The sequence below is a fragment of the Nelumbo lutea genome, chromosome 2, assembly GCF_056320005.1.
Source record: "Nelumbo lutea isolate HS-2025 chromosome 2, American lotus-T2T, whole genome shotgun sequence".
In the NCBI taxonomy this organism is placed as follows: Eukaryota; Viridiplantae; Streptophyta; class Magnoliopsida; order Proteales; family Nelumbonaceae; genus Nelumbo; species Nelumbo lutea.
Genome location: NC_142685.1, coordinates 4,184,929 through 4,296,260, shown reverse-complemented (window position 1 = coordinate 4,296,260; position 111,332 = coordinate 4,184,929). Strand labels below are relative to the sequence as shown.

General features: G+C 38.6%; 7 protein-coding genes, 2 long non-coding RNA genes and 1 pseudogene across 10 annotated transcripts; 5 read left to right on the top strand and 5 right to left on the bottom strand.

The window, feature by feature from the left end:
- The first annotated feature begins 3,818 nt into the window (after positions 1-3,818).
- On the top strand, positions 3,819-5,541 carry LOC148868180 (aquaporin TIP1-2). The gene is made up of 3 exons (XM_088968033.1): positions 3,819-4,160; positions 4,292-4,542; positions 5,018-5,541. The coding sequence occupies exons 1-3, from the start codon at positions 4,028-4,030 to the stop codon at positions 5,387-5,389; spliced, it is 756 nt and encodes a 251-aa protein (XP_088824159.1). The 5' UTR covers positions 3,819-4,027; the 3' UTR covers positions 5,390-5,541.
- Positions 5,542-7,872: 2,331 nt separating this feature from the next.
- On the bottom strand, positions 7,873-13,547 carry LOC148868179 (molybdopterin biosynthesis MoaE family protein). The gene is made up of 2 exons (XM_088968032.1): positions 13,104-13,547; positions 7,873-8,600 (listed from the first exon to the last, which is right to left on the bottom strand). The coding sequence occupies exon 2, from the start codon at positions 8,584-8,586 to the stop codon at positions 7,969-7,971; it is 618 nt and encodes a 205-aa protein (XP_088824158.1). The 5' UTR covers positions 8,587-8,600; positions 13,104-13,547; the 3' UTR covers positions 7,873-7,968.
- A 3,115-nt stretch (positions 13,548-16,662) lies between these two features.
- On the bottom strand, positions 16,663-18,863 carry FH (frataxin-like protein). The gene is made up of 5 exons (XM_088968031.1): positions 18,510-18,863; positions 18,190-18,262; positions 17,908-17,955; positions 17,719-17,813; positions 16,663-16,943 (listed from the first exon to the last, which is right to left on the bottom strand). The coding sequence occupies exons 1-5, from the start codon at positions 18,731-18,733 to the stop codon at positions 16,814-16,816; spliced, it is 570 nt and encodes a 189-aa protein (XP_088824157.1). The 5' UTR covers positions 18,734-18,863; the 3' UTR covers positions 16,663-16,813.
- A 3,802-nt stretch (positions 18,864-22,665) lies between these two features.
- On the top strand, positions 22,666-24,415 carry LOC148868176 (uncharacterized). Its single transcript, XR_016106763.1, has 2 exons — positions 22,666-22,929; positions 23,978-24,415. It is a non-coding gene; the product is annotated as an uncharacterized LOC148868176 (long non-coding RNA).
- LOC148868177 (cyclin-dependent kinases regulatory subunit 1-like) lies at positions 22,924-23,723 on the top strand (annotated as a pseudogene). The gene is made up of 3 exons (XR_016106762.1): positions 22,924-23,170; positions 23,284-23,345; positions 23,452-23,723. The product of XR_016106762.1 is annotated as a cyclin-dependent kinases regulatory subunit 1-like (transcript).
- A 7,161-nt stretch (positions 24,416-31,576) lies between the features above and the next one.
- Positions 31,577-32,785, top strand: LOC148868175 (uncharacterized). The gene is made up of 3 exons (XM_088973652.1): positions 31,577-31,807; positions 31,916-32,021; positions 32,118-32,785. The coding sequence occupies exons 1-3, from the start codon at positions 31,775-31,777 to the stop codon at positions 32,243-32,245; spliced, it is 267 nt and encodes an 88-aa protein (XP_088829778.1). The 5' UTR covers positions 31,577-31,774; the 3' UTR covers positions 32,246-32,785.
- Positions 32,686-50,110, bottom strand: LOC148868174 (protein STRICTOSIDINE SYNTHASE-LIKE 3-like). Its single transcript, XM_088973651.1, has 5 exons — positions 49,009-50,110; positions 48,055-48,330; positions 47,556-47,723; positions 35,743-36,146; positions 32,686-32,986 (listed from the first exon to the last, which is right to left on the bottom strand). Exons 1-4 carry the CDS (start codon positions 49,335-49,337, stop codon positions 35,744-35,746), a joined length of 1,176 nt encoding a protein of 391 aa, XP_088829777.1. The 5' UTR covers positions 49,338-50,110; the 3' UTR covers positions 32,686-32,986; position 35,743.
- Positions 50,111-55,993: 5,883 nt separating this feature from the next.
- On the bottom strand, positions 55,994-60,035 carry LOC148868173 (zinc finger protein CONSTANS-LIKE 5-like). Its single transcript, XM_088967408.1, has 2 exons — positions 59,206-60,035; positions 55,994-56,451 (listed from the first exon to the last, which is right to left on the bottom strand). Exons 1-2 carry the CDS (start codon positions 59,638-59,640, stop codon positions 56,188-56,190), a joined length of 699 nt encoding a protein of 232 aa, XP_088823534.1. The 5' UTR covers positions 59,641-60,035; the 3' UTR covers positions 55,994-56,187.
- A 9,037-nt stretch (positions 60,036-69,072) lies between these two features.
- On the bottom strand, positions 69,073-73,899 carry LOC148868172 (Protein-tyrosine phosphatase-like, PTPLA). Its single transcript, XM_088969855.1, has 9 exons — positions 73,723-73,899; positions 73,560-73,645; positions 73,430-73,477; positions 73,229-73,299; positions 73,056-73,109; positions 70,950-71,017; positions 70,783-70,838; positions 70,567-70,658; positions 69,073-69,351 (listed from the first exon to the last, which is right to left on the bottom strand). The coding sequence occupies exons 1-9, from the start codon at positions 73,779-73,781 to the stop codon at positions 69,247-69,249; spliced, it is 639 nt and encodes a 212-aa protein (XP_088825981.1). The 5' UTR covers positions 73,782-73,899; the 3' UTR covers positions 69,073-69,246.
- Positions 73,900-74,248: 349 nt separating this feature from the next.
- On the top strand, positions 74,249-98,307 carry LOC148868171 (uncharacterized). Its single transcript, XR_016107252.1, has 3 exons — positions 74,249-74,387; positions 75,129-75,288; positions 97,900-98,307. It is a non-coding gene; the product is annotated as an uncharacterized LOC148868171 (long non-coding RNA).
- Positions 98,308-111,332: the final 13,025 nt, after the last annotated feature.

Sequence of the window (111,332 nt, the reverse complement as noted above, 5' to 3'; positions counted from 1 at the left end):
TTCTGTCTAACCAAATAATTGGAATCAGAATAACCTATACTGATTCTAATTCCAAACCCCTATTCCTGTGAACCAAACGGGGGCCTCAATATCTTTTACTTTATAATGCGGATGCTTGCTTTGGCTTCACGTGCCATAAAAATGAAATCAGAATATCATATAATATTAATACTTATAAATAGTTGTTATATTTCCAAATATTCTAATTTTTAAATCTAATAAATGAGTTAAAACATTTTAAAAAATACAATAAAGATATCCTTCAAAATTTAAATGTCCTTTTGTTTTTACTCAACGTGTATGGCAGGAGCCCTTGTTATAGTTATTATTATTCATTTATACTTGACGTGTATGACGTTTATCTCTTACCACTCATTAGTGGTGGTAACCCACTGCTGTTGCTAAGAGAACTTGCGTAAAGAAAGGCATTTGCATAAGATGGGCTTTACAGAAAATACACAGGCTGAGGCTGAGCTAGTAAGCTGGATGTTATTAGAGAGTTAAAAATAATGGCATCACCCCATGTAATTTAGGGTTGCAGCTTGGATGGACCCAATAATTCAATATTTTGAACGGGTTAGACCTGGATTTTCAGGTTCTGGGCTGGGTTTGGACCACCTCAACATAGTTTGGAGTTTTGGGTGGTCTGAGTTGGCCCAACCAAACTCGAAATGTCTGACCTTGAATAAGCAATATATTTATCCCATGTATTATGTATTTATGCAATGTGTATATGTCTTATTATGTTTATATTATTAATTATCCATACTCTCATGGTATATTGTAATATGTCTTTGAGAGCCATCCCGTCTATAATATTGCACAAACATGTACATATATGCATAAGAGCGAGAAAAACCTTAAAACACAACCAAGCCCAATCCCAGGATCAAGTTCCAGGTCTGGTCTTACTTTTGGGCCTGGGTTGGCCTTAAACCCAAACCCATCCACCCAAGTTACACATATGCATATGGTTCAATATTGATGCAATTACACTATATCGATGCCGCCTCTCACCCACCAATCACAATTAATTAAACAAAATTCTTCTGCACATGACTTCAACCGTGCAAGTGCTTGAACCAACAACTACGCAATACTCTACATCCTGTTAGGATTTTGTGCCTTGAACCCAAGAAGTCATCTGGGTTTCCCTGTAGGTAGTTTCTAGTTTTGATTTCCTTTATTTTCTTGTGATACAAGGAACAGTCCTTCTGCAAGGAGTTGGATCCTGAAAGAACCATTTTGAAAATATCTCTGTAGTTGTATGTTTTTTTCATGGGAAGATATTCTGTACTCTGTAGTCTTACGAGGACTAAGTCCGATTTCTTCTGTAAGAGAGTTTGGTTTGAAATAAGAATCCTCTTGTCATATTGGTGTCAAAAGAGTAAGGTGGCTTTTAAAAAATCATAGTTTTGGGAAAAGAGTTTTCTCTTATACATTTTCATGAAGGCCCTAGTTTCATATTTGAAATTGGCCTTCATTCTGTACTAGTAGGAACCCAAAGGATGGGGAACGATCTTGATATTCCAACCGTTACCAATCTGCCAGTACACTCTTTCAATAATCTCTCTCTCTCTCTCCTAACACTCGAAATGCTAGATCAGGTGGCAGAAAAACAAGTGGTAAGTCACTAAGTCTGGTACTTGCAGCCCATAATGTATCTTCCCTTTTGAGTTTTGATGTATTTCTTTCTTGGAATTGAAGCCCATAAAGAATATCTCTCCTTCTCATGACACCGGCCCAGTTTCATCACATGGGATTTATTCTTTAAAAATAAAAAACAAAAAATTTGGAAATAGAATATATAGAAGCCGTAAAATAAGCAAGTAAATGCTGGTAGAGTGGAATGAATTAAAACTGACCTTCCGGCTTCAGAGAGGCAATTAGATTTTTATCATTTGAGCTTTATTTTGAAGCATTTCAAAAATGAATTGAAAGTCTTGCTTTTTGGGCTTCAACCTTCAAGGGATTCAACGAACAGCCTAAATATAAGTCATTCAGCTTCATGAATTTCACACCAAGGGAAGAAGCTAGCTGAGTTCTTCTCCTGTGAGTACTTCGGCTCAACCAGATGAACCAGAGGTTCTAACAGTATTCACCTCTCGAGAACTTCTACCAAATGAAACCTTGGCTAGGTGGTAGTGGGCATTAAGATCAGAATACATAATAATCCTTCTACTTATTTAAAGAAGAAGAATAATTCTGAGACAAAATAAAGACGAATGGATTATGAAATTAAAAACATGATTACTATTATTATTATTATTATTATTATTATTGTAAAAAGTAATGCTGACAAATGGTCGGTGACAAGAATCATCATCACTTGAAGCTAAATTATAATTGAATTACTCACATATCCGCTTTTGTCCTTTAAGCTTGTTACTAATCATCAGTTTCAGTTTGCACTTCTTGGATTTATTACACGTTGATTAGCAAACTAATTCATATTGGTGGTACGTGTTACTTCTAAGGCTCAGTTTAGAAGGAGTATAAATATAAATATATAGGGTGCAAATACATACAAAATACAAGGTTTTATGTTCTACAAATTTGTTTTTGTATTCTTCCCAAACTGAGCCTAAATAACAGCCAGGGCACTCCCCAAACGACACCTCCTGTTTTATGGTGGTAATACAGTAAAGCTCCTGGATAAGCATGAAGAGTCAAAATTACAAAGGGCTGCCTCATTTCGATGATTATTTTCAATTCATATCTCATAGTCATGACATAGCCTGTGCCTGTTTGGGCTATTCGATGAAAGTTTTTTATGCCCCATTCTTTTAGTAAAGCTTGGATGATTGGTCAATGGGAAAACTGATCAAATATCCTATATTTTTTTTATTAGTGAAATGTGAGATTTATGTAATTAAGACTTTCCTATAGTTATGTTTTTGGCAATTTACCTAAAAAAGTTTAGAAGCTGGGTAAATTAATCATAGGGGGGATTGGCCAAATTGTGTAAAACTAAAATGTTCATGTCAAAACAATTAAGTTAGGGATTTTTGAGAAACTAATTCCTTTACCCATATAACAATTATTATTTGGATAGATGTATATATATCCAAATAAGTAACAAAAGAACAGGATCAAGGGAAATTTATGATTTGCTCTCTTCAGAAATTTTTATTGGTTTTCTGAATATATTATCCCAAATTCCACTTGTATTAACCCCCTTTGAATTGTAATAGATTCTTCCATTTATCATTAATCCCAATTATACAAACTTATACAAATTTATTAAATAAAAGAATTTATAAAAACCTAATTTTAAAAATGGCATTTTTACTGTTAAATTGGTCGTCCATGTGGATTTGAGAATCTAAGAAAAGGATTTCACCGTAAAATCTAGATCCTTCCATGGCTTCATTTTGATACATCAATGGCTTAATTTCGACACATCAATGAAATAGATGATTTAGTAGTGGGTACTGAAGTTGAAGTTGATAGAACCCTATCTATAAAATGACATGGGAGTCGGCACAACCCACCATACCTAAGTTGTATGGTCCTTATCATCACACACTATAATATTTCAATCCTATTTTTATTCAATGGTCGGTTAGTTTACAAAGCAACAAGTCCAATGACTCGGTCAGCCAATCCGGGTCCACCAACTCATTTGGTCGGCGATCCGATTTGCCCGTCGACCATTTCTGCTAATACTCTTCCACGTGGCGAAAGAAGGAAGAATCGGAGGCCCGACCATTAGCTGTACATATATTTGACATATAGCTTGGAAAAAAAATCCGAGGACACATGTGTCATCTCTTATCTAAATCCAATTAATAATAGATACTATGATTAACAAATATGCAAAAAGAAAAGAAGAAAAGTCTGCTACAGATGAACCGGTTGGTCCGATTCAATAGCCGTTATCTATTAATTGTGTGTGTATATATAGCTTACTACCAAGTAAAACTAAAGCTCACAGACCAAAGAAACGAGCAAAGCAGCAGCAGTTGCAGTTGCAAAAACTTGCAATCTGCAAATTAAGCAAAAGTTTCAGAGTCAAAGGAAGAAAATGCCGATCTCAAGAATTGCAATTGGAACGCCTGGGGAGGCAAGCCAACCCGATGCTCTCAAGGCAGCACTCGCCGAGTTTATCTCAACTCTGATCTTCGTCTTTGCTGGCGAGGGATCGGGCATGGCTTTCAGTAAGACTTAACACCTCCTCTCCACCATCTCCCAACCAAAATCAGAAAGTTTCTTATCTCTTGATTGAATTTGAAGTTTTATTTATTGGCTAATAACGGTTTGTATTTGTATCTGACCTATATTTTGGCAGATAAGCTCACCAGCAACGGGTCTTCCACACCAGCAGGTCTGGTTTCAGCATCACTGGCTCATGCCTTCGCCCTCTTCGTTGCGGTTTCTGTTGGGGCCAATATCTCTGGGGGCCACGTTAATCCTGCTGTAACATTTGGTGCCTTCATAGGTGGAAACATTACATTGTTGAGGGGCATTTTGTATTGGATCGCACAATTGCTTGGGTCCATTGTTGCCTGCTTGCTTCTTAAGTTCGCCACCGGTGGATTGGTAAGAAGCTACGACTTGCACCCAATTTATTAATTTTGGTCTTTCTTTATTTGGCAACGAAAGACGGGAAGTTGGAAAAACTTATATCCTAAAAAATGATTCCGAATTCTTTAGATGGTAGATTAGAATATTTACCAAATGGTCTAGATCTTTAAAGATAAGACCCCAAAAAGCTTATTATGTTTTTCTTAAAAAGACTAAAAAAAAAAACAGACCCAAATTGATTGTGATTGAACCCCCTAGATGTGATTCTTCACCCTGATTGAGCTTGATTTAGAGTTGAGAGTCGAAAACCAGATGATGATGTCCAAAAAAATAGCATTATGATTTATCTTTAGGACATCTCTTACATTAACCTTCCTTTCAAACCCATCTGTTATTGCTGTTAAAATTCACAACTTGCTCTTACATTTGATTCAAATGTCGCTCGCTTGGTGATTTTGGCTGATCTTTATTCTTCTATCCTCCACTGCAGACAACATCTGCATTCTCCCTATCAACTGACGTGAGCGTATGGAATGCGTTGGTGTTCGAGATTGTGATGACCTTCGGCCTGGTCTATACCGTTTATGCCACAGCTGTAGACCCAAAGAAAGGGAACATAGGGATCATTGCACCCATTGCAATTGGTTTCATTGTGGGTGCCAACATCTTAGCAGGTGGAGCCTTTGATGGTGCCTCGATGAACCCTGCAGTCTCTTTTGGTCCTGCTGTTGTCAGCTGGACGTGGACGCACCACTGGGTCTACTGGGTTGGCCCGCTAATCGGGGCTGCCATTGCTGCCATCGTCTATGACACCCTCTTCATTGGAGAAAACACACATGAGCAACTACCAACAGATTATTAGCAACTCTGGCTAGGTGGAGCTTCCTGTTTCTCTTTGTTGAATAAATTATAGTACAAATGAAAATGTCTTAGCGATAGGTTGAACTGTATCTTGCTTGTACTCCTCTTTTGGCTTTTACATGAAACGAGTGTTGAATGTTGATGTTCTTTGAACGATTGAGTGTTCCGGTCAGTCTAAAATCTGTAAATTTGATTGCTTTTGTCGAATCGAACAAAGTTTGTATTGCTTAGGCTGCGTTTGATAGCAGTGTAAATTAGATATAAATTAAGCCCGGTGAATCGAAACTAAGCTTAAAAGTTATTCTGACATGTTCCCAAGAGAAGCTCTGTTTTACACCGCACCCATAGCACACAGAGAAGTTCAAAAAGTATTGGGCATTTACCAGAAAGTTGTTCCAGATACTTTTCTAAACCTTGTTACTTGAAAGTTGACCTTAGCCTGTCCATTAACTCAAGATTGAATGCTCCTGCCAATCAAGCATAGATTGACCACTACAAGAAAAAGAACAGATATGAAACTAAAACGTGCAAGGAAAACAATGACGGAATGTCTCCTTGTAGAGAACTGAAGGCAGATGAATCTTTCAAATATATGAAATTTTGAATGCACCTAAGGATATCTATACAGCCTAAAAAAGGACTAAAACGTACTAGTTTCCTACTATAAAGTACTCTGCATTGCATCATAGAAAGCAGGCCAATCAGATAGATAGGTGCTGCAGTTACCAATATCATATGAATCGGGTTGTTATCTGCATGGTCAGCCTGTTGATAAAGTGTCATTAAAATGAAAAGTTTTTAAGCATAACAATGATCAATGGATGTAGTTAAAACATTTGTTCCAATATGTAATCTAAATAAAATAAAGTGTGAAATGCAAGCAGGGCGACCCAGTAAGGCCAACTAGCCTTTCATGTCTGCAGAGAACCACATCCATGTCACTAATGAATAGTCTGATAAGGACGCAAATAAATGTTGCAGAGGCAAACATAAAATAAAGGGAAAACTCCATATTAATACCTTGTATTTTGGGTCTAGTGTCACTTTGGTCCCCAAACTTTTAAAACATGTCAATCCAATGCCCAAACTTTCAAAACGTGTCAATCTAGTACCTTCCGTTGACAGACTGTCAGTTATGTGTATCATGTGATGATGTGCGAATTAATCAAAACTAAGTGGAAATTAAGTGGGGAAGAATCAATTCCCAGATTTCCACTTTCTTTCTGTTTTTTATTTCTCTTCCTCTTCCCCACTTATTTCTCTTTCTGTTTTTCACTATTTGATTCTTATTAAATACTTCTAGAGGCATTAAACATAATGAGTTCATGCCAACTCCATATACTTGATAAACTTGGGATAAGGCTTAGATAATGCTGAAATCTCTTTTTAGAGGTTAGCCAATATATGTGTAGATAAATGTGTGGCAAGTTACATCTCACTTCTATGCAACTTAATATTTGGGCCAAAAAAAATATGAAATTCAATGGCTTGAGGCATCCGATCACCTCTAATGCCAGCTATACAAGCATACTTATAGATCTACAGCCAAAAAAAGGCCTTATAGATCTATAAATCACAAGACAATAAAAATAATCAGGGGAACTTTTGTTTGAAGTCCAGTAAACCCCCTCTTGCATTGCTCAACTATGACACTAATCTTCTGTTTGTATACAATATTAATCACAAAATAAATCAATGCCTCTCATTAAACAAATCAACTCAAACAAGAGGCACAGGAAAAAAAACTTTTAGAAACCATATTCCATTGATTTTTCAGAATTTTATTACGTTTAGTAATTAATAAAAAAATTGCTACAAAATATTATTATTATTATTTAAAAAAGCAAGAGAAGCAGCACTGGTATCTTATGGAAGCTGGTGTTTGAGTTTCATAAAGATCAAAAGAGCAGGTGCAGAAGGAAACCCCAGAAATGGTAGTGGTGCATCTCATTGAGAATCCGATGTTTTCATAGACTTGGGAATACTGTCATTTATGAAGAAGCCCAAGTTTGTTTCATTTTGTTGTTGGGGTGGTGGTGGGGGTGAAGGAGGGCAATAAATTACTGTCTTCTCACTGAAAAAAAAAAATTATGGTCAGAAGGGGAAAACCAATTGAATATTTTCACACTCTAGTCCAACTCAACATCTACGGTGAATGGCACCTATTGTTGAGAATGCTTAATAAAAGGAAAGTTATAGAAGAAGAGAGGGTACATTGCCATTAAACTGATGACTAGAATCGGAACAAATAAATAACTTTAAGAACCCCACCTTGCATGAGCCCCAACTAAAACAAGGATTCCAAAGTCCAGGGCCGAATAACTGTGTGTGTGCGTGTGTGGCTAGAGCTTTAACAGGGCACGAATAAATGTAGAAAAGTAGACTAAATTTCACAATGCTCTCAATCAATAAACTAGCAAATAAATACAAAATTAAGAAAAAGGGGGAAATAATAGCTCACACACAGAAGGCACACCATCAACATTTTGTTTTTTCAGAGAATAACCTGCTTTTTCATGGATAATTTGAGCAAACATACTATTAACAATAAAAATGTTTAAATAAAATGCCTATTCTTCATCATTTATTCCCATCAATACATTCATCATCCATGACAAAATGCAAAGGGCCTTCCTTGTGGCCCACCTTAACTTTGCTTCTGCAACACCTCTTTATATTCTGTGCATCCACCTTAAGTTTAGCAGAACAACTTTCACCACCATCCTCTGCAGTCCCAAACTCTGATCTCCTTTCCAAAAACTCCAAATTCTCCTTCCAAACCTCTCCATTAGAATACACCTCCTTCTTCCATATTGGAACTGATGCCTTGATCTCATCAATGACATATTTACATGCATCTAAGGCATCAGCCCGATGGACAGCAGATATTGCAATGAAAACACTTGTTTCTCCAACAGCAACCGGCCCCAAGCGGTGAGAAACAGCGATGGAGTCAAGATGCCATAATGACCTGGCAGATGTGCAGATGGATTTGATTTGGCGCATCGCCATTGGTACATATGCTTCATAACGTAACTCCACTACAGTTTTCCCTTCAAAGGTATCGCGTGTTGTACCAGAGAAGGTTGCAATTGCACCAGATTGTGGGCTATGAACAAAATTCATGTATTTGGTAAGATCAATAGGGGTAGGCTCCTCCAGTATCTCAATCAGAGTTTTCTCCTCTTCACAGGCCATCTTGATTCAATTTTCTAAAAAAGGATTACTAACATATTAATAATTATTTCTTCAAACTAAATTCATATATGAAAAACAGAAAGAGAAATAAAAAATCCATATAATAATCAAATAGTGAAAAAATAAATATCAAACCTCTTTTTTTCATCAGAAACGAGATTATTATGAGAGAGAAAAATACATAGTTATTAGAGGGTTCGACTATGATACTGGAAAACATGTTACCAATGAATTGGTATCATAAAAGTGATAACCAATCAGGTTGTATTTATCAAAATTCACAGGAGGGTTTTGATTGGTTAAAGCTCTTCCACTATCATGTCTTTCCAGAAGCATAATTTTTCTTTTATCAGAGTATAACACAGAACATATCCAAAATGCAAGGAATTTCAAAAATATATATTTTAATTACAACAAGATTCCAAATGCAGTAGAAGCATTTACATTGTAAAGGGGGCAGTAGTGGTCACAAAACAATATTAGTATGAGAGAGGAAAGACATAATTATCAATATTTTCCACAGAACAAGTCGATAAGTGTGAGCGTTAGGAAATGGCTCAGTTGGGCTGATTTGGAGTCGCCACCCATCATCAGATTAGGAAGTGGAGGTGATGGGACCTCCGAGTATCGCATCAAAACTCATTTTGGTTTATTAGTGACTCCAGAGCATGAGGCACCAGTTAAACTAGTCCAGTTAAGACTTGGATGGGAGAGGGAAGGGGTTAGGCACCCCTCTCTAGGGTCCGATAGGTGGGGTCCACATGGCATCCCAAACAGGCACAAACATATAGGCATAATTAATTGACTAAGAGCATATTGATAATCTATAAAGCAATAAAAAAACACAAGAGAAATACCCTAATTAAAATTTTATTTTATTTATTTTTATATATTTTTTGTTATTTTCTTAAGGAACTCTATTCGTTTAATTGTTTTATGGAATTATATTTTTCATTTTCTATTTCTTGAATCTTTTATATTTTTATCTTTTATCTTTCTTTTTATTATTTCTTTTTACTTCATTTTTTTTATTAGTATTGTTTCCATTTTAATAGCTTATTCTCCCAACAAATATATCCTACCTCTCAAGCTAAAAACCCAGATCTGTTGGTCAGGCCCGTTATTATAGATTTTCATTTTTCATTTTTTACGTTTTTTTTTTATTTTTCCTTTATGTATATGTGATCATTTATTATTATTATTTTTTTTTCTTTTCCTTTTTTTTAAGTGTTTCACTTTGTCAAACTGATATCCTTCTCCTTATCTTTCAATCTGTAGATAGGTAAATCCACCTGTTCTGTTATCTCCCCCTAGCTATCACTCCCTTCTCTTTATCATTACTATTATTGTTCTTATATCATATTATCCATTCTTATCTTTCAATTGGGCCTGGATTGGGTATATCTAGAAGGGTTGTGGTTCAATCAATCTAGAGCTTCGAAATGGAATCTTGGTGCGATGAAGGGGCAAACAGAGGTATTTTGGGCTGAAATTTTACATGTGGGTATTTAGGGTATCTGGGATCTGGTGGTAATGTCTGATTAGTTCAGGGGGTCAAGATCATAATAATTTGGATCAACAAGAGGATTCTAGAACAGAATCTTGGTTTGATGGAGGGGTAAACGGGAGAATCTTGGGTTGAAACTTTATGGGTAGGTGTTTTGGGAGGTCTTGAGTCTGATGGTGGTGTCTAATATGAGGGTTGAGGTGTAAATGGGGGTTGATCGGTGTGATTTGATCGGTATCAAGTATGTTTAACAGTGGATCTAAGGGCTTTTAGGGTGAAATTCGAGTTTTTTGGGCTTTAAAGTGTTTCGGAGAGATTGGAAGGGTCTAATCGGGCGTTCAGGGTGAATTAGGGGGTTAAGGCGACAGACCAAGAAAAAATCGGGTGTTGACAATATGCAAGAGGGGAAGATGCTTTATTGTACTTCAAAAGAAGACTTCAGCTTGTTCTAAATGCACACGATGAAAACTAAGACTTTGAATTTATTGTGCTTTAAAAAAACAAAGAATCTTACTAGTGATGTTAGATGTACAAGAACATCTCCAAACAAAACAACAATGCATTCACTTGGAAAATATTCTAGTTATAAAGTCTTTAACCATGAGCCCACATTCCACAACCAACTAAACAAGAATAATGAAATTTAACACTTTAACCTTTAAAGATGAAATGAAATTTGTGCGCAATAAGAAATCTAGATCCTATTAATAATTGCAATTAGATTTTAATCCTTTAGGAAGATTATGAAAAAAATCCCCACCACACTAGCAAAATAAAGTCAAATAATCTAAGTTAACAAGAATCTAATTAAGGATTGAATATCCAAAGATATATATATATATATTGATGTAAACCAAAAGCTCTTCATTTTTATCGGTACCAACACCTTTTCATTTATAACAAGAATTTATGATAAAGAAATAATGACAAGGCAAAGGAAAAAAAAAATTGCAAGGAGATGGGGTGAAATGTGAAACCACGATAGGGGAAGTTGGGATCTGCTCCCAACAAAAAGCTGTTCCAACATGATTTGTGTCCACACATCTCAGACATGGTGGGTCCCACTCACAAGGTGAGTTGTGTGGACACAGGTCATGTTGGAACGGCTTTTTGTTGGGAGCATATCCGGTCTCCGAATGGGGCAGGAAGAAAAGAAAGCAAAACAAATCCAGAAATCCAGATCTTCTCCCAATAAAAAATACTGTTCCAACATGATCTGTATCCACACATCACATACTTGATGGGTCCATTTTGGTGAGATGTGTGGACACAGATCATGTTGGAAGTGTGTTGGGACAATTTCTGTTGGGAGGAGATCCCAACTCAGGCAAAACAACTAAATACTCTAAAAATCGTCCTGAAATCTAAAAATTAGGGCCTTTTCTGGAAATTGATTGACTTGAAAATAAATATTTTTTGATAGTAAATGGCATATTGGTCCCTCTACCCTCATGTGTTCTTCTTATGCAAGCTAGTAGTAAGTATTTTTATCACCTACTCATTTCGTACACCTATATTTATGAGATCTATGAGAAACTTTCATTTCTTTACTAGTTGCTACTTGCTACGTCAACCTACCATATAAAAGTTCTAGCATGTTTGACTCCTCTCCCTGCCCAAGGCAATTAATGTGACTATGTTAACTGCAGAAGTTTGAGAGAAGCTATACTTTGGTATATTCTTTTATTGACAGCTATTCTGTGCTATGTTTAAGAAGATAGAAACTAGATTCTTCTTGGTATATCTTTCCAAGTGAATGCACTGTTGTTTTGTTTGGAGATGTTTTTGTACAACTAACATCACTAGTAAGATCCTTTGTTTTTTTGGCCTATTCATTTCTATTTCATTTATTCCTAATATTAATTTTACTTTTTTATCAATATTAAATTTACATTTCTCTTTTTCACATTCTTCACTCTTTAAAAAAATTATAACTTTTCATGTTAGGCACTTATAGTTTGTCTCATCGTTGGTAATTTATAGTTTTTTTTAGTTTTGTTAATTTTTAATTACTTGATTTGGTTTTTATTATTTCATCTGCAACTAATTTACATCACAACCCATTTTTACAGATTCATTACTGTATTAGATAATTGTTAAATGGTATCCTCTTGAAGCACATCTCTCTAATGTAGGTTCTGAAAGATATAAAATTTTTTGAAGCACAATAAATTCCAAGCCTTTGTTTTCATCTTGTGCATTTAGAACAAGCTAAAGTCTTCTTTTGAAGTACAAAGAGAAAAAACAAGGTGAGAAAAAAAGAAGGAAAAATCTGAACCCTATATAAATCAGCCCAAAACACACTTTTTGACAAATATGTCAAGACATTGTTGAGTGGGGAGTCATCTTGAACAAGGTTTCAAAATGCAAATCATAGTTAAGACAGCACTGCCAATGTGAAAATGTCACAAATTTAGAGTTCCTATCATTAGATAACTACCCTATAACATTATCGGAACCCCCTTCAAAAACCAATCAAGAAAGAAAGGAATACAAGCCATATGCCTCATTGGAACCACCAATTCACCATCACCCCTTGGTTCTGGGATAGCATAAAGCACTTTTCCCTCCTCATCCCTCAAGACTACTTTTATGCCAATGAGGCTGTGTTCCCATTGATGAAAATTAATCTTCGCAGCAACTCCTCAGGGAGGAGATCAAACCACAGAAGACGAATTTGATTAAGAAGGAAATTCACTGCCATAGTTGTTAAGATCTTATGATTTACAATATTATCATGATTCAAATAATGAAACCCATGGGATTCAATCTGAATCTTATGTCATTTTCTTCTTCAGACATACCCTAAAAGTTTGTCATTTTCTTCTTCAGAATAGCCAAAAAAAAAAAAAGAAATACAAAAGAAGGGGAAAATAAACACTTCCTTTGACATATGGAGAGCATGAGTGCAGACCGAGGAGCAAATTACTGCCCTTGAGAAGAAGCCAAGCAGATAGAAAGCAACCCAATGAATCTCTTAAGTTTCTAACTTGAAAATAACAAGACTTACCTCGAATTTTCCTCTCTCACTTTTGCTTTTGGAAATTTGGTTTCCACCGACGCTGTGAGATTTACAGATGAAACTGTTATCAGCGAGCAAAGACGACAGCACAAGAATGTTCAGGTCAGTGTTTTGACGATTGTGAAGAAGATGTGGATAGATACATTAGAGGAGGGACAAATCATAGATGGATAGGATCAGGAAGGTGAACCCCATGGGAACTGAAGGAGTAGTCCTTCCATTCTTTGAGGTCAATGCGATCTGGATTTTGGACTCTCGCTCGATGTTCGCTCTCTCTCTCTCTCTCTCTCTCTCTCTCTCTCTCCTCTATCGAGCAAACAGACCAAATCCAGAAGTAGCGTTTGAGAAGATTGGAAGTTGGGACCCACTATCAAACATTTTCCATCATTGCCTACGTCAAATATCGGATCAAGGGCATTATTTAAAACTTTCCTTCAGTTTCTCCCTTCGCGGGTTTTTACTTTGCACTTTTCGGGTCAGTCATTCAAATTTGGAAAAAGTACGAAAATATACGATGCAGAATTCTGAATTCCAGCCCCCTACAAGTAACCCTCTTCCCCTATAAATCACATCCTACCCGTGAAATTGGTATCAATTCACGGTTAAATACATTCCCCCGTATTTTGGGCCTAATAAATTCCGAGCTCGATCAATATACATTGATGGGGCTTCCGACATGTATATTCACTATACATTTGGAATATCTTCGCAGATGCATGGCAGGTGTAAGACTCCGGATCTGCTGCCCACAAAATGTTTCACGTTACATTCATGAAACACTGTTGCCGTGTATTGGGAATATCTCCCTGTAAATGAAAAGAGTGAAATTCCCGATGCGCAGCTATTATGTGCATGGCAGGGATATGGGAAGAACTAGTGGGTAGCATATTCTAGCACGGTGCGAAAGCCATCCGAACGAGTTTGGATCTGCTCTTCACAGAGCATGTCTAACATCATCCTCACGGTGCATTATAGCCATGTGTTGAAAACATCGTCCCATGAATAATAATATCATGTACAGGAGGATGTTCTCAATACACGGTTGTGATGTGGTGTAAGGTTGGTGTGTGGCGCGCTCTATGAAGAGCAAATCCAAATTCCATCCGAAATCATTTTTAACTTGTCAGGAGATCAACGGTTTTTATAAATTTACCATATTACCCTTCTATTTAAGTTTGTCATAAAACGGTAAAACCAATCAGTAAATTGTGAGATGATGGAATTTATTCCAATGTTTTCAAATCTCTGTTGGCCCGTACGTATGGTTGGGCTGTCTGGTCTGAGAACTGTTTAGGCAATCGGTTTCATTTTATCTCAAACCCGGTTTCTGGCCAAAAATCATTGAATTGTCAATAATCCATTGACTTAGGCAGTCAAGCCATTGACCCATTCGATCCATTCAATGATTTTTTATCATTTTTTATTTTAATTATTTTTAATCTTTTAAATTTTTTTGTTAGAATAAATCATTCATTCAAACCAGATGATCAAATCATCAACCCAGAAACCAATGACCAGAACAATTCTGATTCTGGATAGACTTTTAAAACATTGATTTATTCTATCATCCCTCATTTGAGATATGAGTGTTTCATGAAAGTTATTCCGTATATCGCGTGAGAAGATGAAATTTAAACCAAATAGCTCGTCTTCCCTGCATTGTGGATAGAGTAAAAGGCAGAGACAGCTTATGGATCCGGTGATCAATGGGAGTGTGGGTGAAACGGGTGGCGGTGATAACTGGTAACGCTGTCGATATCCGCCATCATACCAGGTAGGTAGTTACTGGCCTACCACGGGTAAAACGGAATTTGATTCCAACTTCTAAGACACTGGCAGAAAAAGCTGCATGGGAATTTGCAAAATAGAATGGCTTGGATGTAGAGCCGACAATGGTCGGGTCTGGTTTGGAACATGATAGAACTCTTACAAACAGATTATTAAAATATTAGACCCAGAACAGAAATGGAACCAAACCCTCTTAGTGGTTCCATAATGTTAGAACCGATCGTATCTCGATTGATAAACTAAGGATAATCGGGCCTGATGGTCCTGATCCTAAAAAACACGATTACATGGTTGGAAATTGCAGTCTTTACCTACAGACGTTGGCGTTTATATTGGAGATTCAGCAATGAATTACCCAACAGATCGGAGATGTTTCAAGTCAATTAAACGAGGAATCTAATCTTTGATATGATGAAAAACCCGACCTAACAGGTCCAACGATTTTTTATTTGAACATATCAGTGAACTCAATCTTGGGCTTCTTTGTTTTAGGTGATGATGAACAAAGAAATTAAAACAAAAGAAGTAAATTGTTGAAACCTTAACCATTGCTGAAACTTTGTCTAAAGTTCGATAATTGCTATCACATCCTCTTAACTTTATGACACAGTAACATTTGATCAAAAGTAATTGTATTAGTATTTTGGACATTTTCATGCATCATCTAATAAAGGGGGTCCACGCCCAACTATATCAGAAAATTCAAGGGAACTGATTGCAATTGCCAAACATTAGGAAAAGTTTCAGCAATTTACCCAAACAAAAAAGATGGATATGAAACACAATCTCACAGGGCTAGCGGTGCAACTCGGGTTGGCCCAAGATAATATTTTACGCTGCTTCGAGCTCAGGCTTCAGGTCAGGGCCATTCAATTTTTGATAAAATCCCAATCCACCCTGCCCAAGTTACACCCCCACACAGTGAATGTTGGCAATGTTAAAAGGCTGATTCTTTCTTGCGGAATATCAAAATAGAGATGTTACCTTTGGCTTTTGGTCTATTGCGGACCTGCGCTTTTGCCATTAAGCTACGAGGCTGCTCTTGGCCTTGGTCTACTAAACAATAAATACAAAGTCTTGCAAATTTTCATTAGTTCAAGTTCTCAGTGGTGGGCAAATACAGGGGCTTCGAATGAATTAAAAGAAGGGTAATGTGCCCTGTACTTTGGGGGTAGTGACAGATAGCTACCCTGAACTTTCAATTACAACACTTGAGTACCTGGACTCTCAAAAATAGACACTTAGGTCCATCCATTAGTATTCCATCAGTTAAACATTACGTAATTCCAAAAATATCATTTTCATGTATTTCTGAGGTCGAGTAAAATCATCACCCGAGAATGTTGTCATAAAAAAAAATTGAATATGTTATTTTCTGTCCATGTGAGATCATAATGGGGAGATGTTCGGTTACCTAAGAATGATATCAGAAATACATGAGAAGGGTATTTTTGAAATTATGTAATGTTTAACTAACGGAATACTAACGGATGGACCTAAGTGTATTTTTGAGAGTTCAGGTACTCAAGTGTTGTAATTGAAAGTTTAGGGTACCTATCTGTCACTACCCATCTACCCCCAAAGTACAGGGTACCTATCTGTAATTTACCCTTAAAAGAATAGGAAATTATTGGAACAAATTATTGCATGGATTGTTAACAACAATCCATGCAAGGTTATCTTCAGTTTCAGTGGATGCATTTGGTAGAGTGAAGCACCATCTCATTTAAGTCACTTAAGCACGACCATTCTTGAGAAATATCAGAAATTGAGTGATAGTCTACTCATTCATTAAAAGAGGTAAAAATCTCAAACCTGCTAATCTCAAATACATTACCAACATATTTCCAAGAAAAACCCTCTAGAGCTCTTGCTACTGTAGTGGCTAGTAATGTAGAACATGGAAGAATCTAAGAAAGACTGATGGGTTTACCACACAGTTGTTCCAATTCACTTTGTAGAAGCTGATACAAATTTACTTTATTTCGCCTATAAACCCAAGCTTGGCTATTCCTATCCCAGTCAAACCTAGATGGGCCACTGCAAGGAAAACAGAAAATGGGTCATCTCACCTTGATGAATATAAGAAAATTATGGTATCTGATATAAATGATAATAATATTCAAAAGCATCATTTTTATTTGGGTTCAACTATGATACCGGAAAGGCATGATATACAAAAAATTTGCGACCAATCAACCAGTACCATAAATGTGTTAACCAATCATGTGGAATTTATCAAAATTCATGAGTGGATTTTGATTGGTCAAAACTCTTCCAGTACCATGTCTTTCTGGCATTATAGCTGTTCCCTTTTTTATTTTAGTGATCAAGGACAGTCATCTAAACATTGACTTTGGGGCAACTTCCTTTTTATCCTAGTCTTAACCCTGAAGCATGGAAATCTGCTCTAAGATAGGCTCTGGCCTTGGAGTTGCAACAAACAATACATGCTTAACAACTAAAATTATAATCACCCCACAAACAAACAAGTCAAAAGAGCTAGGAGCTAATATCAACATGAGAACAATGAAGCAGTCATTCGCTTGATCCATGACTTTGTACCACTAGATAAAAAAGGTTGAAGCTAATTCAGGGCATTACAATGCTTTAGAAGAGCAACATGATCATTGCAACTGCTCCTCAATTTTAATCATGTGAACAGAGGAAACACCATACCAGTGAAATAATCTTCCCAGATTAAAACAAGAAAAGACCCATAAATCTAAGCAAAATCCATAAATGGATGAAAAATAAATTTGGCACCCATTGGTTCCTCAGCACAAATATACTTCTATAAGTAAGAAATCCCTACCTCACTGGAGAAGACAACCAGATCTGTCTATTGGGCGTCTGCTTGTTCAAGACATAGGTACCCAAGCTCCCAAGCTTCAATGTTAATACTTGGTTCTGCCAAATTCCTATAAACTGTTATATTGAAACAACTAAAACATCTCTCTAAAACAATGAAAGAGAAATCTTTAAACTAATCAATTATCCTCACCCCATAATCTATGTCAAAACCATCAATTTGAATACAATCACCATATTCCTAACAAAAAAAAATTAAAATTAGGGCAATCAGAAATTTGGCTACTGCCAAGAAAGAGCTTTGACATGCACCAAAAATGAACTCACTATTATCTATAGCATCGCGAGGCCAATGTACAATAATATTTCACAGATACAAGACAACCGGTAAATTGAGTGTTGGGAAAAAAAGGGAAACCACAATTATCGAATAAAAATGAATCCTCGATTTATACAACTCTACAGTGATAGGCACCTCGAATTTCTCTTGCAGGTCATGAATTGTGGCATCGGCCAACCTGTGAAATTCATCTTCCTGAAGGAGAGAACTGTGTCCGACGTCAGTTGTTAGCGACAATTGACCACTAACACTCATTAGTTGCAATATACCAAAACAAATGGTAATAATAAATATAATCAACCAAAAATTATCCAATAACCAATACGGAACCAAAATCTCTAAACATTCCCGTAGATAAACCCTAGACATATCTCAGATCCTATATTCGACAAAATCGTGAGAATATTAATGAGAAAATAAACACAGAAAAATGAAAAGGAAGAAAAAAATCGCACCGATAATCTACAACAGCTGGTCCTTGAGCGTCATCAAGATTCAAAGGGCGAGAACAAAAAGAAAACCTAGAAGAAGCTGTAGGACACCCAATAGCATTACTCTCAATGATCTTCGTAGCATGGACAGGTGCTGCAAAGTATCGAGATCTATGGAAGCACCAGGATGTCTTCGACTCTACCAACCTCCTTCTCGCTAAGACCCTCGAACAGAAGAAAGAAGCCATTTGCGAGTCGAAAATCGAAATGTTGGGGCAGCGAAAAACAATACTTGTTTGGAAATTATCTTAGTAAAAGTAAAAGTTCAAGTGTTACCCGAACTTTCTAATCGTCACTGCAGTACCAAAGCTTTCAATTAAATTAAGTTGACTGTCTCAACATTTTAAAAAACGATTCGGAAACGGAACCGTTGTGACCACCGGTTTTCATGTGAATGGTCTGATCGTTTAGTTCGAACGGATAGGCTGTTCTGACAAAATAATTAAAAATCATTGAATGGGTCGACGGTTTGACCACCTGGGTTAACGGTTTGTTGATTTTTTCAATGGTTTTTTATCAGATTCTGGGTTTTGGGTAAAACGGAACTGGTTGCCTAGATGGTTCTCGGGCCAAATGGTCCGACCGTCCAGGTCAACGGCGGTTCGAAAATATTGCTTGCCATTAATCGGCTGTCAGTTATTTGATCACGTGATGACATGCGCAATTTAAAATTTTTTAAAATATCAAAACTATCCTTCAAAAAAAGACATTATTCATTGTCTTCTACCTTGAGACTGTTCATTAGAAATAAACTAGCCTTTGTTCTTCTCTCCGAAGGAATCTCTGGTGTTATCCTGTAGAACCTTTGGTATGTGGATTTGTCTTCCAATGAACTCTCTAGCAAAACCTCGAATAACTTCTCTACAACATCCAGGCTTCAACTCATCAACCTCTCATTCAATCGGTTCACTGGAGAGATTCTGGCTAGCTTCAGGAATCATGGAATATGCTGGTGATGCCCATCATGCACAACTCTAAGGCTATGTTTGGAAACAATGCAAATAGAGTGTAAATCCCGATTTAAGGTAAATTTACACTCTAAATCACTTTTGCCTGTATTTGACAACACTACATTTTTGCATTGACAAATGACATATCAATGCATATTTACATTGATAATAAGATGTAAAAATACATCAATAAAAAAGAAGTAAATTTCCATTCAAGTGAGCTTATGATAAAAAAGACATACTTTATTGGAATTTGTATTTGCATCCATTACAGCCAAAAATTTGGTAAGAAGTTAAATTTATCAATGCAAAACTAACCCAACTTTACAATTTATATAAATCGTTTTACACTCTACATATTTGTATTCACACTTATTTGCATGGTTTCCAAACACAACTTAAGCATTGAAGATGGGATGCTTGTTAAGTTGTAAGCCTTGTGCCAATGTCTGTCATGCCATTGCCTCCGTATCCAAGATGAGCAAACTTTGCTAATTCCAAAGCACTCAATGGTGGGAAGAAGAAAAAGAAAAATAAAAAAGATGCAAAGGGATGAACTAAGACTATTGTGGCTACAACAGAACGATGAATCAGGATCACCTGCGCCAGAACTCAGCCCACGCCTATCCATAATACACTATCCCGTGAATTAAAAATATCTCCCCCTACATAATACTATGCAGAGGATGAGTATGTATAATTCCGATAAAGATGGGCAGAATTCTCGGGCAGGAGATCCGGCCTCGAAGCCGATAGCATGTAACGCTATTATTGTCTTCTTGATTCATGGATGTTCAATAAATAGGTTGCCGGTTGAAAGCGGACACATACGGTGCAGACACATTGGACCTAATAACTGGGTTAACACAAATTTCGGACAATTCATTCCACCTTGCCAAGTGGTAGACTGCATTTTCTTTTTGACCTGTAAACCAAACTACATAGTCAAGACCTTGTCAGTAGCCATACAATGGGTATATCCAAAATCGGCCTGTAGTTCATATTCATGATTAGATAAATGATAGCTAGTGATTTACGCATTCTTTACAACTAAGTGCTAACAATTGAAATCAAATGATTGAAGAATGAGTTATTATTTATACCTTTTTAATAGGTGGTTATTTATACTTACAAAGGATCAACACCATTAAATTAATTGTTTGCGATCTCCACTGGAACCGGAAATAAACTGCACTTTCCGATCTCCACTGGAACCGGAAACAGAACCATTAAATGAATTGTTTGCGAGTTTCAGCTCCTTTAGCATGAAGAGGTTACCGATCTCCGCTGGTAATGTGCCGGCCAGTAAATGAGTTACCGGAAATATATATCCAGCATTGTTAGGGTCGACATATTCGTCAACCAGAGCGGGAAACCCCCACGTATCTGGTTGTTCTGAAGATCTAACAACTGCAAAGCACTAATGTCGCCTTTGATGGTGGAACAAGGCTCGTGAAGGCATTAAATCCAAGCATAATGATTCGCATAGATAGAGGATTAGCTGAAACATTGCAACGAACCAGAGAGGTTATTTTGTTGAAGCAAGACAACCTGAAGTCTAGGAAGAGCTCCTATAGCCGAAGGTATTAATTAATTATACCTCGAAGTGCATTGCCTTGAATGCTCAAATACATTAGCAAAGAACAGTTTGCAAGTGCGGAAGGCAGAGTTCCTCCCAGCATATTCCAGTCTAGCCACAAGTAGTACTGAAGTTGAAATCCCAATCTCTCCGGTGAACCGGTTAAACGAGAGGTTGATGAGTTGAAGCCTGGATGTTGCAGAGAAGTTATTCGGGATTTCGCCAGAGAGTTCATTGGAAGACAAATCCAGATACCAGAGATTCTGCGGGATAACATGATTCTTTCGGAGAGAAGAAAGAAGGCTAGTTTATTTCCGATGAACATGAATAATTCAAGGGTAGTTTTGACATTTAAAAAAATTAAATTACACATGTCATCACATGATCAGATAACTAATGCTTGGTTAATGGTAGGGACCAACTTGACACTTTTTGAAAGTTTAGGTATTGCATTGACACGTTTGAAAGTTCAGATACTAACTTGACACTACCCCCAAATAGGGGTGGATTTGAGTCGAATAGTACGAGGCTCGAGCTCGGCTCGAGACTATTCTACAAGGTTCAAGATCGGTTCGAGCCAGAACCTTGAGCTTGAGCTCGGTTTGAGTAAAAAAATTCATAAGCTCGAGCTCGATTTTGAGAAAAAATATTTTATAAAAATAAATAGTTTTTATTTGATATTTGAAAAATTAAGAATTATAATAATTAATAATTATAATATTTGTATTATATATATATATACGAACCGGCTCGTGAGCCTCACGAGCCGAGCTCTACTAGGCTCAAGTTTGGCCCGTTTCATAATTGAGCCATTGAATTGGGCTTGAGCTCGAGTTCGAGCAACTCGTGAAAAACTCATCTCATTGCCACCCCTACCCCCAAAGTTCAAGGTACTAAAGTGGAATTTTCCCTTTACTAAGTTATAAGGACCTCCTTGTATTTTTTTTTCACTTGAGGACCTGACCTCACTAAATCACTGTATTTATCTTAGAAGCCTATCCCTCCTTATATTTTGTTTTATAGGGGAGAAGAAATCAGCTAGCATTGGGCTAAAACTGTAAAATCATGACCTTCCATTAGTGGTGGCCACGAGCCGAGCTCTTCACGAGCTACTCGAACTCAGTTCGGCCCAATTTCAATTAAGCTTTGAACCGATCTCGAGCCTAATAAAGCTCAACTCGCAAGCCGGCTCATATAGCTAATAATAATAATAATAATAATAAACCTCCCTCTTGTACTTTGTTTTACGACAAAAACCTTGAGCTCGAGCTCGAGCAACTCATGAAAAACTCAGCTCATTGCCACTCCTACCCCCAAAGTTAAAGGTACTAAAGTGGAATTTTCTCTTTACTAAGTTATAAGGACCTCCTTGTATTTTTTTTTTCTCACTTGAGGGCCTGACCTCACTAAATCACTGTATTTAGCAATGGGCTAAAACTATTAAATCACGACCTTCCATTTGGTGTGTCCACGAGCCGAGCTCTTCACGAGCTACCAAAACCCCCCTCTCTCCCCTTCCCCTTTCTCTCCTCCCCTTCTTTCCGATTTCCCCTATTTTCCGTTCCTTGGAGATGCGAGTGAGACCCTTTTTCCGCCACCTTCCCATCGTCGATCACAGCGATGACATAGGCATTCCTTGTCGTTGATAGCCGATGTGCAACCACGATTGTTGTCCTCCCGGAACAAGCACGTTCGAGGGCCTCGTGGATGCATTTTTCTGACTTGGTATCTAGTTCCAAACGGTTCAGTAGCTTCTCGAAGAACCCTTTTTTGATCTGTTATTGATGGTCTTGCAGATAGAATCCACACTCCCTCAATTCTAGCAAATCGAGAGACGGAGACGGAGCTTCTTTAGGTGAAAATTTTGAATTTTCTTCTTCCTTGCTCTCATCATCACCCGCTTCATCTTCCTTCTTCACTGTGTTTTCTTTCTTCCCTCTTTGATTCCCAAAATCAATAAACCGATCTAGTCAGTTCTTCTCTGTTTCCTGGTCTCTTCTCCTCCACTAGCGACTAAAATTGGACTGAACCAAGAAAATAGATATGGGCCAGATCCAGTACTCCGAGAAATACTTCGACGACACTTACGAATACAGGTATCGAAATTCCTCTCTGGGATCATGAAGAAATCGAATCCATTTTACGTTTTTCGCGATGGTTAGTTACGCACCAGGATTACATAAATTTCTTCGATTGTGTCTTTTGTCAGGCATGTGGTTCTTCCTCTTTGAAGTGGCCAAACTGCTGCCGAAGAATCGTCTTCTCTCTGAAGTAAATAGAAACGAGAAACAACGAAGAATCAAATCTAATTGAAGACATGGTTCAAAGAATTCATGGAAAGCATAAAATGAGTGTTGATTTGTATTTTGTTTACCAGAATGAATGGAGGGCGATCGGGGTTCAGCAGAGTCGAGGATGGGTTCACTACGCGATCCATCGTCCCGAGCCATGCATCATGCTCTTTAGGAGGCCATTCAACTACCAACAGTAGCAGGAGAACCAGGCTCAATAGCACATGCTCGCCAAGTGAATGCTAAATTGTTAACCCAGAAAAGCTTCCCCCAGAGGAAGGAAAAGAAACCCTTTCCCTTTTCCTGATTGTACAGGATTCCCTGCGTTTAGTTTGGAATCTTTTCGTCTTGAAAAGAGAAAGAACTAGGATTTCGGATATGAGAGAATATGGTTGTTTTCATTGTAAGGTGGAGTAGGTTTCTTGTTGTCTTTCTCGACTTGGTTTGCAATGAAATTGTTATACTGCGTTCGCTTCATCTACTTCAATTGCTTGGTCTGGATTGATTGATTAGTGAGGGATTAATTGGTCTTGGTTTTTCATTTGCTTTTAATCTATGTTGCTTAGTTTATGGTGTTGGCTCTGATTTTGATCTATACAACATAATTTGCAGCAGAACGCGCCTAGGAAATCTATTTATTTGAATTGTTCATTACCTTCAAAACGGTGGCAGCAACAACAACAGGGAATGCAGCAATGAGAACGAGGGACAGTCGCCACTGCAGAATGAACCCAACTGTGCAAGCAACGAGCATGAGGGCTGAATTTTGCATGATAACTGAAATCCTGTCTCCGATTGCTGATCGGACATTGTTGGCATCAAGAGCCAGCCTTGCTGCAATCCTCGCAAGGCTGGGAAGGTGGCAGAAGAAGAGAGAGGATTTCAAGGGAAGTCCGCTGCCGCTGCAGCAGCTACCGCCCCCGCAGATATTATAAGGGTAGTATGAGGATTAAAAAATTGGGGAAGGGATCTTTGTCTCACGGTGATAGTAGAGGGGGGCCTTTGTAATTTACCTTAATAATAATAATAATATAAAAATATTATATATAATATTTTTATTTTTATATATAATAATAACTAATTATTATAATTTTTAATTTTTAAATATCAAATAAAAAATATATTTTTATAAAACATTTTTTTTCAAATCGAACTCGAGTCAAACCGAATTCGAGCCTAGTACTACCTTGGCGAGCCAAACTTGAATAACTGGCTATTCGGCTCGATTTCACCCCTACCTTTCATGGATTGTTGTGGTCTTACTTTATGTCACTATATTGAGTTTTTTTTTTTTTGATAAATTAAAATGCCAGCTGCGAATATTATCCCAACTACAAAAAAAAAAAAATGGTTTGAAGTTTTTGCCATCGAGAAAGCGGATGGGCAAGCCTTGGAGCATATAAAATATTTACAGATTCCAGATCAGAAATAAGAGTTTTAATTTTGTCTAAATAGTGCTGCAGACCACAGTCAAAAAAATCCAGAGCGCTTTCCACGGCATCAACCAGCCCTTTGGCATCAGTATATATAGTGAGGCTGGTCTAATGGTACTGCTTCACAAAAAGCAGGCTTTGAGTAACTGCAAAAATTTCCAGTTATTATCCAATAAGACAAATATTCCGTAAGTACCATAGTCATTCTTAAGAGTTCCTTCATCACAGATTAGATTAAGGGAAACTTGGGCTGAGGTATTAGACAAGGGGCACAGGCACTATATCGAGTTGAGGTGAGGGTACATAGGGCTGCAAATAAGTGGGATCAGAGCCTACTGGAATCTGAATTCCATCTAAAGTTGGATTCGAATATTTCCTTTCATCGTAATAAATTGGCCAGTTGGATTGGAGAGGATAAGTTAATCCGTTTAGTTAGTCGATTTTAATTGGATATTCGATAAAACATTCAAATCGGATTGGATCAGATAAGTTTGTTTACGCTCACGATCTTTAGACTCTTTATAAATGTTCAAAGTATTGATATGATACGTATATTGGTCATATTGTATTGGTACTTAGAAATGGCTAATATATATATATTTTCAAAAGATATAATAGAATACACCCAACCCATGATGAAATGTTTAGGCCACATCAAGGAATGACTTCACCAAGGACTGTTTGAGATGATGACATGCGTCCCACCAATAAGAGGTACGATGGTTCTCCAAATGTCTACATAAGGTATTGAGATCACATCTATGTCCTACAAAAGGTGCTCCACAAACGCCCCACATGCACATCTCAATGCCAATGTGTATTGGAAGCATCTCTTAAAGTTGTTAATGGGAGATGTTCTCAATACATAGTTAGGATATGCTATGGGGCATTTGTGGGGCACCTTCCATGGGGTGCAGATGTGAATTCAAGGGTATGTCACCAAAGGTAAGAGTCTCTATTCTTTCAACTTAAGCATTTTATCACTTTAGCACTCTTCAACTCATACAGCTAACTCAGTTCTTTAGTGTAACATGGTCTAGTTGACACCCCTTCTTTCACTTAGGCTTAATTTGGAAAGAGTATACATACAAATATGTAGAGTGCAAAATCTTATATTTTGTATGTATTTATATTGTACATATTTGTATATTGTACTCTTTCCAAACTAAACCTTACCGACTTGAGTGTCGGAGTCTTTCTCGACAGGGATTCACATTGAGGCATTTGACCTTTTTGTGTGTGAAGGTTATTAGATCCGATTTAGCTCATCTAGCTCACCAACTCGAGCCGCCTCAACTCATCTAGCTCGACTTGGGACGGTATCAAGTTTATATGCGGATTTGACTAATAATGGATCTTTTGTGTTTGTCTCAAAACTCATTGATCTCTAGCCAATTAAAGTGGACCAAGGAGATTAATAGGATTTTGTTTACAATTGCTTCCGGTAGGGTCGAAGTAATCAGTCCTAGATTCTATAGTGGATTAAGGTGGTGTTGAATGTGGTTTTTCTATCTGGTTGAGCCTGTTTTGAGTTAGAACCATCATAAAGTATTTTTATTTTCTACCAAAAACATTATCCAAGGGGTGAGGAATAGTCCAATGACTTGGCTCTAAATAGGAATTCTATGTGGCAGTGTAGAGATATATTCTACCCATTGGATGTTTCCTTCATCATCTATCCATTTGAAGAAACAATCCAATGGCCAAGCTCTTAGTTGGAATCCTATGTGGTAGTGTAGAGATACATTCTAGTGCATTGCATATTAGTAAAGATGGATACACACCATTGAAAACCCTTAAATTCTTGTTGTTAGAGTGTGTGGCTGAATCCCCATGCTTTTAGAGTGTGCACTAAGTTTTTGCCTATAGAGATCCCATCTAGAGAGTGGCATTGTGTCATGGGAGGTAAAGAATTAAGGTCCAAGTTAGGTTGGGCCTTACTAAGCCGGGCACAATTCATCTAATAAATTGGGCTCAAAATCAACTCTAAGCCGGGCACAATGCCTATAGTCATTTAATTAATTTTTTACTATTTTTAATTGCAAAAACTAGTAACATACTATCAATATAAATTCTGTGTATAAATTCAAATACAAGAAAAAGTGATGACAAATTCAAATAAATTAATTTTCATATATTTGAAATAAATAGAATACTAACTCTTTGCTTTTGGAACTCTCTTGCGAATGAGATAAAGCCTACCATTCTCTCTTGTAGGTATACTTCATGTAACTTGAATATTTGTGTTAGAGTTGAAGCCAGGATTCTGATGGCATGTTCCCATGCTTTAAAAAATGGTGTAAATTGCTTTGCTGAAATGGGCTTAGAAAGTTTGATCAAAAGGAGGATCCTACAAAAACTTAAAGACTAGTGTTGTAGCTAGGTTTACTCGTGAGTGGATGGTATATTGGTATACGTACTTTCTTCTTTTCTAAGAGCCTTCTTTGTCTATTATTTTTTGACCAAAGGTCCCGTTCCTCTTGATGGGAACCCATATTTATATTTTTTCTTGTTCTAATCTTCTCATTCCCTTGATTGATGATTTTATTGTCATTAAGTAATTTTCAAATGTGGGAAGATGTGCTTTATATATATATTCTCCTTTTTTTGAATTTTTTATTCTTTTTATTCCATGCCATTTTGAAACAAACAATGAGATGCACTTTCCCAATAACCTAAATAATGTCTTCTCCTAAAATTTCTCCTAAACTACCTCCCCCACTTTCTCCAGAATGATCTCTAATTCCTATTTATCTTCTAAATTATCTCTAATTCCTATTTATCTCCAAAATTATCTCTAATTTAGTAGACAGTTTCTCTCCTAAATTATCTCTAATTCATATTTATCCTCTCTCCTACTTTTTATCTATATCTATCTAAAGAAAGTTTGAATTAAAAAGGTTAAGAATTATTTAAATATTCTGATAAAATTATATAATAACTTTAAAATATTTATAAAAGGCACAAAAATTAATTTTATATTTTTACAAAATATATCACAAATTTATGTACTAACAATTTAAATTATGTTTTTTCGGATTATCAATTTAAATGATTTTCAAATATTTAATAATATGTAATAGCTTTAAATAAATAAAATTCAAATAACGAAAAAATAAATAATTTATAGATTATTTAAATATTTAAATAACTAAATGTTTATTATAACTATATTTTAAATAGTTAAAATAACAAACTTAGCTAATAAATAATTTTATATTTTTACAAAATATATCACAAAATTATGTACTAACAATTTAAATTATGTTTTTCCAGATCATCGATTTAAATGTTTTTCAAACATTTAATAATATGTAATATCTTAAATAAATAAAATTCAAATAAAAAAATTAAATATTTTATAGATTATTTAAAAATTTAAATTACTAGATATTTATCATAACTAGTTTTTAAGTATTTAAATAGCTGGGTATTTTAATCATTAAGTATTTAAATAACTGGGTATTTTAAATAACAAAATATTTAACATAAATAGATTTTAAATAGTTAAAATAAAGAAGTTATGTAATATATTTAATTTTTTTTGAAAAGTAGAAAAATAATTATAGCATAATATTGAAATTAATAATAATTTAATATTTTTACATAATATTGTAAATAACTAAGTTCACATATAACAAAAAATAATTTGAGAAAATAACTTTCAAAAAAGTTAATATTTATTAATAATAATTTTAAATTCTTAAATGTATTTGTTATACAATTATATATACTAAAAATTAATATTTATTGTATTTCAGTAACTATTTATTGTTTATGTGATAAATGTATTTTTAATTATTATGTATAAATTTATTTATTTTTTGTTATTTAATAGAAAACTTTCAATAATTATTGGAGATTAAACTACTATTATTGAAATTTTAAAACTTAATTTATTGTACTTATTGTATTTATTGTAATTTTGTTATTACTTATTGATTAATATTTATTAGAGGTTAAACTATTATTTGAGAATATACTATTTATTGACTAAGTCAATATATTTTTAATACTTATTGTATTTTTTTCATTATCAATATATTTTCAATAATTGTGTATGTTTGCTATAAATTTTCAATAATAATTGAAGATTAAACTATTGTTATTTATTAGAAATGAGACTATTAATTTAACTGAAATTATGAGTATTGATGAGTTGGTTTGGCTCGGTTTGGTCATAGGCTATTTGGCCAACCAAATTGACTTGGTCAGGTTGGGGAGTTGGTCAGCTGAAGCCGACTGACCTTTTGTGAAAATTGACCCACTCAAGTTGTATCGGTTTTGGTCGATTTTTTGGTTTGGTCATTCAGTTCAAAAGATTTAAACTTAAAAGTTAAATTTAATTTTAAAAATTATAGTGCAATTTTTAAAAAATAAATTTAAAAATTAGATTTATGATATAAAACATTTTAGACTAAGAAATATGGGAAATTTTCCACTTTTCTATATTAAAAATTATATTTAAAATATAAAATATTAATATATATTCATGGTTAGGTCGTACGATTTTGGTTGGTTTACAATTAGTCAAAGTGAAATTGATCCAACTTGGTCGAATTGGTAAATTTTTGAAACAAATCCAACCTAAAATACTAGAAAATCAACCAACTCGGATTGAGTTGATCGGGTTCATCAATTTGATGAATAAACCTAACTAAAATTAATTATTGTTATTTTTGTATTATAAAAAAATGTTAAAAGTAGTATATAAAATATGAATAATTATTAATTATTTAAAAAGTTGAAAAAATAAAACAATTGTATACTCTTATGTGTTTCTATTAGGGTCATTTACTAGAACACATCTTATATTTTTACATATTTATTTAAACCTACCTTATAGTTTTCATTTTATTTAAACATCCCATATATTTTATAACGTATTTACTTAACCAACCTTTCATTAAGGAGTGCTTGTTTTGTCATTAGACTCATGATTTTTTATTTCAAAAATACCCTTAACACTTTTTTTATATAGAAAACAAAGTTAACCAAATATAACCAATATAGTGGTTGCCCGTGTCTTACAAAGTGATGTTTTAGTAAATCCATTGCAAATTATAAGTGATGTTTTAGTAAAATTTTAACTATAAGGTAGATTTTAGTAAATCCATAAAACTATAAGGAGTATTTTAGTAATTGACCATTTCTATTATTTAGCTTTCGTTTAATAAAACCCGTGCATCTAATTATCTCTTATAAAGAATATTGGCAAATTACCCTTTATATAAACAGCAACATTCCATCAATCATTTTTCTCTTTAATCATTGACTGTATTTCCTTCTCCCTAGGTATATACGTATGTTGGCTAACCAATCTGGAAGCTTAAATTCCTTCTCGCTAGGTATATACATAACAGATTTGCATGGATTTCGCTTATGCAATAATTTGGCACCACAAGCACAAGGTGAAACATCACAAATTCACTAGTATTACAATGGGATTTAAGGAGTGAGGTCAAAGCAGGGGCACGTGAAGCCCACAGGCCTTAGCATGGAGTACATGAGATGAGTTTTGATCCTACACAACCATATTTGAAGGGACGCAAAGTGACCATCACAGTGGAATTGGATTTCCTCACAAAATTTGCCCTCTTGCAGCCGAATATTGAGAACATGGGAATGCACACGGGTGCAGTGGGTGGGTGTAAAGATCAATTTTGTGGGGGAATGAAAATCTGATTTCCATCACAGCTACTAGCTCATTCATCTCAATAATGTTCTTTGAATCACCCTTCGTGCCTACACCCACATTGGGCCACTCTAATATCTGTTTTCTTTTACTTATCGGCTCTACACTTTCTCATTGTATTAACTATTAATCAATGGATTTGGATTGATACTCCCATCCAACTTATCTTGAAATCTTTAAAATGAAAAAAAAAAAAAAAGAAATTTGGGGATTGACAGGACTAAAACGAGGATTAAGGCCTTAAGGGGGGTGATGTAGGGGCGGATTAATTCCGATTTTGAGAAGTGAGAATGTAACATCAAAATATTGGATGCAACGAAATCTATTTTGTTTACATGCTGGCGTCTATTATTGGGGCTTTTTTTTTTGATAACAACGTCTATTATTGGTTGTTTTTTTGTATCGTGGGGAATGCTTGACGATTAACTTTTAACCTTTTGCAGTGTTAGATTACTGGTCAATGAAAGAGAGAAGAAGACAAATCAGTCACGTGCCCTATAACAAATACAGTTAGAGGTCTCCTTGTTGACGTCCAAATAATTTTCAATTATAGTAATTTTTTTTCCTACTAGTTTCTTGTTTTATTTGCCGTATACAATATAGAACCATATTCTATATTCTCTATTTGGTTCATTGGTTGGACTTCCTTTTCGATGACCATGTTAGTACTTGACTAGCGACAAATCAAAAATGGTCAGTGGGCCCTTTAGTCTAGTCTACAACCAGCCAGAGAATTTACCATCTGGCCCACTTACCACGGAGAAGGGAGAAGGGGTAACTGGGTAAGGCAGGTTGAGAGAGCTTGGCTTCCGAGTTCCGACTCTTATAAGTTCTGATTGTAAAAGGAGCCTGCTCTGACTCTGAGTGTGTCTGACTAGACTGGACGGTTTTGCCGAGAAGGAGCCACGCTTCACGTGAAGGTGGCGCCCACTGTCCACCTATTGCAACAAAGATAAAAGATTGGCCATTTACAAATCTTTCCTAATCTCCTCTCCACCAATTATCATCTATCGCCCACGTGGGACTCCTGGCCCCAGCCCCTTTCTTATTTTATATATTTTCTTTTTTTTTTTTTCTATACTTCATTCTTTTTTTTTTATTCCAAAGTTTGTCTCCTAACCCCTTCTATGACCCTTTATAGTTACGTCCACACTTCAGAGACCAACACAATTCACAACACACACACAGTAGATCTCGTTCTCTTTCCTTCTATCTATCTCTCTTGGTTTCCTTCTTTCTTTCCTCTCCAATCTCCTCTCTCGGTTTCCTTTGTCTGCAACGATGGCGGATTCATCTGCTTCTTATATTCACATGGTGAACAAATTAAGTTCCTTTGTTCCCTTTTTGGATTTTTGAGTTTACTGTGATCCATCATGCTTCTTTGTTTGTGTCTATAATGGACTACTGATGATGATGATGTAGGTGCAACATCTGATAGAGAAGTGTCTCCTCTTCTACATGACCAAAGAAGACTGCATAGAAGCCCTCTCCAAACATGCAAATATTAAACCTGTTATTACTTCTACTGGTGCGATAATTTTTTCTTCTTCTCTCTCTTCACAGGTCCACACACACGCAGTACAGTGCTTTATTTAATCTATTACTAAAATTTATGTATATGCAGTGTGGAAAGAATTGGAAAAAGAGAACAAAGAGTTCTTCGAAGCATACGCGAGGAGCAGAGCGCATCGGGTTGCCGAGGCGGAAACAAAGCAAATGATCCAAAGGATGCTCTCCAATTCCGACGACTAAGCTATTACTATTCCACCAAGTAGTAGTATGAAAGAGAAGACGACGAGATCTTTTCTTCTTCTTGACCCTTTTACATGGTAGTGGGAAAGGAGCATAGACCAACATAGTAATTAATGCTGACCGACAGAGGAGGACGACGACTTTTGAATGGATCGCCGGCTCGTTTCATAAACTACCCTGACTGACTCCACCATCACCGTTCATCATCAAGTAATAATGCAACAAAGCGAAAAGAAAGGAGGCAAGGACCAAGGAGCAGGGCAAATATATTTTCGCCGGGGAGGGAGGGAGGGAGGGGAAGGGAAGTCGTTATCCTATTCCTATCATACTTTCTATACCTTTAAGATTTCAAGTTCGTGTCGTATGTGCCAGCAGTGTTGGTCAGGGAGGTCGGATGTCTTGACACGTTTCGCATGTAGCAGCGCCTGGGTCTCTCGGTGTGAAATAGTCTTTTTCTTTTCTCTTTATTTTTCCACTGTAAATAAGTAATATAAATGCAATAGATGAAATGAAGCAGGAGAGATTGCATGCAGCTTTCAAGCGGCGTCTTTATCTTCCCCTTTTCCTCTCAATTATTTTCAGTTGTTTTTATTATTTTTTAGTGAAATCGTTGCGGACGGCTTTGATATCAACCAACCGATCAGTTGTCAATACCTTTACGATCGACCACCAACTAATTTTCAACCCTACGATCATTCTTCTTGTTTCTTTTGCCTTTTCTGAAATCTGGAGTCTGGACACCTGTCATCACGTGTTATACAGAATGTTAAAAAAAAGTTAAACTATGATATGTAACGAATCAGCTGGAATCATAAACTTAATAGCCGATCAAGTGTTATTTATCAAAATTCATGAATGGTTTTGATTGGTCAAAACACTCGATATCATATCTTTCTATGACACGCTATCTAATCCATATCTTTTTTGTCTTTTTAACACGTCTAAAGAAAGGGAGCTGCCATGCCACGTCCCAACATATCTCCCATGATAATTACGACGAGATGTTCTTAATGCACGTTGAGATCTGCACATGGGACGCGCCTTATAAACGCTTCCCAGAGGCTCCGAAAACAATCCATGTCAAAATTGTTAGTTCGGATCTAATCCCAATAAACTGCTACAGAATATCTTTTCCTGTCTTTCATGAATCATGATGAGATGTTCCGTATACACGTGGCTGCGATGACTCGTTTGAACAATAGATCGTTTATTGGGACCATGAGGTGGGTGGGATCCGGGCTCGTTTGTACCAATCTGCCCAAATCAGAATTTACTATGCCCAAAGTACAGGGGAATGCATCCTGAACGTGAACGTGATTAGACACCACAGCTGGACATTGGTAACATAACTCTATGAATGATGACAAAAAAATACCAAAGGTATTTGCGAGAATGACCGATCTGCCCAGATCAGAATTTTATAGCCTCAATGTACAAGGGGAATGCATCCTGACCGTGAATTAATGTTAAATTCACGGACAGGTTGTGATTTATGGGGGGAGAGGGCCAGTAATAGTGGGGCTGGAATTCAGAATTCTGCATGCATGTATCCGTACTTCTCCAAAGATGTTTTCCATGTATGGTGTAAAGTCTTGCACAGCGTTTTGAGGCCAGAAGATCAAATTCATGTTAAACTCCATTCTTAAAAATGCAAAAGGATCCTATCGAATTGAAATAAGCAAAGTCTAAATTTGATACGGTTATTGAATATCATTGTGTTTGGTTGCAGTGTATAAATGCCTAAGAATGCAAATGTAAAAAATGTAAATTCTTGTTTAATTTTGTTTTGGATTTTATTTTATTCTTCTTATGTCTTAATTAATTACATTTATAGTGCAATCAAACAAAAGCTAAAATTTGAAACAAAAATATGTCAAAATTTACACTCAAATCATTTCATTTATTTGCATTGCAACCAAAGACAGCCTAATGCTCAGTTTAGAAGGAATACAAATACAAATTTGTGGAGTACAAAACCTTGTATTTTGTATTTTGTATGTGTGTGTGTTATAATTTTGTTATGTTATTTATTTTTTTATAAATAACATGTATATATATATATATATAATGAAAATAATTAAAAAATATTTGTACTTTTATTTTTACTTTAATTAAATCAATATATTTTAATTTTTAAGAATTTATTAATTTTTAAAGAAAACAAGTCAGATTGGATCCAATCCGAAAATCCGACTTACCAATAGGATTCAAATTCAAATTGAGTCCTATAAGATCCAATCAGAAATCGGATTGAATCCAACATGAACAGTGTCAGATCAGATTCAAATATACTCTTATTCGAATCCCATGGGATCCATTTGCAACCCTAATATTTGTACTCTTTTCAAATTGAGCCTAATAAACAAAAATAAAAATGACCAAAATATATATGATTGATAAAATGAGTTCAATATTTGTTGAACATCATTAGCAAAATGTATTGAAAATAAATTTTATGAAAATTGAAGTAATGATATAAATTTTACTAATAGATGTAATGTAAATTTTACACATGTATAAATATATAGATTTAAATCAAATGGAATCGGATAATATCACAATCAGATAAATGGATTATCAATGAATATTAGTAAGAGAACCCGACCAATAAGGCCTTTATAGGACCAGGACCAGAACTAGAACAATCTAAGATGGCCAAAAAAGACAGACTAAAGAAGACTACTTATTTGCCTACTCCAGAGTCATGCATGTTAAGTCTGAGACTCTGTCCACAGACCATGTTAATATCACAATCAGATAAATGGATTATCAATGAATATTAGTAAGAGAACCCGACCAATAAGGCCTTTATAGGACCAGGATCAGATCTAGAACAATCTAAGATGGCCAAAAAAGACAGACTAAAGAAGTCTACTTATTTGCCTACTCCAGAGTCATGCATGTTAAGTCTGAGACTGTCCACAGACCATGTTAATTAAAGATTTGGGGTAGAACTGTTCATGAAACGGATGAACAACTAGACCTGAGTTGGTCAGTTTCAGTTTATTCATTTGTAAATCAATCAAAACCAATTATATTATAAATTAAAATTTTTTAATTTATTTTTTAGTAATATTATTGTAATTTTTAAAATTTAAAATTTAATTTTATAAGTTTAAATCTTTTGAACCGACTGATCAAATCGATGCAATCCGAGTTGACTGATTTTCACAAATGGTTGATTGGTTCTGGGTGACTAACTCCCCAACCCGACTTGATTGGTTCTATCTCAGTTTTTATCAAGACAAAATAAAATAGCAGGCTTAGCAGCTTGTGTGTTCCCTTGCATCATCAAATGACAATAAAATAGGATGCATAACTAGTTATATTTGTACTTTCTACTACTCAGACTAGAAACCAGGAGGAACATAGGAGAATGGAAGGTAAACATGCCAGGCCTATGTAAGAGCAACAAGGCCAACTTAGTGTCTTCTACCAACACGGATGGATAATTTCAATTAATCACTCATCAGAAAAAGAAGTAAACCCATTATTACCTCATTTGAGATGGTAAACTGCAATAAAAGGCATCAATATGCTCCCTATCCATAGCTTCCCATCTTTTTCCTCCACTTCACTCACTGCTTTAACTAGCTTCCCTTGACTGTCCTCTAACACCTGCAGGACTTTCCCCTCGAAGCTGTACTTGATAACCATAGCATGAGGCCTGCCTCCAACTGTCAGCAGATACTGAAGCTTGGCTGAAATCGGTAAGTTGAGAAAAAACTCTCTCAGCTTGGGGTAAAGACCATTTACATAGCCATACATAGTCCGACGACTGTGAATTGCTACCCAGAATTCACCATTGTCGTTGCTTCTCACATTGTCTGGAAATCCAGGTAGGATGGCAAATGTATCCGTCGTCCCTGCCTTGTCGCCTTTCAACCAATATCTCATTAATCTAAAGTCAAGAGAAAGGAGAGTTAGAGAGTAATATTTTTGAGAGAAGATAGAGGTATAATTTATTAAAAACCAGAGAAAATCATACTAGTTGTATACTAAAAGAACTGGATCCAGTCCTATAAGGACACCAAGGAACAGTCCAACCAGAATACAACCGAAGCCAAGCGGCGCAAGAAACTCAGACCAAGACCAAAGCAGCTGAAGCTGCTAAACATGCAGCTTCTCACGTTGTAAAACTCAGAGATGCCTTTAGTCCTTCTACAACCAGGGAGGTAACTTAGACTTTCAACAGAGCATCAAAAACCGCACTATCCGGGTCTAAGTCCACCTACATCCTCAGAGTTGGGACTGACAATAAAAGACGGATTCCAAACTGTTTATACGCTGCTCCAACTCTTAACACACTACTGCTATAGAATTGCAATCTTCACGAACCACAGTCTCAGCTTGATCACCACTCACCAGGGACCACGGTATGTTGCTGATTTCTAGGTACATCAGCCTCACAAACCAGACCCGGTTCAGAAGGCACCCAAACCGAGGATTCCTGTAAGCTGGATCCTTCACCCCCTACAAGCAAACCCATCCCTCCTGCTTAAACCTTTTAAAGCAATGAATCTTTTCCACGCAAAACCAAGAGGGACTGGGATGGATAAAGAATTCAGTGTAGCTAGGTTCCCACATCCGGAGAGATTGGAACCAATGTGTTCGGTTCCTCTCTTGGTAGGGACTAGGGAGAGAGAAGAACGTATGTTAGGTTAACTCCAGGAAACCAAAAGCCTCCAAACCCTAAGAAGAGTCCAAATTTGAGAGAATATCCATTGTTCGCATTTAACTCCCAAAATACAACTTAATACATGAATTATAGTCTTCTTGACTACTTCTACAAGACCACATAATCCCTTAGGCTTCGTTTGGATGTGATGTAAATACAAAATTAAACCCATGTATTTGGAAAATGGCCGAACAGGTCAGCACAAAAAGATGAACCGGTCATGTTTAGTTTTACACTGTTGTTTGTTTGGAAGACCGGTGCAAATGATGAGAGTTTTTTTTTTTATCAATAAATGATGAGTAATTTCTAGGTGTGTTTGGAAGATCGGTGTAAATGCTTAAACAAGAACGTTTTCATCTCCTAGACACCAGTAAGTTTTAAATGGAGGTGAATCCCTTTTCCTTCTCTTAGAGACCCAGAGCTTGCACATTGATGGAGGATAAAGGCAAGCGTGCAGTGGTCTAAGCGAAGGCCACGGCAACAGAGAAGCTCTAAGGATTCAACTGCTTCTTTGAGTTTCCCCTCAAAGATTGATCACACGTTGGACGACACAAGGAACAATTGAGTTTTTTCTTTCGGGTTGGAATGGTTGAAAGAATGAGAACGTGATTCGAGGAAGGGACAGAGAACATCACAGAAGAAGATTGTGTGAAGTGTCATCATCTACGATCTGATTCGCAAGCTAACAAATGTCGGACAATTACGCCAGTCAACTCCATCGATTGGCTACGACTGCAATGGAGAACAGGCGATGAGAGAGAAGAAGAAGAAGAGAGAGGGAGTGGAAACTATGGTGGTGGATGGTGCTGGCAAATGAAACTTGACGGTGAGAGAGAGAAGTGGGGGAGAGAAAGAGCCGTTGCTTTTACACTGAAATTACTTTGATCAAGTTTTACATCCAAAAAACGGATGTATTTTATACATCGATTATCAAAGTAAAAAGGCTTCGAAGGTGAAGTGTTACACCGATATTTAGTGTACTTTTACACCACCCAAACAGCTGCAAAACTGGATCGGAGTCTAAAAGTACACCGAAATGGCTTTTACACCGCATCTAATTAGGGGTGTCCACCTAACCATAGACATTTTTTTTCAAACTGAACCGGTCCTACCTGTTTCAATTTCTCCGAACCGGAATTTCACTGGTTAATCGGTTGGTCGGTTTCAGTTTTTGACCAATTCAGTTCTTCGGCTTTTTTAGATATAAATATATGTATAATGTTATATTATAAATAATAAATGATATATAATATATTTATAAATAAATTATTATAAATATAATATATGTATATAATTATATATATATAATGCATATATATATTTATATATAATATAGAGAAAATATGTGATATATATTAAAAATATACATATAAATATATATACTGATCGATTCGATTAATCCAGTAAATTTGACACGCTATAAGATTTGGGCAAGACTAAAACCCAGAATCTTAATAAATTACGATTTTATTGATAAACAGGGCACTTAGTCTGATAAATTCATTAAAAAACATGTTCAGATCTCTTACTCACAGGAATCATACCCACAAAACACTGCAGGTGTTCACCAGGATGGATGAAGAAAGATTTGGCCTGACCTCGTAATCACTCAACACGTGGCAAAGGCAATAGCTCGGTACGACAGGGCGCCCAAGGTGCAAGCTCCAAAACGAAGAACCAGCGGTCCGAACTCCCTACTAGGAGCCCGAACTCCCTACAAGGAGTTCGAAGTCCCCGCAAGGAGCCCGAGCTCTCCCTTAAGCACCGAGCCTTACAAATACAAATGGCAACAACCCGAACTGGCCTGCCCCATGGCAGTTTGGGACATTCCTCTATCCGAACTCAAGACTTCACCTCACTCACCACTCTAGCACTTCGCCTCCAGGATGCCGAACTGAACAACCGTACCAGGCCTGACACCGAGGAGGTTCGTATCCAAGGGCGGCGCAACTGACTGACTTGGAGGCCACCTGCCACCTCCACCTGCCACCGCCATCTCCAGTTGCAGAGATGGCTCCGACAAAGAGAGCAGTGGTGGTTCTGTCCTAGCAGAGGTGATGACACCCGAACTGGTAGGAGCGCAGAGATAATCATACCCAACCTGACAGAAGCTTAGGAGTGAATGCGCGAGGTGGTTATAAAAGGCTCCCTACCCCCCAAGAACAAGGTATGTGAACTTTGCGCCATCTGGTTTTATCTTGCCTTTGAGAGAATACTAACTTGTGCTTCGGAGCAATCTCACTGGGTTCCACCCGGAGATTCTTCATCTTCTTTGTTTCAGGCTCCCTATAGCTCCAATTAGAGGCAAGGTCGTTGACAGCTAGGACCGACCGGATTGCACACCATCAATTGGCGCCGTCTGTGGGAAACGCTTCTAAAAGCCTCCCTCTAAAACTCTCATAACCACATTTTTTCAGAAAACCCCAACACTCATGGCTTCCTCCAGCAATGGCAGACGTGGCGCGGAGATGAACACCGTCGGGGAACAACTTCAAGTCCCCGCAGTGTGCATCGGACAGTTCACCATCCCCCTTCCGGTGGATGGGACCCCCACCCTGAACGCGCCGCGAACAGTGGCGCCCGTAAACCTTCCCGCCATGAATGTCCCCTTTCCACTCCCTATCGAAACAACCTTTACTGAACCAACTTTTGTCCCCCTGGCGACCAGCCATAACTAGTTTGACGACCTGATGCAATGCATGCGGGCAATGCAAGCCCAAATGCAACAATTCCAGTAGCATCAACTCCAGCAGCACCAAGTACTGCACCACCTCTCTCAACATCACTATCAGCAGCAGTTCCCCCAACTGCCCCTAAACCAATCATTGCTTCCACCTCGGCACCCTGCTCCGAAGCCGATTAAGGCTTCCCCTCAGGGTGGATGCCCTCACCGAGGAGAAGCCTCCCAATTTTAGAACCCCCCAACAGCCAGGCCTCATCCCCGAGCCGAAGGGAAAGAAAAATCACCCCTTCCTTGCAGCTCGCAGGTGGGTCGGGAACCTCGCCTGCAAAGTCAGCACCTCGACACTCCAAGCCTGAGTTCCCGCTCACAGAGAACCGATTCAGTGCCCTAGCAGCAGACTACCAACATTCCGGGCCCATCGAGCTTGGTAACACAGAGGCTAGCAGCGCCAGTACTAGGCCCACTCAACAACGAAGGCACCGGTGAAGTCGCCAAACCGCCACCTGTGTCCTACCCGAGCTTAGAGGTAAAGAAGAGACAAGCTCGGACGAGGTAAAAGCTGCCCCTATTCTCTCAGTTCCTTCCCCCCTCTCATCAGAACTCCTTGTAGTCCCTATGCCCAGAGACTTCAAGCTCCCCCCTTTAGACAAGTATGATGGGTCCTTCGGCCCCAACGACTACGTCGATGCCCTTCCAATCCCAAATGCACCTGACAAGGGCCAGTGAGTCGTGCATGTGCGTGGCCTTCACCACCACTTTCAAGGGGGTGGCCCACACCTGGTACAGAAACCTATCCCCCGGGTCAATAAGAAGCTGGACCCAGTTCATGCAGGTCTTCACCGCATACTTCGTTACCAGCAAGCGGTGCCCCAAAACCGAGGAAAGCATCTTCGGAGTGGTTCAGAGGGAAGGAGAGTTCATCCGGGGCTACATCAAGCGGTTCAATGACGCGTGCTTGCAGATACTGCGATTGGACCCTGCGGTATAGCTCGCGGCGGCCAAGAGAGGAGTAACGCACAAGGAGTTCAAATGGCACATGGTAGCCAACCAACCCGCGACCATAGCCGAATTCCTCAAGCTCGTGGACAAGTTCATGAGAACAGGAAGAGACCAACCAAAGGACCAAAGGCGGGGTCAAGAAAAGGAAAAGAGAAGGCGAGCCCTCCAACCCAGGTGATAGAAAAAACTCGGCCCGGGAGGCGAAGCCAAGCCAGCCATCCCGAGCTCCGTTAGCAGCTCGAACGGACTACACACTCTTAAACACAAGGCGGACTGAGATCTTTATGACGATCAAAGACGCCCCATACGTAAAATGGCCACCCCGCCTAAAGGGGAACCCAAACGAGAGAAATAAAAATTTGTACTGTAGTTTCCATAGAGATCACGATCATAGTACCGAACAATGTAATAATCTCTGGGACGAGATAGAGGCACTCATCCGTCGCAGGTACTTGAGAAATTTTGTACAACAACAACAACAACAACAACAACAACAATAACATAATAATAATAATAATAATAATAATAATAATAATAATAATAATAATAATAATAATAATAATAAGACAGGCTGGCAAGGAGAGCACAGTAAGGATGCTCCCGAATCTAGCAACTGGCCAGCCGAACCATCGCAAAGACAACCTCCGGAAGAGATGCCAGTTCGGGGAACCATCCACGTAATAGTGGGAGGATCAGTGGTAGCAGGTTGTACTTCGGGGCGGCCCGGACGTCAGTTCGCGAAGCAGCCCGAGAAGAACAGAATCCTCCAAAGAGGCTGAAGATGAAAGAACTAATCTTCTTCATAGAGGACAATGCGCGAGGTGTCCACTACCCCCACAATGACGCGCTTGTCATAAAACTAAGGATCAACGACTTCGAAGTTAGGAGCGTACTTGTGGATTCAGTTAGCTCGGCGGACACCCTCTTCAAGTCAGCATTTGACCAGCTTTAGTTGTAGAGAAGCGAGTTGAAGCCTGTGAACACTCCTCTAGTGGGCTTCAGCGGAGAGGAAGTCAGACCCCTTGGGAAAATAACAGTGCTTGTGGAAGTCGGCACATGGCCTTGTGCGGTGAGACTCAGCCACGATTTCCTCGTGGTTGCGACCCCCTCCCCATACAATGCCATAATAGGGCGGCCAGTTACGCACGTCCTACGGGTAGTGGTCTCCACCTACTATTTGGCAATGAAGTTCCCTACAGACTTCGGTATGGGGGTAGCCCGGGGCGACTAGCTCGAGTCCCGCAAGTGTTATGTTGTCGCCCTGAAGGGAAAAACCAAGGCAGCCGACGACCTCGAACTGAAGCGGCCTACGGAGCAGGGTGAGGAATGAGCTTCGCCCACAGAGGAAACGGTCGCAATCCCGACTTCGGCTATGGACTCGGCTAGAACGCTACAGATCGGTGCTTCCGTCAAGGAGCCTCTACGAACCGAACTGGTGAGTTTCTTACTTCAAAATTTAGACATTTTTGCATGGTCCGCGGCCGATATGTCCGGTATTAACCACAACCTTATAACTCACAAACTCAATACTGACTTTGTAGTCAGACCCATTAGAAAGAAGAAACGCAACTTAGCCCCGGAGCGCTGGAGGGCGGTCGACGAGGAGGTCGAAAAGCTCATCGCAACAGAATTCATAAGAGAAGTTCATTACCCGAACTGGGTAGCCAACCCAGTGCTGGTGAAAAAGGCAAACGGCAAATGGCGCATGTGCGTCGACTACACCGACCTAAACCGAGCCTACCCAAAAGATTGCTTCCCCCTCCCCAAAATTGACCGCCTAGTGGATGCGACCTCGGGACATGAGCTGCTAAGCTTCTTGAACGCTTATTCAGGTTACAACCAAATCAGGATGGACCAGTCCAATGAGGAAAGAACCAGCTTCATTACCGAGTTCGGCCTGTACTGGTACAAGGTTATGCCCTTCGGACTGAAGAATGCTGGGGCGACCTTCCAAAGACTTGTGAATAAGCTGTTTCGGCCCTTAATTGGCACGAAAGTAGAATGTTATGTAGACGACATGGTCGTCAAGACGTAGTTTTCACAGGAATTAATACAAGACTTAGATTCTGTCTTCCAAATTCTGCGTCAATTTAGCATGAAACTGAACCCAAACAAATGTGTCTTCGGTGTCACCTCGGGTAAGTTCCTAGGGAACATTGTCAACCGGCGCGGCATTGAGGCCAACCCAGACAAGATAAATGCCATCCTAGATATGAGACCACCCCGGAAAGTAAAAGAGGTTCAGAGGCTAAACGGCCACATAGCCGCTCTAAGTCGCTTCATGTCCAAATCGGCAGACCGCCGTTTGCCTTTCTTTAAGGCAATCAAAGGCAAAGGGCTTGAATGGACCCGAGACTGCCAGCTCGCATTCGACGAGCTAAAAAGCTACCTCGTTAGTGTGCCAATCTTAGCTAGACCCGAGGAGGGTGAGGTCTTAGAGTTGTACCTCTCGGCAAGCAACGAGGTGGTCAGTTCGGTACTAATAAAAGAAGTAGATCGGGTCCAGCGGCCCGTCTATTATGTTAGTAAAATTCTGCAGGGAGCAGAGACAAGATACCTGCAGATAGAAAAGCTAGCATACGCACTGGTAATTGTAGCTCGGAAACTCCGCCCATATTTCCGGGCCCACACTGTCATCGTCTTGACTGACAAACCTCTTAGGCAAGTCTTACTTAAGCCCAAGCCTCCAGTATAAGTCGCAAACTGCTATTAATGCCCAAGCCTTAGCAGATTTTATCGTCGAGTGCACGTTCAGCCTCGAGGTCCCTGTGCCGGTTGAGCCCGAGATCCCCAGTTCAGGTGAGACCGAAGCTCCCAAGCCAATAGAGTCTGAACCCCGTGAAGTAGCAGCCAGTGTGGCATCTCTTCTGGTTAGACCGAACGCGAACTGGGATGAGGAACCCTGGATCGTTCACGTAGATGGCTCCTCGAACCAACAGGGTAGTGGGGCAGAAATAGTGTTGCGTGGCTCGGGTGGCACGAAATTGGAATACGCACTATGCTTTGAGTTTGTGGCATCCAACAACGAGGCGGAGTACGAGGCACTGATAGCTGGGCTGAACCTAGCGCAAATGGTAAAAGCAAAGCACATAGTTATCTGTAGCGATTCCTAGCTCGTGGTCAACCAGGTTACGGGCGAATACGAAGCACGCGAGCTCACTATGATCGCATACTTGGCAAAAGTAAAGGAGGCTCTGCTCAACTTCCAGTCACACTTCATTAGGCAAATCCCGAGGTCAGAGAACATTGAGGCCGACGCCCTGTCCCGGTTAGCCAGCACGAGTCACAACACCATGAGAACCGTGTACATAGAGGACTTATCTTGGCCTAGCATTCTTGGTGGGGCAGAGGAGGTCGCTTCCGTCCTTGAAGCAGAGTCGAGCTGGATTGACCCACTCGCGAGCTTCTTGCTAGATGGAACCCTCCCTGCGGATCGCAATGCAGCCAGGAGGGTGTAGCGCCATGCAACCAAATATGCCATAATAGACGAATGGTTGTACCGACAGTCCTACACGCTCCCCTACCTGCGTTACTTGCGACCTGCCGAAGCCGAGCTCATACTTCGCGACACTCATGAAGGTCTGTGCGGCGGACACTTGGGGGGCAGAGCCTTCGCCCAAAAGGCACTTCGACAAGGATACTACTAGCCAACGATGAAGGCAGAGGCCGTCGAGCTCGTCAGAAAATGCGACAAGTGTCAGAAGCATGCCAATATCCACCATCAGCCTGCCGCCGACCTCAAGTACCTCACCAACCCATGGCCCTTTGCGCAATGGGGAATCGACCTCTTGAGGTCATTCCTGCCAGCAACGGGTGGGTGGAAATTCCTAGTGGTGGTGATAGATTATTTCACAAAGTGGATAGAAGCTGAACCGCTGGCAACAATTATAGTCTGAAACATACATAACTTCTTTTGGAAAAACATGGTATGTCGCTTCGGGTTACCTCGGGTACTAATCTCCGACAATGGCAATCAGTTCGAGGATATCAAATTTCAGGAATGGTGCCAAGATATGGGAATTCGGTAGAACTTCACATCGGTCGCACACCCGTAGGAAAACGAACAGACAGAAGTAATGAACAGAGCATCCTTCGCGGACTGAAAGCACGACTAGATCGAGCTAAAGGGTTGTGGGCGGACGAGCTACCAAGTGTTCTATGGGCTCACTGAACCACGGAAAAAACCACCACAGGAGAAACCCCCTTTAACCTCACCTACGGCACTGAAGTGGTAATCCTAACGGAGATCGAAATACCTACACTACGACTAGAAGCATACGACAATCAAACAAACGGCGATGAGTTGCGTACCAACCTTGACCTACTGGACGAGGTAAGAGACCTTGCATACATCCGGACCGCAGCTTACCAACAAAAGGTAGCTCGGTACTACAATGCTAGAGTAAAAAAGCGAAACTTCCGCGTCAGCGACCTGGTTCTCCATAAGATCATGGCACCCAAGCCCGACGTGGGCAAACTTAGACTGAATTGGTAAAGGCCCTACTGAGTTAAGAGAGCGTTCGGAGGGGCATATGAGCTCGAAACTTTAGAGGGCAAACAAGTACCTCGAGCTTGGAACGTCGTTAACTTGAGACGATACAACCTATAGATCACCAAGCGAAGTGGACTAAGTCACTATTAGAGCCAAAGGGTTAGGGCGCCAAACTACCCGAGGCGACTCGGCCTGCGGGTTCAAACTCTTCCTCGAGTTCTGCTTCAGGTTCACTAGGACTGTCGGGGGATGCAACTCGGTTCGTAGAACCTGCATCCGACTCCCTTGAAGAACTGTCTGAGCTATCCGAGCTAGACATTGGAAGGAGAATAAGGATATAGGAAAGCACTCACCCGGAAAAAAGCAAACAGACTACGGGAACGTGAATGCGAGCTATAAGCTGGGACGCGAACTGAAACTGAGACGCGAGCTCAAGAAGCAAAACGCATGATAGTGACAGCGACTGGGGTCCCCCACTATTTATACCCACAATAACCAAGAATCAATGGCTCAGATCAAAAGACAATTCGACGGCCTGTAGTCGCACTGACTGCACGTCTCCAGAGATCGAGATGTGACTCGCCGCACGTCTCGTGAAACCAAGACGTGATTGGCCACACGTCTTTCTGAAACTGAAAGCGCCAGCGCACGTCTCCTTGCCTTAAAGGCGGTAGCGGCGCATTTTTTCAAAATTGAAAAGACGCCTGCTGTCACGTCTCCCAGCAATGCGCTTTTTGAGTTTTGAATTTTGAAGTAAACGTGTGTCGTCACATTTGTCAGCATTCATAGACAGACTGGCGCATTTCCCATCTTTCTTGGCACTCGAGAAACCCAAAAAAATCCTGACGAGCGCACACTTCGCGCTATTAGTCAAAACATGTTCGAAGTACAGGACAAATCCACCCGCCACCCCGCTAACTCCTCGCATCAGGGCAAGTCCCTTAGGGTGAGGAGTGGGGGGCAATTGATGAAGGAAGATTTGGCCCAACCTCGTAATCACTCAACACGTGGCAAATGCAACATCTCAGTACGACAGGGCACCCAAGGCGCGAGCTCCGAAAGGAAGAACCAGTGGTCCGAACTCTCTACTAGGAGCCCAAACCCCTACAAGGAGTTCGAAGTCCCCGCAAGGAGCCCGAGCTCTCCCTTAAGCCCCGAGCCTTACAAACACAAAGGGCAACAACCCGAACTGGCCTGCCCCATGGCAGTTCGGGACATTCCTCTATCCGAATTCAAGACTTCACCTCGCTCACCACTCCAGCACTTCGCCTCTAGGACGCCGAACTGAACAACCATACCAGGCCTGACACCGAGGAGGTTCGTATCCAAGGGCGGCGCAACTGATTGACTTGGGACCTGATGCTTGACAACCGCACTTCAACGGTCACCTGCCACCGCCACCTGCCACCACCATCTCCAGTTGCAAAGACGGCTCCGACAAAGAGAGCAATGGCAGTTCTGTCCCATCAGAGGTGATGACACTCAAACTGGCAGGAGCGCAAAGATAATCATACCCAACTGACAGATGCTTAGGAGTGAATGCGCGAGATGGTTATAAAAGGCTCCCTACCCCCCAAGAACAAGGTATGTGAACTTTGCGCCATCTGGTTTTATCTTGCTTTTAAGAGAATACTAACTTGTGCTTTGAAGCAATCTCACCGGGTTCCACCCGGAGATTCCTTATCTTCTCCGTTTCAAGCTCCCAGTTGCTCCAATCAAAGGCAAAGTCGTTGACAGCTAGGACCGTCCGGATTGCGCACCATACTGCTATAGTGTCTAGTGGTAGAAGATCCAAACTGCTAAAAAACTTCATTAAACTTGGATCAGGAATACCTATCGATTCCTGGTTTTCATAGATTGACCATCCTGTTTGGTCGACAGAGTTACTATATTAAAGTTTTAAAAACCATTTTTTCTTATTGAAGGATGGACCTGTGGTCAACCATCTGAATCAAAGGATCAAGTTATCTAACTAGTTGTAGGCTTGTAGCGGAGACTTGTATCAAATCCCATCCCATCAAGTTAGTGGGGTCATGGACTTGTGGGTACCGGGGATTGGCTACTGCCTATCCTTAGTTGTATAGCAACTTCCCCATGAAGTAAAAAAATAAACAAATTCGATAACTCAGCGAAGGCCGAAGGGGTAGACCTTGCCACCGATTCAACGGGTCTCAAATCTCAATGACCATAGTAAAGATTCCTGGTTTCAATACAAACGTGCACCTCCGTCATGCACTCTCCTCCGTGGACAGTGGACACCCTCCTAGTCCTAAGCACAATAAAGTCGACAAGTCGTGTTCCTAAGCCATGGGCCTCCTAACGTGATCACCACCCATATCAACCCCGTCCAGGTAAGTTCTGCCGTTAAGGTTTAAATATGCAATGTTTTCAATTTCAGACATAGTACTTGAGAAATGCTCAATTGATAAAATGCATTTTGAATTGAGAGGGCACTTACTTGCCAGGGTGTCCGTGACAGAAAACAAGGAAGGACTTATCCTTGCTCAAGGAGACCCCATTTGGGAATTGGAGATTCCGAACAAGAACAGTCGTTTCTTTTGTAACTGGGTTGTACTTCAACAGCCTCCCATCAGGCTCACCGGAGAAAACTAGCAACAAAAAGTTCCTGAAAATTAAGACCAGGTTAATTAGAAACATTGTTAACTTGTATAAAACAAAATAATCTGAGACGAGAGACGGGATTAATCAAGAATTCCAATTTAAAACACCCAACTTCACAAATCACAATCGAACACTGTGCGGTGCATATAAAGTTTCATTAAATGCACATCACAGAGCTCTGCATCCAACCCTTATTACCAATCTTTCCTCCGGCAAACTGAATTCCTGCAAAGTGGGAGAAAGCATGTTGTAGCCAGAATTCATTCAAATCACATCAGACCACCTGTCGCAACATACATCTATGCCATGCAAGAAAGAAAGAAGCTGCCACCTACCTCCTCTGGTATTTGGTGCTGCTATCCGTAAAATAAACATTCCCTTCATCATCAATATCCAAATCGTTAGTGAAGCCAAACGGAATCCCCTCGACTTCTGTGGCCAGTGGTGTTGCCTGCCCACCTTCTGGGCCGACCTTCATCAATCCAAAATATGCATCGGCAATGTATAAATCTCCCGTTCTCTTGTCAAATCGAAGCCCCAACGGGCGGCCACAGATGTGCTCATCCTTCAAGTAATTAAAGATGGACGGCTTCGGGTTACACAAGTCTGACCTGAATCCAAATCGATTCAGAGTTGACACCGATAAAGAATTATCATAAAAGAAATGCACATTCAGTAAGCATTTTAAGTATTTACAAAATTAAATATAAAACAGAACTGTGACTCAGTTCAGGAATCCGGTTCTGCTACTCAAGACCTGGGAGGGGTGGGGCACCTTACGCGCAGAAGAGAGAATACTGGTTCTCACGGCGGCCCGCGGGCCGCGGGACCCCAACGAGAAGGGGGTTCAGAACAGGAGTTCGAATCTGCGCCCCAAAAACGTCCCAGTCCCACACGATAGGGCTTCGCCGCGTGTCCTCCCACACGCATTCCCCTCTGAACTCGTGCGGAGCTAACGGGACAACCGTTATCGTTAGTTTATCCCGTTAGCTCCAAAATACCAAAACGAAATTGTTTCCCCTCTCATCTCTCGACCTTGTCCTCTTCGTATACTGCACCTCCTCCTCCTCCTCCTCCTCCATCCCCGGCGCCGACGCCGACGATATAGGAAAAACTTGTCACCAATCAACCGTCATCATAAATGTTAATCATCAATAGATGGTATTCATCAAGATTCATGGGGTTCTGATTGGTCAAAGTTCGTCCTGTATCATATCTTTGCGGCATTTATAAATTTACCAATGGGCAAAAATCAGAGGGCAAATAAACTCAAACTTCACTTCACTCACCTGTTCGGGGAAGTAAAAGCAAAATCAGTCCACGATTCGCCGTTCCATAAAGCAATCCGACCATCGGCGGTTCCTGTGTATGGCCCTCGACCTAGAGAATCGAACACCACGCTTTCAGGCGCTTGAACTTGGTTGAAAGACCAAATATCTGATTTTTGCAGCAGGTTTTCTCTGTCTCTCTCGGCAGGAATCTCCGAGTACGGAGGCAAATCCACTTTGTGAGCTTTGAACTCTGGGAAACCGGAGATGGCACTATGCTCGAAGGGGTCTACTCCGCAGTAAAGAGCCACCAAAAGAAATATCCCGGCAAAAATTTCCCTCGATGCCATTCCCAGAATTGCTAGTTGATTCAGCAAGAGTACCAGAAGATGAAGAAAGTTGAAGACGATAAAATTGCACCCTAAACTGTTTGTTTGGGAAAGAGGGAAAAACACCGGAAAACCACTCCCGGCAGAGCAGATATCAGCCGGCTTAGGGTTTTATGATATCAACCGGCCCACACCCCAGAGGTACCTCAACTGCTAAACAACTACTTCCTACGGCCTGCAAAATATAAAACAATAAGATCGTGCCAATTCATCCCGTTGATTATATAGTTCTATCGCTCCCTTGGATGGGGGTCCCAGTTGTTTTGAATACAAAACATCAAACACTTGGTGAGCTACCACTGCGGGTACAACTACAATGTTCCTGTTCGTATTGTTTCTCCAATTTTATGGCGCTGTACCGTCCTTAATTCTGATATCTTCCGGAAGTGAACCGTCACCTTCGCTTTTCATTCGCATTTCATGGATCGAACGTCTACACCTACACCTGTAATTACTCGAGCAGATTTTGGAAAGGTACCGACAGTACCGTTGGTTGCTATAAGAGTGGTTGGGATTTGGACTGTCGTATTAAATTGTAATAGCTAAGTTACCTTCTTTGTTTTTTGTGTTTTCTTGTGGTGGAGGGGTCTGGACTCAGACTCTGGATGAGGAAACCGGATTCATGACTCATGAGTGGGAGTAGGGGATCTCAATTGGTTCATCCAGATAATCACCACGTATTCAATGAATCCCACCAAAATATATAGGGGTGTTAATTGGACTAGATTTGGTACAATCCCATTCGGTACCGTCCAATGTGAGTCCATTATAAATGGATCATGACTAATCCAATCCAATGAATATTTTGGACCTGTCAAATCTGTTCAAACTTGTTTTAATTTAGATTGATTCTAATCTAAATTTGGTTCATTGACACTTATATTTTTTATCTTATTTCAATGGATCAGATATTGGCTCATCCAACTCAACCTAATATGAATTTATTACATGAATCAGGTCCAATTCAATCCAATAAACACTTTGGACCATTAAATCTGGATTTGTCCAATTCAATATGTCTTGTTGGTCCGTTCAATCTGTCCAAATTGATTTTAATTTGGATGGAGTCCAATCTAAGACCAGTTCATTGACACCATTACCTAAATGGCTAAATACATGTATCAAAATTCTGGCTAGGACTTTTTTCCCCAAACTTTAACCGAGGTGGAGGGCAGTCATCTTAACCATTAGAAAAAATAAATAAATAAATAAAAGATTACACTCTCAGTCTCAACCTTTCCCCATACAGGTCAAGGAAAAAAGAAAGCAAAGACAAACCTAAATGCTACCATTTAATCCTTGAATTTGGCAAAACCTATTCAATCCTTAAGACTCGGTTTGCAAGGAGTACAAATGCAAATATATACAGCGTTAATGCATACAAAATTTGTATTTCTATAAATTTGTATTTGTATTCCTTCCAAACTGAGCCTAAGTCACCTTCATCAATACTTGTATTTTGCAAGAATATCAGCAGGTTTGACCAGGGTTCAAAGTATCGACATGTATTGTTCCATGACCCCTCCGATATGCCCCTATAATTGGTGTATTGGGGGTTTGACTGGTTCAGGGGGTGGACCCTTGAACTGGTTTCAGAAAAAACAAATAAAAAAAAAAGTAAAAGAAAAATAACAGTATCAATTCGCCTAATATGTCCTACCGGTGTATTGGATGCATCGATATTTTGAACCTTGCATTTGACATTCATAACTGAGAGGATGTATTTGATCTTAACATTCATATCTGGGTATGGCTTTGATACCGTAAAGGCATGATATGAATATAATGTATCATGATATGCTCTCTTTGTTGTTTTAGAATTGTAATAATTCAATTTCCATCGTCCACACATTAATTATTCATCTAAAGTGAACAGATCAAACTTGAATTTTTGGCCCATTCATATGATCTATTAGGGGAAGAAAAACATTTCACAGAGTCTTCTTGCTCTATTGCAATTTAGAAGTCTGTGAACTCGTTCATTTTGCAATGTCTCTCTAGCTAGGCTGTGCCTGGTGTAGAGTAATTTTTTTGATATTACTAATAGTACCCATGTGATGCACGCGCGGGCTTTCTAAAATAAAATTTAAGCAAAAGAACCTCTACATTCTTAATTGAGCAAAACCAATCTATCTCCAATTCAAGTATCATTTTTTTTGTTATATTTAGCTGGTCATATGACATTGGTAATTAGTTAATCAACAAAACAATCAATTAAATTTTAAATAAAATTTATTATAATTTGTTGACCAAAAAAATAAAGAAATTACGGCAAGATGGACTAAGAAATTTAAAACACTCCCCGTTCTCTTATTTGCTTTATCAAAATGCTTTGTCAACCCGACCTAAAAAAAGCATTACCTTGAAATTTTTCAAGTTGGGCTTGGTGTAATACTTCAAGCATGACCCACATAAATAAAGAAATCTAATAAAAGAGTAAATATAACTAAAATATGGGAAAAGTCAACAAACAAAGAGTTGACGGCATTTATGGGACACCCTCGTGAGCACATGAACAAGCAGTCAATCAATATTTTAACAGTTCTGTTAGAAATTTCTCTTGAATTATTTTAAGGATAGGCTGATGGGGTATTTATGAGACAAGAGTTAGAATCCAATAGGCACACACGGTGAGTATAATGAGTAAGCACTTAGAATTTTTTTTTTTTTTTTTACACTTGTCCCTTAAAATATCCTCACACTACCCTTCAAAATCTATATCTATACTACTTTAAAAAGTATAAATAACCCCTAAAATTTTCTGTATTTTAGTTGGACAAATTTTACCCCTTTATGTTAATGCTTTCATATTTGAATTTGAGGACAAATTTGATATTTTGATGATTGTTTTAAATGAATTGTAACTTAAATTTCATGGAATGCTTAGCTAGATGTATTTATCTCTCTTTTAATTAATAATGAAGTATAATTGAAATTTCATAGAGTTTTTAGTTAGATGCATTTCTCTCTTTTAATTAATACTGAACAAAATCATTGGTATTTGGTCACCTTTAAAGTATGTTCAAGTGTCACTATTTAATGATTTTAAAATGTGAATTTTGAGTGTGGCTCCACAATTTTGATTATGATTTTTGGGTTATCGTTTCAATTGGTTTATAAGTAGTTTTTGCCCAATCTCAAGATGTTTGAGAGGGTCTCATTCAAAATATCCATTTCAAAAAGTCAAATTTTCTTTCTAAAAAAAATGTCCGACAGGGTTTAAAACTGATTTATAAGATTTTTAGCATCCCGATATCAACAAACAAAGAAAACTACTTGAGTGTTCCCATTATTCAAGGCATAATTGATAAAAAGGCTTTGAATAACATCACAACTATAACTAAGAAGTAAATCTAGGGTTGGAAATTGAAAACTCTTTATAAAGATGAAAGAATGACTCTTATCAAATAGGTTTTGAATGTAGTTCTTTTATTTACAAGATGCCAACTGGCTGGTTGGTAAGGTCCCTTGATGGTTATAGCACAGAGACTTGGAATCAAATCCCACCTGCATCTAGGTTGGGGTTATGGGTTTGGGGAATGAGCTACCCCCATTGTGTAGCCCCATGAGCAAAGAAAAAAAAGAAGAAAAAAAAATGTAAATCCTCTATTTCAAATGAACATACCTTAAAAAAGATTAATGAAATTCAAATTCAATTCTTTTAAGGCCCAAGAGAAGGCAAGGGAGTAATAGTTGGACAAGAGATGGCTTTACAAATTAATGAGTTTTATTTTTAGGAAAATCACTAAAAGGCCCTAGAGCTTTACAAATTAACCTGGCATAAAAATTAAAAAATGTATATATATCTAAGCCAGCAGTCATGTAACCATCCGATTAGCCATAAACAAGACTTAAGACGACGGTCATCTGGATCTAAGCCGTTGGTTCAGACTAACGCCTAAGAGTTGGACCAAACCTAAGGCAGTGGTCAACTGGACAAAGCTGTTGGTTCGAACCGCCACCTAAAGAACCAAACATTTTTTTTTTACAAAACCTAATCTGGTGGTCGAAAACGCCGCCTTTAATAACACTGGTGGTTTTGACAGATCGCCACGTTAAAGAAGTTTGGATTGCCTTGGACCAACCACCAAAGGCAACGGTCTATTTTATCTAAGGCGGCAGTCTTGATCTAGGCCGGCAGCTACTTAGACGGCAGACCAATAACTACCACCTTAAATCTAACGCAGTGGTTATACCACCGCCATCTTAGACCATTTTTCTTGTAGTGAATGCAATGGAAAAATACCTCCTTAATAATTTATTGCAAAACTATAGAAAATTGATTGCATTCGTCGTGGCCAGTTCAATCCATGAGATTTAGGAGTGACTGCTATTTTGCTATTTTGCATTATGTCTTAGCTCAATCTATGATATATTGTGAATTGAACTCATCCACACTTTAAAGAATGCTCAAAACACCACACTGTAGCATGGATCACAACCAAACAACTCACACTATTTTAATTTGGGCCACATTATCCAACCCCATGTCACCACCCTAGCTAGGCCATCGGCAACCCTCCCTTAACGCCACACAAGTTCAAACCCACGGAAGCGCAGGCTCCCACTGCAAATTTTGCAATAAGGATTCTCCAGGTCCAAGGTGGTTCAATATATCACCAGGGAGTCCGGATCTGCTCCTCACAAATCCTCACACCAACCTCACAGCATGCATCATCCACATATATCGGGAACATCTCCTGTGTAGCTGTGAGGCCAGTGTGAGGAGCAGATCTCAATTCCAAAGCAAGACAGAGAGAGGCCTTCGTCAACCGCTTATAATTCAGTCATTACACCCAACCCAACCCTGGGGTACTTGGTTAGTCCTACCAACAATGAAGGATCCATTTTGAGTCTCTAATGATCACCCCCATTGCAGACATGGATTAGATCTCGGATTAATGTGACAAATAAGTATCAAGCAATAGTGATTCTGGGACAAAAAGTTGTAGCGATGTATCAAATCCTCTGTCATTGCCATTATCCTCTGCTTCTCATCTTTGATTGCCATGTAATGAAATTTGCATCAATTAAAACTAATCAGATTACGGGTGCTTCCGTCACCCCTGGTTTAATGTAATTAAGCAAAGCTCAATACTCAGTATATAATTTTCTGGCAAACGCTTGGCTTAAGCTATTTCGCAACTCTGTTTTTTGCTACAGGAACAGGAACGTTGTATCAGAAGCCTTGTAAGGCTCTGTAATTAGATGGTCAAATTTCACCTGATCATGTTGATTCTTGGTGTATGTACTTTGCCAGGTGGAAGCCATCAGAAGTAAAATCTCGTCTCCTAAGCATCCATAACAGGAGTGGTTGTGACTTTTTTTAGTGCACCAGCTACGAGTTATGCAGCCCCAGATACTACGCCAATTAACTTGCTAGGCCTAGGAAGTAGGAACTATAACAGAACCTCGTGCTTTCTTATTTTCTTATTACGCCAATGAGCTTGAGATATCATGGTTCGGTGAGAGTGTAAAATACGGACTGGCCATTGTGCCCATTTACACTCTGTCCTGTTTGGTTAGGTTACCCTGTTTTTTGGTTTGTTGCAGCGGGAGATTTATTAGAAAGAGAGACAGTGTCTGCCGCTGTGTTTTATAACGATAAACGGCGGCGACTAACTTGGTTTTGAAAGACCCCGCAAAAGACGGGTAGGAGGACCGTATGGGAGAGGACACCTTAATGGCAGAGTCGAGGTTATATTTAACGAGCGCGGCGTGAACGTTGCGTATCGCTGCGACAAGGAACTCGGTTGTATTGTGTGGATCCACGAAGACTTCGTTCCTGACGGCAATGGCGTGGATTTGGGTGGATGGGTAGTAAGCGGCAATGTTCTTCTGGACCCAAGTGTCGGTATAGGACTGTCACTTGGCAGCTGAGGAGAGTTGCTCGTTGGGTAGGGTAACGACGACGCTGATTCCTAAACCGGCAAGGGCCCTGAGAACGGTAGCGTCGGTGTCGTAGAGCTTGACTCGGTTGAGACCCTGAGACTTGAGAAGCTGAACCACATTCACTGCCGAAGGAAGGTCGTTAGCTACTCTGCCATTGTTTATCCTGATTGTGCCTGCATCTGTAGACGTTTTGGTAGCCTTTTTTACCAGCAAAAGAAACAATGGTAGGAAGAAGGGAACTGTGAAACGTTCCATGCCCTGGTTCTGTGAGAAACAGAGCACGAATGAAAAAGAAGAAGAAGAAGAAGAAGAAAAGCGAAAACTTTCTTGTGGCTGGTCTTATTCTATTAAACGCTCTCCCTGAGGGATGGGAGAAGAGGAGGAACAGGTGGGAATGAGTGAGGGTCTCCTCTCAACGGTGAGTGAAGACTGAAGAGTTCAGTGAGGAGGGCATCAGGGTGTAGTGGAGACCGGAGAAAGCATCGAGGCCGGTGGCAGCGGCGGAAAAGGGGAGGAGAAGAAGAAGAGGAGAGAGAGAGGAGAAGAGAGAGAGAAAGAGCGAGCGATGTAATAAATACATCGATTCGATGTAATTTTAAAGTTTACGCCGGTTCGAAATAAATACATCGATTCGATGTAATTTTAAAGTTTACGCCGGTTCGATTTTCCACCCCAAACAAACGTAACCTTATGCGATTAACTGATTATATTCTTAGAACCAAACGAGAAGAAAAAAGATAGGGAGCGACACTTCAATTTGAGGTTTCAGTTCAGACTTCAGAGAGACAAAAATATATAGATCGAAGCACAAGAAAAGTAAATGATAACAATATTGCTGGTTATGGCTTGACATAGCTAATTAAGTTGACTGATCCTGATCCCATCTAAGGAGGGAATAGTCTATCCAGTTCCAACTTGGTCAGCACTCATCAGGATTGGGCTCTAAACTCTTGGCAAAGCGGCCTCTTATCCGTGGCCTCGCTTCTGCGTGAATCTTTCTTGTTGCGTAGCGAATTTGCTTGTCGAACTTGCGTTTTTTCTTCTTTTCTCTGTATCTCATCACCTTAGCTTTTCTCTCTGCTGCTGCGTCGTCTTCTTGGCCAAGCACCGCCGAGTTACTCATGATCTCATTAAAATTATCCCTTGTATTGTCCGTTGGCATGCTTCCTGTGAATAATAATATCTGCCAAATATATAGAACAGGAGTTAGACAAATCATAACAACAGTTATAGTGTTACTCTCCACCAAGGGAGGAGTATGTTACACTTTTACTATCTTGGTGTTGGACCTGGGCTGCTGGCTCCCCATAACTTAATTGCAGTGTTTCATGTTCCAGATGGAACCATCTAATGGTGGGTGGATCCTGATTGATCCCCACATCATGGGATGTGGGGGATATTGGCAAGTATCAAGGATTTCAAGACCATGTACATGTACGTAGTAATCACAATTCACAACCAACTTCGAATGTGCTATCCCTTTCTGTAAAATTTAAGGCTGCGTTTGGTTGCAATATAAACGCAAATATGTACATTATATATTTATCCATTTTTTAGTTTATGAATGTAAACACGGTTTATATTTTAAACCGTTTTTGCATTCATCTTGTTTGGTTGAAATCGATGTAAAAGTGTGGACCCATCATTAAATGCTCCAACTATCTTATGCTCCCATGCCTTAAACGTTGGTCAAAAAGTTAATTATCAGAAGAACACAAAATTGTATTTAAAAAATAGGTACAATAATATTTTATTTTCAGAGTACAAAAGTGTCATAAAATACGTTTTTACTCTATAATCATTACTTTTTTAAGTATTAAACAAACACTCTCAAACATGAACCAGGGTACATAAATACCCCAGTTCAGCGTTTGTATCGCAAACCAAAGGAGCTTAGATGTAAAACATGGTTTCCCTCTCTCAATACTTCATGGCTTTCCCTCCAAAACCTGCCAAAACTAGATTTTGAAATAATCTTGAATTAAGAATAAGTGGTTCAAGTGTTTTTTTTTTTTTTTGTCTGTCCTATAATTCCTTCTTTTTCCCTCTTTTTATTAGTAAGCGACACTTAAGCATAGACTAAGGAGGCATTCGGCAAGTCTTTTCATGTGGCCTTTGGGCTTTTCAAAGCTTGGAAGACCAATGTTTTAAAAAGCTCATGAAAATAAAAAATGGCCAAAAATCTAGAAGCTTCAAATAACCTGTTCTACACCTAAAACCCTGGTTGCAGTGGATTTTTATTTGCACTAATACAAATGCATGGGAGTGCAAATAAAAAAATGCAAATTCTCATTTAATTTTGTTTTGGGTTTTACTTTATTCTACTTCATGTCTTAATTTACTTCATTTGAAATGCAATCAAACAAAATAAGCATAATTTGAAACAAAAATAGGTAAGGATTTACACTCAAATCATTTGCACTACCACAGTTTTGCATCAGTGTGAATTTATTTGCATTGCAACCAAACACAACCTAATATCTCTCTAAATCATGATAAATTAAATACTTAACAAAAAGGGCCTAGATCTTTAAAGACACGCAAGACCCCTGAAAGTTCATTACATTTTTTAACCATGTAGCTGTCGAAAAATCTTCCTAAAAAGACTGGCCAAACAGCATCTAAGATTTTTAGATCTTTGAATGCAATTTCCAAAAATAAACTCAAAAGGTTGCATTTAGGATTATTAATAAAACTGATTAGATAAATTGATTTACAGCTGCATGGAGCGACAAAAAAAATCCAAAGATAATTGGCCGAGTGAACGCTAAACTAGCCACTTGGAACGCTAAACTAGTCCATTCATAGTGAATTTATATTGGATGAATCAATATCTGATCCATTGATAGAAGATAAGAACACAGGTGTCAATGGGTAAGGTTTGAGTTGGAACCAGTCTAAATTAACATGAATTTGAACAGATTGATGGTCCAGACATAAAAATGGACTGGTTCAAAATAGTCCAAAATATTTAATGGATTGGATTAGACGTTTAGTTTGAAAGGATGGTCTATTCTGACAAAAAAAATAATTAAAATAAAAAATGATCAAAACCATTTAACTAATTGAATGGATCGATAATTTGACTACCTGAATCAAGGGATAATTGACCAATTCAACGATTTTTTTGTCAGGATCAAGTTTGAGATAAAACAGAACCGGTTAACCAAATGGTTTATGGGCCAAACAGTCTGACCGTCTAGGTCATCGACGGTTCAAAAACATTGGGTGGGCTGTTATTCATGGACTCGGGAAGGCAAGAACAGTACTGAACATCAACTCAGCAACCCTTGGACTCTCAGGGGATCGTGAACAGTATTAGGATTGATGACAATGGAGATTGTTGAAATGTGATTCATATGAAAGAAGAAGAAGTAATGAAACTGCTAACAATTGTACAAAATTAGGGCAGTAGGTCTTCATCATGTACATATAACTTGTCTGAGTAATGCAGTTTGTTTGCTTTTTTATTTTTTCCCCTGAAAAAGAAGATTTCTCTAAAAAAAAAGAATAAATAGCATGAAAGAGGTGCCCGAATGGCAAATTCGGTTTTATAACAACCCGATCAAGACTTCTCCATTAGGAAGAATTTGTGTCGGGGACATGGGACACGTAAATGGTTTGCGCGTCTTAACCCTCGTAACCGGCTACGTGTATCATTTTGGCCGTTTCAATGGATTGGGACCCACCGTTATAAGAGTCCAAGCCAAACATTGACCTGATAAACAAACTATTAGCATTTTCATGTGGGATCCATCAAGTGGAAGGTTCGGACTTCGGATCATTAACAAGGACGCCGGGGCGCGTGGCATGTGATGATAAGCCTAATAGGAACCTCAGACCCGGATAGGTGTCCTGCGTCGGTGCGTCCTTTGACCCAACTCAAGTAAAGCCTAGCTAGAAGGGAGACTTAAAAGTAAAACCAGAGATTACTCACGGAGGTGGGACTTGAAGCCGCTTGCCCGACGACGGAAACCTCGACAGAAGGTGATGATCCAGACGGAGAAACTGAAGAGCTGGTTGAGCTACGGCAAGCATCAAGTATTAGATGTTGAGTAGTAGACGGGTTGTGCTGATATTCAGTCGTGACTGGTTGCATCACGGGAGTCGCATATTCTCTCGACTCAAGAAAGCGGCACGGTGCTGCGACATTATGTGTCTCCAAGAACTGAAACTCGTGTAAGTGTGATGGCCTTGGGCTGTCCTCTGCCGGAGATAGCCACTTCGACGGCGTGACGGTGATGCCATTCGAGACCTGCTGTGGCAAGCTGGAGAAATGGAGACAAGTAGAATCTAGACTGCAAAAAGCAGTTCCAGAACCAATATGGTACGCATAACATGGCTCCGAAGATGAAAGTGATGTGGTCATCATGATGCCGAGGGCCGGCGTAACAGTGAGGGAAGAAGGGAGGGAGGAAGAGATGGTGTCGTGGAGTGCCTAGAGCTTCATCTTCATCCTTCAAATGGAGTGATCAACCGTACCACTGAGAGATATAAAATGGTGCAACCAAAGGCAATGATTTGAATGATGTATTTGTCTCCAACGTGGCAAATTCTTTGCCACTTTTTGGTTTTCGTCCTTTATTTTTAGTAATAAAGCATATATAGACCATTCAATTATGTCAGTTAGGGGTTATGGGTATTTGGGTTGTGACGTTTTGTTTTGTCGTATGATTTCAGATTCAGAGAGAGATGTTAGGTAGTGATTGGTGAAACTTCTTTCTTCTGTCAATGAGATGAGATGAGATGGGTCCAGACTCCAGTCTCCATTAGACATTCGTTTCTGTTGATGAAAGTGCTGGTATAACTAGGTAGGATAACAGCACGGGCGGACTAGTGATTTGGACATTGGTGCGGGTCCAAAGTTTCTGGCTGTGGAGAGCTCGTAATCCAAATCTTTTCTGCAAGTGTTGATTAGAAGAAGATGGGAGTAATGTCTCTCATAAGGTAGTTAGGCAGCTTACCCATTATGAGAAACACCTAGTTTATTTGCTTCATCCGAATTGCTCGTCTGAGCCTTTTTAGGACTTTTCCTGGGAATTTACTAAAGTTCGTATTCGTTGTATAGTCATCATTGTCATAGGGCAATTGATTTTTTTTTTCTTTTGAAATTATATTGGACCATTAATTCTGAAAGAGGCAGAACTTTGGGGTAAAATCCGTCCTTCACTGTGGTGGTGGTCTAAGTCTAATGGCGGAAAGAGACTGTAACAGCAGAGAACGTTTTCCAAATTACTATTTGAAAGAGATGAAAGAAAGTAACTTAAGCAAGTTTCATAATTCATACAACTGCTTAATTATTCGTTATTACTGCCTCCAAAAGAGTTAAACTTATTCCGTTATTCGTTAACTCTGGTGTTAAAGTAAGCATACTTTATTAGTATTAGGAAAGGATTTGTTGGAAATTGGAATTATAGAAGTGCAGAGACAATTAATTAATCTAGAACAGAAACAAACAAATCATGTAGAATATCCACAAAGAAAAAAGAAAAAAAATGACAAGAAGACGTGACTTGTCGATTTGTAGAATTGAGGCACAATAATCCACTAATGCTGCCGTGGTTCGAATCTGAACTTGTCTCTTCAGCGCACAGAGCTGTTAGTATGAGGATATCAATCAGTCTTATTGTGCTTCCAGCCGGGAGTCTTGGCATATGTACCAAACAAGCGATACCCCGCTAGCAATGGGGTGTCAATCGATCGGTTTTGGTTTAGATCTGATTAGATCTAAATCTTATTAAATTGGATTTGCACAGTCCGTTATAATTATTAGATTGGGTCAATCCAAAATAAATTGGTTCACATTTTTATTGGTTTAAAATATACCTAAATCAAAACTGAAAACAGCATAAAATCACTTTTATGAAAAATGCTTTTATAAAGGTACTTAAGAAAAGTGCTTTTATAAGTGATTTTATGGAAGTACTCTTACAAAGGTACTTAAGGAAAGTGCTTTTATAAAAATAGTTTTACAAAAACAATTCTACAAAAAGTACTTTTATAAAAATGCTTTTATAAAAGCATTTTTCTTAAGTACTTTCAATAAAGTGCTTTTACAAAATGCTTTTATAAAAATACTTTTACAAAAACACTTTTCTTAAATACTTTCAATAAAGTGTTTTTGTAAAAACACTTTTATGAAAATATTTTTATAAAAGTATTTTTTCAATGTTAAAAGTGTTTTTATATAATTTTTGATATTTTATGAATTCAATCCAGTCCATTTACATTTTAATGGATTGGATTGGATTTTATTTGTATTGGATTTGGACTAAACCCAGTCCAGTCCGTTTATAAGTGAACTTACATTGGACTGAACAGGATTGGACCAAATCCACACCTTTAGGATGGGATGTCAACAGGCTGGATTTGGTACGGGTCGGACCTTAATCCGACGCAAACTCAACATGACCATACACGAATTGATTCTCTTTCCATGCCTCGTGAACGTGAATAGAGCAAATTAGAGGTGGTATATATCAACTATCAAAGAATGAAGCGCAGTAATGCGTGGCTAAAATTCTTAAGTATTCAAATATCAATACCGGAACGGCAATTTACCGGTCTTAAGATAAGGAGGGGGTAGGTAGAACCGTTTTTTTCCTCACCACTTCAACCAGCCAGGTCGAACGGGTGAATCTGTTCATACGTCATCATCCTATATATAATATATGTTGTATAATATTTATAATTATATATATATATATATATATATATATATATATATTTAAAAATTTGAAACTAAAAACAGTAAAAATTAATATTTGAGACGAAGAAAGTCCCCCAGTCAGACAACCAAACACAAAGTCATAGCCTTTAAAAGTTTAGATACAAATTAAAAAAAAAAAGCTGGTTTTATGAAACTGGAACTGATCCACTGGGTCTCCAATTAGACCAGTCGGTTGGTCTTTAACACCGCTCAGTTTTTAGGGCTTAATTGAACCGGCCAGTGGCTTGTTCATGATTTTTCGATCAAAATGGCTGTCCAGTCCAGTTCTCTAAACACTACAAATCTATAGTTTATCCTTTTAAGAAATACATTAATATAAACAATTTAAGCGCTAATAATTTAACAATGGAATGGTGAGGAAAGGAGTGATCAAGTTTCACCAAACAGAAGAACATCATGATTGGAAGCGGATAGAAATTGCAATTTGCAAGGGTAAGGGTGTAAAGTTGTGTACATCCTTCCCCCTTCCACCCCCATACCCCGTATTAGCAGGAACCTTGTGCATTGGGCTATCATTTTTTAAGCTATGCATACTGTTGCAAATCAGGTCGTGTCACCCACGGCCCGACATGATGGCACGTAGGCCATTCCAACCTTTTAGGCACAACATGATCGTGTGGGTCATGCTGGACTAGGGGTTTTAGGTCTATGGGCTGACACAGCAAGGCACGACTATGCATGCTGTGCCACCCACAACAGGCCGAACATGGCCTGCCCAAGGTCCCTAACGGCTAGTTCCAACTTTTTGGGAGGGTTTTTTACAAAAATAGTGGGGGTATTTATGTATTTTGGCTTTGAGGGGAGAATAAAATGACAAAAATGCCCCCAATAGCCATATAAGTTAGTTTGAGGGTATTTTGGGTAAAGTAAAATGTCTTTATAATGACCAAAATATCCATCTCAATGACTAAAAAGCAACTAATTTTTAGAGTATTTTGGGCAATTAAATTATTTTTATAGGAATAAATAGCCCAACTCTCCACCATTCTCACACACCAATTCAACAATTCTTTTCTCATACTCTCAATACTCTCTCTCTCTACTCTTAAATTCTCAAGTCTCGACTTTTTTCAAGTTTCAATAAGAAAGCTTGATCAAGTATCTCAAGTTAGCAATTTGAGATGGTTGGAGGCTTCGATCATTAAAATCAAGTTGAGATTTTGAACTGAATGTTGACGATATTCAATCACAATATGATAGCATTAGCATTGATATAGATGCTACTGAAATTGTTAGAATTCCACCCCTACTATTGGTACTACTATTGGGGGTAGGAAAAAGAAAAAAACTAAATTGACTAGCCTGATTTGAGAATTATTTAAAATAGAGGAGGTTGAGGAGAAGGGAGAAAGGGTCGTTTGCAAAAACGTAAGAATGACTTTAGCTATTATAGCAAGGGTGGTACTAGCCACTTGGTCAAACATTTGCTCACCCATGAGAAACAAGAAGGGAAAGAAAAATCCCAAACACAAATTGGGAAGGGGGGTTTGGTATTTTAAATATTCACAAGAAAAAATGAAACAATAATTTGCAAAATATATTGTGCATGCTAAACAACCATTTTTATTAGCTGAGGATGGTAAACTTGAAAAAGTTTTACATAATTATGCAAATACTCAATTTGAAAAAGTTTCTAAAAATACTATTAGAGTAAATGTTTTGAAAATTTTTTATTCATATAAACAAAATTTAATTATAGAGTTGCAATTACTTCTAATATTTGGATTTCTAATTTTAGTATAAGTGATATTTGTATTATCGGTCATTTTATCGATGAAAACTTACTTTTACAAAAAAGAACTTTAAGTCTTACTAGGTTTGAATGGTCACATATTGGCTCGGCTATTGATGTAAGAATTTTAAATACTTGACATGGTTAAAGAATTGATAATAATTTTTTTTCTATTAGTTTTGATAATGCCAACAATAATGATTCAACAATAAACATTTTAAAATTTCAATTCTTATAATAATGGTAAATTATTCCATATTAGATATGCATGTCACATCTTAAATTTATGTATTCAAGATGCTTTAAATATTAATTTTCATCATATTTCTAAAATTAGAAATTGTATTATATATATATTAAAAGTTTTAGAGCAAGAAAACAATAATTTAAATATTTATGTCATAATTATGCTTTCAAATCTAAACATTTAGTTAGATGTTCAACATAGATGGAATTCTACCTATTTTATGTTAGAAATTTGTATTCCCTACAAACAAATTCTTACTAATTTTTATAATTCAAAAATGCCACATGCTATTATACTTGAGGAAGATTGGGAAATGACAATTTAGTATAAGAGATTTTTTTATACAATTTTTATGATGCAACTAAGGAATTTTCGGGTGTTTATTACCCAACTAGTTGTCTTTTGGTTAATCAATTATTCATGATTAGTGAATGTTTTGCAAAATATAGAAAAAATCCATAATTTAAAAGCATTGTTGAAATAATGGAAAATAAATTTTAAAAAATATTGTTTAACTGTAATATTAGATCCTAAGATTAGAAAGGTGGTGTAGATATTTTACTTGAATCATATTGCGAAAATATGAATATTGAAAGTGGAAATCAAAAAGAAAAATGCATAATTTATAATCGCATATGGTAGGGCATAAAAAATCTACAACTTGTACAAGTGCAACTTCCACTTCTGCAACAACTAGTTCCGGTAGTGCAAATGATAAAGTTTGGTCTTTAAAAAATAGGTGGAAGAAATCTGATGCCACCTCATCAACAAAGTTCATTTATTGAACTTAATTTTTACTTACAAGCAAATTTTTCTAATTTAAGTGATTCCTTCAACTCGGAAGAAATGAATGATTTTGACATTTTAGCCTGGTGAAATGGACATGAAAAAAATTATCTAGTCCTTGCTACCATGGCACGTGATCTACTAACCCTTCCAATGTCTACAATTCCATAAGAGTCTTATTTTAATGTAGGTACTAAGGTGCTAAATGACGAGAAGCTGCATAAATGGTGAAAGTATGAAAATGTGCATCTACCTCAAAGATGGGCTAGATGCTAAAGATAGATTATAAGACAAAGGAAGGCATGACACTACACCTAATGATTCACCTGTAGCAGATGATCAAAATTAAGATGGAGATAGAAGTGGAACTTGAAGAAAAATGATGAATCCAATATATATATTTTTTGTATACTCAATAATTTTGTGGCAATTTTTAAAATTATTGTAAATTTTGTTATTCAATTTTATTTAAATCATTTGTTATTTTTTTCCCAACAATATAAATTTTTATTTTCAATTTGTAATTGTATTATATTTTTTATATTTTATTCCATTTTGTTAAGTATTTTTTGACAAATGTATTGTTCAAGTTTCAAATTTAAATGAAATAAAATTCCTATTTTTTCCAATTCGTTGTCCATTTGGCATTTTGTATTTTGTTAAGTATTTTTTTCATTTCTTTGTTAGAATTTTTATTTTTTCAATTTGTTCATAAAGGAAAGTTAAGTATTTTATTTTTACTTAACAAAAAAATCAAAATATAAAAATAAAATAAAAAATATCTGGCCATTTTGGGCCTACAGCACGGCCTACAACTTGCTCGGGCAGCGGGCCGGGCCGACTCCCCAACTTATCCTGGGGGAAGGGAAGCACGGCCTGCATGCTGACACGACGCGGCCAACTCTTTGCATGGGCCGCATGTGCGCAAAATAGAAATTCAACCATCAAATGTTTGCAAGGTTTTAATCAATCAAACTCCCATTGATTGAATCATCACGAAATAAAAGGCAAGGATAATACTTTGATTTAATTGAAGAAATAAATAAAACATACTATGGAACAGAACTCCATCATTACAAAATTCTAATGAAAATTTTGGTGTCTTTTCTTTATGATATCCCTCAAAGAATCTCATGAAAAATAGAGAGATTTACACTTCATAAGGGATTATAATCGGCTGGGTTAAATAACTAGGCTGTCAATAGCATAATCCTCCTACACATTTCTTCAACTTTGAATTGCCATAAGGAACTCTAGTCAGTCAAGTTAAATAACAAGGTTGTTGATGGTTTATTCCCTCTACATCTTCCAAAAATTTGACATTTTGTAAAGGACCATACTTAGACAAGTTGAATGACGTGGCTGTAGATGGCATTTTCTCTCTGCTTCACAAAAGGAGAGAGGGAGGAGGGGGGGGGGAGGGAGATGAATTTACACGTAGGGGAGAATGAAAGGAGAAAGCAAGATGATGGAAGAGAACTTCCTACCTGTAATTCTGGACTGGAAAAAAAGAATTATTGTTTTCCAGAGAACCTCCCAAGCCATGTGGGTATTTTTCTTTATTCTTCCTCTTTCTTTTCTTTGTTCTCTTCTCATGGTTTTTCTCTCTTTCCTTTTCTCTAGTCTCTTCTTACTTGGATACCTCAGGAAACATTAAGAGGTGTGGGCCGGAGGAATTTTATAGAAGTGAAGGGTGGTAGCTGTATAACCAACCCACACACCTAAAAGTTAAAACCCCCTTAACTTGAAGAAATGGACAAGCGTGTAGATTACTTAAAAGGAAAGAAGTGGCACCTACATAATGGATATCCTAGCTATCTATTCAGGATCAGTTACACGGAAGAACTAAATAAAATCTGACTTACCTCTTTTATCACAGATCAATAAAAATTTCAAGTTACCAAGCAAAAAGAAAAATCTCCTAAATGTAAAATGGCATGTTTGCATTGACAAAGATAATTTAATGGAAACAAAAAACATTAAAGTACATGATGCATGAAAAAGGGTTACATGGCCATTAAGAAGGTGATGCCATGCCACAGAGACTGGAATTTGCCATGAAATTGAGCTTGCACCAAACCAGTAGTAGTATAATTTTAGTCAGATAGTTACACATGCAATGAGAAGCAAGATTATTAATAGTTAGTAATGGCTGGACTTGCAGTAGCAACACTCCACCAACTAGTAACAAAAATCAAGATCATTGTAGCAATTCAAAGAGTAGCACAACTATAAGCCAAGCAATGTAGCATCCTAGACCATTGGATTCACCATTTGGAACTGCATAAAGGAGCTGATGACAATATATTATGGTATTGCTCTGCTTAAGTTTCAATAGCTTGGGCTCAAAATGAATGGTACTATCCTGGTTGTTGTGTAATTCTTACTTATCCTATTCAAATTACACAATCAATAATGCACCTTGAATCCCAAGGTTAAAGGGAGAGTGAAATGAAGACTAATCCTATTTCTACAACAACTTCTGTAACTACATTAATCTCAATTAAACTCAGACTTAATCCTAACTATTTGGTGTCAGGTATACAAAACCCTCTTGAATGGTGATCCCCAGTAAGTTGACTCACCTTGAAGGGCTACTGAATTTATTTCATGACTCAGCTGCAGGGTGATACTCTGGAGTTCCCAGAACATATAGGTGCATAGCTGCCAACTACTACTGGAAGGGAATGAAGAAGACCGCTGGCTTATGTTAACAAGTGCTCCACTTGCCGACAACAGAAGTATAGCCCTTAGTCACAGGTGGGTTTTCTTCAACCTCTACCAATTCCAGAGAGAGTCTGGGAGGATGTGACTATAGATTTTATCACAGGTCTACCCGGGTCAGAAGGGAGGTCTCTGGTTCTTATCATAGTTGAACGTCTAAGCAAATATGCGCATTCCATCGCCTTCCCACATCTGTATACAGCAGTTTCTGTTGCTAGAGCCAACATCTAGGAAGTGGCCAGGCTGCATGGGACTTCTAGCTCAATCCTTACTGACAGGGATCCCCTGCTTATGAGCAGGTTCTGGGAAGAGTTCTTAAAGACCCATGGAGTTAAGATGCTGCATTCTACAAGCTATCACCCCCAGACAGACAGTCAATCTGAAGTTGTTAATAGGTTCTTAGAGACATATCTTTGATGCTTCATTGGTGAATGACCTAAACAGTGGACAGCTTGGTTACTCTGGGCAGAGTATTGGTATAACTATAATACAACCTATCATATCTCTACAGACCAGAAAGGTACTTCGAGTATGAGGCCCCTGCAACCCAGAGAGCTTCTATTGCATCCATGTATCCTTACTTAAGCCAAGCCCCGCCCCAGCTCTGAAGACATCACCCTTACTGCCTGAATTTACAGAAGGAGCATTACAGGTAGAAACCAAAGGAAGTGTTGGACCTCAGATGGATCAAGCAAGCTAACAAGATTATCAAGCAAGCTCTCATCTCTTGGAAGAACCTGCCTCCTGAAGATGCTACATGGAAAGATTTCTCTAAGGTGCAGCACAGTCCCCTCATTTCAACCTTGAAGACAAGGTGCCTCCAAAAGGGGGTGGGATTGATGAGGCCAAAGGCCCACAACTTCAGGCAGGTATCCAGCGTCCAGCTACATTGTTGAGGTCCCGGGAATAGGATCTCGTCACGGGTCGGTCCACGGGGAAAACCTCCTGTTTTCCCTTGTTCCTTCCTGCTCTTGATGAACCTATCTTGGCGCCTCTGGTGATTTGTTCAAGAGATCACCAACTCTCCTACTCACTTCTTAAACTGAATATTCGATATCTCATTCAATAATGGGGCCTCCTTAAATAGGAGATTACAAGAGTCCTAATCAAGGGAGTCTCCTTGCTGAATAGGGAGACTTCCAGTGCTATCTTGCTAAGGATAAGCTAATCCTAATCTGATAAGCTACTAACAAGATAAGATAAGAGATAAGAACAATAAGATAAGAACAAGCAAATGAGCTAATCTAATCTAGATAAGGCTGTTGTTGCCGAACTGGATAGGATGAGTATCACTGAATCATTGCTGCTGCTGGCGGTGGGTCAGGTGCCTGTTGCTGCCGGCGGCGATGGTACGTCTTCCTGAGGAAGGCGTCCATAACATACATCCAACCATCCAGCCCACAACAGTGATGACTCTGGTTCAGGTCAGCCCAGGAAACCACCTGTCAAATACATATATACCAGAAGCCACATTATCCTGGTTGTGGGACATCAATATTGTTTTCCATGTGCATCATGCATTGTTCATGAAGCAGGGAAATGCTTGAGCCCTTCCCAAGCCAAACCTCTGTAAAATGAAACTGTCTTTACAAGGTTCAACTCAAGATCAACTAAGAAGGAACACAAATGAGAACAATATGATCATAATAGGGCCACAAATATTCAATCTAACTATTTAACAGGTTTCATAAGTTTGGCCACCATTGAGTCATTGACAGTTAATCAACATGTACAACCGAAAGAACCTCTGTCCAAACCTTCAATTTTTCTTCTTCCTATGGAGTTTCCCCAGTTTTGATCGCCGTTGCTTAAACAAATGCAAGTACAGTTTCAACCACAGAAATGGGTAGCATGCAAGCAGAACCTGGCTCAAATAAAAAGAAAATAATGAGACCCAGAAACATAATAAAAGAAAAAACACTAAGAATACATGAGAACCACAGTGGCATCTCTAAGTAGGATAAAAACCCTATTATCATATAGAAGTATTGCACCCAAGGTGACTATGCACCATAGATCTAGAATGCTTCCCTTGATAAGCTTCCACCCAAGAGAGATCTGAAGCAAACATAAAGTGGACTACATGATTGTCACCATCTGATAGACCATATTCTGGTTTAGATAATAAATAAGAATATGGAAAATGTTCCAAAGATTGGCCTGACAGCCAGATGTTCAGAATTGTAAGATCAAGCTAAGTTCCGAACCATTCTGTAGAAACAAATACCAGGTTCTACATCCCTGTACATGTAATTTGAATCGATTTTAAAAAGATTAAGCCATGAGGCATGAGTTGTATGCCTCGAGGCAAGGCACATAATAGCAGACCAGGTTTGAGTTGAGGTGAGGGCCCCAGTCTGATGAGGCATATACCTCATGCCTCAAGGCGTGAGGCTACAAAAGGCATAAGTCTCAAAAGTTAGCAACCTTAGACATTTTTAATGGAAGAAAAAATGTCTTTTTTTTTGTATTTATTTTAAAGCTTAGCATGTATTTGGAGGAATATTTTAGTCACTAATGATGAAATAAAACTAAATGACAACAAAAAGAATTTATATCACCCACTGATGGCGGCTCGGTTGGTAAGTTCTCTCACAGGTTGTAGCAAAGACTTGAATCAAATCCCACTGTGGTGGTATGGGTATAGGGGGCAGGCTATCCCCAATTGTGTAGCCCCATGAAGTAAAAAGAATAAATAAATAAATGTAAAAATTATTAAAGAAAAGCATAAAGGATTTATGCCTAGTGCTAAATATTTGTACAATTTGTATCACTATTATATCGATTTATGTGTCTTCAACTACACATGTTTATTCAATGTGTTTCCATGTTTCCATGAATTAGTTTCTAATTTGTGTCTACATGTTTATTTAATTTGTATATGCAAGTGTTAAAATTGTCTGTTATGTTCCAGTGCATCTATGTATTCTTGTTATATATAATTTTGAGGCCATTGTGCCTCAACTATGCCCTTATCCTTTTAAAACTTTGGTTCAGGAGAGGGCTGAGGAGGATGGCTACCATCATCCAAAGTATAACACACGTTTTTTCAGAGACAAAAATTTGTTGTTTTGCATACCTTGACAAAAGAATAATAGCTAAAGTGGAAGCTGGAAAAGAAGTCCGCATAGAGGTTGTCTTTCTTTATAAATGGAAGTGCATCATACATAACACACTTCATGGAAACAAGCAGTCAACGGAACTTCCCAGACAAATTCGCTATAAATACAAACAAATAAGATAAAACAAATTCATCTGATAACTGGGAAACAGAAAAGAGCTGAATGAGAGTGAATAGTACTTTCTCCAAGAGCCACACCAACAGGATACAACACAATGAATGCAGTGTACCTTATGAAAAGAAGAAAAGGCGATTAGCTTTTGCTTGGAGATGCACTTTTTACTGTTGTAGGTGTTGTATGGATACTGTTGGTTTCTAATTTTAGTGTAACTATGTCATACCTAATGTGGATAGCCCAAGATGGACAAATTCCCACACAATTCAAAGCATAATGTGAGTACCTGATTATCTGTATCAGTCAAAAGGAGACAGACATATATCATTTCTATTTTATACTATAAAAGGTAATGTAATAAGTTGAGACAAACTCAAAGCATCTCTAGAGGAACAATAGTGACTCATCGTCAATGTCCAGAGAACCAGATCGAGCATAGAACCGGAAAAGAGGCTCATGGGCAGAGGTTCAACCAAGGTCAAACCAAAGGTCAAACCATAATGACATGACATATACATATATATTTTATAGGTCATATAAATACTACAAGTATTACTACACTTGCATGTTGTTGATAGATGGTTTTTTCTAAGTTCTTAAAAATAATTGACTAGGGTTCAAGTCTCTTAACTCACATTTTCTTTAAAATACGTGTATTAAAGTTACAAATAAATGCAAAGAAAGAAATGGGTTAATGGTAACAAGACAATACATATAAGAGGTCTTGGGTTCAAGTCTTGTCATCAACATTTTAAAGTTTCTATTCATGTTATGACCCAGGCGATGTCATAAAACCGGAACCAGTTCACTGGTTTTCCTGTTTGGCTGGTTATTCATTAATCATGCTTTGCAATATATGACCAAACCAGCTAGAGTATTGAGTCACGGTTTAACCGGCCCAACCGACCGGTCCAGTCTGGTTTTCTAAACAATGCTCACCATTAAGGCTAGGAAAATCTCAGTCATCCTTTCATGCAAACGGATTTGTGAAGCAAGAATTAAAATACCATAAACTGTCACATGAGCAATTTAAAAGGAGTAGTTTCTGAGGCAAAAAGATGTGATGAGTTGAAACTTTCATGGCTTGACAAATATGATCTAATGTAGGACTGATATGAAAGAAGTTACAATAAGTGATAAAAATTAGGGTTTGGTTAGCAAGGGGGAAGAAAGTATGATGATTATTTGAAGTTGGAAGAGTCTAACAAGAATAAGGATTGGCTTAGGGTGTAGGATTTAGAAATTAGATATCAAGTTGATGAATATTTTACAATGTCTTGCTTCATGGAAACATTGGAATTGGAAGTGAAGTTGAGGGGTCCAATTCCATGAGTCTATGACCTTTTGGATCTGTTTCCATAGTGGAGAAGAATTTAACAAAATACAGACTTTTGACCTGGGAGTTTTGTGGTTTTGCAGAATGAAATATTCCAAACCACTTGGGAACACATGCACATAGGGGCACTAATCAATTCAATCTATGGAATTGAGGTGGAACGGAATCCAATTCTAAATCCATTCCTGCAATCAAAACACAGCCTTAGGGAAAAATTCCAAGTACAGGAAAAGGAGAAAATTGATGAAACCAAGGGATAATGGGGAACTCAGCAAGAGGAAATTGAAAAGTGAAACAGTTCACTTATTTATGGAAGTTAAGTGATTGACTTGTTAATAACAACCACATTTGACAATATCACCAAAAACACAAAGAAGTGAATAATATAGGAGAAAATAGTCCTAATATCACAGTAGAGTTCCTAAGAATCTTTTCTGGAACTAGGGCTCAGTTCTAGAATAATTGCATTACAGCACCAAAGTATTGCAGAAGTAAATCTCATCATCATCATCATCTAAGCCTTATCTCAACTATATGGGATCAGCTACATGAATCATGTTTCACCATTCCATTCTGTTTAGTGTCATATCCATCATTAAATTATAAGTGCTTAAATCATTTTTTATTACTTCAACCATGTCCTTTTTGGTCTGCAGCCCCTTTAACTTGCAACAGATCACTTCTACTTACAGGTGCTGCAGAAGGTCTTCAATGCACGTGACAAAATCTTCTAAGCCTACTTTCTCTCATTTTTTCACCCATTGGAGCTACTCATAGGTTCCTTCAAATGACTTCATTTCTTACCCTATCCTTTCTAATTCTTCTACTCATCCACCTCAACATATGCATTTCTGCCATCATGAATCACATATGACATTTTATAAACAGATAATTTGATCTGAGACAGCACTTCTGAGAAACCTTGGGCAACAAACTATATGATTCATGGATGATAGGAAAGGCAGAAAAAGAATTGAGGAAACATGGTCAACATACCTCACCTAGACTCCATGCTAGAAACGTAATGAAAACTGATGGGAGATCCTGAACCTACAGAGGAAAAAAAAAATGAACCGCGATTCATTGGGAACCCATATATATACTTTAAGAAGTATCTAAGCTATAGCATTTGAGTTTAGAACAATAGATATCTCAACAATTTGACTAACAATTGCCAACAGGAAATGAGTCCTCCCTCCCCATTGCATCAGAGGAAGCAGCACCCCACTGGGAACAAGACCTCAAATTCAACAAAGAAAATCAAACCAATTCCAGTTAGATAACTTATCTTTCCTTTTCGTTTTAATCCATTTAATTTGAGAAATAAGGAAGTGAAATTTAAATAAAAAATTAAACCCTATATATCATACCAATGGCACCATGTAGAACTTCTAGGAACGAAACAGTTTGCAGCAAACCTTAAAAACAGGAAAGAAACAATGAAAACAAATTACTTTCTTTATATGAATCTAAGTGTTGACGGTATCCATCAAAACTCACAAACAAGATCTCCGGCAGAAGCGTATGCTCCTTGAAAGGACTTGGTTGAGGCGAAGCTGCTCAAAACCCTAAAGAGAGAAATTACCCTGCCAAAGCACACGAATAATGTGAGAAAGAAAAGAACGTGAAAAAAAAAGAGAAATGAGAGAGAAGGAGAGAGCACCATCCGAAAGCCTGAAGAGAATTGTAAGCAAAGAGATAGAGGTTAGACAGCTGAGACATGTTTCTAGTGTCTCAGTAACTTAGTTTCTGAGAGGTCTTTTATTCCGTTATAAACGTTCACTCTCTTCCCGCCATCTTATCTTCTTTCCAGAGATGCCCATAAGGGGCACGTGCTAGTGAGGTGACTTGTAACATGGAGCTTCGTCTAGCACAAACGTTGACTTGGTCTAATAATCAATTGGTATTTATCACATTTCACCGGGGCTTCTGAAATCTGATTATTACTCAATTAGTCAATGTCCTTCCGGTGTCATACTATTCCGGCATCATAGATTGCTACCTACTACACAAAATAACCACCTTAGTTCCCCTGACTTCTCTCAATTTCCCCTGGCGAGCAGCGCCGGACCCATTTCCCTCTCCATTTCGTCCTCTCACCTTTCGCGAGCATGTGTTAAATCATTTCAATCTTCTCTCCAACTTAAAATTTCAAATCAGGGGCCATTCTTCGAATTCGAAACCCTACATTTCGTATATCGGCACATTCGATGAAGGATGAACCTCGAAGCTCCCGAGAAAGACCCCCAACATTCTTTTTTAGATTGAAAGGAGAGTGGATTACTAGATTTCATGAAGTACCATGGCCTTGGAAACCATATCATCTCGGTATACATATGTCGATTTCCTCATCTTTATACGATCATCTCTGAGTTACTTTTCTTCTCTTCGTTGTTCTCTGGTAACCCCTATTGGTCCTATTCTTTGTATTTGGAAATACGGGTTGAGTAGGTTGACAATCGAGAGTCGTTAGAGCCTAGGGATAATCCTCAGCAAGGGGTGAAGCTCTGCGATCGAGATTTTGGTATTCTTGCAGACGGAGTAATATTCGTAATGCCGGATATTAATGGATCTGATTACTCCATGAGGATCTTTAATTCCTATGGTTGTGTGCCCGAGGTCACTCCGGATTTCCTGCACACAACCCTCTACCCACCTGAATTGCAGCCACACATCGCCATCTTGTAGTGTTAGATGTGTGGCTGCAGTGCACGGTGGATAGGGTGTGGGTAGAGAAAGTGAATATGAAATCTGGGTTTGCCAGAGGTAACTCTATTATATAAAACGCATGATTTTCCCCCTTGGGAGTTGGGGTTCCTCTTCTGATGGCGATGGCGTCAGCAGTTTCAAGAAAATGTACAACTAGTTGGACACTTCTAACTTCTTCACACGGTTGTTTTCCTGTTAAGAAAAAAGGTTCAAGTGATTTTTCAATTTTGATGAATTTGATTAAAATGTACTTTCTATACTTTCCACATGTTATTTGGTTACTTTTTTTTTGCTGATCAGTAACTTCTGGTTACTAAAACACCTTTATATGTTTATTTATTTAAGCTCCCTCTTTTCTAGGTTCTACTGGGTTATCCAATTGATTGATTGCTCTTCGTTGTGCTATTGTGTTTCGAACTTTCTTTCATTGAATTCCTCGACTTATTCTGATGTGTGGCAATGGAGTGCGATGCTATGCCTGGTTCATTGCGGAGCTTAATAATTTGCAAGGAGAGCAAAGGTATTGTTACCAGAGATTTACAAGTAATTGAGAACTCTAAACCTTGTAATTGTTAAATTTCTAATTGCATATGAATACATGGCTACTGGTTTCTTCTTTTGTCAGGCTATTTATGCAAAAAGGATTATAAATTTTGGGTCTCTAAAGCATTATTATTAATGATAGCCACTTAACCAATTATCATGATAAAAGCTTCTAATTAATTACAAAAACGGTCATATCACCATATTCATGTCAATGATATGGTATTCAAGCTTGTATTGGATGGAACCTTTTGCTATAAAAGGGAAAACTTTGTCGGTTGTGCTTTGAGTTATGACTTTATAAAGAGAATTAAAATATCCATAATAATAATCTGCCAGTGGATAGGAGAAATAGGAGATTATTTGAAAATAAATTTAACTTCATACAGTAACGAAGATTTTTGGGGAATCATATACTCTTGGGTGGCAGAACATAGGCTTTTCTAGATCTTTTTTTTTTTTTTTATGGTAGTAATCTGTTTGTATCTAGGTGAGCAAAATTGTGGTGTACAAAGAGGATGCTATTCCTTGTCCAGTACCATTTTCTGCAGGTTTTTGTATATGTTTTGTTATCAGTTTAATACAATACCTTACCTTTCTTCACAAAAGTAACAATATACCAGTAGTCCATGGTTTTGATGCATTTCCATATTTTCTACACCAAGACTTGAGATTATGGTTTCCATGGATTTTTTTTTTTTATCAGAAACTATAACTTTCATTAGAGATAAATTAAACTGAAATACAGAAGTCAACCCTTATTAGAAAAGGTTGATCCAATAAACATCAAACATTACAACACTTCCCAATAAAGACTCTCCCTTACAGTCCCTTGTTTTGCTAGGGCATCAACAAAACCATTTGCTGATCTCCTTACCCACTTGAACCAAACACCCACCTCCCTTGTTATGCTAAGAATTTCCCTTATCAGCTGTCTATATTGCCAAATTCCCAGCTGCCCTGATTGCATCCACCCAATTACCAACTTGGAGTCTCCCTCTATCTCAATCTGCTGTAGCCCCAATTGTTTGGCCAGTTTTACACTTTGATGTAGTGCCAAGATTTCTGCTCCTAAGGAATCTCCAACTCCTATTGGACCTGAAAACAGAGCCATTATCTTGCCTTCATTATCTCTAAAAACACCTCCTATACCAGATGGGCCTGGATTACCTATAGAGCTTCCATCAAAGTTCAGTTTCACCCCTTGTTGTGCCAGTGGGGACCAAACTTTCTGTATCATAGCTTTGGAAGTAGTAGTAGATGCCAGAATACCCCAACTTCTATAAATGTCTTCAACTGAGAAATCCTTAAAAAGATCATAGGATTTCAGCCAATGGATAACCGTAGTAGTTATTCCTTCCACAACCTCTTCCTTGGATCTACAACTGCCTTTGAAGATCCAATTGTTTCTTTCCTTCCACACTGACCACAATACAACAGCTCTAGTGGCTCTCCACATATTCCTTCCGCGAATTATTGGTTGCCTGTAAAAAGCTGGATCAAAGAGGTTCACCATGCTTGAGGAGGGAGTCCATCTGCAGCCAAAGAGAGAAGAGAACCAAGACCAAATAAAGAACACAAAGGGACATGAGATTAGTAAATGTGAAATTGTCTCACCAAAACCCAAATAGAGGCAACAAACATGGGGGGAGAGGCACATATTTGGCCTCTTTTTCTGCAATAAATCTAAGGTGTTGATTTTTTGGAGTACCACTTCCCAACAGAAGGCCTGAATTTTAGGGGGTACAGGGCTACCCCACACCTCCTTTGAAGGAAAGTTCCCTACAAGGTTAGAGGTCTGAAGCAAAATGTTATAGAAAGAAGAGCAATTGAAAAAACCAGAAGGGGAAGGTTTCCAAATTTTGCTATCTCTACAGGACTGATCAAGAAAGACTTCCCCTAACTGAGTGATCAAATCATCAACCATCCCCATTTCAGAATCCCTTAGACCTCTTCTCAAGCCCAAATCCTAGGAATTATCAACAAACACTGACGATATCACTTTTCTTTTGTTTTCAGACAAAGAGTAAATAGAAGGAAATCTATTTCTAAGGGAGTTTTCACCAACCCAAACATCTTCCTAAAACAAGACTTTATTTCTAGCACAGACATCGTATTTGAAATAAGGAAGCATAAGAGGAAAACTACCTTGAATAGCTTTCCAAGGAGAACACTGAGAAGCCCTAGGGTCGAGTTCTGCATCCCAGCCGTTATTTGCCAATCCATGAATTCTAACAATCACTCTAGACCAATGCTTGTCTTGTACCATCGGTAGTCTCCAAATCCATTTCCCCAGCAGAGCCGTGTTTCTTAATCTTATATTTCCTAACCCAAGGCCTCCATCATCCCTACTCCTAGAAACCACCTCCCACTTCACTAAGTGATCCTTCTTAGTATCCCTTGGTTACCACAAGAAATCCCTCATTATCTTCTCTAACTGGTTAGCTACTTTCATCGGTACTCTAAAGGTAGACAAGAAATAAACTGGCAGGTTGGCCAAGGTTGATTTGATTAAGGTTATCCTACCCCCTAAAGAGATGTAATTCCTCTTCCAATTTGCTAACCTCTTGGAGAATCTTTCAATTATAAGGTACCAAAAACTCTCAACTATTGGGTTCCCTCCCAATGGTAGCCCCAAATATTGAAAAGGCCAGCCCCCCACTTCACACGCCAAAATCCTAGCTAGGGAATCCACCTCCTCTCCCCCTAAATTGAGCCTTGCCGCACAACTTTTTCCCCAGTTCACTTTAAGATTGGACTTCCTTTCAAATTGAAGCACTAGACTCTTTAAGTTCCATAATTCCTCTTCCTCCCTGTCACAAAACAAGATGATGTCATCTGCAAATTGTAAGTGTGTGACCACCACCTCCTCCCTACCAATCCTCCAACTTCTTATCAAATTGTTAGCATCAACCCTCGAAATCATGGCACTCAACACATCAGCTACTAGGGTAAAGAGGAATGGGGACAATGGATCTCCTTGCCTAATACCCCTCTTTGCAGGAAAGAAACCCCTAGCTACACCATTCACCAATATTGAGAAATGACATGAAGAAATGCATCCCTTTACCCAACTGCACCATCTCTCCCCAAACCCTCTCCGCTTGAGAACCTCTAGTAAAAATTCCAAGTCCACCATGTCATATGCCTTTTCAAGATCCAATTTGCAAGCCAACCCCTTTTTCCTTTCTCCTCTTCACCTCAACACATTCATTGGTAATAAGTATTTGATCTACAATTTGTCTTCCTTCTACAAAGGCCCCTTGATACAATGAGATTAGAAATTGGAGGATCTTTTTTAATCTTAGCGCTAGGACCTTAGAGATGATCTTATACATGCTTCCCACTAGGCTTATAGGTTTGAAATCCTTTGGTTGGAGAGCGTCCTTCTTCTTAGGAACCAAAGCAATAAAAGTTGCATTTGCTCCCGAGTTAAATTTGCCTCTCTCATAGAACTCTTCAAAAGCCTCCAACAAATCCTCTCTAATTATCTCCCAACAATCTTGATAGAAGGCTATCGAAAAACCATCAGGCCCAGGAGCTTTAGATCAATCCATGGAGAATATTGCATTTCTCACTTCTTGGGCCTCAAATCTTTTTCCAAAGATTCCAATAAGACACTATCTTCCACTCTCCACTCCAAGTTCTCTAAGCTCTCACTAGGTCTCCCTGGGTTGTCATACACTAATGTGAAGTGATTAACCAAAGCTTGAGCTATATCATCTTCCCTTGTCAGCAATTGCCCATCCAACTCCAATTTTGAAATAGAATTCTTCCTTCTCCTCCCATTTGCCAACGAATGAAAAAACCTTGTATTGATGTCCACTTCCTTTAGCCATTTGCACCTAGATTTTTGCCTCCAACTTATCTCCTCCTTCCTAAGAAGATCTTCCAATTCCTGTTTCAAATTCCATCTTTCCACCCTACCCTCTTCCCCCAGCCTTCTTTCAGCTTCTAGTCCATATAGCTCCTGCATTCTCTGACTGATTTTCACTTTCCTTTGCTCTAATCTACCAAAAACCTCTTTATTCCAAATCTTAAGTCTAGCTTTCAAGAGTTGTAGTTTCTTGTAAAACCTATACCCCTTCCATCTGAATTCCACTTGGTCCACTTCCCACCATTCTTTTACCTTAGCTAGAAACTCTGGATGAAGTAACCACATGTTTTCAAATAAAAGGGTATGGGCCTCCATCCCATCTTTCTTGAGACAACCTGATTAGGCAATGATCTGAAATAGGTCTCGGCAATGCTACAACACCTAAAATCCCCCATTCAGCTTCCCAATCCACTATAAAGAAGAACCTATCTAATCGACAATAGGTAGGGCTTTCTTGGAAGTTTGACCAGGTAAAATTTGCTTGCTGAAGAGGGAGGTCCCACAATTCAAAATTCTCCACAAAGAGATTAAACTTCCTCATGCTAGATGTAATCCTACGACTGGGGTTAATGGACTCATTCAAGAATCTTATTACGTTGAAATCCCCACCCAAACACCAAGGACCATCCCACAAACCCCTAATGGCTGCTAGTTCTTCCCAGAAACCTTCCCTTTCCCTGTAAGAGGTGGGACCATAGACATTAGTTAACACCAAAGCCCACCCATCTTCCTTTCTCTTCAATTTTATTGACACCAAGAAGTTCCCAATTAATTCTTCTTCACACTCCCAGTCTTCATTTCTCCACAAAGTAATAATTTCCCTTGAAGCTCTCCACGATTGTGCAAAGGCCCAACTCAAATTTCTTGTTGACCAGATACTCCTCACCCATTTGTTGTCCACCTCAGTCAATTTTGATTCTTGTATTAAGACCACATCTGGCTTTTCTCTTCTCAAGAAGTCTTTGATCACTCTCCTTTTCTTTGAACTCCCCAAACCTCTTATGATCCAACTTATTAACTTCATGGACAAACATTTCAGGTTGCCCCAACCAAACCACCCTCTTTACACCTTTTTTCTATCCTTCCTACCCCCACTCGCTTTATCATAAACCACCCCACTCTTCAACCTCTCCACCTCACTCAGCTTTTTCTTCCTCTTCTTAGAAAGTTCTCCTGCCTTCTTACTAGACTCTTCCACCTTCTCCTTTCCTTCTAGTTTCTTACCTGACTCCTTCTTTTTCCGTTGTCCTTTTGATTTTCCACTGTATCCACTTTTCTCCACTATATTGGGAAATTGAATAATCTCCTCAACCCTACCCTTCACATTCAGCTCCTCTTCCATTCTAATTCTAAATAGTTCCAAGATCAACTCCCAAATTTTGTCCCCTAGTTCTCTCTCTTCTGCTTCTAAATTTATCTTCCCCACTACCTCTGTCACTTATCCTGAATCAAATGAATTGGCAGACTTTATAGCTGGGCTGGATTCACCTGTAGGCCAGACACACACAGGACTTGGGGAAACAGAGTTACCGGAGAAAACTAAACCTGGAAACAATCCAATCCTTGGGAGGAAGAAGACGCAATATGAGTTGCTGGAATAGCCTGAACCCCTTTTGTTTGACTTTCACTGGGAATAGGACCCTCGAAATCAAGATCTGGATTGATTGTAGTGGGAAACGGGCAATTTATAGCTCTGCTCGGAGGAACCAGATTGCCAACACACACCGTACAAGCACCCATTCCTTGGTATTTACAAAGGACTGAATCCCCTTTTCTCCCTGTTTCGGTTTTCTCCTCACTTGAGCCTGTTTTCTTTCTTTCCAACTCCTTTCTAGCCCAAACCAACTCTCCTGGAAGTGTACAAGCCTCTTCTTTGAACAATAACTTTAATCCTGGGTCATCTTCCTCCCCAATCCTTGAACGACATTTACTTTGTATACTACCATAGCTGGACTCTTCAACATACAACTCCTCTTTCAGAGACTCATCATCTACACTTACCCAGTCTGAAGCAGAATCCTCCTCTCCTAACCTCATGCAATTGTGTCTCGGATTAGGTTTATCTGGGCTAGTAGAGTAAGAGACCAGTCTTGGCTGCCACGCTAAAGTCGGACCAAACAATCGTTTTCCTCTCGAGCCAGTTGCAGACCAATCTGAAGAGGACAATGATATACCACGACGAATGTCCATAGTCTTTTGTGCCTTGTTCCTCCTCACATGCCTATTTAAGTGGTCACCTGATTTATCTATGGGCTTAGTCGCTGTTATAGTCTTATTTCCAGGCCCATCGACTTGAAGTTTAAGACTGGGCCCACCAGTACCCCTCACCTCAACTGTTGGCCCATCTTTATAATTTTGAACCTGACCCAGTCTTTTTAAAAGTTTAGTATTGGTTCCCTGACTGCAGGCCTGGGCCATATCAAATGACAACCCACCTGGTTGCTGTTCCAATCTACCTTCACCTGTCCCCACCTTTGGACACTTGTTCAAATTCAAAAAGTCTTCCGACAACTTTTCTCCACCTTTGGACGTTACTACCTGATCAAAGTCCTAGCCTGATCCTCTGATTTACCAATTAAAGTGGAAGACTGGGGTACTGTTTTCCTATCCCTTGCTTTTCTAGTTTCCTTCCTAGTGTTAACTCGAACCTTGGAGGCCACATCATCTTCTTCTTCCCCAATCACTGGACCCCACTAGGGCGGATTCTAGAATTTGGACACCTACCCCCAATGGCATCTTTTCTTGTGCTTATTTCTTCAAAGTCTCAAGTCAGTCCACCAGTCCTACTTTCCCCCCTTTCCCTGTTGATGAGGTTTTGTGCACAGCAATACCTCCTAGGGTTAATAGTTTCTATTGGGAAGCCTATCTGGAAAGAATCAACACTGGTGATCTACTCCAAAAGAAGAGACCCAATACTTTCTTGTCACCTCAGTGGTGTGTTCTTTGTAAAGTGGATGGGGAGACTGGTTTTCACCTACTGGTGTCTTGCCATTTTGCGAGGTCAATTTGGGATTGGGCTTTCTTCCTATTTGGATGTAGCTGGAATCCTCCATCAGACTTGCAGGGCCTTTTTTCCCTTTCTTTTTTCAGGTGGTAGATAAAAAGGGGAAGGACTATGTGGAGAGGACTAAGAGATGCAGTATGTTGGACACTTTGGGAAGAAAGAAATTCCAGGATATTCTCAGAAGCTGAGAGAGGAGCAGCAGATCTGAGGGCTATCATACGTATTAGGGCGGTATAGTGGCTGAAATCTGTGGAGCTATTCATAGATTACACTGTGGATGACATGTTGAGGAAGTGGGGTGAATTGCAAATTGCACACAGACCAAGTCAGTAATGTGTGTGGCTTGGACCCCTCCACTTGGTGGATTCTTGAAATTAAACTTTGATGGGTGTAGTAGGGGAAATCCGGGACAATCGGGGATTGGGGGTGTTTTTAGGGATGAAAATGGGGTCATTTCTGCCATTTTCTCAGGCCCAATTGGAGTGGGTGACTCCCTTAGAGCTGAGATCTTTGCAGTTATGGAAGGAGTCCAGAAAGCTAAGGAGTTGAACATCAGGAAACTCATAATTGAAGGGGATTCAGAGGTGGTGATAGGGTGGCTGATTAAAGATCACAATGGCTTATGGAAGTACAACAATGAGAGGAGGAAATTCAAGTGGCTGGTGCGGGAGATGGAAGTCAAGACATGTTAGGTTAAAAGATCGGCTAATTCCCTAGCTGACGGTTTAGCTAAACAAGGGGCAGAAAGGGATTCACTGTTTTGGGCTAAGCTGTAACTTTAGTGTTTTTTTCTTTTTCTTTTTTCCTTTTCTTGAGGTTCTTTGTTGCTCTTGGAAGATAAGTGTGTTTGTCTTCCTCTTGTAAATCTTCTATTGATGATTTAATGAAAGTGTTATTGATCAAAAAAATAAAAAAATCTCCACCATCTAGCTTCTGTAGATGTTGCAATCCAAACCCTGAGTTCTACATTATCTGAAGTTAATTCCAAAAACCTTGGGATAAGCTCTGGCTTTGCTCCAGCCATATTAATCTGCACGGCACTCAGGTTGGAAGCATCAAAGGAAACCATCTCGCCACCACATAACTTTGCAACTTTCCTGAACACCTCCGTCTTCCATAGATGGAAAGGCAACCCAATAATTTTCAGATTGATAAGTTCTGTGGGTTCTACCAACTGTTCATTGCATAAAGGCTTCCATTTCTCCAACACCACCACACCTTGCTCTGTTACTGCCGAAACAGTAGCAAAATCCAGAGGAATCCCCTGAAAATACACTACAGCCTTGTGGTTGTCAAAGGGAGAAATCTGCAACACCTCTGTAGTCTTCAATATCTGCTGGACTTCTTTACCTAGTCTCTCCCAATCTTTTACTTTCTTGTTTACCGAGAGGACAAGTTTAAGCTGCCAATCCTCTTTAGGTTTGTTCACCCACAATTTCACCGAACCTAGTCCAGCATCAATCAGCAATTTACTTTCCGTCCCTATCTCCTCTCCTGGGATCTCCCTGAAAACTTTCCCTGATTGCCCTTCAGATTGTTCCTTAATTTTTTGACCTTCTTTTAGGGCACCTTCTCTGTCATTAGTTACCACCATAAACTCCTGAATTGCTTCTGCTAACTGGTCCCATCCCGATGCCTCCCTTCCTTCAGGGAAACAGGTAAACTGCTTCAGCCCCTCACCAAAGTGCTCCTGCACTCCCAAAAACCACCCGTACTTGTTCTCTTTTCTTTCAGCTACGTACTTCCTGTTCTGTTCCAATAGACAGCACCTCCATTCCCTTGTTTTTTCTGTTATTTTAGCTCCATCAGAACTCCTTGGAACCATGGTACCACCCTTCCTTCGAGAAGCAAAGAAGCTTTCCTCGATTCTACAATCTTTAGAGAGAGTCCATTTCTAGTCCAGATTTATTCCAAGATGAAAGTCTTCACTTCCACCTTCAAAACTTTTTTTTTTCGATAAATGATTAAAATTTTATTCAATAAAATCAATAGGATATTACAATACAGCCTTCCCAAAGCTGCCCAGAATAACTGTTCCCTTGGTACCCCTTGTTTAGCTAACCCATCCGCTATGGTGTTAGCTGTTCTACCCACCCACTGAAAAATAACATTCATGTTCCTTGAGAACCATTTAGCTTTCCTTATAATACCCCTGTAGCACCAAATCACTGAATCTGGATTTTTTAGCCAACCCACAACAACTTTGGAGTCTCCTTAAATAATCAAGTTCTGAACTCCTAACTGATCCGCAACCTGAATGCCTTGTACTGCTGCTAGGAGCTCAGCTCTGAATTCTGATAGTCTCCTATACCCACAGAGCCTGAGAACAAAGCTAGAATGTTACTATCTTTATCTCTCAGCACCCCCACCAATCCCTGAAGGCCCCAGATTTCCTTGGCTGCTACCATCAAAATTCAGCTTTGTCCAGTCTTCTGAACGGGGTACCCACACATCTAGTACCCTGTTCTTTCTGTTACTGCTGCTAGCCACAGCCCTCCAGTTCCTCCACATGTCATCAAAATAGTATGATTTGAAGGAATCTATTGATCTCAGCCAGTGGATTGCCCTGGTCAAAATACAATCCTTTACATTCTGCACATTTCTCTTCTCTTGGAATATCCTTGCATTTCTTTCTTCCCAAATTGTCCACAGAGCAGCAGCTCTAATGGTTCTCCACATTGTTTTACCAGTTTTTGTGGGCCACACAAAGAAGGAAGGATCAAAGATCTGATCTATGGCTGTGGCCATATTCCATCTGCAACCAAACAAAGCAAAGATCCAACCCCAAATAGCATCGGAAAAGGGACAAGTTAAAAGTAAGTGAGAGCAACCCTTACCATTAACCCTGCAAAGTAGACACCAATTAGGAGACAAACACATAGAAGGCCTTCTCTTCTGCAATAGATCTGAAGTGTTGATTTTCCTATAGAAAACCTCCCAGCAGAGCATAGTAATTTTAGGGGGTACAGGTTTAGACCAAATCTCCATAGCTGGGAACCCCACTTATCCTGAGGGAAAGCAAAGGGACTTGAAAAAGGAAGCACATGTGAAGTAACCTTTTGGGTTTGGAGACCAAAGTCTCACATCAGAACTGGAAAGGTCCATAAAAACACTTTCAAGCAATGACAACAGGTCTGAAACATAAGATAGTTCATGATCCCTCAAACCTCTACAAAACCCAAAGTCCCAACTCAAAGAAGATGGAGAATTAGGTGATGGGAGAAAATGAGAAATTGTTTTACCCTTGTAGCAAGAAATGGAATAGAGAGAAGGGAAGCTGTCCTTAAGGGCAGAATTGCCCACCCAGATGTCTTCCCAGAACAAAACAGAATTACTAGAATTGACATCATACCTGATACAGTTGAGGAAAGGGGGAAGAATACTCTGAATTTCTTTCCAAGGAGTTGCCTGAATGGCTCGACGCGATACACCAGCATCCCATCCATTGCCCAAACCGCCATGTATGCTAGCTATCACCTCATGCCAAAGTCTCTCCTGTTCTAGGGGCCATCTCCACAACCATTTTTCTAGGAGTGCTTTATTCTTCAAAACCAAATTTCCCAGGCCCAATCCACCTTCCTCTTTCCTCCTACACACAATTCCCCAATTTATTTATTTTTTTGATAATTGAAATGATTTTATAAATCAGCAATAAAAGTAGTACAAAGTCCTCCTGGAAAGGTATGAGTTGCAACCTCTCCGGGCTGGTTAAGTACAGATTTCCGAATTAATAACAACTTACATAGAAGCACAAAAACGATCTTCCCTAGAAACCCCTTGTTTGGCTAGAGCATCAACCAAAGAATTAGCAGACCTACTAACCCATTTGACCTCAACTCTAATATTGCTGGTTAACCACTTTACTTTTTTTATGAGATCTTTGTAGCCCCAAATGGTGGTATCCAAGTTTAGGAGCCGCCTGGTTACCACCTGAGAGTCCCCTTCAATTAGAAGATGCTCCACCCCAAGCTGGTTGGCGATCTGAATTCCTTGTACTGCAGCAAGTATTTCTGCCCTTGTGGAATCCCCCACTCCCACATGTCCTGAGAATAGGGAAATTATGTTGCTATCCTTATTTTTCAGGATACCCCCTATACCTGAAGGCCCGGGATTGCCTTGGCTGCTTCCATCAAAGTTCAGCTTAATGACACCTTCCAAAGGCGGAACCCATTCTAACAGAATTCTATCCTTCTTTGTTGAAGTGTTGGCTATTACCAGCCAATTTCTCCACAAATCATCAAAGCAGAAGTCATCAAAGATATCCACAGTTTTTAGCCAAAGGATTGCTCTTCTTAGGATACAATCCTTCATTTCATCTAACCCTCTTTCCTTCTCTAAAAAAATCCTTGCATTCCTTTCCTCCCAAAGAGTCCACAGAGTGGCTGCCCTGACACATCTCCACATGACCTTACCTCTTCTAGTGTGCCAAACAAAGACAGATGGGTTGAATAACAAGCTTAAATCAGAAGGTAGAGACCACCTACCTCCAAATAGACAAAGGCTCCACCTCCATATAGCTGTAGCAAAGGAATAGGAGATCAACAAATGAACACAATCCTCATTCTCGGCCTTACACAAGGAACACCAATTTGGGGAAAGACAAAGCAAGGGTCTCTTTTTCTGTAAGTTTTCCAAAGTATTGATCTTCCCATAGAAGACTTCCCAGCAGAATACAACAATTTTTGGGGGAATAGGTCGCACCCAGACTTCTTTGACAGGGAATCCTTAGGAAGAGGGGTTAGAACTGAGGGATTTTAGAAAAGAAGAGCAAGTAAAAGTAACTTTTGGAAGAGGAGTCCAAACCCGTTGATCAGAAGAAGTGGGGTCCAAGCAAATGGATTCTAGTAAATGAATTAGCTCAATAACACAATTTGACTCACCATCCCTTGACCCTCTACGAAATCCAAAGTCCCAGTTTAAAGATAAGGGGTTTAACAGGCTCAGGAGAAAAGTTGCAATTGGATCATGTTTGTAAAGGGAAAAGGAATAGAGCGAAGGGAAACAATCTTTGAGGGGTTGAGTACCCACCCAAATATCCTCCCAGAAAAGAATAGCATTACCAGAACAAGCATCATACCTGATGAATCTGAGGAAGCGAGGGAGAATACCATGTATAGCCTTCCAAGGTGTAGTAAGGGTAGCTCGACGAAATATCCTGGAATCCCAACCATTTCCTGCACAACCATGAGTGCTTGCCACCACCTCATGCAATAATCTCTCTCTCTCTCTCTCGGGGCCATCTCCATAGCCACTTCCCTAGAAGGGCTGCATTCTTCAACACTATGTTCCCTATCCCTAAACCCCCTTCTTCCTTTGGCTTGTTAACTATCTCCCATCTGATCAAGTGTCCTTTTTCACCTCTCCTAGTTCCCATAAATAGTCCCTCATACTCTTCTCCAGTTTCTTAGCCTCCCTTAGAGAAATCCTCAACATAGAAAGGAAGTAGGTTGGAAGCATTCATGGTGATCCTTTTTTTCCCCAATTTATTAAGTGATCCTTTTTGTCCTCCCCTAGCTCCCACAAAAAATCTCATTAATTTCTCTAGTTTCTTGGCTTCCCTGACCGGAATCCTAAACACAGAAATAAAATCGACAGATTTGCTAAGGAAGCTCTCAATAAGGTAACTCTACCCCCTGAAGAAATATAGATCCTTTTCCACGAGGCTAACCTTTTCTCAAATTTTTCTAAAACCGGGGCCCAAAATGTGCTCTCCTTAGGGTTGGCTCCAAGAGGAAGACCTACTTGACTAATGATGGAAGGTAGCACTACTTTAATCCTTAAGGATAACACTTTAGCCAGGATTTTGTAAATGCTAGTCACCAAACTAATCGGCCTAAAGTCTTTAGGGTTTTTTGCTTCTTTTCTCTTAGGGATTAGAGCTATGAAAGTGGCATTAACTCCAGGGCTTACTTTGCTATTAACTTCAAATTCCTTAAAAGCAGCACAAAGGTCTTCCCTTACCACATTCCAGCAATCTTGATAGAAAGCCATGGTGAAGCCATCTGGTCCAGGGGCTTTGGATCTATCCATTGAAAACACTGCATGCCTAATTTCCTCTTCTTTAAAACTCCTCTCCAACCATCTTGCTTGCTCTTCAGACAACCTGGGCCAATCTAAACCTTCCAACCTTAGTCTATTGTTCAGAGGCTTCCCTGCAATTGATTTACAATGACCAACACATATGCTATCTCATCTTGATTTGTGATTTCCTCCCCATCCACTTCTAATTTGGCCACATAATTTTTTCTTCTCCTCCCATTAGCCAACGCATGAAAAAATTTTGTATTACCGTCCCCTTCTCCTCCCATTGTCCTTTTTCCACCTTCAAAACTTTCTTCCATCTTTTAGCTCGCAGGAACTGACCTTCCCTCCCTCTTTCCATCCAGATTCCCTAATTTGATATAGATATCCTGGTTTCCATGGAAATTTCAGCACCTCAAACATGGGAATTCTTGTTGAGAATTTCATGCAAAGTTTCAAGATGGTGTAAAATTTCCTAGTTTGAAGGACATAGGGAAAATGGAATTTAATAAAGAGGTGATTAATACTTATATACCAAAATATTATGAAAAGTAATCATATATAATGAGTACTAGTATAAACAAGCTTAAGGAGCTGAAGTACTAATTTCTGGTGACATAGCATACATTGTCATTCATAAATGTTGATTCGATTCAATATATCTCTTTTCAAAGGAATTTAGTGGAAATCCTCCACTTATTCCATCCAAACACCTCATCTCATCAAAACTCAAAATATTCCTTTTCATCCAAGATTTGCAAGTCATATCACACTTCACTCTGGCAGTGAAATATTGCATGGTTATGCAGCATAAATAGTATTTAATTACATGTGTAAATTTGAAAATATAGTAAAAACAATAAAGTCAGATGACCATGGCCTCAATGAGCAGCAAATACTTTGGGTGATTCAGTGGTAAGATGAGGGGTCAACAGGGAACAGTTGTATTTTGGGATTACAAACTTACAATGTGTTATCCATTTTTATTTTACCTTAAAAAAATGTATTGTCCATTCATTAAAAAGAAAAAGGAGGTGTTAGGTAGCAGTTGCTAGCCTAAAAGTATGGGTCTTAGTCATAAAACTTATTCTGTCACCATAATGAATAAAATCATCGCCATTGCTCATAATAATAATAATCACACTTAACAACTGAAACTCTTTCTCACAACTGGAAGAAGTCTAGGGTTTTTATAGACGAGGATCCCCCTAGAGCCAGGAGATTCCTTCTTATCTAGGGTCTCTGTATAAGATGCCTCAGTGCCTCCTTATCTGTATTTCCTGTTTAGGAAGAGAATTACGGGTCCTTTTACTATTGGGGAATCTTGCTGTTGAGAATTATTGGTACTTCTTACTATTAGAGATGGTGAGGAATCTTTCTTGTGGGTACCTTTGTCAGGGATTTCAACTATAATTAAATTGAACAGACATCAGGCTGTCTATATCCGAATTGCTAGGGGAATCTTTGCTTTTCTTTTTCATTTTCTCTGTTATACGGAGCGACATCTCGGCAAGTTGTTCTGGAGTTAAATCAGGAAACTTATCGCACATCTGCTGTTTATAGATTCTAAAATTGATTGATAAATATCTTCTTCTGGGACTGGTTTGAGGGCAAGAGAAAGGTCAAACTTATCCTAACACTTTATCTCAACTTCTCTTTCGATTGCTGGAGGGTCCCAAGAATTGTATTTCCAACGTAGGATCCAGAGAAGTTAATAAGTTTGAAAAAATTCGAATTGCTTCATGTGATCAAAGGCATATATGCCTTTGTCTCCTCCAAATTTATCATACTTGTCAAGAAGCTCCTCCTTAGGAAGGACGTCATCCGTGGCTCCCCAAAATGTCCACCATACATAAACCCAATCAGGATATGGGCCTAGGAAGCCTTCTGAGAATCGTATGAACCATGAGTGTTTGAAAACTGAATTCTAGATTAAGAATACCTTATACCAGGCTTCCTGGTAGTCCCAGTAATTAAATAACCGGGGCCTCTTATCAAGAGGCCTTAAAATAAATTTAGGCTTATTAAATTCTCCCCAATCTTCTTTTGAGATAAACTTGTTTATGGCGAGATTAAAATAAGCTACTTCAGATCTTTTTGGGTCCTGAAAGTAGTGTTGGATTCTTGCCAATCCTGTCTGTATAAGGATCTCTTCATAATATTTCTGGTCCTTGTTTGAGGAGTAGATAGGAAAATGATTGTCTGAAAGTATTCACAGCAACAAGGAGTTGGATTGCTCCGTCCAGATTAACGGAGTCAAGAATTGTAGAAGCTTCTTTTAGATTAATTGTCACTAATTCGGTGGTTGAATAAATATAGGGGCTTATCCTTCTGTTGGAGATAATTCTCTTGGATTAAGAGAAGAGAATTTGTTGGTCTGGTTAGTCCTTATCTTTCTGTTGGACTGATTATTTCTTGAAGGAATGCTTCTGCTACTGCTTGCCATGGTCTCCCTGCAAAAATTCTCTAGTTAAGAAGTCAGGGAGAGAGTTGTTAGTACCTTTGATATATTTTATCTCAAAATCAAATACAGATAGAATAGCTTGCCATCAGGCAAATGTTTGTTTTGATACTAAGTTTTTTACGTCTTTTTCTAAAATTTCTTTTGCCGATTTGCAATCTATTTGCAAGACTACTTAACATCTCCCTTTTAATAGTAGAGTAATTATTTTGGGTTACATTCCATGCCCCTGAGGTATACCTTATAATTTCTTCTTTTTTGTTTCTACTTTGTTTTAGAATTCCACCAAATCCTATTTCAGAGGCATCAGTCTCTATAATTTTACGAGTTTCAAGATGAGGTATACTAAGACAAAGAAGAGTTTTAACTCTTTGTTTGATTCTTTTTACTGTTTGAGTAAAATGTTCAGTCCATTCAGGAGGATTATTTTTAAGTCTTTTTAGAAGGAGTTGACGATCTTTCGCCAAATCTTTGTAGTAGTCTGCTAAACTGCTATGTTAGTTAAACTGCCTAAAAACCTCTGAAGTTGATTTTTATCCTTTATTTCATCAGGGAATTTATCTGCAAACTCTATTACTCATTGTATTGGGGCTATTCTTCCTCTAGCTATTTGATATCCCAAAAATCTAATTTCTATTTGAAATAATTTCATTTTCCTAGCCGAAGCAGCCAGTCCACTTTCTTTCATGATTCTAAGGAATATGTTCAAGTGCTTCCAATGGGTTTTTAGGGAAGATGAGTATATTTAAAACGTCATTTATATAGACTATTATAAATTGAGTGTATGGGATAAATATCTCATTCATAATCCTTTGGAACTCAGATGGGGCATTTTTTAAACCAAAGGGCATAACATTCCATTCATAAAGTCCGAAAGGAACCACAAAGGTAGTTTTATATTTATCTTTTTCATTTATTTGAATATTCAAATATCATGATTTTAAGTCAAATTTAGAAAAGATCGATGCATCATATAATCGATTTATTAAGTTTTGTTTGTTTGGAATAGGGTACCTAATCCATCTAGATGCTTTGTTTAGCAGTTTATAGTTTATTACCAATCTTGGGACTCTTTCTATTTCAGCTGCATTTTCAACATGAAATGCTGGGCAACTCCATGGAGATTTACTAGGCCTTATCAGGCCCTTAGATAACAAGTCTTGAATTTCCTTTTTGCATATCTCTAGTAACCTTTTGTTCATCTGAATAGGTCTTGCTTTTGTAGGAATTTTGGATTCATTAAAGCTTTCTTCATAGGGCAATTCAATAGTGTGTTTCTTTTGATGCTAAAATGCACTTGGGTTTTCTGCACATATTTCTTTTTCTATTTTGGTTTGGAAATTCTGTATTTCTATTTGTGTTTTTGGGTTTCTCAGGGTTTTAGAGAGTTATTCTTCCTTTATTTCTTTTTGTAATTCAAAGACAAACCTAACCTTGTTCTTTAGGTCTTCTTTCAGAGAATTTAATGTTGTTATCTTAGTCTTTTGGCAAAATTCATAGATGACCGTTATTTCACCTATAGTGGTCGTAATTGCTAAAGAGGGTAATATTGATAACAGGAAAGGAGTTCCTAGAATTACTTCCTGTCGTAAGTCCTTAACCATGAGGAAAGTAGTTTTTAAACAAGTTCCCTTATTGCATATATGGGCAATAGGGATTTTGTATTTAATTCCTAATTTCCGCCCATCTACTGCACTTACATGTTGAGTGGTTTTTTCAAAATATTTAGAAGGAATGACCGTCAAACAGTTTACGTCTTGCTCCTGAGTCTATTAATGCAATGACCGTCAAACAAAAGTCTTTTACCCTTATTGTTACTTTGGAATACCATTTTTGGTACTGTACTTCCTCAATTGAATAGACAAATTCTTCATCTTCTCCCACAAATTCAGCAGGTTCTTCATCTTCATTCCCTACTTCCGACTCCGAAGGCCTTTCTAGATTTTTGTAGGACTCAAGTTGCTCTACTCGTGTTTTTAGTGATTTTACCTCCTGTTTAAGCGTATTAAGCAGGCCAAGATATTTCTTTCCTTGCTCGCTCCATAATCTGGTCATATGAAATTATATCTTCGAGCTCGAAGGTTCCCTTTCTGAATTTTGTCCTTTTATCCTTTTCCCTGTTGCCTTGCATTGCCATAAGCAAATGTTTTCATTTGGTTTCTAGATCTGGGATATCTTCTAGTATATCTAGAAGTTGTTCTTCATCTATTGAGATCATGTTGATGCTTTCAGATTCTTCTTCGGTACTTGTATCATCTTTACAGGTACAGGGACCATTTTCTCCGTTTCAACAATTTTCATATGATGATGATGAAACTTCTCCTTCATCTGAAGTTGTTTCTTCCTCTTTACTAAAGTCCTTTAATTCATTAATTTTTTAGAACTTTTACTAAAACATGTATTGGCATAATGTCCCTTTTTCCCACATTTATAGCAGGTAGGAATCCTTTTGGTTTTCTTACTTTAGAAGCTTTTTTCTGCTTATCATACTTCTTTTTGTAATATTTGTATTTGTTCTTTCTTCGTGAGATTTTTGGAATAGGTTGTTCTGGTCCTATGCCAAATTGGTAGCAGAAATCTCCTAGCTCCCTTCGCGAGTCAGACTTTTTTCTTTTAAGCTGCCTTTTAAGACGCAAATCATTACATAGGTCTAATCCAATATTTTAAAACGTAGAGGCATGACGCAAGGTGCTCCAGTACCTAGAGGCATGAGGCATAGTTCAGAATGCAAGAGGCGTAAGCCTCTCAAATACAAATCTTTTAAGAGGAGGGGGGTTAGGAGCAGGATGAAGAGTAAGGGGGGATCTCATTTTTTCTTTATTTTTAATAAAAATCTTTTATATTAAAAAGAATAAAGATGCATAACATTAGCTGAAAGGGGGGGGGGGGGGAGGGGGGGGGTCGTCCTATCAAAAGGGGCAGGGGGCAAACCACTTCCTTTTCCCTTATCTTTTCTTCCCTTCCCTTTCCTTTTCTTTTCTTTCTTTTCTCTTTTTTTCTTCTTTTTCTTTTTCTTTCCTTTCCCTTTCTTTTCCTTTCCTTTCCTTTTTTTTTGTCTTTATATAAGATGTGCCTGAGGCGTATGCCTCAGAGGTGTTAGCGCCTCTGGCATACGCCTCAAGGCGTTTTGGGAGCACCTCGCACCTCCAGGCATACACCTCCCACGCCTTTTAAAACACTGGTCTAATCCTACCTGTTTTACCATTTGTACTGGCGGGGACCCGTGCGATGCACGGGATTTGTTAAGGAAAGCTAAACAATAAAACACATAAGAGTACAATTGTTTTATATTTCTAACTTTTAAATAATGATTAATTATTTATATTTTATAATACTTTTAATAACTTTTTACAATACAAAAATAACAATAATTTATTTCAGCTAAGCTTGTTCATCGAACTGATGAAACCAGCCTACTCGACCCGAATTGCTCAGTTTCTAATATTTCGGTTGAAATTAGGATCAATTTCGTTGTGGCCATTTGTAAATTGACCAAAGTTGAATGACCCAATCACAGATATATATTAATATTTTATATTTTAAATATAAATTTTTAATACAGGAAGTGGGAAAAGTCCCATATTTCTTAGTCTAAAGTATTTTGTATTATAAATTTATTTTTTAATAATGTTAATGTAATTTTTAAAATTTAAAATTAATTTTTTCAATGTAATCTTTTAAACCAATTGAGCAAACCAAAAATTAACCCAAACCAATACAGCCCGATGTAGTTGGTTTTCACTAATGGTCAGTAGATTTTAGGTAGCCAACTCCCCAACTTGACCATGACGATTTGGTTGGCCAAATAGCCTATAACCGAACTAAACCAAGCCGTGATCAACATTCCTAGTTTCATCTAAATTAATATTTTAATCTCTAAAAGTAGTTTAATCTCCAATAATTATTAAAAATTTCTAGCAAAAATGCACAATACTTGAAAATATATTGATAATAAAAATAAAATAATTACAATAATTACAAAATACTAAAAATACAAAAAATATACTAAGTTAGTCAATAAATATTGTAATCTCAAATAATAGTTTAATCTCTAATAAGTATCAATGAATAAAGTACAAAAAAATACAATAAGTATAATAAATTAAATTTAAAAAGTTAAATAACAGTAGTTTAATATCCAATAATTATTAACAAATTTCTGTTAAATAATAAAACAAATATAGATTTATACATAATTACTGAAAACATATTTATAAAAAAGCAATAAATAATTGCCGAAAATACAATAAATATTAATTTTATTCCATTAAATATATAATAAATATAGGTTAACATTTTAAAATCATTATTAATGAATATTATTTTTTAAAAAATTGTTTTTCTAGAATTATTAATTGATATAAGTGAAATTGGTTAATTAAAACATTATTTAGTTATTTAAATAATATCCCTATTTAAATTTTATAATTTTAATTATTAATTGAATTTAATAATCTATAAAATTATAATTTGTTCTATTATTAAATAATTTCATTATTAATTTTGTAAAAATTTAAATTATTATTAATTTTAATATTATGTTATGGTTTTTAATTTTAAAATTTTTTAATTTATTGCATAATTTCGTTAATTTAACTATTTAAAATATAGTTTTGTTAAATATTTCGTTATTTAAAATATTTAGTTATTTAAATAGTATATAAAATATTTAAAAATACTCATTATTTGAATTTAAGATATTTAGTTATTGAAATATTTAAATATTATTTTTTATAACATTTAATTTGAATAATCAGAAAATTCATAATTTATATTGTTAGTACATAATCTCGTGATGAATTTTGTAAAAATATAAAACTATTAATAACATTAATATTATTAAATCTATTATAATTTTTTTATGTGTTTTTAATAAATATTTTAAATTTTATACTATTATTACATAATTTCATTATTAATTTTGTAAAAATATTAAATTATTATTAATTTGAATATTATGTTATGATTTTTTTATTTTATTGCATAGTTTCGTTATTTTAACTATTTAAAATATAGTTATGTTAAATATTTTGTTGTTTAAAATACTTAGTTATTTAAATATTTAAATAATATATAAGATATTTAAAAATGCACATTATTTGAATTTAAGATATTTAGCTATTGAAATGTCTAAATAATTAAACATTTTTTCTATGCAATTATTTAGCTATTTTTAGTATTTTATTATTTAAGATATTTAGTTATTGAAATGTTGAAATAATATTTTATATTTTTAATGTTAAATTTCTATTATTTGAATAACATTTAATTTGAATAATCTAGAGTATCATAATTTATATTATTAGTACATAATTTCGTGATGAACTTTGTAAAAGTATACAACTATTAATAATATGAATTATATTAAATCTATTAAAATTATTTTTTGTGTTTTTAATAATTATTTTAAAGTTTATACTATTATTACATAATTTCATTATTAATTTTGTAAAAATATTAAATTATTATTAATTTGAATATTATGTTATGATTTTTTTATTTTATTGCATAATTTCGTTATTTTAACTATTTAAAATATAGTTATGTTAAATATTTAGTTATTTAAATATTTAAATAATATATAAAATATTTAAAAATACTCATTATTTGAATTTAAGATATTTAGTTATTGAAATATTGACATAATATTTTATTTTTTAATGTTAAATTTCTATTATTTGAATAATCTGAAATATCATAATTTATATTGTTAATACATAATTTCGTGATGAATTTTGTAGAAATAAAAAACTATTAATAATATGAATATTATTAAATCTATTATAATTATTTTTTGTGATTTTAATAAATATTTTAAAGTAATTATATAATTTGTTAAAATATTTAAATGATTTTTAAATTTTTAATTTAAACTTTCTTTAGATAGATACAGATAAAAAGTGGCAAAGAGGATAAATAGGAATTATAGATAATTTGGAGAGAAATTCTCTAGTAAATTAGAGATAAGTTAGGAGATAAATAGGAATTGGAGATGATTAGGAGAAAGTGGGGGAGGTAGTTTAGGATAAATTTTAGGAGAAGAAATTGTTGGGGAAGGAGAGCATCTCATTGGTTCTTTAAAAAAATGATATGGAATAAAAAATAAAAAATTCAAAAAAAGAAGAAATTTTCTTTAATGCCTTGTTTATATATAAGATAAACTATTCTTTCCAATAGTCTTCCCTTGAATTATCAAGTCTATGGACCTTGGATAAGAATACATCTTTGTACCATCTAAAATCAGATACAGTTTTTACACTTTAGCTTTATGAGTTGTTCGCTTATCCCTCCTTTCATATCATCAGAGTTCCCTATAAAATGGTTGGGGATATTCAATACTAGGGAGGTTACTACAACCTGGATGGGGAGTCCATACCTATCTACCATTACTTCTCCCTCCTCATCTCTCTTAACCGCACTAAGGATGTTATCCCCCCCCCTCTCTCTCTCTCTCTGATTTAGAGACTCTAGAGAAGTGTATTGAACTGTACTATGAACAGTACCACTAAAAGAGATACTTGCAGATCATGAACAGTAGAACAGTAGAAGTGAGCAGTACTATAATCAGTGAATGAACAAAGCTCAATAAGTAACTTGAAGCATAAGATCTTGCATTATCACTAAAACAGATACTTAGACTTTAGCTGGTACTATTACAACTCGGACTTAGAGATTTCTTACACTCAAAATTTACAAACTGAAAGATCACACTCTCAAACTAGAACATTTAAAACACTCTTTTACACTGAAAAAAAAATAATAATTATAAAGTTGTAATGTTGATTCCTTATTGGATGTGTCTTCTATTTATAGTTCTAAGTGACCAAGTTTTTAGTTTACTTAAGCTTGGAGCATCATCATGATGTTACATGTAGGGTAGTGTCTGGAGCATCTTCAGGCTGGGCTTTAAGGTATGTTGTTTAGTCCCAAAATCAGTTTTAAAATGACCAGAAGTAGTTAAGCCAGTCCCAAAATGCCTTCTTCAACTTTCTTGAGTGATCTCAAATAGAAACATAGTACTCCTTAAGAGAGAGAGAGAGAGAGAGAGAGTTGACCCAATGCATAGTATATTAGCATCTTTCTGGATCATTTCTGCACTCCTCTTTGTGTTTTGCCATATTATCCTTGTTGTTGATTGATTCACTTCTGACCTTTTCATTTTTGGATCTTGTTGTTCATTATCTTCAAAATGATCCTTATACGTTTCCTTTTATTGTTTTTCCAGAAAAAAAGGAGGAAAAATTATTTCAATTTACAGGGGATCATATTGGATCTGAGGCTTCAGAACATGTAGGTGTATCTTGTCCCCCCATAACTTGCCACTGGATGCATTCCCTCCAAGAGATTGCCTATATATAATATCAATGTGATGAGGTGCCATTAGTGAAGGAGAAAATTCCCAACATGCAACAATAAGCAAGCAAATAAAGAAGAGAAAAATAGAAGAGTGTGGTCAGATGCCATTTATTTTATTGTTTGTTTATTAGTTATGCAGTTACAGGTCTAAGCTAGTTGGGCTGGGCTTTGTTTCTTTTGCTTCTTATTGTTTAGTTGTTGCTACCTTATGAGGAACAGACATGTACTTACACATTCTATTCTTAAAGTATAAACAGAAGTTGGTATTCTATTGAAATCCACAATCTGATCTCTCCAGTTTCTTCCCTCCATCTTCTTCTACTTCTTTGATTCTTCCTTACTGAAATCAATCTTTTCTGTGACTGTTACATACAAGACTACAGATTTGAAGGTTTCTTGGATTGATAACTTGGTATTATTTTGATCCAGATTTCTTTTCTCATGCAGTCCTAGTCCAACTGACTGCATGAGATAATCAGAGGGCTGTAGTTTTGAAGCTTTGTTGACCTGGTTTTACAACTTTTGGAGATTGACTGCATCTGCCCAAGAGTCTGACTTGGACAACAGCCCAGAAGTTGAGACAAAGACCAGAGATTGAGGTAAGGGTGTTTAGATCTTGGTTGGGTAACTGATTGGCCATGATTTTTCAGTTTTTCTGGGTTCATTAGTGGTCATAGAAGAGATCAACAGCAGCTGATTTGCTTGTAAAGAGTCGAAGAGAGATTGACAGGGTCTTTTCTCTCTTCCCGGGATCCCAGAAGACACCCTGTAATAGGTGTTTGGGCCTAGATTCATTGCTGGTTGGATTGCCAAGGCTTCTTCAAGCCTAGAAAGGAGATCAGTTTCAGTTTGAGTTGTTTCTTTGTGATCTCAGTTTGATCGATACTCATATTCTGTTGATTGTTGATCCTAGTGATTAGCTTTGGGATAGGGTGTGACTCTTTTAGTTGTAGGTACAATTGCAACTAATATTTTTGGTTGATTTCTCTGTGAAAGATGTTATTTTTGGTGATAAATGGAAGTGTCTGGAGAGGAACACAAACAAGGTACTGATACTTATGGTGGTCCAGTGATATTTAGTGACCCCTTTTCTTCTCAAATGATTACTATCAAATTGAATGGTAGTCGCTACCTCGAAGGCTCGAAAATTTACAAGCTATGAAGACCTATGCTGGGGGTCATGGAAAGCTAGGATATCTTACTAGCATTGACAAAGAGCCAAATGCCCAGGACCCCAAACATGGCAATTGGGTTTAGGAGGATATGATGGTGATGTTATGGATGATTAATTCAATGCAACTTGAAATCACCAAGATTTCTTGTGAATGAAGACATCCAAGGAGATCAAGGATAATGCTTCCAAGACATATTCCCAGGCTCTTAATATTGCTAGAGCATGCTAGTTGAAGATGGAAGTAAATAACCTTAAGTAGGAAGAGCTATCTTTATCTGTTTGTTATTCTAAACTGAGGACTCTATGGCAGGATATAGACTGCCTAGTGGCATTTGAGTGATCATGTACCAAAGATGCGGCTATGTACAAGGAAATTGTTGAATACAGAATACGACATTACTATGAAGAATATATTAGCAAAGGATGATGTAACGTTATCTTAGGCATATTCTTTGGTGCATACAAAGGAGAGTTTTTCATCAGCCCTGTATTGTTGGTCACTCAGATTTAGTTTCTACTGAGCCTAGAGTATAGAAGTCTACAGAGAATGGAGTGAATGAGACTATGAGAGTAGTGATGATGATGGAACTGTTGTCAGTGACTGAGAATGGCTGGAGCTGGTTCGAGGGAGCTCACCCCCCTGAGATACTCAAGAGGAAGAGAGGAAGAGAGAGAGGAAAGAGGAAGACGTTTATTGGATTAATCATGTCATGCTCTCAAGATTTCATTACAAATATTTATAGCTGGAATCACGTCTTCTGACAAACTAACGAACTGAATCATATCTCCTGACGTGGATGGCGCGTGCACACGAACCTCAAAGGAGGCGTGGTGCGCATGATCCGTGGGGCGAACTGAGCTGGGCTTCGAGTGCCATGGGCCTGGACCTCTCCTTCTTGGCTTGCTTCTACTCGGGTCATAACACACCCTTCCCCATCGAGAACGACCTTGTCCTCAAGGTCGATAGGGGGAAACTACTTCTGGAGCTGGGTGTAATCCTCCCAAGTCGCATCCTCCTCCGGTAGGCCCTTTCACACAACTAAGACTTGCTTGTGGACCTTGCTGCCATTTTTCACCCAACAAACATCCTTAATCCGTTGTGGTTCAAACACCACTTCGCCAACTTCTGAGAACGGAGGGAGTGTGGGGCTGGTGATATCAGAAGGAGATAGACAAGGCTAACATGAAAAACGGGATGCAACTGGCACTCTGTGGGGAGGCTGAGACGGTAAGCTACGCTCCCAATTCGTTCAACCACCTGAAATGGGCCAAAGTAACGAGGAGATGGTTTCTGAGATGATCTTCGTGCCAGAGACGCCTCTCTATATGGTTGGAGTTTCAAATTGTCCCAATCCCCTACTGAGAATTCCAACTCCCGGCGTTTCTTGTCATAAGCAATCTTCATGCGCTACGGGGCCCGCTGTAGGTGATACTTGAGGGTCTTGAGTATATCGTCTCTCTTAGAGAGCTGGGCTTCAACTTCAGCTACTGAGGATGTTTCCTTCTTGTATGGTAGAATAGACGGAGGGTTACATCCGTAAAGTACCATGTAATGATTTATGGAGAGTGGGAGAGAGAGAGAGAAAGAGAAGAGATAGAGAGAAAAAATGTACTATTAGCTGTCGCCAGTCTTCTATTTATATTAAATTAACAAAGGAATAGAAATTACAAGTATGCCCCTAGCGGCACATCTTAGAACTAAAAATAAAAAAAAAAAGACAAGTAACTAATTGACAGTATCCTACTAAGAAGGCAACCTACTAACAATAGCTATAAAGTAACAATTAAATAAGCCTTACAACACTCCCCCTCAAGTTGGGTTGAATATGCCTATCATGCCCAACTTGTCACATAACTCATTGTGCCACGAGCATGGAAGTCCCTTTGTGAGAACATCTGCAAGTTGTTCCTTGGAGTTGACATAAGGAATGCAAATTTCCCTTTTCTCCAATTTCTCCCTTATGAAGTGTTTGTCCACCTCAATGTGCTTAGTCCTCTCATGTAGGATAGGGTTGTTGGCAATGTTTATTGCAGCCTTGTTGTCACAGTAAATGGACATAGGACTATGAACAACAACTCCAAACTCCCTTAGAAGATTCTTTAGCCAAAGGACTTCAGCCACCCCATGTGCCATAGCTCTATATTCAGATTCTGCGCTTGACCTTGATACCACACTTTGTTTCTTGCTTTTCCAGGTCACCAGATTTCTTCCCACAAATGTGCAATACCCACTAGTGGACTTTCTGTCATCCACAACTCCTGCTCAATCAGCATCTGTAAAGATTTCCACCTTTAGGTGATTTTGTTTACTAAATAGTAGGCATGTTCTAGGATATTTCTTCAAGTATCTAAGAACTTTCTATGTTGCCTCCATGTGTGGTTTCTTAGGAGAGTGCATGAACTGGCTTAGGACCCCAACGGAATAGGCAATGTCTGGACGGGTCATGGACAAATAAATCAGCTTCCCCACTAACCTCTGGAACTGTTTCACATCTTTCAGAGGTTCACCAACACAGTCACCTAACTTGTGGTCTGCATCCATAGGAGTATCTGCCGGTCTTGCACCTAATTTGCATGTATCCTGTAATAGATCAATGGTGTATTTTCTTTGAGAGACAAAGATACCCTTTTCTGAGCTAGCAACTTCAATCCCAAGGAAATACTCCAGGGGGCCTATATCTTTCACTTCAAATTTAGATGCAAGGAATTGTTTCATGTTCTGTATCTCTGAGCTCCAACTTTCTGTAATGATGATATCATCCACATATACTGTCAATACAGTAACATGTTCCTGACATCTCTTCACAAAGAGTGTATGATCAGACTGACATTGTTTGAAGCTCATCTGTTGAACTGCCATGTGAAACTTACTGAATTAGGCTCTAGGAGACTGTTTTCTCGGTCCCACCTATCATGTTCAGCCATCTCACCCTTGGGTTCTTTCACCCTTCCATTAATGTAACCAGTTTTACCCCTTGCCGTTACATTGAGTTTTACGCTCTTAGCCCACTCCAGGTAATTCGGACCATTTAAAGGGGTAATTGGCATGGGAAAAACCATGTTTTCACCTTCCATACTCGCTGTGTTGCGGGTTGGTGTAGCCCCCGATGAAGCTGATTCATAATTTGCCATCGGATACTACTGAAAACCAATCCAAACACCACCCAACTACACTACAACCACAATCAGAATACCAATCCTTAAGGAATTTACTTCTAGGATGTGAGCAAGAGAACAAAAAACACTGCTGAAAACAACTTTGAGAAGGTTCAATCAACACAACCAGTCATTAAACCAGCCCGATAATCAATTCAACACACCAAGACAGACATTACTATCAGTCTAACTGTAGTTCATACAGTCTATCCATCCAACATCCAAACAAATACCTATATAACCAAGGAATGAGCCCTACACACCATCGGCCAAAGAAGACTGAAACAAAAAAATACACCTGTTTAGTACTTGTACGAAGGTGCTAACCTGAACTTGACTTCACAACATCGAACAGAGGAGGAAGGGAGTCTGTACCAGCATCGCCCTTCTCCAACTAGGGTTTTCTTGGTATTACGACCAAGAAAAAAACACAGGAACTGCCGCCAAAAAGTTGCTAGGGTTTCCACAGAAACTGCCGCCAGAAACTACTAGGGTTTCCACCAGAAATCTACTAGGGTTTCCCTATCTTCCATGTCCAAAACTTTTAAAGAAGGAGACCTTGCTCAAAATAGGAGGGATCGTAGGTCTTACAACCCAAAAAACCTACTCTGATACCATGTAATGATTTATGGAGAGAGAGAGAGAGAGAGAGAGAGAGAGAAGAGAAAGAGAGGTACGATTGAGAGAAAAAAGGATACTACTGGTTGTCGCCAATCTTCTATTTATATTAACTTAATAAAGGAATGGAAATTATAAGTATGCCCCTGGTGGCACATCTTAGAACTAAAAATAATAATAAAAAAAACAAGTAACTAACTGACAATATCCTAAGAAGTCAGCCTACTAACAACAACTATAAAGTAACAATTAAATAAACCTTACAACATACCTTAAAAGGAGTGGTTTCTACCGAAACTTGGAATGTGGTATTATTACCAGAACTCGCTCCATGCTAACCATCTAACCCACTGTTTGGGCTTATCTCCCACAAAACACAGTAAGTTTCCAAGCAACAATTAACTACTTCCGACTGCCCATCAGTCTGTGGATGACAACTGATTGAATGAAGCAGATGTACACCTTGGGCTGTGAAGTAGGCCTGCCCAAAGGAACTCGTGAAGAGAGGGTCTCGGTCTGTCAAAATGGAGAGGGGGTCCCATGGAGTTTGGCCACTTCCCGCATGTAGGCCTAAGCTATGGTGGAGGCTGAGTAAGGCCTGGAGAGTGCAATAAAGTGTTCATACTTAGCCGGTCGACCACTACTAGCACTACCGACTTCCCTTGAGATGTGGGGATCCCGGTTATGAAGTCCATGGTAACTTATTCCCAGACCTTCTCTGTATGGGTGGGGGTTGTAAGAGCCCAGCTAGAGCTCGAGCGCTATACTTCTGCTGTTGGCATGTGGCACACCTTGCCACATAATCTTAAACCATTCATTTCATGCCCCTCCAATAATAATGAGTGGCCAAACGCTTGTAAGTACGGAGAGCCCCAGAATGCCCACCTTGGGCTGAGTCGTGAAAGAGTTGTAACTATTCCTGGTGGTACTTGGATCGGTCCAAGATTACCATCCTACCCTTCTAGAAAAGAACACCACCTTTCACAATGTATCCTGAAGTAAGAGCAGATCCTTCTAGGATCTGGGCCCGTATCTGGGCCAAATGTTGGTCATCTTTAGCTTCTTGCTTTAATTGGTCCAACAGAGAATAAGTTGGCTGTGATACTCCCATTATGTGAAGATCTCCCATCCTGGAAAGTGCATCGGCCACAGCATTAGATGGCCCCGGCTTATATTCAATGCTAAAATCGAACCCCAACAATTTGTAGGCCCATTTCTGCTGGTCAGGGCCCAATATTCTTTGTTCTAATAGATGCTTGATGCTGCGATGGTCCGTCCTAACAACGAACCTATGGCCCAGGAGATATGTTCTCCATTTCTGGATGGCGAGAGCAATGGCCATCAGTTCGTTCTCATACGTCGACTTGGCTTGGGCTTGTGGGGAAAGGGTCTTACTGTAGAAGGCCAGCGGCCTACCCTGCTGCATCAGGACCACGCCAATTCCTCTCCCAGAGGCGTCAGCCTCTACCACAAAGTCTGGAAGGGCCAACGTGGGGGGTGTTGTAACCGCCTTCTTCAGTAAGTGGAAGGCTTCCTCCTCTTGTGAGTCCCACTCAAAAGAGTGCTTCTTCAATAATCTAGTGAGGGGTGCTGCCAGAATTCCATAGTTTTTGATGAACCTTCGGTAGTAACCAGTGAGCCCAAGGAATCCCCTGAGAACTCATGGTGTGGTGGGCCTGGCCCATGTGACCATACAAGCTATCTTCTCCGGATCAGTGAACACTTGCCCGCTTGAGATGATGTGCCCCAAATAGCTAGTTTGGGTCTACCCGAATGAACATTTGGAAGGCTTAGCAAACAGCTGATGGTGGCGGAGTAGGCCCATATGCACTGCAAATGGTCCAGGTGAGTGGCCCAATTTGGGCTGTAAACAATTATATCATCAAAGAATACCAGCACAAACAACTGTAAATAAGGTTTGAAGATATCGTTCACGAGTCTTTGGAAGGTAGAAGGGGCATTGGCTAAACCAAAAGGCATCACTAGGAACTCGAAATGCCCATCCGAGGTCCAGAAAGCAGTCTTGTGAATATCCTCAGGGTGTACACGGATCTTATGATAACCTGATCGCAGATCCAATTTATAGAAGTACTTAGCCTTACCCAACTCGTCAAAAAGCTCTTCAATGAAGGGTACCGGTCCTTTTCAAAGCCCAATAATCCACACAAAATCTCCAGTTGTCATCCTTCTTCTTCACTAAAATAGCGGGTGACGAGTATGGGCTGTTGCTGGGCCGGATAAAGCCCTTGTCTAACAACTCTTTCACCATCCGTTCCACTTCTGCCCTTTGGTAATGGGGGTAACGGTATGGGCTAACATTGGCGGGTGGGGCCCCGGGTTGAATGGGAATTCTGTGGTCATGGGCTCTCGGAGCCAGAAGGGTACTGGGCTCCTCAAACACATCAGAGTAAGCCCGGAGCAACCTCTGAAGCTGTTGTGTCTCACTCGGGCTGAGGTCAGTGGTTTCAGTGAAGGGGGCAGTCATGGGCCCAAGAGAAATTGAGCCCATACTCATTAGTAGTGGGGTAGCAGTGCACTGACAATGTTTAAGGATGGCTTCCAAGTTTTCTTCTGTCACGGGCTGGTTTTTAACCCCTCTTAAGGTGTAGGAACGTCCTTCTTGGGTGAATTGCATGGTTAATTCGGCCCAGTTACATACCACAGGGCCCAGTAATTGGTGCCACTGTATTCCCAAAACCACATCCGCCCCTGTGAACTCCAAGGGATATAAGTTCACCCTAAAGGTATACCCCTGAACCTTGAGCTCCACCGACTTGCACTTCCCCTCACAAGTAATGCGTTGGCCATTGGCTTCAATAATGAGTCCCAGTTGCCAGGCTAATCCAGGAGTTATGAAGTTTAGAGAACTCCCACTGTCAATCAAAACAACCACTCGCCTCCCCAATATCTGGCCATGGACCCGCATGGCCCTCAGGGCCTGATGCCCGGACAGGGCCTGCAGAGATATAACAAAATATTCCACTTCCGGTATGACCTCCATCTGTTGAACCCCAAGGTCTTCTGAGGCCGGGTCAGGATCATCCTCTTCTCGTCACAATTATAGCACAGTCCTTTCTCCCGTCTGGCCTGCATCTCAGTCCATGACAGCTTCCGGTAAGGCAAGGTTAAGGAACCGGTTTTCTTATTGGGTGGTGTGGGTTTAGGGGTAGAGTTCACCAGAATGGTGGGGGTAGGAAGCAAGGGGCCTGGGTTCGACTCAGTCTTAGGATAGTGACTCTTTGGTACTGGGCTTGCCTGAAACCCAGTTTGCTTCCCAATCTTCTTAAGGCAGTCCAACCTTTCCTCCTGGAGCTTTGTTAAGCCAACCGCTGCAATTAATGTAGCTGGTTGCATGGTGTTCACCTCAATTCTGATATCCTCCCGTAATCTCCCTATAAAGCATCCCACCAGGGCGGACTCTTTGGTACGGTCCCGATTTGCTTTACCCGCGAGAGAGACTCATTGAAGTTCTCATGGCCAGAAGGTCCGAATCTTACTCGTAGAGCTTCAGTGAGATCTAACTAAGTGGTCTGTGGGTGGGTCTTACGGTACCACTGATACCACATAATGGCTTCACCATCCATGTGAATGGCGGCAATGGGAACCCTCTGGTCTGCCGGGGTTTCATGGAATTCAAAATAATGCTCTGCATGGTATATCCAAGGGACAGGGTTATCACCTGAGTAGAGCGGAAAGTCTATCTTGGCTGCCTTGATGGTGATAGCTCCTTCTTGCCTGCTCCCTCTGCTGCTGCTAGATCCTTCGACCTCTGAAGCTCTAGGCGCCACTGAAAATCGTTCGAACTGCCCAACCAATGCTGAGAGTGTCTCTTTGATATCTCTCAACTCATTGGTGGTCTGTCGCACCTCCCCTTCAATCCGATCGATCCTTTCTTCTGATGATGTGGCTCTGGTGGTTGGCATCATCGCTAGGCTCTAATACCAGTTGATGGAACTGTTGTCGGTGACTGAGAATGGCTGGATCTGGTTCGAGGGAGCTCACCCTCCTGAGATACTCGAGAGGAAGAGAGGAAAGAGGAAGACATTTATTGGATTAATCATGCCATGCTCTCAGGAGTTCCTTACAGATATTTATTGCAGGAATCACGTCTTCTAACAAACTAACGAACTGAATCGTATCTCCTGACATGGATGGCGCATGTACACGAACCTCAGAGGAGGCGTGGTGCACATGACCCGTGGGGCGAACTGAACTGGGCTTCGGGTTCCATGGGCCTGGACCTCTCCTTCTGGGCTTGCTTCTACTCGGGTCTTAACAGATGATAAGGGAGAGGTGTTTGTAACTATGTAAGAAGCCAAACATACACATGGAAATTGCTGGAAGCTTTACCCTCATCACATTGAAGTGGATTGGTACTTTATAAAGAGAAAGTGGTCAGTGGTAATGTGTGCATTCCTTTTGTGAAGACAGATCAGCAGCGGGCAGACGTACTCACGAAGGGAGTTCCCTAAACATCTCTACAATTTGCATTTGGCAAACTGGGCATCATTGACACATCTCTCTCTGAGGAGCAGATATGTACTTACTGAAAATCAATCTTTTATGTGACTGATACACATGAAACTACAGGTTTGAAGGTTTCTTGGATCGACAGCTAAGAGGGAGCAAGAATTAGTTCTACACTATAACTCTCTAGTTCAACTAAATATGAGAAACTAGAAATTACAAAAAAAAAAAAAAAATAGTAAGCCGTCTTTTACTATTTAATAGTAATGACGAAAAATACTACAAATACTAATATGTAGACCTGACGGGACAGTTCGGCCCAAAACACTAGGACATGATTTTAGGTCCATGTGCTCGGTCTCAGGCCCAAAACACTAGGTTTGACTTTTTTTTGTCAGACTGGTTTTTTTGAGCCTGAGCCCCAGTCCAATAATATTTTATATGGTAAAAGAACATATTAAAATATAGTATTCTTTTTGTTCCTCTTCTCTTTTTCTCAAGTTATAGTGAGATCTTTCCGTATTTTTATGTTGTGAGGACATTTAATATAAATAAATTAGTTCTTTTGTTGAGTAAAAAAAAGAAAATCTTCTTGCCCAATTTCCACGCCGAGCTTCAGACTTTATATGAGGGCTGCGATTGAGCTCAAGATCTAAGCCCGATGATCGGGTCAGGTTCAAACTTGGCCCTGAATGTATTTTGTTAATAAAGAGGCAAATCCAGGCCTGGCCTATGAACTGGTCTACTAATATACTGGTAAATTTGTTGAGTAAGACTTTGACCATGACTTGCATAACCCAAATATCAGCCAAGTGAAAGTCTTTAGTTGGGGCACTTCCACATATTGGATTGATCTGAAATTCTATGGTATTGGATTACTATAAGTGTACTTAAATGCCACCAAATTTCAATCAGATCAAACAAAATTTAACTGGTCAAAGTATCAAACAGTCCTTCTATTTTGGTCAGTAGTGCATTCTGAAAGTTGTGCCATTTGACCTTGCCTTCCATTTCTTCCTTTGCTTCCATATTTTCGCTAACTAGCTATCTAATTTCGTGTACTACTCTTGGAGCTTTTTCTTAGGGAATTATCAGGTTGTAGTGTCACAGGACTCAAAGTTGCGAGTTAGGGCCTAGATAATATCATGATCAAATGTCTTTCAACCATCGGATCTATTCATTGTCTTTCAGAACCTTCAAAGAGTTTTAATACATTTTTTTCCATAATACTTGCAGTAATTGCACTTAATCATGGCTTGAGTTAGTTGTTGGTCCAGTTGGTTTCCACAATGGGACCCATAGAGTGATCTCCCCAAACTGAACATATTGTCGTACTTGAGTTTGTACAATTTTTCTCATTCATACATAGGAATGCAGTAAAACACATTGATGTAATCATTGGTTCAGGCTGATTTTGTTCCAGATAATAGAGCGGAAGATGAAACAAGATTCATACAAATGATCCCAAGTTGTTTTGGATTAGGTTTTGTTCAGCTGATATGGGTTCAGTTTGATCTCTTAGGTCAGATTGGTTTAGTGGTTGAGATTCTGTTCCTTCATGTAAATAACACATGGAGATTTGTATGATCCTTGGAACAGATTTTGCCTTGTATAAATAGTAACCATAATGCATATAATAAGCCATTATTTTATCGGTAGGTAACTAGATTTCAGATTTTGCTAATTTTTCAAATTTATGATATTTTGAGGGGCTAGAATAAAAGTAGGGAGAAACTAGAAGCAGGGAAGATGGACCGAGCCAAGCCATTACAGGATAATAATCAGGCAGGTTCTGACGTTGAAACACTTGAAAGGGAAGATGGACCGAGCAAAATAATGAAGACTAAATTCATGTGGATGAAACTCATGATTGAATAAACAATAGGTTTGGAAAAGATTATGATTACTGAATTTAAAGTGAGTAAAGTGTTTGGTCTATGATTCATAGGAGGAGAGGAATTTGCTAGAAGAATGTTTAAAGAGATAGAAGAAAGATATAAGATGCCAAACAACAGAAATGACAGTGGGTCCTGCACAAGCAAGTTAGAAAAAGGAAAGAAAGGTGTTTGGCAGTTTTTTTTGGGGAGAGAAATAGCAAGACAGGTGATTAGGAAGCTGGAAAAAAGAGAGGAGAAACAGAAAGAAGGATAGTAGTGGATTTTGGAATTAGAAAGGACCAATGATAAATCCAAGAATCCAATGGTTCATGAGTTGATGGTAAACACAGCTAGACAGTTCAGAAGTCAGAAAAGTGATCATACTGTTTAGGTGTCAAAAGTATTTGCCACTGAGAAGGTAAAGAAATCGAAGAAAGTTAATAAGAGAAGAGGTTTCTGTTTCAGTCACTGAATAAGTTGAGTAATCGGGCAAATCTGATGTGCAGATCAAAGGGTGGTTTGTAGTGTTATTTAATTGTAGGGCTTTGCCCATAATTTGTGGCTTGTTTGGAGGGTCGGCTGGATTAGGAATTATCTCTTGTTAGTGAAAGGTGTAGTTTCAAATTTTGTTGTTTTTTGTGTTTTAGCTCAGGGTCGGATGCTTTCCTTTATTTTGGCTTTGGGAAGGTCATGTTTGAAGTTTAAATGATGTTTGGTTTTAGGGTTGTTTTTTTCTTTATTGCAGGTGATTTCTTATCACCTATCTTGTAAACTCTTTCTTTCTTAATAAATTTTCTTATTTATTACCAAAAAAAATATTTTGATAACTTCCTGAGTTTATTACTGTGTCTTCTTCTTACAATGCCACAGGGAGGTCAGTCACCTATGGAGGCGAGCTTTGCAGTGGAAATTTGGGGATTTCTTATGACGGTGGGATGCTGGAAGGTGGACACTTGGTATGGGCCAAAGTATTGCGACCTACTTTTAAGAATCTTTTATTGGGCAAGATGTTTTGTTTGGTGATTGTAACTTTTGGTTTTGGCGGAGAAGGTTTTTGGCTTTCTCTTTCCCCCCATCAGCTGTGAAATTTTGAACTTTGATTGCCTTGGGATGGGGTTGATCTTCGTAATCAGTTGTTCGTACCCCACCTTGTTTCAGCATTAGTGGATGGTGGTTCTTTTTTTGGGAGTCTCTTGTTGAGTGTTAACTCTGTTGGAGGCAGATGGCCGGCCCCTCCCTGTGGCATTTTCACAAGTTTGCACCGTTTGCAAAAGCCTCACAAGTTTTCTCTCCTGGTGCTCAGGATCAGCAGATTGGTCTGAGGTTTGTGAACAGGATTATCTCTCTATTGTTTATTTCACTTCTGGCGATTCTTATTGATTGTAATATCTCAAGCTGTATTCCGAGCATTTGTCAATGATCTTTGCCTTTTTAGACGTCCAAAAAAAAACCCTAGTCCATCCCCTCGTGTAAGCGTGACATGTGATCAATAAGGAATAAGCATATATACAGCACATGGGACCTGTTGAGGAAATTCAGATCCCTTGTACAAAAAAACAGGTTGAGTACCAAAACAGAAAACAAAAAAAAAAAAAAAAAAAGAAAGAAAGAAACATTTCGAATGATCTAAAGATGACCCGGCTGGTGCGTGTGGTGGTGTATAGGTCAATGGAAAAGAGAGCAATGTACATGGGATCGTCGGCTTCTTTTATGTTTCTTTAAGATATCCTCAGATTCCTAGTGGATCTTTTTTTCTTTTTCTTTCTTTTAGAATATAAGTTGGTTTTTGGTGCTGTCGTTTGATATGGAGCCACTACTACCTAAGCAACTGAATTGGATTATTATGACCAATATATATGTTCTATGCCCTTTTATTTTGGTATTACATCACATCAAATGAGATTAAGGAGTGGAGACAGGGAAGAGTGTACCTGAGGTCCACTTGGCCTTGTTGCAGAGCTTGCAGTTACGTAGGTTTGATCCCACGCTTCTATATATGTTCAGAAGAGT

Excerpts from the sequence above, each read along its gene's own strand:
- LOC148868180 (XM_088968033.1), top strand. The coding sequence starts at position 4,028 with ATGCCGATCTCAAGAATTGCAATTGGAACGCCTGGGGAGGCAAGCCAA. Across the intron at positions 4,161-4,291 it reads GGGATCGGGCATGGCTTTCA|ATAAGCTCACCAGCAACGGG; the intron begins GTAAGACTTAAC and ends ATATTTTGGCAG. Across the intron at positions 4,543-5,017 it reads AGTTCGCCACCGGTGGATTG|ACAACATCTGCATTCTCCCT; the intron begins GTAAGAAGCTAC and ends CCTCCACTGCAG.
- LOC148868179 (XM_088968032.1), bottom strand. The coding sequence starts at position 8,586 with ATGGCCTGTGAAGAGGAGAAAACTCTGATTGAGATACTGGAGGAGCCT.
- FH (XM_088968031.1), bottom strand. The coding sequence starts at position 18,733 with ATGGCTTCTTTCTTCTGTTCGAGGGTCTTAGCGAGAAGGAGGTTGGTA. Across the intron at positions 18,263-18,509 it reads CCAGCTGTTGTAGATTATCG|TTCTCTCCTTCAGGAAGATG; the intron begins GTGCGATTTTTT and ends CGTCGGACACAG. Across the intron at positions 17,814-17,907 it reads GTTTTGACATAGATTATGGG|AACCAAGTATTAACATTGAA; the intron begins GTGAGGATAATT and ends GGAATTTGGCAG.
- LOC148868175 (XM_088973652.1), top strand. The coding sequence starts at position 31,775 with ATGGCGGATTCATCTGCTTCTTATATTCACATG. Across the intron at positions 31,808-31,915 it reads CTGCTTCTTATATTCACATG|GTGCAACATCTGATAGAGAA; the intron begins GTGAACAAATTA and ends ATGATGATGTAG. Across the intron at positions 32,022-32,117 it reads ACCTGTTATTACTTCTACTG|TGTGGAAAGAATTGGAAAAA; the intron begins GTGCGATAATTT and ends ATGTATATGCAG.
- LOC148868174 (XM_088973651.1), bottom strand. The coding sequence starts at position 49,337 with ATGGCATCGAGGGAAATTTTTGCCGGGATATTTCTTTTGGTGGCTCTT. Across the intron at positions 48,331-49,008 it reads GCTTTTACTTCCCCGAACAG|GTCAGACTTGTGTAACCCGA; the intron begins GTGAGTGAAGTG and ends ATTTGGATTCAG. Across the intron at positions 36,147-47,555 it reads TGTCACGGACACCCTGGCAA|ATTAATGAGATATTGGTTGA; the intron begins GTAAGTGCCCTC and ends TCTTGACTTTAG.
- LOC148868173 (XM_088967408.1), bottom strand. The coding sequence starts at position 59,640 with ATGATGACCACATCACTTTCATCTTCGGAGCCATGTTATGCGTACCAT. Across the intron at positions 56,452-59,205 it reads CGGCTTCAAGTCCCACCTCC|ATATTATTATTCACAGGAAG; the intron begins GTGAGTAATCTC and ends TATATTTGGCAG.
- LOC148868172 (XM_088969855.1), bottom strand. The coding sequence starts at position 73,781 with ATGTCTCAGCTGTCTAACCTCTATCTCTTTGCTTACAATTCTCTTCAG. Across the intron at positions 73,300-73,429 it reads AGTTCTACATGGTGCCATTG|GTCTTGTTCCCAGTGGGGTG; the intron begins GTATGATATATA and ends GTTGAATTTGAG. Across the intron at positions 71,018-73,055 it reads TAGCATGGAGTCTAGGTGAG|ATAATCAGGTACTCACATTA; the intron begins GTATGTTGACCA and ends TGACTGATACAG.